Raw genomic sequence first — 117,755 nt, forward strand, 5'->3', positions numbered from 1 at the left:
TATATATTTTTCTGTTTGATTTGATGTTCTGTTCACACTAAAAAACAAGCACCAATTTCTACTCTTTGACTCTCTTTGGCATATAAGTGGTGATCAGTCATTGATCAGTCTTCCATCCACACCCCAATTATTCAAGAAAAATTTATGTCATGACAGTAACATTGTATGATATTACGAATCTACTTAAATTATAATATCTAATATGCGAATAGTACAGTTAATTTATGTATTAACGATCAAAACTTTTCCATATGTATGTAATAGTTTTGCAATCATTTTCAAATTTCCCCTTCTAAATTATTACATGCTGATTGCACTACACAGCTTCCTCACAGCACTTTCACTATGCACCTCTTTTTTTGTTGCAAACGATGGAACGTATGTATGGTCAAGTCCAAAAACTTTAGGTGCAGCTCTATGTCATAATGCGCTGATGAGACAAAATTGAGGCTTGCTAATTTCCACCGACAATGGCAAGCTTGAAAGGCATGTCCATGAAGGTGAAAGACAATTATAATAAAACCATGCATGCTTGAAAATCGATTCAGGCGAGCAATGAAAAAAGGGCAACTGGACAATTATAATAAAACCATGCATGCTTGAAAATCGATTCAGGCGAGCAATGAAAAAAGGGCAACTGGGAAAAGGATACGAACCACATATTTTCTCTTGCATATGGCAAGATCTCAGCTTGTAATGCAGACCAAGAGCCAAGTTTTGCATGTGTTTGAATGCTGTAGTCAAAACTTGTTTTGGTTTCATATGTGCGAGTTCAGCAGAGGTGGGGAAGCTCTTATGATGGTTTCTGTCATGGAGCCCACGGGCAATACAATCATGCAAAGTTGTGGAAAACAATTTTGTTTCTGTTAAGTCGTGACTGATTACATATGTATCAGTGCCAGAGACGATCACTATTCATCTTAGGATAAGGATTGATTGGAAGGCGACCTAATAATTGAAGATAGAAGCAAGATTTCACATGTGCATTTCTAGGTAATTTAAAATTGATTTTTCATTAAAATTAACTAGGATATCTTTGATTGTTCCCATCTCATCATGAACTATATATAGTCTGTTGCTTCATTAATTATCAACCTCATATGCATTGCAACAATTGACTGAATCAACTATTAAATTGTACTGTTTTGTCTACTCGAAAAATTAATCTATATATGCAAAAGGAGAATGAGAGTTTGGTGAAAACATTCAAAATTCTAAAAATACCCTTAATAAGTTTGAAATTTTTTACTATTTTGTATACTTCGGACTCAATATATTTAGCAAATTTGCAACTTAAATAAAACCATCCATGAAATCAAAACCTTTGACCTAAAACTACAAAATTGCTCTTTTAAAGATTAAAAGTTGTATTTCTGTCAAAACTATAACCATCCTTAGTATTTCACACATCATACAAGTATGTGATATTTTTTTATAGTTAAACCTTAAGTTTTCTATTCACATTCCTCTAGTACTCACCAAGATTCATGCACTTTAAAATTTTCCAAACCATATATTCTCAGTCAATATTTCCAACGAAGTATATGGAGTTTGTCTAACCAAATGCTCTCACTTTACCAACCGAAAGAACGTCAACTAGAAACTCTTTTGACTCGTTCAAACACGGGCTTTCGGCTGCACAAAACCACTAGCATATATAGGCATGCCTTAACCCCTACTCTATTATCCAAATATTCTTTCTCTTACCAGCTGCAATAATTAATATGCTTTATTAATAGTCACTGTCTTAATTTGGTCCAATTTCAGTAAACAAAAGGTGTAGATTTTCTGCTCTCTTGCTTAACCACACCACACGGCTACAGAATTGTCTTCTTAATCGGATGCCGACCTTATTTTTATGACTACGTATAGCAAAACAACGAATTAGGTGATTTCATTTTTGCATGCCTCCAAAACAACGTTCGTATATATATATAGTTTCATTTTATTTTATTTTCTTTTTCTAGAAGGTATGTGATCACGAGACCATAATATATACATACATACATACGTATATATATATAATTTCATTTCATTTTATTTTCTTTTTCTAGAAGGTATGTAATCACGAGGCCATAACATATACATACATACGTTGATACTAATTAATAAGGATATCGATATAAAAACAAAACAAAATTATACTTTCATTAATCTTGATTGTTTCCTCTGTCAAAGTAGTACGGCACACGTCACACATCGGATTATGTCATGGGCTAACAGTTTAATTGATTGTTGTTAGACTACAAGTGTGGATGGAAGGAAAACTTTTGATTCCTATATATAGCATATAGGAAATGGAAATATCTTAATGTATGCCACTCAACAAGCAAAGAATTCTTAATTGGGGTCATGAACTTGAAATGGGCTTGGATATTACGATGAGATCATATCGTACATATTTTCACTATTTTTCCTTCTGACTTTGAGCAGTTTGTAGCTAAGGGCCACCCTTGAAGAGATCACAAAACAATTGAGTCAACATCTATCATTACACATAATGCATCTGAGCTATTTGAGGGTTCTGACGTCGATCGGTTATTTTGCCACTCAAATTTTATTTATTTTTCATGCTAAAAGTCATGATACTTGGTCCTGAACGAACAAAAAAACGAGAGAGAAAAAAAAAAGTACACCATACCCATGTCATGGTGACTCAAAACATGGTTCAGCAAACGCTGAAAAACGAGGAATATGAATGCTAGGGCGTTCTAGAATACACGGCTGTCAATTGGATTTGAATAATCAACCAAATTAAAAGCGTTCAAGAACATTCTGAGTACCATCTTAACTTCTCTGGTCCTTAATGTTGATATCTGGTCCATAAGAAAAAATGTTGATCGCCGAAAAGAAAAGAGGATTTATGCCAACTATTGGTTGTCTGTGTGACTTTTTGTACAAAACAATTCTCAGGAGGTGGAATGGTTGTGTGAAGATGTGAGGAGTCCTAGATCGGAATGTTAAGAGACTTTACATGTTGCATGAGCTTAAAAGAAGTTTGGTGACTCCTCCATTGTCAATTTGTTTCGGGATGGATCATCAACTTCCTTCATGATATCAAATAGGATTTGTTCACATTTGAAGCCCAATAACCAAACATGCTCCGCATCATCCAATAAGGGCCTCTAGGAATTGAGTACTGTAATCGTAAAATCATACCAAAACAAAACTTAATTACGTCGCTGAGGGTCTGACATCATTAGCTGGTGAAATTCCCCCTTCTTCATTTTTAATTTAGTTTATTGTTTAGCCAACAAGGAATCTGTTTTGGATTCTCTGTCTCTGTTTTTTTAGTGGACCGAAAAAAACCTCTTCATGCTGTTGAAATATAAGTCTTCTGAAGCCAGCCTACAAACAACATGCAAAGCAAATCAAATCCCCGGCGATATCAACGACGCCAATTTATTAATTTGGTCAGAGGGTAGAACAATATACAAAAATTAAAATAAAAAATTGGGGAAAAAAAAAAAAAAAGTCCCTTTTATTAATTGTCATATCCTCTATATATATATATATATATATGGCCAATTAAATACAGACATTTTGGTCCAACAGACTCAGCTACAGAAAGTCGGCCTCTTCCCTTTCCCAGTTCACACGGCCATAAATAAAGGTCATCTCCTTAGTCCTTATCTCATTTCTATAAATTCATTCAATCTTACCCTTGTATAATACAAATTAAAACAAATAGGAGAAATGGCCCGAGTTAAAGCCCTCTTCTTCCTAGCCGTCCTCCTCTGCTCTACTTTAGTCTATGCAGCCAGACCAGAACCAGCTTTTTCTGCAGCCACTTCTGCAAAAACCCAATTTGAGGTTTGTGGAATTTTTATGTTTTTAAAGTTTATTTGTGCATTTTCATTATAGGGTTATGAGTTTGATAGTGGGTTTGTGTTTTTTTTTTTTTTGGCGTTGAGTAGGGTGTTGAAACAGAGTTTGATGAGGTGGCGAATGAGAGCTGTGAAGGAGCTGGGGAGGAGGAGTGCTTAATGAGAAGGACTCTGGCAGCTCATGTGGATTACATCTATACACAGAAGCATAATCCTTGAACTTGGTTTGTTTTGTTAACAATATCTATTTGTGATTATGTAAAACTTGTAAGCAATATCCAGTTTCCCCTGTTTTTTTTTTCTCTCTTTTTTCTTCAGATTGTCTAGCAATGTGAGACTGTGAATTTGAACCATTGATCAATTTCAATGTATGGTCCAAATTTACAGTTTGACAAAGTATTTATCTTATCAAGAGAAAGCATAATATGAGAGTAAGATAGTGGAGCTCAAGAACTCTGTCATTATTATTCTCTCTTTACTACTGCATTTATAATTCATTCCTACAGAAGAACTGCATGGTAGTAAAGAACGATGATCAAACGGGAGAGACATATATACACAGTTTTCTTGGTTCACAATGTTGAATTCTTGATTTAATTATAAATAAAGCAAAATACCACAGTTCATGAAACCCTGCTCTTGTTCTTATACTAAATATCCTGTACTCTTTCGTCCAAAAAAAATATATCCTGTAATCTAGAAAGTTGGACATCACGTTCTAAGGTTATTTTTTCAGTTTGTTTTCTGGTCTGTGTGTCAAAGAAAAATAATGGAAGAAAATCACACCAAATATTTTTTTTTGGGAGAGAAATGCAATGGATTGCTTTCATAATTCAAGTTTAAAGGCCGTCAGTCACAAAGACCGATACAAATAACCACAAAAGGATTTTTACAAATACAAAGCACAGTAACCACGAGAGGTTTTTACAAATACCAGCAACATGCATACCTCTACTCATTGCCACACATGGCCCAAGAAATTACAGCAAAAAACCTACAGGCCTAGAAAAACTAGACATATACCTCAACGCACCAAACTACAATTGCAACTAAACCTTTTAACTCTCACAAGTAGCAAATACAAATAAAAACTAGAAACACACAACAAGTAAATAGAAGCCAATTTAACACCACGTCATAACCAAGATAGCCAATCAGCCACCAAAACATCCAAGCAACCACAAAACGTAGCCAAGAGGAGGGAAGGACTAGAGGGGATGAGCGAGGAGTAGAGGTGGAGAGGGGAGGGGAGGGAAGGGGAGGAGGAGAAGGATGGAAGCCACCAACCCTCATGGGGAATGGCGGCTGAAACTATTCTCTTTTAAGATCATACCAAATTTAAAACACCATGTAGTACTTTTACCATGGCAGAACAATATTGCAGATTGTTCCGACTTACATAAGCCCAACATTTTTGAAAAATACTAAGGAGAATAATTTTAGATACTTATCATCTCTCTAATTAGAGTCAATTCACAGTTGAAAGGAATGAAACTCATTGCTTTCCCCTAAAAAAAATAATAAACCCGTAGATATTAAATGTGACTTTCCATCTGTTGATTTCTCAGAAGTTACCCGCTGCTTTCAACTGCCACTTTTTCTTTATTGAATTTAATTAAGAGTTACTTAGGAAGTAAATAAATGGAGTGACAATGAGTGCGAACAACTTGTAAATTGAATGCTTGCTTATCTGCCTTCTCTCCACCTGTAAGATATTGAATGTGAACATAAATTATTTTATAAAGAGCTATAGTATTTTATTGGTAAGAGAACTTAAATAAATACCAAGTAATTAAAATTTTTGATTCAGCAACTAGAAACATGCCTACTCATACTTTTAATATAAATTTGTCGTACGATAGATACGTATTGAAAGTCGAAAGCTAAAAAGAAATAGTTTGCTAAAGTAAAAATAAAGTCTCCCAAACCAAAAGTAATTTCGGTTGGGGTTCTTGCTTTTTAGTTTCCCCTTTCAAAAGATGAAAATTAAAGCAATAAAAGCCACAAGTAATTGCTCTCACCTAAAACGAAAAAGCCACAAAGTTGCTGAAGATGGTTAATGGTTGAGTAACAAAAGCTTAAGTAATTGTAATAAGTATAGCGTGAAGAAGTGATAGGAAAACATCCAACTCAAAAGTTTCAAGCTTGTAGGTGGAAGTACTTATCTCATAAATGCATACACGAGATACTACTCTTGTCTTGACAATTTTGGTTTACTAATATAAGTTTAAGGATGATATTTTTTTTAATTGTACAATTAGACTTTAAAGAATATTAAACAACTTAGATTAGTAACTAAGGATTTTCAAGACAGAGATAATCCAAACAAAGTGTATGTTAATTAAGATTTTTTTCTCCCTTGAAATCCCCCAAATAAACATCTACTTATACTTGGTGTACAAATGATATATGATAATTGTTGGAACTTTTTTTAAACAATTTTAAGATGGGGTAGTAGGCAACTAGGCAACTAGGCATGAAAATAAGCAAGAAACAAGTGGAGCAAGATGCCTTGAGAAAGTTGTGAAGCGTGCATGGTTGGGGGATTGAGATTCGAAAAAATCTAAATAGTTGGTATGCACTTCCGCTTTTGCAGTTTGCCTTTTTCAGTGAAGCTATATAACTAGAAAACCAGAGGAGAATGAAGGTCTTCTTGGGAGTTGTAGTGGTCCTGCTCTCCCACTTACCACTTATGCAGGGCCACTCTAACTTTTGACATGACCATTCACACTTCAGCATATATGCTCACATTCTATGGTCCTTGCATTGCATCAGTTGAACTCTATTGGTAACTCGCATGGCTGCTAATGAAGTAAATTAGCATGCCATATGCATGCAAAGTATGTATAATTGCGATGAACAACAAATTATGGAAAATCTGTATCTCACACCATGTGACCCGAACATTCTCACAAATTTTTTTAACATCATAAGCCATAAAATATTGAAATAAAATTAGAAAATGTAGATATGTCGTCCCGTCATTAAAAATTGCTAACCACCAAGCTAGCAGTTTTAATAATATTGTTGTTATATAGGTTGGGTACAGCCTAAACGAGAATGTGAAAAGCTCATTAACCTTTTACCAACGCTTCTTCTAGTCAACTACTGATCTCTCAAGTCAAGAGAGCAATGGAATTGCAAGTTGGCAATGCGCGTGAGCCCGACTGGTATAGAAGACCGAAGTTCTCTCCCACTGAATATACTCTACCTTTTTTACTGTGGGTAGAGGTACTGTTGCTGCTGCTGCCATAAGTATAACATAAAATACCCACTTTCATCATTGTTTTTGGACCTTGTGTTGGAAATTTGTTAACCACTAATTAAAGTTTCCAGCTTCATTTCCACAACAGTTTATATAGAGAGAACTTTCTGCATGAGGACAAGCTGTGCAGTTCTTGACATCATTCCAACACTGCTATGGAATCATGCATTATTATTATTTTACCTTGATTAACATTTTTTTAGATTAATTTAGCATTTTAGGGTTTTTTCAAAGGCTATTCAAATATGTATATATATATATATATATATATATATAATGACAGTGGTTATTTTTTTCCTCTTTGGCATAAAGACAGAAGCCTGGAGGAGGAGCAAGGGGATTGGAACTTAATATTCATGCCTTTTGTTATATTTCAAAAAATAATTCAAAATCATGTTGCCTCCTCGCTAGCATCTAAAGCTGATCATACGGTATTGTGAATTTAAAATATTTTTTTTACTTTAACAAATATTGTGAAAATATTGAAAAAAACTATTGTTGGTCCCTCCCCAAGTAATAAATATATATATTGTTGGCCTGCTAAGAGCAAGGCAGATCTACTCCTCCAGCCCAATCCTGGTTTTTGAATATAGGCTTAGAGGTGCAACCCAACTTGGTAATTTAGAAATCAGCCCATCCCTATTAGCCATCTTTGTTTACCCCCACACACATCAAGGAATTTTTACTTGGGTCGTTTCCTTAAACATGTCAATGGCTCCGGCTTGAATAAACTGCGTCTTAGCCGAATCAGGTTTTGATACCAATGATTTTACCAACGGGTCCAATAAGAGTTCATTACCTATACAAACCATGCACCGATATTGTCCCATACATTTTCTCTACTCCACACACATACATTCTTTTTTGTTTTATTTTTGTTTTAATTATAATATAAACAATATCTATTAAGAAGAAATCCAAGTTAATAAAGGGCGGTCCACTAAGCCCAAACAACCCAGCGAAAAACAGAAAATAAAATAATTGCTTTCCCTTATTAAAAAAAATAAAAAATAAAATCATTGCTTCCAACTAGGCAATAAGCCAAACAGACATTAAAAAAAGCCTAAGCCTAAAAGCACGAGAGAATCAGAGATATCAGCCCACCTTTAGAAAATTTCCTAGGTACGTCATGGGCTAAGAACATTTACAATAAGCTCCTTAGTCACCTTTTAAAACAAATTTTAGGGAGGAATTGAAAATATAGAACTCCAACTATAGTTCTTACCCCTTCCTAAAATAAGGAGACCTCTATATATACTAAATATCACGTAATCTAGAAAGTTGGCCATGACCTCTTAAGGTCATTTCTTAGAGCATCTCCAAGAAAGATGTTAAATCCAACGTGACATTTTTAGCATGTAGACAATATAGTTGAGACTCACTCCAACAATATGCAGTTATTTTTGGTTGTTTGACTTTATGATGCTATTTCATTATTTCTTTTCAAATAATATGCCTAGAAAGTAATAAAATAATATTTTAATTTAACATGTGAGGTGGAATGTAAAACTATATAACTATATTATATATCAAATTGCCACTTAAGCATCAAATTCAAATGTTTAATATTTAACATCTCCCTTACAGAGAGGATGGGGGACTATTGAACCAATTGCAAAGCACAACCTCCGTTTAGCAAGCTTTGTGGCGGCATCAACAACACAATTTGCTTCACAATGAATCTAGTTCCACCAGAATTGATTGAAAAGAAAGCCGAGTAGTCATCCAAAAAAAGATATAACTTCCAATTACACCTCTCATAATTGCCATTAAGGCTAAAAAAAGATCATGACAATCAGTCTCAAAGATCACATTGGGAAGGTTGAGAGATGGAGCAAGGGAAATACCCAAAATAGCTGTGGATGCTTCCACTTCTACAGCTAAAGATAACACACAATCTTGAGTGTCAGCAACAATGAAATCACCCATATGGTCATGAATAATAGCACCCATACCAGCGGAAAGAGGGGGCAGAGGCAGATGCACCGTCAATGTTGATACAAGGGAGGAAGCACTAACAAATCCCTCAGAGCAAGACTTGATGCACTTCTAATAACACGAACCGGAGTAGGGACAATGTCCCTACGAATACCTTGCAGCGAAACTTCCAAATTTCCCAACAGTGGAAGCAAATATGAGATAAGTACCACCCCTTATGGGAAGTGTCCTAGAATTCACCACTTAGGAACTTCATGAGCCAGTTATCAAGGGTGGTAATAGGATGTAAGAGCATCCATAATGGGAGGGTGTATAAATGTTAAATATACACCCTTTGTCGTCGGAATCATCTCTAATGGGAAGATGTAAATAGTTGCAAAAATACACCCCAAGCATGGAGATGTAAAATTAGATGCACATTTTCATCTTTTTTTTACATCCTTTTGCAGACGGGACCCACAAGAAAAAAAAGGAAAAAGAAGGATTGGAATTCAAAATGGAAGGCCTAGATTTCATGCAATTTGCATTGCACTTCCAATGGCCCAGATTTCTACATAGATATTTTTATGTTAGTTTGTAGGTAAAATCATATGTTCTCCAAATTTAAATTTTTTTAGGTCCATTTATTTGGAAAAATAAAATAAATCTAACACACACAAAATTAATTTTAAAAAGTTAAAACATACACACACAAGAACACACAAAAAAGAATTATCACAAACAAATCGAATATGCATCTTTGGATTTACATCATTTTCCATTGGAGTAAAAAACATATTTACACCTCCTGGAGGTGTAAATGAGATGTAAAAGTGGCTTTACACCCTTGAAAATACACCCCCCACTGTGAATGCTCTAAGTCCAGGAAATAATTAAGGGGACCACCAAACCACACACCTCGAGTCCTCGGGCAAAGCAAGGGAAAATGTTCCACAGTTTCAGGTTGATCACCAAACACCTTACATATGGGAGGAGCCGAGATTTTCCTTCTAAACAGATTGACACCAGTGGGGGTTTTCTCACATGCACCTTGACAGTGTGTGTGTGAGAAAATCACTCTCCCCCGATATCGTTTGTATAAAAAATAAAAAAATAAAAAAATAAATTGGAAGCGTTTTTATTAGAAGCATGTTCAAGCACTTGCAAGTGTTTTCATAACCAAGGAACACTTTTACAATTTTTTGTCAAATGATGTGAGAAGTGCTTATGGTATCTTATAGCGTTTTATAGTAATCTTAAAGGTTGTAGTTGCAGTTGTAGTTTTGTGCATTGAGGTCTTTGTCTGATTTTTCCATGTTTGTGGCTTTTATGTCGGAATTTCTTTAACCTTGTGTGGCTATGAGTAGAGGTACATCTTGTGCACTTGTTGTTGCCAGTTGAATCCATCCTCTGTATTTGAATTAACCTTTTGTGGTTATTCTACTCCCGAGTTTTTATTAACCCCATGTGTTTGTTTGTACTTGTATTGGCTAGCAGCTTTTTTATTTATAGCATAAGAGATAATCTAAACTTCAGGATAAATGAATTTCTCACACACACACACAACTAAGATCTCATGGGGGTTCAAATCCTAAGACCTCATGTCTGCAAGTCAATGCCCTTTTCCACTAGGTTAGGCCACGTTAGCGGCACTTTTAAATCTAAATTATGAATGCAATATATTGCCTTTCTTTATTGTTATTATTTTTAAATCGTCATTTTTGGATATATCTATATCTATCTATATATATATATATATATATAATGCAAAGGGCAGATAATTGTGAAACATTCAAAATACCAAAAAATACCATTTGGTTAATTCAAACATTAAGAACTGAAATTATTAATTAAATGAGGATAATATGATAAATTAACATTTTTTCATATTAAAAATAAATAATAAAAAAATCAGATAATATGTCATACTTTTATGGAACATAACTACTCATGTTATCCTTTCTTAATTCTAAAAATTAAAAATAAAATAAAAATAAAAACCAATTGGCACATGCGTGAGTGTGTGCCAATGGGCTAATATATATAAAGCAAAAGACAGAGAATAGTGAAACATTCAAAATACCAAAAAATATAATTGGTTAATTCAAACATTAAGAATTGAAATTATTAATTAAATGAAGATAATATGATAAATTCTATTTTTTTATATTAAAAAAATTAAAATTAAAAACAAAATCAGATAATATATCCTACTTTTATTGAACATAACTACCTATGTTATCTTTTCTTAATTCTAAATAAATAAATTTAAAAAAAAAAATCAATTGGCACATGCTTAGGGCTAGTTTTTCATCAAACTCGGGTTTTTGATTGAATTAAAAGCGTCATGTTATTATTTGAATTAGTATTAAACTGCATTGAATATAGAGTAGAATCAATACAGCCCGTAAATGATTTAGAAGTCCTAAGTTCAAAACACATCTGGGTGGAAATCGAAAAATTGCAGAAACCCGTCCAGAAAATAGGATCTTTTCATTTCTGAAACCCTCGAACAAGAAGCTGAAAAACCCTGCATTTGAGAAAGCATACAAATTGCAAAAAAAACCAGAACTTTTGTATTGAAATTTGAAAATGTTTGGTCGAAGCAGATTCCTCTCGTTTCCTATGGTAATTGGAGCAGTCGTGTAAGTCCCTTTCTTTACAAATAAATTTGAGTTTGATAATTATAAAATCGGGCATACCCTTTATGTTATACTCTGTTTATCGGCTGTCCTGCACTATGTCCTGCACTATCTGTAAGTCCAAGAACGCTTTAATTTGGTCTTTTGGGTTTGCCCCAGCTTGATATGCTTACGCATTTAATGGTTTTGTAGATAAATAAGTCAACTTTCAATGACCCATTGTTAGGTTCCTTTTCTCCTATCTGATTTGCTTGACTATAAAATTAGCAGAATCATTCTCGTATTGGGTTTTGGTTAAAAATTGTTTGGGTGTGACTATGTGAAGATTAAGTAATTTACTTAGGTTTCTGTATTGCATGACTGAAGTTCTGTCATTGTTAATTTTGTCATCCATTTCCAGTGAATTAGATATGTAAAATGGCAGGAAAATGGCAATCTGAAGTTTGGTATGTTCAATTGTCACAGATAAAGTCAATGAAAAAGGAAAATAAATCTTTATGTGGCGTTTGTATTATGAGTTAGGACATGAGACATGGCTTCTTTACGACCTTCGTAGCAGAATGTGGTTTTCAATGCTGCGCTTGTAGGACTGCTAGGCTTAGTTCATGAATCATCAGTGAATCCTTCACAGTGACAAAGATTGTTTCAAGCAATCCTTCTTTTCTTTAAGTTTTTTCCTTTGTTATTTCTTTTTCTCATTTTTCCTTTCCTTTATATATAACATTGGGAATTTGGGACTCAGGGGTTGATATAAGAATCTGCCTCTTAAAACGGTCTCAAATTGATAGCCGGGACCCTAACAGGCTAACACCATCAGTTACTTAAACCCTACATGGAGGTTTAAGTATTCAAACTGGATCTTTCTTTTTGGTCCTATGCAAAAGTCTGGTTGTCTACTTATTGTAGGTTTAATTTTCTGTCTTGCATGTTATGCAACCACCGAATCTGGTAGCCCTTTTTTCATTCTCCTATCTGTTTACTGAATTGGTGAGGTTACTCTCTTGAAAAATAGAAGTACTTCTGTCTGCGTGTATGCTTGTGAGGGTGTGTGTGTATCATTTCTGTTTTCGAAGTACTGGATGATAAATCACACAGTTTGGTGGCCTTGTTTACATTCTACCATCTGTTTACTGGATTGGTGAGATTACTGTGTGCTTGAGACAGGGATGACAAGAGGTTGTAATTGGGAAATCTTGAAGGATACTGATGTAGTGCGATGACTTTCATACAAACAAATGAATTACTAAACACAACTTGCATCTTATTTGCAATTTTTGCCAGAAAGCGTATATTGTTCTTTTTTACTACATATCTACGCATGAGGAATCTGTATTGTGCACTGAGATTCACTGCACGCCCACTATTCGAATTAATATCCGAATTTCCTTATTGTTCTAAATGCATTACATCCCATGGATAATCTTCAATTCGTTGATCTTGTTATTGTTTTTCAGTCCTCATGTCTAGAGAAAATGATCTAACATCTTCATCTAGTTGGTTGTTAACGAATGAATCATTAAAAAAACATTTTCTAAAATAAGATGGTGCCAGAAGTGGTTTTGTATAATGACGCAGAACAGAAATGAAGGTAGGCTACATTACATTCCAATTGGATAAAATTACGTCTAATTCATCCATAGGCTTCAGAAAACTTTACTGTGAAGAAATTACCTTGTCAAAACAACCCCAACTTGTATGGTAACTTTATGACTTAGATTTTACCAGAAAAAGAATAAAACTTCATATAAAAAATACATGAAAAATATACAATTTTTGAAATATATGAAATAATTAGAATTTAGAATACAATAATGTATATCCTGCGTCAATTGTTAGTCCTGTCTGGTAATAGCTCTGGAGCACTGAATCTGCACAAAAAAGTGTCTCCCAGAACTTTGTAAAGATGTGTATGTGTGGCATTTTTAGGTATAATAAGATACAAGTGGGAAAATCTAGAAGCTGATAAAGCATTGGTTTAATTGCTAAAACATTGTGGCCAACCTTCTGCTATGAATGTCCAGTGGAAAAAAGGAAGCCATAGTGCTTAGTGTCTTATTTTGGCTGAATTTTCTGCTGAGAACGGGTTAACCAAAGTTTTAGTGCTGTGTTATACCTGTTTTTTATTTCTTGCGTTAATGCTTGCTTCCAAAGAGCCTTGATATTTGGTATGCTGTTAGTGTGCCTTAAGATATATATTTTTTTTTGGGGACAAAGTGTGCCTTATTATTGTCCCCTCAAACTTGCAGGCGGCTATATAAACTTGTATTCCTGATGTAATCTACTTGGAATTTTAAATTCCAATGTGAGTGATGTGATTTTAAGTGACATTTATTCTACCTAAAGAATTGTATATGGGGTTTTGCAGGATTGGAGTTGTTTCAGGCAAGGCAATATTTGGACCCCCACTTGATGAGTACTGGAAAAAGAAACAGCAGGAAGAGGCAGCTGCAAAGGAGACTGATGCAAGCTCAAGTTAACCAATATTTACTGATCTTCTCATGTTTGATGACGTCATAGAGGAGTTTTGCGCAGGGATGCAGGTCATTCATTAATTCATTTATGTGCTAGGATCAAGGCAACTGCTAACAGCTAGTTTTTTGAATTCATGGGATCCCCGATAGTTTGTTGAAACAGTCGTAGTTGAAGAAGGTACTTACTACTCTGCATTTGCTGAATTGTATTTAAGTTGTAACGTTCAAATAAATGGTGTTTTTGAGCCTTGCTGTTTACAAGGAGGAAAATTTCCCTATTATATAAGCTTCAAGCAAACTCATTTCTTTGCACATTTTTCACGACACTAGTTATACCCTTACTCCATGTACAAGGCGCCCCCGCCCCTAAAAAGATAATAAAAAATTTTTTCTTCCTTTTTTTCATTTAGTTCAGATTAGAGGTAGACGACAGTTGAATTCTTGTCGTGGATGGGGTGTGACCGTGTCATTGGTCAATGACTACAACTTTTGCAAACCTTTGATTGTTTAGGGTGTTGGATACTTTTTGGAACTCTATCTATGCAGTATTTTCTGTTTTCAGAATGACGATGCAAAATCCTAAAAGGAAGTCCAATCTTCTACGAGGCAAAACCATCCAAAATAGATATTCTCTCGACATCATGTGTGGATTAGGATCTGGATAGAATATTGGACTTTTCTGTAGTATAACCTCTCAACGGAATGGCTGTTCCTTCTCGACTTCTGTTGGTTCTTCCCAATAAAGCAAGCAAATTTCCATGCAGCAGACAACTGAGGCCTATCTTTTTAGGCTGATTTATATGTCATCTCCATTACGAATTTTCACACGGATTGCAATGAACTTTTGAAGTACATCTTGAACCAAAGTTGCGAGAGCGAAGACCCCAAGTACACATATATGTTATGGCCACAAAGAAAGTAAAACTTTTCACTAATGTTTGATTAACACAACAGGATATGTACCAATCTACAAGAATCAAATGTTTGAATGTATTTGCAAACAATCGGAACAGATGTTTTGCTTCTTTGTAACGTATATGGTTTGCAACAAATTCACTGTGAATTGCAGTGGAACTTAATCTTCTTCTCTTTGAGGGAGTCGCGCCAGTCCCGCAGAAATGAGAACCGCAAATTGAGAGGAACTGTGGGCAGGTTTCCGTAGCAGAGCTCTAAAACATCTTAATATATGAACTGCCATGTGACACGAAGAACCAACACCTCTACCCGTCACTCCTAAAGAATGCAAAAGATATTAAACAGTGACATGTTTGTGCTCTGTGCTGATGCGCAAACAACCATATTGACAGATAGCTGTAATCATATAATGGAAATGCTAAATATTCTAGCTTTAAGTATGCTAATCTTAACACATGCCCTAAAGAACAATGAAGTTTCTTTCTTTACAAATTCTAAAGCATTCAATCTCGCAAACAACATCAACCAGTGAAGACCAGCATGTCATCGAGGTTGGATCCATAAAATCTCCTCCAGTCATATGCAGCATTCTCTTATCAGTCCATCAATCCTAATGAAATTTACGGATTTGGGTGAAATATACACAAGCATCCACCATCCAAGCAGTTGCAGAATGCGATCTTTTGCCTATATGCACTTGTTAAATGAGAATATACTTAACAAGCTAAGCTGGCACCAAAGCCCATGGGCTGTCCATTATGTGTAAACACAACGATAGCCATACAGTAGCAATAACAGAGGACTTTCCAACAGCATATCTCACTATCCCAAAACCCTTGTCCACAGTTTCCTCACGAACAGAATTAGCATATCTCACTATCCCAAAACCCTTGTCCACAGTTTCCTCACGAACAGAATTAGCATATCCTTTCATCCCATCAAATAGTTTCTCCGACGAAAACTCCAAGAAAGATCTGACGGTTTCAGATGCAACCCTCCCAGTCACATCAAGAACAAACCTCCTATTGCTTGGCACTGCCAAAGTAGAGGACACTTTTCCAACCCAACCACTGTCTTTCGTCTCATCATCAACATCTGTTGCCTTTGAATGCATCGATAATGCCTTTTCGCTGAAGCCCTCATCTCGAGCTGGAGTTTGACTTTCATCAATTGCCAGATAAGAACTTGAATTCAAATTTGAAGGATTGGCCTTTGAAGTTGAATTTGCCAACACTTGATGAGATGTTCTGATAAGAGTTTCCACCGCGCCATTACATACAGATGACAACATGTCTCTCACTTTTGTTTCATGCTTGGGGTTAGTTAACCCAGAGAAGATGTCATCATAGGTGTTGATATTCACAGTCTTGTCAAGATAAACAGCAACAGCTGTGCTTACAAATAACTGGATACAATCACCAATGAGGTCTCTGCACTTTTTGTCACAAACCACATCCACCCATGTTGGAACAGAATTTGTTTCTGAAACAAAATGGTCCATACTTGGGGAATTGTTTGAATTAGATCCTCCACCAGACTTCTCATCTGAATAGAAAGCTAATACCAAATTCCTAGCGAAGCTTCCAACAACAACTGAAACAAAACCAGACCCGGCGTTGGTAAAAAGCTTGTCCATAACCTGGTCTGTAAAGCTTGAATTACTAGAAATTCCATTGTCACCATCATTCCTTGCCTCCGATCGATAACCCCGCAAAACTCCCAAAGTCACAGCCTGTGTGAGCTTAACAACAGATTCTGAAAACTCACCCGACCTTGTGATTTTGGAAACTTGCTTTAAGCTATTTGGAATTTTGTCAGAATCAGATTTCAGAAAGTCCCTCAAATCCTTAGAGACAACTCCAATTGACTCAGCAGAGTCTGAAACTACTTCAGCTATAGAAACTAAAGCTCCTAAAAGCTTTAAAATTCTTTTTCTTTTTTGGTATACTGAAGGCAAGTTATAAACCCTGTACACGCCATAACCAGAGAAGCCTAAAGCGGCAGCTACAAAGAGCCATTTCTTCCTTTTCCGGGCATAATCAAAACCCTTTTTCGCCAATTGATGGTCCATAAAGAACACAAAATCTCAAGTACCCAATTTTGATTTAGATTGAAACTTTCCACCCGTATTTGGTTGGTGATGAAGGTGTGTAAAGCTTACGTCTTACGCTGTTCAATTTGGAGAGAAAAGGAGAAGTATTTACCTTAACTGAGACCAATAGTTGAGCCAAGTTTCTTTGTTCTGCATGGTCCTAAACAAGCAAAAAATTAAGATTATACATAACAAGCAGAAATGGGCACTTGGGTTTTTCAACAAACGATTAGCGGTCGTTTATAAACCCTAAGACTACGTCAGAGATATAGAGAGAGAGAGAGAGAGAGAGAGAGAGTCGAACCTGTAAAAGTGAGAAGGGGATGTCCTAAAAGCCGTTGCAGAGAGATTCGTGCAGGAAAGGAAAAGCTATGTGTAATTGTGTATACGTGTACTTGTTTCTCTGGTTCAGATTTCTGAATGGGTGAGAACGCCCGACGATCTTCAGCTTCATGTTTATAATGTTTGACTACCACCATATGCTTTATTTATTGGTTTTCAGTCTACATCCAACAATTATATATAACTGATAATCTACTTTAAATAAATCTAAGTGTCCTGGGAATTGAACTTAATCCATCCTCATTCTTAGAGCATTCATAGTGGGAGAGTGTATTTTCAAGAGTGTAAAGTCATTTTTACATTTCCTCTACACCTCCGGAGTTATAAATGTGATTTTTGCTCCAGTAGGAAAGATGTAAATCTAAATATGTATAATTGATTTTTTTTCACATTTTCTGTTATAGGTTTCACTTTTGTCCACTACATTTTCTCATATAGGTCCCACCTATAAGAGATATAAAAAAAGATGTATATGTGCATCTAAATTTGCATCTCATGATGATGATGCAAATTTACACTCGTTTACACCTCTCCATTGCGGATGATTCCAATAACAAAGGATGTATATTTAACATACACCTCATTATACACCCTCCCACTGTGGATGCTCTTATTAAGCATTTTTTCCCATCCTCCATTCCTGTAATATTCAAATTCGAAATTCCCCATCCCCGCCGGTGGGGAATAGATTCCCCAACTCACCCAATTACAAAATTAATATAAAAAAAACTACTTTGTTGAACGAGAAAAAAGCACTATAAGTACAACATATGTATCAATTCAATTTTTATTAACTAAAAATATTGACTATTTAAAGAAATTAATACATGTCAAAACTACATGTTCAAGACATGATATCATTATAGAGGTAGCACCACCATCACACAGCTTAATAATGGTAGAGATATAATATATATATATATATATATATATATATATTCTATGTACCACCACCATCAAACTAAAAAACAAAACCCGAAGATTATTGTGAATTTTAAAATATTTATATAAAAAAAACACATTTAAATGTATATATGCAAATTGTGAAGGAAGTTTGGTTACATTTCCATAAACCCATCAAATATTCTTAGTTAAATAAAAATTTTAAAAAAATGCAACGCCTGCACCTAAGATTGTAAGTTCGATTCTCCCTTTCTTCAATATCAATTTTATCTATTACCATTTTATTTTATTTTTTCTCCAATCTTGCAGTCTTAAAATTTGAGACTCTAAATTTATTAATTGTTTAAAAACGGTTTTAACCTTATTTTTTTGAGTTGATAGTTTATTATATAATCATAATTTATTTTTAAGAACATTATATATGGTATAACAATTATTTTAACTTCAAATTTGTTTTTTAGGTACATTTTTTGTGTTGATTTCATGTTGTGTAATCAATTTATTTCTATAAATTAAACAAATCTACCTAAAATTTTAAAGTTCCACCCAACCTGGACATAGAGACAAATTAATGCGTGTTGATACAATCAACGTGTTGTGAGCTCTTAAGCAACACACATGATATCTGATCCCCAGGTCCAAAATTCTTAGAACCCACCACGCGGCATTCATCCAGCAGACGAGATGCAATTCAGATATGTACCGTTCGATTCAGACGATCCAGCAATCATAGTCTTCCTTCACACCAAAGGGATCATATATTTGGAGCGGTTCTGTAGCACGAACCCAATAATAGCGGCCCGGTTCGGGCCAAAAACTCTCACATCTAGTTAGTTTCAAAAGTAGCTTGCCCATGTTCGAATCTCAGGATTGGCTTCATGTTCATTGGATTTTACTTGAATTGTTTTGTCCTTTTAAGTTTTCGAAGAGGCTATAATGATGAGTTTAGAGCAATGAGCTTATTTGAGTAGTTCAATCCCATCATCAAAAAATGTGAGAAAATCAATGAACTTAAGCATTTTAAATGGTTTGATAGTTAGATTGAACCCTTAAATAAGCTCCTTACTCTAAATCTAATTTTTTAAATAAAATTTTTTAAAGGAAAATGATTTTAGTTTCAAAAGCATATCATTGAATTTAATGGGCCTAACAAAGACCATATGAATTAATTTAAATAAAATGATTTTTCTTTTTACTGATTTACTCGATATACAACCTCTTTAAGAGGTATACACAATTTCTAATTTTTCTAATGAATTTTTCTTTTTATTTTTTACACTTTTCTAATGGCTTATTAGTTAGACAGAAGAGTATTGAAGGTCTTTTAAAAAGTTGTTCTGCTAGACTAATTCTTTTTACAATTTCTAATCCAGTACAGCCGTGAGGCTAGACTAAGTCTTTTTAAAAAGTTGGGGAATATCGGGTATGGCCGCCCGGCTACACTATTTCCGTTATTAAAAATTGAAAAAAAGCCAGTATATGGCCTTTTGGCTATACTATTTCTTTTATAAAAAAAAATGGAAAAACCAAGTAATCCACTTAAAAAATTGGGAAAAAAAAAAAACTGAGTATAGCTGCCCGGCAATGCTATTTATATTATAAAATTTTTGAAAAAACCCAACATAGCTGCGCTTTTAAAAAAATATTTTGAAAATTTTTAAAAAACCATTGTATAGCCTTTATACTATTTAACAAAAAATAATAATGAAAAAGGACATTCCCAGTTGCATTAGTTTATCCTTTATAGATATTAATTTGGTATAGCCTCACGGCTATACAAATAAAACATGTATGTGTTTTATTTGGCAAAATTCTGGAGAAGTAGAACTTAAAAGTCCGGCCACAATATAATATTTTAAAATACATTATTTGTATTCAATAATGTGTATAATACATGAATTTAGTGTGCATTACTGAAAATTTTATAATAAAAAATATGTGTATTAAACATAAAAAATATCCACGTACATGTTCAATAAGAGTATTGTACATTTTCTTTTTGAAAAACATGAATTGTGACGTGCGGTTATAATATTTCTTTTTAAAAAAAATTAAAAAATCCGAGTATAGCCGCGAGGCTATACTATTTCTTTTTGAAAAATTAGGGAAAAAATTAGTATAGCCGGATGGCGATACTAATTTTTTTTTTTTTGGGGTAAAAAATTGGAAAAAAAACCCCGTGTAGCTGCGCGGCTATACTATTTCTTTTAAAAAAAGTTGGGAAAAACCGAGTACTGCCGCATGGCTATACTATTTTTGTTTAAAAAAATTTTAAAAAATCGAGTATAGCCGTACGCTATACTATTTCATTTATAAAAATTTGGAAGAAACCCATTATAGCTGTGCGAAATGATATTTCTTCGGAAAAAAATTGGAAAAAACCGAATATAGCAGCATGGCTATATGATTTGATTTATAAAAAATTGGAAGAAACACAGTATCTACGTGCTGCTATACTATTTCTTTTTAAAGAATTGGAAAAAACCCGAGCATAGCTGGGACCCTATGCTGTTTTCGAAAAACAAAAATTTGGAAAACTCCGAGTATAGCCGCGCGGCTATACTATTTCTTTTTGAAAAATGAGTTAAATAGAGTATAGCCAAACGACTATACAATTTCTTTTATAAAAATTGTTAAAAACCCAGTATAGCCGTGCGGCGATACGGTTTCTTTGTAAAGAAATGGGAAAACAGAGTGTAGTCGCCCGGCTATACCATTTCTGTTTTAAAAAATTGGGAAAAAACCAGTATAGCTGTGCGAAATACTATTTCTTTTGGAAAAATTGGGACAAACATAGTATCGCCGTGCGGCTATATGATTTCTTTTTTCAAATAGTGGGAAAACCGAGTATGGCCGGGCGGCTGTACCATTTATGTTTTAAAAAATTGAAAAAAATCCAGCATAGCCGTGCGGTTATACTATTTCGAAAAAAGAAGAAGAAAGAAACGAACCCGAGTATAGCCGAGCGTATATACTGTTTTCAAAAACAAAAAAAAAATGAAAAATTCGTGTATAGCCGCGCGGCTAACTATTTCTCTTATAAAAAATTGGAAAAAACCCAGTATAGCCGTACGGCTATACTATCTCATTTATAAAAAAATGGGAAGAAACCTAGTATAGCTTTGCTAAATACTATATCTTCGGGAAAATTGGAAAAACCCAGAGTATAGCCGCACGGCTATACTATTTGATTTATAAAAAATTGGAAGAAACACAGTATCTACACACGGCTATACTATTTCTTTTAAAAAAATTGGAAAAAACCGGAGTACAACCGCGCACTATTTCTATTACAAAAAATTGGAAAAAAACCCAATATACCCGTGCTTTTAAAAAATATTTCAAACAAAATTTTAAAAATCGTAGTATAGCCGCTCTTCTATACTATTTAATTTAAAAAAATGAAAAAAGGACCCCCCTAGTTGCATTAATTTATCCTTTATAGATATAAATTTGGTATATCCTCGCGGCTATATAAATAAAATACATATGTGTTTTATTCGGCTAAATTTTGGCAAAGTACAACTTAAAGTTCGTCCACAATATAATATTTTAATATATATTGTTTGTATTCAATCATGTGTAAAATACATGAATTTTGTGTGCATGATTGAAAATTTTGTAAAAAATATGCATATGAAACATGACAAATTCCATACAAGCATTGTATATTTGCTTTTTTTATTATTTAAAAAAGTGAATTTTACCTCACTGCTGGACTATTTCTTTGAAATCTTTTTGGAAAATTAGGAAAAAAAACCGACTATAGCACCGTGGCTATACTATTTCTTTGAAATCTTTTTAAAAATCGGGTATAGCCGTCCGGCTATACTGTTTCAAAAAAAATTGAAAACCGCAAGTATAGCTGCTCGGCGATACTATTTATTTTTGAAAAATTAGGCAAAACCAAGTATAGCCGAACGGCTATACTATTTCTTTTATATAAAAAAATATGGGAAAAAACAGAGTATAGCCGCGGGGCTATACGATTTAAATACATTATATTTAAAGGCTATAGCCACTCGGCTATACTATTGAATAAAAACAGTTATGAAAAAAGGACCCTCTCGTTGCATTAGTTTATACTTTATAGGTCCGTATGTGTATAATACAGTATTAAACGTGAAATTGCTAAATTGTTTACATGGGTAATAACTCTGGAAAAGTAAAAAATCAAAAGGGGACAATAGAGACTTAGGCAATGACCTAATATTACTGGATAATGCTCTAAACTACTCTTATCGATAAACGAAAATTGGGGTAAAAAATATATAACAAAAAGAGGATTCCATTATATATATATATATATATATATATATATATATAACTCCTCTCCCTATGAACCTACGTCGGTACAGGAAACTTTCATCGGAGAAGCCTAATCCGACAAATATAATGGAAACTTCTTTGGGGTAAATTGTTATGGTATGTAAACTTCTTCAATTCTAAGCAAATGAATTAATTGAGATTGAGTAGTGAAAAATGTTTTGTTATAATGCCTTTCTTTTGTTAGTTAATATTTGATGTGTCTACTATTTGTGCTATTGCAAACCCAATATTTTACATAATTAACTTGTAAAATGATTTTATTTTAGACTTCTATGATAGAAATGAAAGGACGAACATCGCAAGAGTATCTAAGACAAATTTCTGAGTATTGTAATGTCAACATTTCATTTTTTGAAAGGACTGGACGACATAAGTTTCAACTCACACGATTTGGGAAGTTTTAGTACCTTCAAAGAGCATTGCGAAAAAGGACAAAAATTAGCTATTTAGACATACAATATTGACCACATTATGTGGCAGCTGACGTGTCATGCCATGTCAATTAATGAATGTTGCTATGTGTATTCTCTTTTTAATAATCCTTTTAAAAAAATCAAAAAAATCAAAACTCAAAAAACAAATTAAAAAACCCTAGCGTCCCGGTAAGTGGCCTCACGTCTGTTCTCAACTCTTCCTCATGTCTCCACAGCACTCTCTTCCTCCATTGTTGTTGCACTGTGATAAGTGTATCATTAGAACGTGGCTGTGATAGGAGTATCGCGTCGCCACAACACTCCCTTCTTGATCTAGGTGGTTCCTAGATTTTACCCAAGTATATATATATTATTTTGGTAGTCCTTCCAAAGTTAGTCACTTTGTCTCAACAATGGAGTTGTTAATCCTTCCAAGGTCAGTCACTTTGTCTCAGCCATACAATACTAAATAAGTTGGATGTAGAAAACCATGTTGCATGAGGGATTACTTATTTAAGCAACCAACCTTGTTCTTGTCTATCTTGATTCATCATAAACCCGTTACCCTCTCCTAATTGGTTTTCCCTTTATTGTAAGAATATACCTATTGTATAAGTGCTCTTAAATTACATACACATACATACATACAATCTTAAATTAATTAGTATTATACTGCATATGTATTACATGAAGTTTATATAAATATTTGGAATTATTTAGGATGAAAGAATCTTCAAGAAGCCATTCAAATGCGGAGATGAGTGAAGAAAATGATGAGGTTGAGATTGGTAAGACTGGACTGGAGAATACAATGAGCCCAGAAGAAACAACATAAGAACCTAAGTTAAATATGATTTTTAGTACAGTTCATAAGGTGCTTAATTATTATAAAAAAATAAAAAAATGCAAATCGAGTAGGTTTCCTAATGAAGAAGAGATCATCGAAGAAAGGAGATTGTGCGGAGTTGAAATATGTGACTTTATCATGTTCTCGATCAGGGAGCCCACAAAGTACTGCAAGCAATGTCCTAAAGCCATATCCAAGTATAAAATGCAATTGCAAGGCTCAACTTAGGGCATGTATATGCTTGGATGCAAGGTGGAAAGTGAACTTGGTCAAACTCGATCATAATCATGGATTGAATCCAGACAATGCTTGATATTTTTGAATGAATCATGCAATAAGTTCGTATATGAAAAGGAAGATTGAAGTGAATGATATAGCTGGAATAAGAGTAAATAAGAATTATAATTCAATGGTAGTTGAAGTTAGATGGCATGAGAATATGCTATTCATGGAAAAGGATTGTAGAAATTACATTAACAAAGTTAGAAGATTACAGCTTGGGGAATGAGATGCAACTGCAATTCAAAAGTATTTCTTGAAGATGCAAGCTCAAAATGCAAATTTCTTTTATGCAATTGATCTAGATGAAAGTGGTCGGTTACGGAAGGTGTTTTGGACATATTCTAGGAGTAGGGCAGCATATGAGGAATTTGGTGACATGCTATTTGCTCCATTTGTAGGTGTCAATCATCAGGGTCATTCAATTTTGCTTGGATGTGGACTGATATCAAGTGAAGATACTGAGACATTTGTTTAGCTATTTAAAGGGTGGCTGGCATGAATGTCTGGGCATGCTTCATGTGGGATAATTACTAATACAGGACCATGAAAAATGCCATTGAGATTGTCTTTCCTAACACTAAGCATCGTTGGTGCTTATGGCATATAATGAAGAAGATTCATGAAAAGCTTAAGAGTTACAAACACTATGAATCTATTAAATTTGCCTTGGAGAACATTATGTATGATTCATTGACCAATATTGAGTTTGAAGATCATTGAAAAGAGATGATTGAGAAGTATGAGTTACAGAGTAATGATTGGTTATGAGGAGGCCTATATGATGAAAGACATCCTTGGGTGCCAAGCTTTGTATAAGGAGGTTTTTGAGCGGGCATTTCTACCACACAACGAAGTGAGAGTATAAATGCATTTTTTGATGATCACGTAAATTCTAAGACTAACTTGAAGCAATTTGTGGAGCAATATGAAAATGCATTGATGACTAAGGTTGAAAAGGAGAACCAAGCAAATTATAAGTCTTCCTCTGCAGATATCTGATGTAGCACCCATTACTTTATGGAGAAACAAGCTCAGAGTGCCGCAACAATAGAGGAATGGAATCCTGGACACGGGAGGAAGAGTTGAGAACAAACGTGAGGCCACTTAGGAGGGACGCTATGGTTTTTTAATTTGTTTTTTCAGTTTTGATTTTTTTGTTTTTCAAGGATTATTAAAAGAATAATACTAGTGTTACCACATTTTTATGCCACAATTTCATGCAACATGATGTGGCAGCTGATTTGTACATACCACATCATGTAAAATACTAGTTTCTGTTTTTCTAATTTTATTTATTAAAATACACTTCATTCATTTAATTGATTTGATATATGATATGGACATGCCACATCATGTGGTATAGAAATGTGGGATAAAAATATAGTAAGTGTAGCATTACTCTTATTAAAAAGAGAATTATAAAAAAATAGAATACACATGGTAATATTCATTAATTAGCCGGACATGACACATCAACTACCACATAAGATGGTCCGCTAAGGTAATTAATGTTGTGTGTCTATATTAATTTAATCAAGCTGAAATATAAAAAATAATAATAATAATAATAAACATGATTCCATCGAATTGTTTGAGTACTAGAAACAAACTTTAATAATTGTATTACTGTCAGCATATTACACATCTTTTCACGAATTGTAAAATAGGAAGGTTCTCTCTATAAATTGTGAAATTTAAATTGGAATTTAATCTCACTGTCATCACTCATCAAGGCATGATGAAGGTGGCAACAATTCTTGTAATAATTGCGGCACTGAATCTGAAAGCAATATTGTTGCCTACACTAGAATAGCAGGGGAGAAACATGGATGGACTGTACCTCCAATCTTTGAGTTTTATGAATTTTGGGCTTCACAATATCAATTTTATGTTGGGGACGAACCAAGTCCAGTGCAACATGTTCTTGCCACGTCAGCAAATGTGTAAACAGACCTGTCTTTGTGGCCATTGGATTGCGTGTGATGGTCACTCTTATTGGAGATGAGATGAGATCAGAGCCACAACAAGGCTGACTGGGTAAAACCTCAAAATGACAAACGAGTCCTAGAAACTCTGTGTCTTCCCAAGAATTAGCTGTAAATCCCGAAATAGATTCTAAACCACAATTGTGAACTTGTTTTTGATGAAATTTGATGCCGAGCCGCCGCAGTTGGAAACATCATATGATCACGTAAATTTTGAAGGACGTCGGTCCCTCTGCCACGTGGCGGCAAGCTTGTACGTGGCTCAAAAGCAACGAAATTTTGAGTTCTCCTAGGAAACCTCAATCGACCGAGTGGCAGCACGTGTTACAAATAAAACCTAACAACACACTATGATATAAATTTGAATGGAAAATGATTAAAACTTGTCAGCTGATGAGGCCAAAGCGAGAGAAAGCAAAAGGCAAATTGAAATGGAAGAATAGTTTTGGGTGGGGATCCTAGATACATATGCATATATAACAGAGCGCACTGTTGTTCCAAGCTGCGCTGCGCCTTCGCATTTGCCAAAATTGCAAAGATTTCTGCTCCTCCATCCATCTATCGACTGGTCAGTACTGATTTTATTATTTATGCTTTTCTTTTTAAGTTTTGCACAAGATTTTTCATCCATAAAAATATTTAGATCAATGTTATATTATGCTGATGGAGTTTTAGAGAGAGAGAGAGAGAGAGGGTGCGTGTGTGTTTTGATCTGGGTTTTATAAATAGTTTTCAACAATCCTGGTTTACTTTTCTTCTTTCTTCCTTAATTTCTGGTTAGAGATTTGGCTATATCCGAATAAATTGCCACAGTATTTCCGGGTCAAACCAATTACATTTCTATACAATGCATTTGCCCTCCTTAAAACGACTTTGAATATTCCAAGCTAATCATCGAGAAAAATCTTGGTCATTCTAGCTCTCCTTCTATAAGAACAAAGCTGGGGATCCTAGATATTCATGAAATATTTTTAACTTAATGATAATATATATGTGCCGTAATTCATCTAATGTCATATGAATTGACTTAAGAAACAAGCTATATATAGACGACGCCGCTGTCTTATCCCTTGTACAAGTTATTTTTTTTAGACGCGTTGTTTTCAGCATGTGTTTTGAAGGGTCTCAAACTCCTCCATATATACAGCTATCAACAAAACCAGCAATGCTATATCCTTCTTGTTGTGACAAAGCTGCAGAAAATTACTCATACATTTGCTGAGGAAGGAAGGAAGGAAGAAGAAGAAGAAGATGGAGATTATTTATCGGCCATATATCGACCCCGAATTCGAATTCCTCATTGAAAGAATCTACCCTCCATGGTATTACATTAACTTTTATCATTCATAAACTTAATTTATTTTATGTTGGAAGCATCGATAATGAATGGCTGGTTTGGTTTTGCAATTTGCAGGGTTTGTATCGACAATGACTCCTACAAAGATTGTACGCTTGTGAAGGTTAGATGCATATCATCAATAGTATTAATTAATTAACAAATTAAATTCATTCATAGAGTCTATATATATATATATATTATCTTGTTGATGGTTTATGGATACAATTCTTCGCCGTTGTTTTCTATTTGCCTAGTTGGATGTCCATGATCCATAGAGATATTAGAGAAGATTAATTTATTGTTTCGTCCCTAATCTGGTTTAAAGGTCATAAACCCATATTCGCACTTCCCTAAACTCAACTAGACTTATATATATATACAAATAAAATCACAGAGAGAGAGAGAGAGAGAGAGAGAGAGAGAGAGAGAGAGAGAGAGAGAGAGAGAGAGAGTTCTGTGTTGTCTGATATATCCACCGACACCGAGTGGAGGGTCACTAGAAAACTAGGAACCATTATTATTGTGAGAGAAAATGTAAGCTTTTGTTGTTGTCGTCATTTATTTTCTTTTTCGCTTTCAGTTTTCACGACAAGCCAGGCCTTGGTTAACAGTTTCCATGCACGTTATATATCTTCACTACAATCCATACACAACTAAGTCCCTCACAGGCAGTGGCAAACCCTAACCATCTAGTTCTGCAGAAACCTAACTAGACCATAAAGCCTTGAATGTAAACTATCTGAACCTCAAATCCCCATGGCACTTTAGTGTGTAGTGTGTGTCAGTGTGTAAGAAACCCAATTTCCTTATAATTTAGATATCGCTTGTATTTAAAAAAAAAAAAAAACTACCTAAACCTTGAACCTATTATTTTACATGCAACAGAGTCGTTGAGTTGAAAAGGTTCCTTTGTTAAGAGTAAGAAAATGACATATGCATGAGAGGAAATATACTGATATTGTTGTTGTTGTTGTTTATATATTGATTAATAATTAATTTACAGGTTGACAGTGCAAACAAGCACGGGATTTTGCTAGAGATGGTCCAAGTTTTGACAGATCTTGACCTTGTTATTTCCAAATCATACATATCCTCTGATGGTGGATGGTTTATGGATGGTAATTACACTTCCTCACCACCTTCATCACTCTTACATCACACACAGTGGAATATTATCCAATTTTTTATTTTTTATATATTAGACCTGCTTTAGATAATTTTATTTCATTTATTCGTATTTAATGAGATTTGTTGTGTATAATTATGATCGCTTTCTGAGCTATGTATGAGTTATCCACGAGTAGTCGTAGCTGCCGGATTTTCATGTGGGTCTGTTTTGATTGCTTGGTGGTGCAGTGTTCCACGTGACGGATCAACTCGGCAACAAAATCACGGACGAAAGCCTCATACTTTATATTCAGCAGGTCTTTCTCTCTCTCTCTCTCTCTCTCAAAAACCTTTTTATACCGACGTAAACACTAGGTGGCATGTTGTTTGTGTTCACCTAAATTATAACAAAAATAATCAAATAGATATGTGTGAATTCGTAACACCACGTTGAGTTGTCACATAAGAACTAGCACAAAGAGTAATTTTTCCTCAATCCATCCTGCTAATTTTAGAGGTGTAAACTGAGAGTCGAACTGAACCAACATGATCCAAAACAGTTGTGGCCCAATCTCTTCTAAATTGGCCCCCAATGAAGCCATGTCGTGCCAGACAAAGCGCATAATATATATTTCCTCCTCATACACTAGTTCTGTTGTTTCGTTTTGTTTTAATCGTAACTAATAAATTTGCAGGCACTATGTGCTAGCAGGGGAGGAATTTCAAAGGAGGCAAGACTACCAGGAAGAAATGTGACACCCGGGCTGAAGGACTTAGCCCTAGAAATGACCAGCAAGGACCGACCGGGCCTAGTGTCTGAGATATCTGCGGTCCTTGTTGAGTTGGGCTGCAACATCACTACTGCGGTGGCTTGGACCCACGGTACCCGGGCGGCCAGCATTTTCTACGTGGAAGATGGGCTGGAAGGTGGGCCCATAACAGACCCAATTCGGCTGGCCCATGTACAGGAGCAGCTAGAGAATGTAGTTAAAGCCCATCATGAGGAGGGGGAGAAGAGGAGTGTAAGGCTGACCACCCCAGCAGGTGGCCACACCCACAAGGAGCGGCGGCTCCACCAGTTGATGTATGCCGACGAGGACTATGAAAGTTGTCGTGGTTGTGACGGTAGTGGCAGCAGTGCACACAAGAAGGGTTGTGATCGGACCCATGTGAACATAGAGAGTTGTAAGGAGAAAGGGTATTGGATTGTGAATGTGAGGAGCAGAGACCGACCCAAACTACTGTTTGACACCGTGTGCGCCTTAACCGACTTGCAATACGTGGTGTTCCATGCGGTGGTTGCCTCCAGGGGCACCCTGGCGGATCAGGTAGGCACACTATTAATTGAGCTTGTGCATGGCAATTAGTAACTGAAATTTGTCCCGCGTTCTATGTCTTTGTATTGTGTTTGATGTTATTTGAATGTGAAATATGTGACATGTACAGGAGTATTTTGTCCGGCATAAGGATGGCTATACTTCGAATACAGAGAGTGAGAGGCACAAGCTTACCCTATGCTTGGTTGCTGCAATAGAGAGAAGGATCTCACAGGTATGTCTCAACTTGTTATCTATTAGATTATCTGTGCCCATTATATAAATTCTTATAGTCATTCGACATATTAATTATCATATATCAGGTTCGAAAATGTAATCTTTCTAGCATTCGAAAATGTGATCCTTCTAGCATTACTCGTGTGTGACTGACTAATGACGAAAATAATACTTTAGCAGGGCTTGAGGTTGGACCTGTGCGCTAAAAATCGAATGGGATTGTTATCAGACATCACAAGGGTTTTCCGAGAGAATGGACTATCAATGTCGAGGATTGAGATTGGAACACGTGGTGAAAGAGCAGTAGGATCAATCTATGTAACGGATGCTTCGGGGGATGAAGTAAATCCAAACGCAGTGGAACTGGTGACGAAGGAGATTGGAGAATCCATCATTGCAGTTCACAAATCCCACAAGTGGGCTCCACAGGCCTCCTCCTCCTCAAGGACAAGCCACAAAATACACAACAGAAGAATAGAAGAAGAAGAAGAAGAAGAAGACAGGCCCAGATTCTCACTTGGAAGCTTGGTCTGGTCTCATCTGGAGCGCCTCTCTAGCAGTTTTGGGGCTATCAAATCATAATTAAACTCCTAAGTAATCAATTAATTAATGTGGTTCTTTTAATCAGGCTTAAGGTTGTGTCTGTAAATAAGTGTGTGACCAGGGGTCAAGGTAGTTCTTCTCTTCCTAGGCAGCTTGTGCTTTTTCTTTGTACAGATTTGTTTTATTTCTTTTTTTTTTTAAAGTACCTGTAGGAAGATTTGAACCTTAGATTTTAGCTTCAGCCTCATCCCACGCCACTTGAGCAAAGGCTCGTGGGCATTCATTGTACAGATTAGTTTCAAATCCAAGAATTTTTATGCATAATCAATTAAAAGATGAATGCAATCTCCCCACCGTTTCACATTATTATTCTCATTACCATTTGAAAGCTTTATTGTCTTTGTTAGTTTAAATATAAGGCTTGTTTACTTTTCGTTTTTGGTTGGAGTGAAAGAGGAATGTTTTGGAATATTTTTATTCTTTTTACTTTTTCTTTACGTTTTCTCTATAAAATGAGGACATTTACATTATAAATTAATCTGCAATCCACATAAAATATAAGGATAACTACATCAAATCAAATGGCCCTCGTTTATAAAATATTTTAACTATCAAACCTAAAGTTAACTATCATACCAAAATACCCTAATGTCAGGAGAACTACAAAATCATCTGATTTAACGATTTTTCGCTAAAAACTAACAAAATATAGCAACATTGGTCACGAAATGGAAGTTCAGAGAGTTTTCAAAAAGCCACAGGAATATTTCAACAATAAGCCTAAATAAATATATATACGGAACCCTTTATTCGAGTATTTCTATATAAATATATGTTCGACCCGACCCAAGATATAAGCCTTTTCACATGCAAAATGAGTTATAAAAGTAGAATTTGGCAAACTCAGTCAAAATAATTTATGACTCGTTAAAATAAGTCATTTTCATACATTTCCCCAATATTGTAACAACCTAAAAGAAAGGCAAAAATCAGAATTAACTTATTACCAAAAAAATTGATTTGCATTAACAACACCAAAAGGTTTGAACATGAACTGTTATACACATCCTCCCACCCCCATTTGGTGTGAGGAAATCACCATTCTATTAACGACATTCACCAAAGAAAAAAGAAAGAGAGAAAAGGCATTCACACCTACTCATGAACATTTTACGAGAACGGAAACCAATGTTAGTACAGGTTTGAACCAAACTAATGCAAGACCAAGACAGAATCAGAATGTATTGAGAACCGCGCCTATCATTCTCGAAGACATAAAAATAAAAGTTCTCTCAGGTCACCAGCTATCACTGAACTTTCTCTAGACAATCAAACAGCACATGCAAATTTTCTAGACTTCTTTTAACAAGCGAGGGCACATTCTTTTCTGTTTTAGTCTAAAAAAATCTTCAACCTTGATCTTGAACGAGTTTCTCGCGAAACCTAACCTTTCTGAAGGAACAAACAACTGTGAGAAAAACAAAAACAAACACTACCAGTACGGACCAGGATGGGCATAACAAAGCACAACTTTATATGAAATAAACAAATCAAGATTATTGCATGGTGCTGTATTTTGCTACACTTATAAATACATTCTTCATAAGAAACAATTATCCAGTATCAGGCGTTATGTACAATAATACAGTTTCCATAGCCAAACTAAGACTAAAGAAACCTTCCACAATCTATTCACAATAACAGATGAATGAGAAGTATAGGCCATATTGACCTAAAAAGGGTTCTTATGGAAGTAATCATATAACATCAATGTCTTCAACGTCAAGCCAGTCATTAGATTCTTTGGTCTCCATGTTACGGGAACTTACCAGATCAGACCCAGCATGTCTAATCTCAACAGAGTTGATTTCCTTGTCTGAATCAGCAGAGGTTCTGCTTAGCTGAACCCAATCTCTTGAGTCTTTTGTAGAGGAATCAGAGCCAGATGTGACCTTCTTGTAACTTGAGGCTGCCTCTCCATCATCATCCTCAAGATCACTGAAAGATACATCCTCGTCATTCTCTATAGGGATGGAGGTTCCCCGAACACCATCTATCTCTGAAGTTTCCTCTTTCAACCAATCATCAGCATCATCCTCATATTTCTCATCCGCAACTTTGGAGGAAGAATTAGAAAGTGGCTGCTGAAATTTGGTCTCTTTCAATGGTCCTTCCTCAATAACGGGCTTGTCAATAATTTGGATCTCACTACTCTGAATTGTGTGCTTCTCAGTCTCAAGATCAACTGCCACTGGTTGAGGAGCTGATCTGATGGTAGATGTATGGGGAGACACTAGGTCAGATTGAACACTAGGTGGTACAGAAAGATGCTGTTCTTTTGGGGAATCAGCAATTCCTTTCGCATAAATAGTGCCACTTCCTGAAGGGTCTGATTCTTGCTTTTCATTAGCTCCCTTCTTCAACTCATAAGACAACATTGCTCTAGCTTCCACTATCTGCAGACATATCATTAAGTCACGCAAAGCATTGTTGCTGGCAAAAAAATTAATAACCCACCAAAATAAGGCAATGAAAGGGGAGTTTCGGGTCAGTGAAGCATAGAATCAACTTACCTTGGGTGTAGACAGAAGCTCGGCATCATGTTTACTGAGTCTAGGATGCAAGAGCACGAAGTAAATCATCCAAAAGTGAGCCTCGCTCATATGCTCAGGGCAAAGTTCAATCCTGAGAGCAGCCAATGACGGTGCAAGCCGTTCAACAGCCAGAGCATGCTCTTGTTGGACATCAGACAATTCAAAATCTGGAAAAGCAAACTCACAAGTCACAACAATCTTATTCCAATTCCCTACAAGTTTCAATGGAGAGAATAATATGACAATAACTTACTTGAATAAATTTAACTCAGCAACAAATTCAACAAAAGTTCCATTGTCAATTTCAATACTATTAAAGTTATAAGCCCTTAAATCACAACATGATGAACAGAGATATACCTTATTATTCAATCCCTTCAATTCAAATTAACAATTGAAACAAATACGAAAGGAAAAATCCACATGGGCAACACAAATACCTCAAATTCATGCTTTATGAACACTACATTGACCATAAATAACACAAATTTACAATAAGATGAACAAATGATTCATCAAGCCGACACACATTGAATTGAATTACCCAAAAAATTGTCAAATTCGAAGCGAAACATACCATCTGAATCTTCATCATCGGAGAGAGGGAAATCCAGCCAAGTCTCCGGATGCATAGAGACATTCCTGACGAACGCGAGAACCTCCTGGGTCACTCCAAGAGCAGCCCCAGCTGCCTCAGCCTCCTCCTCCGATCCAAACTGAAGCAAATTCGAAGCGATCTTAGTGAACTCCGAGACCGCTATGTTACTCGACAGCTTCGAGATCCCGCTCTTGAACTTCCCGCCGATCTCAGCAAAGTCGCTGCGAATTCCCGCGATGACGTCCTCATCAGAAGGTTCGAGATCGGCGGGTTGGGGTGGTGCGGACGGATTAGGAGGATGGGTCGGATCGGGCGGCGGCGCGAGGAAGGAGGCGACGCCCCAGAACTGGCGGGACAGGGTTTTGGTGAGCTCGGAGAGGTCGCCTTTGACTGTGGGAGTCGACGGCGAACCGGATTGGGGGTCGGGTTGCGGATCGGGTGGCGATGAATTTGGGTCTGTATTGGAGCTAGGGTTCGTATTGTGGTAAACGTCGTCCTCTTCGTCATCGAGCTTGAGTGAGTTAGCGATGGATTTCGCGAACCACGCCATTGCGAAATGTGGATAGATAGAGATGATCGCCGATTCACAGAGCCAAGGCTAATAATGCTGTTCCTTCCTTCATCTGACTTGCAGAGTCGGCCTTCTTAACTGGGACTTAGAGTTTGTCATACGTCGCCGTTTTGATATATCTTAATTTTATATGTTTTTGGTCCGCAAATTTACATTGTTGTGGGTGACGATTTTTCACACTTTAAGAGAAGGAAATTACATTGACAATCACATGAGCGCAACACGACATTACACCGTCAACCAAGGCAAGAATATGATCCAAATACTTGAACTCAGCTCTTGTAAATGTGGATGAAATAACGTGCTATTGTTATGAAGACTTGGGTTTGTAAAATTATGAGTTATTATTTTCTCATGCTTTCATAAGTTGTATTATTGTACTTCAAATGTATGTTTTTTCTGCTTTGCTTATTATGAAATGATATGTTTCGTCTAGTCTTCTCATTAGGATTTGGGAATAAATCTTCATGAAATTTGGTTTGGCATAGTAGGTGGATCGTCAATTTAACAAAATAATAATGCAAATGTATAGTATTTTTTCTGTTTTGAACTAGAAGTCTGCTTGTAAAAACCAGAAAATAAAATATGTAAAAGACTTACTTAAATTGTGCTAATGCCGCTTGAAACTTAAAAAGAGAGTGGGAAAATAAGAGGGCTGGAGAATGTTGGAAACAAGAGAAATTTCATTGAAGACTGGAGAGTTGGAAAGCACTAAAATGTAATGGCTCAGGCGTGCCTGTTACTTGAAAGTGTAACTAGTGTGCAAAGTATATTGGCAATAGAGTATAATTGCATTGCAGAAGGACGCTAAATGTAACTGCATGTGTAGACATAGTATAACTGCAATGTAATGAATCTTATACCTTTGAATTTTTGTTGTAATAGTTGTAGATATTATGCAATTGGCCCCAGGGTAGTCTTTTGATACATGTATCAAATGCACCGAAACAATAGGTGAAATAGTTTCACATTTACACCATGGTAGTTGATTTTCACCTGCACATATTCAATATTGTGTCGTGTAACGTCCCTATATAAAGGGGATGATTGCTTCAACATTTACACTTTGATCATACAGAAAAAAGACGAAAACTGAGACTTAAAAAACTTCAGTGTAGTATCACAAAGAAAATACAATTTCTCATTAAGAGACTTTTAGCTTAAGTGGTCAAGAACATTTAAGTTATTACTCAAGAAACTCAACACCAGAATGACTCTCTCTCTTCTTCTTCTTCTCGACTCTTCTTCTCCCCCCAACCCAAAACCAACTCCAGACTTTGCAATTCCCCTTGGTTCCAGGGGTTCTCCCCTGGAACCACCCATTTCAGTTAATAATTCGGGTATCTCTCCCCTCGTCATGTTGTGGATAGGTTTTCCCTCCCAAATTTTGTTGGGTTTTGCCTGCTCCTTGCTGTTGCAAGGGTTTGTTTTCTTCCCTTTTTCTTCAGGGTTTGTTTCCCAGTCTTTTGGGGCTGGTTATTGGTTGATCTTGCTAGATCTGCTACTTGTGTGGTAGATCTAGTGTAGATATCTCTGTATTGGAGGTGGAGCTGCTGAATTTGGTGGACCTACTCTTATTGTGCTTGGGGATCAGGGGGGATTAGGAGATGCTGTGATGTTCTTTGAAATGTCCGGGTGGAAGTTGTGGGGTTATGCCCTCCACTCTTGGGGTGTTTCCTGTCCCATGAAGGAGGTTCTTGCAATACAGACTGTAACAACAACACCAACTAAGCACAAGTATTACAAGATAGTTAGAAAACAAATATACAAGTTGAAGCCCAGCTAACAAGGAGTTGCAGATAAGGAGGACCCTAATTCTGCAGCAACCAGTGCTTAAATAAGATCAAGACAGAGAACAATCTCTCAAACTTAAGCCCAACACAAAAAACTCAAAAAAAACACAAAACAAGCCCAGCAAGCCCAAAGTACATTGTTAATACCATATCATAGAAGTACATTGATAATACCATGTCATAGAAGTATATTGTTAATACCATGTCATAGAAGTGCATTGTTAATACCATTTCATACAAAAAAAACTCAAAAAACCTATAAAAGAGTCCAGTAAGACATCCGATATCTTTTGCAGAAACCACCTCCAATTGTTCACAGTTTCACCAGAAACAATCGCAAAGGTAAAACAAAATACCTCTACAAGAAAAAGAAAAAAGAAAATACACTGTTAATACTATGTCATAACACTATCTTCCTAGTAAAAATTACATTATGCATATCATAAACTTCAAGTGCATAGCTATATATAGAGCAAATATAGAACATGCTTTGTTACTAAAAATCTGTTAATACTATGTCATAGAAGTACATTGTTAATATTATGTCATAGAAGTGCACTGTTAATACTATGTTATAGAAATCATCTCAGTTACAGGGTATGAACAGTATAACAACTGTTCATACCACTTATTGGAAGTTAACAACTACGTCATTTCATTTGCATAATAGGTACGATAAAGAATCCAAACAGTACCAAACATCAAAACCAAGTTAACACTAAATAGTGTTTTACACATTAAAATCACAAAGAACCTAGATCACTGAGAATCTAAATCCAAGAACAGTAATTATCAATTTTCTTAGTAACCAAACATTAGATAGCATACACAGATAGAGTCAAACAAGTCAACAACAATGAGAAAAACAAGCATAATGAATTCTAAATCACTAATTCCAAATATTATATCATTCTAAAATAGAAAAAGCAATACATCAATGACTCATATTGACTAATTAACTATTTTATGCCAAGAACTCATCCCAAAATTTTGACTACCACCAACTCTAGCATCGTCGGTGCTCCAAAGAATGAAGAATCAAATTGAATCACCATATCACCATTGCCAAAACCTCAATTCAATCATATGCTAAGCAAACACATAAATTGAACCCCTTTTTAAGGCTTTTGCATAATCTCTGAGAAATTGCCCTTTAAATATATCATCAAGCAACCTGAGCCCATAACCCTTCTTCCCACATCAAAACTTCTCCAGTTTGGCATATCGGCGTTTTTGGAACTGTGCAAACAAATCTATTAACTAAAACAATTCTCTTTGCACAGTAAAACAAAAATTGCTATAAGGAAAAGCTAAAATACCTGTTGATTTGAACAAAGGTCTCTACTCCGTATGCGTTGAGGTTGTTGTGGTTGACGTAGCTTAGATTCGACGACACTGGAGAAGAAACTGGAGGTGTGTGGTCGGCCGACGGAGATTGAGACGAAGATGATTGCGGTAGCGTCGGAGATGAAGAAGGATGGTGCATTCATTGGAGCGTCCGACGGAGATGGAGGAAGGGAAATCGGAGATAGAGTTTTGGGCGAAAGTGAATCGACGACGGGTTATGGTGATGGAGTCGGCGAAGACTATGGTGGAGACGATGAAGATTAAATGGGAATTGGACTAGGAGAAAAGCCAGAAGCAGAGCTTGATTGTTGAAGAAGAAGAAGAAAGTTTGAGATGTGTGTTGATGAAGATTGAGTTGATTAATAGACAAATCAAAAAGGCGAAACAGTAATCCAACATAGCTGTTGAGTTTAAGAAATTGACAGCTGTCAATTTTTGGGTTTATTTTAGGTGTGTTTATATGTATTGAATGGTATAGGGTTTCTTTATAGAACTATGTCTAGAAATGGGTATTTAACTAATTTTCTATATTTCTAAGTGAGGCTATATTTGTGATGGTGCCTAGTTTGAGCAAAAACCCAAGCACAAAATGGTCAAAGAAAATTGTAATGGTGTCTGGTTTGAGCAAACAATGCGGGGAGGGTGAAGAGGGAGAGGGTGGTGGCTGTGAAGGTAGATAGTATTCTCTTCAACATCCAGACAGCGATTCGAGAATTCAATGAAGTAATTTTTATTTTTGCACTTCGCAGCTACAACAAAGCTGCTCATGAGGTTACAACTTTTGCGTGTAGGGTAGGTGATAGTTACTATTGGGATTTTGTACCTCCAGATTGGTTGTTTTTTTACCTTAGCTGGAGATGCTAATGTTTGTGTTCGCCTTTAATAAAAGTATTTTATTCTTGGGAAAAAAAGAAAAGAAAAAAGTGAGGGCTATATTTGAGGATATAGTCCAAAATCCCCAAAACTCATTTCCAAGAGTGGGCTACACAAAGGGCTACCCAAAAAAAAAAAAAAAAAAAAAGGGCTACAAAATCCCCAAAACCCATTTCCATAAGTTCTATTATTTGTACTTCATATGAGCTAATGTCACCTTACCGTTAGCTGACGTCAGCTAGAAGTTTTTTTTTTAAATAATTTTTTGTATAAAAAATTCTAAATTTTTTGTATAAATACCAACCTCATTCTTTCTCACATTCTCTTCATTCTTTTACAAACTATCCTTCATCTTTTTTCATTTAAATTAATTTTAAAGTTGTTTTAAAAACAAGACATAGACTTGAACATGACAATGTATTGTCAATTACTATTAGTTGCAAACACCAAAGTTGTTTTTAAAACAAGACGAAAACTTGAACATGACAATGTATTGTCAATTATTATTAGTTGCAAACACAAAAGACTAGCTAATGTCATAAGGCTGCTCATCATTCTAGTGCTCGTTTGGCCCAAAGATGTGCAACAAGATCCTCTTGTAGGTTGTTGTTTGAGGTACGCAAGCATATCGACCTGTTGGGACGTTTCCTCACACACTCAGGATATGGTGATTGCCGCCATAAGGTCCTTTTTGCTCCTCTGGGTATCATCTTCTTCGTCCTTTTCCATCAGTTGGTGTCTCCACTCCTCTCATTGGTCTTCCAATTCGGAATTGGAAGACCAACCACAATTGAAATCCATTGTAGAATTGAATTAGAATGACAAAATATACAAATTAAAGCAAGTAATTGAAGAGGAATTAGATGAAGGTGTGAGATATGAAACCCAAAACATCTCTTTTATTGACATTTGAAGCTGAAGATAAGATGTGCCACGTGGACAAAAATCCAATTGAAAATATGGAGGGCTAATCACGTAACCACACGTGGCTCTCGAAAATCCTATCTGAAAAATTGTTGGGATTACATCATGATAAGTTGTGCCAAGTGGAGAAAAATTCTAATAAAAAATCTATAGGGCTAATCACGTGCTGACACATGGATGTCAAAAATCATATCCCAAAATATTTATCTTCTAAAATGTATTTTAAATAGGATATAAATTAGGGGTGGCATTTTAGACCGAAAAACTGAAAAACCGCAAAAACCAACCAATAATTTACCGCAATGAAACCGCAATTGTGGTAAACCGAACCACATTTGTGCTATTAAGAATCAAACCGCATTTGCAGTTGCAATTGCAGTATTTGATTTTCAAAACTTGCGGTTACCGCAAACCGCAAAGTATAGCCGCACGGCTATACTCTATAATTAAGTATGTAGCCTTATGTCTGTAGCTGTTAGATGCGAACCCTAAACCCTTCTCTCCTTATGTGGTCTCACTCTCTCAACTCTCTGATTCTCATTGGTCTCTCTCTCTCTCTCTCTCTCTCTCTCTCTCTCTCTCTCCCTCTCTCTCTCTCAAAATCGGCTTCTCTCGATCTCAATTCTGTCTCTTCTCTACCCAAATCGAACTCATCTCCTCATCTCTATCTCAATCTCTTCTGTCTCGACTCAACCTCCACCACGCTCCCTCAACTCAAGCTCTCTCTCTGTCTCTCTCTGTGCCTTAAGCTCAACTCAAACCTGTCGACCACCACTGTCAACAGTCGCTCCCAACCGCTCTCAGCCATTCCCAACCTCTGATTTGGAGGTAAATTATGATATTTCCTAATTTCTGGAATTGATTGTTTCAAAGATAGAGTTTCGAAATTTATGTTTTAATTGAGAATTTCTAATGTCAAATTTGATTTTTGCAGGGATTGTTGCTGAAGTGAATTAACTATTTGGAGATTTCTGTTTTGAGCTTAGAGCATTTGGTTTTGAATTAAGTTCTATTTTTTTGTATGTTAATGTTTTGAGCTTGATTTGGAATATGTTAATGTTTTTAGCTTGGTTTTGAATCTGTTAATGTTGTTTTGAATCTATTAATGTTAATTCTGGAATCTTTTAATTTTTTCAGCTTGGTTTTGAAAATGTTAATGTTAATTCTGGAATCTGTTAATGTTGTTTTGAATCTGTTTTGACTCTATTTTTTTAAATAAAAAGTTTCATTTCATGTTGTGTTTTAATTTGGTTGAGTTTAATCTGTTATTAATATTCTTTTATGTTATTGCTTTTGTGTTGTGTTATAGATAGAGTCTAACCTCTAACACACCTAATGCCTCTAATCCCCAAACACAAACCGATACACCCGAAACACAATCTCCAACTCAAACGCAAAATCCCACAAGTGAGGGGCTTATGGTGGGAGATAAGAGGAAAGCCCCAAAATCGATTGTGTGGTTACATTGCACAAAACAAATAAAGAAGGATGGTAATGGGGTAGAGAAGGTTATAGGGGTTTGCAATTATTGCAAATTGGAGATGCCGGCGGACCCTATAAAAAATGGAACAACGAGTTTAAAAAATCACATAGAGAGGAGATGCAAGCTCTCTCTTCCCTATCAACAAGAAGGTGATGCAAATCAACCTTCTTTGACAACGGATACAATGGGTAGTGGATTGGTTCCTCACACATTCAATAAATAAAAAAATGTGAGTTAAAGGTTGTGAAGTTCATCATTAAGGATGAGCATCCTTTTAGAGTCGTTGAGGGCTCGGGTTTTAAGGAAATGTGAATAAGCTTATATTTTTAGGCAATGTGCTCGACCCAAGGATGAAGCTTCAAATGCTCCAAATAAGCTTTGACAATCTTGGGGCAGATGCTAGAAAGCAAGATGAGATTGTGAAGGAGGTTGTAAAGTGTTTGAATGAATTGTATAATGAGTATAAAGGGGTTGGAGGAGGTGTAAGCCAAATTGATGACGATGAGATTGATGATGAGGTTGCACAAATTGGTGATGATGTTGATGTCACATTTCAACTAATGCAACAACTTGTGCAAAAGAGGAAGGATGAGCAATCCGTTGAGATATCCAATGAAGTGGATAAGTACTTGACGGATCCTTTTGAGAGCCCCTTGAGCAAACAATTCAATCTCTTGAATTGGTGGAAAGGGAACCAAACAAGATATCCTATTCTTTCACAAGTTGCCAAGGATATCTTTGCAATTCCAAGTTCTTACGGTTGCTAGTGAAAATGCTTTTAGCCTAGGCAAGAGGATTGTGGATCCTTTTAGAAGCTCTTTGCATCCTAAAATGGTAGAGGCATTAGTGTGTACTAGTGATTGGCTTAGAGCGGACGAATTTTCCTTTTACAAGGAACCAACGGATGATGAGGTTGAATTCTACAAGGAAATGGAAGATATGACAACTTGTAAGTAATTAGTTTATTTATGCTAATGTTATTTATGCTTCTTCTTATAATAAAATGTACTAAACTATGTTGTTTTATTTGTAGATAGCATTGGTGCTCAAACAACACAACGGGGTTCTTCAAATCCACTCACCACCAACACTTGAGTTTGTAACATTGGTGCATTGCATTTTCCTTTTAGTTTGTAACTTTAATTAACTTTGAATTGGATTTTTCTTTTTGGTTGTAACTTTAATTCATTTTTCTTTGCATTTTCCTTTTGGTTTGTAACTTTAAAGGATTTGGAATTGGAATGCTTGAGAAGTTTAACTTTAATTGGAATGCCTGGAATTGTAACTTTAATTTTCTTTAGGTTGTGAATGCTTGAAAAGTTGAGGAGATTGTGAATTTATATTTTATATATGCTTGAGAAGTTGAGGTTGTGTATTTATTTATTTAGGTTGTGAATTTATATTTTTGTGAATGCTTGAGCGGTAAACCGCAAAAAGCGGTCGGTTTGAGGTTTCAAAAATCACCATACTGCAAATAGTCTGTCGGTTTGAGATTTGGGCAAAAATTCGCAGTTATCGAACCGCAATCACCCCTAATATAAATAGTAATTTAATTAAATTAACTAATAAATTAATATGATATACTAAAAACTATTAAAATATTAAATTTAGCCCTTTGTTGTTGGAACGGTTAAAATTATTTATTAGATGGCTAAATATAGCTCTCCCCACTTGGAGATGGCCTTACCTTGCACCAGAGGTCTTAAGTTTGATTCATCACTCTCCTAATATTGCTTCCAAAAAAAATTAAAAAATAAAAAGTAAATACAATTCCACTGCTACCATACTCTGTATGTTTTACAACAACTTTTTTATTTTCGGTCACAAGATTTTTAAGTTTAAAACTGAAATATTAATGTATTGAATCTAAATTTGTTCCACAGATAAGTCGAGCCACCAAAAGCTCAAACTTAGCCTCCAATCCGTTGTCCAAAAATGGCTTCGGCCTTTTTTTTTATAGCCTCTCAAAACCTCTCTTGAACCCCAAAAAATGTTACTGAGAAACCGCCTCCTGAGCCCGCAAATCACTTCTTTCTTATCACTATCTTCCTCTCCACCTCTAAAAATTCAGCCTTTCACTCTCTCCTTCCGAACCCTCATCTCAAACCCGACCCATCGAAACCCAACCCCAAACCGCCATGTTTCAGCTTCAAAAGCCACGGCTAACACAGCAATCTTCGATAAGACCCTCCTGTTTATCCCGCCTGGGGTTGACCCGGCCGAGGTGACCGAGAACATGGTGCTATCCGGGTCGAATATCGTGCTCGGACCCTATGCGGGTGACGCCAAGATTAAGGAGGTGGAGTTCGTGAAGAGCAGTGCTAGAGCTAAGGATTGCCCCAAACATGACCGACCCGAATTTGCTATTCTGGGTCGCTCCAATGTGGGCAAGTCCTCACTTATTAATGCTTTGGTTCGCAAGAAGGATGTTGCACTTACATCTAAGAAACCAGGTTTCTTTTTGTTCTTAGAATTTTAAGTTTTTGCAGTTTTAATGTGTTTTAGTATCTGGGTTTTGCTGAGTTTTGTGTAATTTTGTGTAGGGAAGACTAAGCTTATCAATCATTTCTTGGTGAACAAAAGTTGGTACTTTGTGGATTTGCCTGGTTATGGGTAAGGCCCTCATCCTTCCTTCTTGTACTATTAGGTATAATGTAAGGTTTAAATTTGCAAAAGACAACCTTTTGCATTCTCTGCAACCTTTTCCCTATTTGGGATTCATGATCTCTGACTGGTATTTATATGGTAATAAAGTTGTATGGATCTCCATTTCTGAATGTTTGGAACTAGTTTTACATAGGAAAACTATAAATATGGCTGCAGAAAGTCTCGAACTTTGTTGGAAAGTAGGTGCTCTAAATCAGTTCGGTTTGAGCTTTTTCATGGAATGCAATAATTTTTCTTTTCTTTTCTTTTTCTTTTGAAAGAGGGGATGCAAGGGAATTTTATGTGTCAGTGAATTAATCATGTGTAAGTATTAGTTATGGGAAGACACATGAAGCACATAAAACTAATTTTTCACTCTTATACTGTTGTCTAGCATCTTATGTGACATGCATTTCAAGGCCTACCACTTCCTTTAGACTACAGCTCTCTGCAAGACCAACCAACTCTCTGTAGGATCACAAGTAGTTTTGATTGAGGCTTTGGTGATTTGAGTTTATAACAAACGTTTAATATTTATGTGTTATAACATTAATATTTTTAGTGGTTTCAATAGTTCTTAATCTAAGCGACTAAGTTTTCTGAACTTGGTTGTCAGCTGAATTTAGTAACAGTGGTGCAGACAGTTTGCTTTGAGATCAGATACATGTCTCTGCTACTAAACTTATTTTCGTGGTATTTTCCTTTAAATTACTAGTTCTAAGTTTCAGATTGTTTGACATGCACTAGTTGGCATCAAGGAATGAACTCCAGCTGATATGCATTGTGATTATTTTTCTACAGTATAGAGATTTTTCTCCATAAAAAAACCACCTATCTCTGCCTTTAGTAAATTGCTTACAAAAATATTTAATTAGAATTTGAATGCATCACCACACTCTTGGGGAAGTCAACTGCTTATGAATCAGTGTTCAATTCAACTAGAATTGAATGCATCACCGCTCTCTTGGGGAAGGACTAGCAGTTATGACCATGGTGCTGGAGCCTGTGCTCATCCTTATTTACTCTAACAAACATAGGCATAATTAATGTTAACAATGACCAAGAGACCTTATATAGTGCTGTAGATAAGATCATAGAATGATCTGTCAAGAGCGTAGTGAGATGGCCCTAGCACTATTCTGGTTGATATTCTTTTGAAGTTTCAGTATGGGCTGCAATGTTGGCAATCAGTTGTAAACATGAATATTATGTTGGTAACAAGATTGCTAAGCCTTGATCGTGGACTCATTTTATCTCTGTTTGGTAATTTTGTTTGAATTCATGTGTAAAAACATTTCAATCAAAACAATGAGGAAATCCTGTTGTTTCAATACTGGTTATTGTTAGCTTCTCTGCTCATTCATTTTTTTTTTACTTTTCTATGTCTATTGATTTTCTTTGTTTGTAGGTTTGCTAAAGCTCCAGAAGCAGCTCGAATGGATTGGTCTGCATTCACGAAAGGTTTCTTTTTGAACCGAGATACTCTTGTTGCCGTGTTACTTCTAGTTGATGCTAGTGTTCCACCTCAGAAGATCGACCTTGACTGCGCTAATTGGCTTGGACGTAACAATGTACAGTGCTCTCTGATATTAAATCCTTTTATGTTAACCCCTTAATAAGATGGTCATGAATTTTCTGCTCTTTCTGCTTTTAGATACCAATGACTTTTGTCTTCACCAAGTGTGACAAAATGAAGGCGAGCAAAGGTAAAAGGCCAGATGAGAACCTCAGGGATTTTCAGCAGTTTATCCAAGAAAACTACCGGGTACAACCCCCATGGATAATGACTAGCAGTGTAACTGGCTTTGGCAGGGATGAACTTTTGCTTCACATGTCACAGCTTAGAAACTACTGGGATCAATAGCTCTGCATAATATAAGACTGGCCGATTAATTCCTCAGCCTCAAAAGGGGACACAAAGAACTAGGGACTTCAACTCAGTTTTTTACTGTGTTTTTTTTTTCTTTTTTGCTGACAGTTTCAGTTACTGGTTACCATGAATTTTGCTGAAAAAATCCCCGACTAAAATTGATTCAGATTTGTAGCTTCGGCTGTGCTGCTATTCTTAGTGTATATATAGATGAATGATGTTTTGCAGATTATACAGAAGTGCTTATTTAATTTGATCAGAGCCATTTCGCTAATCGTTTTCAGTCCTTTTTGTCCCTAATAATTTTTTCAATAGCGACAAACTAGTGCCATATCTTTGAATTGTTCACTTTCGGCTGTACCAAAGAAAAAAAGGAAAATAACAGAAAATTTGTTTAGCTTTCCACAACAAAGTTATTATTGGTGGTGACATATGACGACTACCCCATGTCCTCCACTCGTTTGCAGCCGCCAATGGCAGCAAATTTTGAATCCTTCACTTAAATGTTAGTTGAGGTTGATCTGACGAAGTTTGGTACATGTTCACTCTCATTGACGGTAATCTCATGTGCTGTGGCCAAAATTTGCCGATGACATCTTTGTTCGTTTGCGTGCATATCATCAAGTGTCTCGTAAGTTTGAGCAACAAAAATCGAAAAAACAATAGTTCATCAACTTCTCCATAATTTGATTAAAAAAGATACTCACTTTAATTATTTCATTGATTTCATAATTAGTGTCAAATTCACAGTAAAAGGCAGAGCAGCTAGCTTAGCATTGCAGCCAAAATCACATCATCACATACAGCCTCTATTCTTACTATACTAGGATGCTATAACTTAAACCAGAAATATAAAGTTTGAAAAAAAAATGAAAAAAAAAAGAAGCCACAATTTAAAGAAATTGGGATTTTGAAATAGGTCCTCCTAAAGCACAGTGCTCTGTTCCAGGCTGGACAGAGTCCCTGGACTGAGCAGGGGAAAAGAAAACCAATGATGGGAAGATGGTGACTGCAAGTTCAGTCTCGGATAACTCTGGTCCACCATGCTATCATGCACCTTCTGATGATGAGGCGTAGAGCTCAGCTCCAATGTATCAGCCAAGTCCTTGTACATGGCTGAAAATGGTGAAATAATTTTTGATGCAGGGGCAGAAGCAGAAGAAAGAACATGGTTTAGAACAGAGGCGTTTCTATGAACATCAATCGGTGCCGGCGCAACGCTTTGGAGAGTTCGAGCCTCCAAAGACTCCGGGGGGCCGGTGAGGCTCTGAACAAGGTCTTTGAAGTTAATGGGGTCCACTTTGTAGATTCTTGGCGGAGTTGGCGGTAGTGGAGCCACTGCCGGCTTCCGCCATGGCTTCGACGAAGACCTCCGAACAGAGTGGAGTGAGGATTGCTGATATGGAAGTGAAGTTGAATTTGAGATTGAACCCTTTGTTGGTTGCATAGTTTGGGACAAATATGTGGTGGTGGAAGAGGCTGAAGAAGAAGAAGAGGAATGAGATTCCATGGGGATTGAAATTCTGAGTTTTGGAGAAAACTAAAGTCTGTTATGAAAATAATGGAAGCACTAGTTTGTGCGTATCTATATAGATTGAAAATGAGTAAAGAAAGGCAACAACCTAGAAGTGAAGCCGTTTGATAAGGGGAAGGGAAGATAAAGACGAGAATTTCAATGCTGGTTTTGTCTTCAGCCGTCGGCGGGTACGTGTGTGTTCTGAGACGATTGTACACGTGCAAAATTGCAATGTGGTCAAATCAATTATTTTTGACCATTTATATATATATATATATATATATATATATAAGCAGATTTATTTGTGTTCCATTATTGGACGTTTTCTCTCTCTCTCCTCTGTTGATTCTTTGTCTTTTGATCATTGTATGTATGATGGTGAGTGGTATTAATTTATTAATATAATATGATAGGGAGTTGGCCCTAGCCATATTCTGGTTGTTGGCCCTAGCCATATATTCCTGGTTGTCATTCTTTTCAACTTTCCGTGTGGCCTCCTTTAATGTATATGTAATGCATTTCAGGCAACGTTGATAATCAGTTGCAATAATACGCGTAATTGTTGGGGCCATGTTTAGCTAGAGAAAGCGTATCGATATTGTCCTCAACTTTATTATTTATGTTCGTTAGGATATTGTACACAAGATTGCCAAATACTGATGCGGGAGTCCTTTTCTCACAGTTTTGTTATGTTGTTTGAACTGATATGTAAAACATTCAAGCAAAATAAACATGAGTTATTGTTTAGTGAGGATATACATTTATAATATATTCTTGTGTTTTTATTTTTCACTTTTGTTTTATGCATCGTGACTTGCTTCTTTTCTAGATTTGTTAAAGCTGCAGAAATTGCTTCGAATGGATTGATCTTCATTCAGTAAAGGTTAAGGTTTTTTTTTTAAGAGTACTTCTAGTTGATGCTAGTGTTCCACCTCAGAAGATCGACTTAGACTGCGCTGATTGGCTGATATGAGATTCCTAAATCATATTAAGCTCTTCATAATAGATGCTCAAGGTCTTTCTGCTTTTAGATATGTCTATAGGTAAGATCACAGCTTAAAGTTCAATTCCACAGATATATTAATTCATGTAAGATCACAGCTTAAAGTTCAATTCCAAAGATATATTCATTCATGTAAGAACTTCACATTAAAGAACTTCCACTTATTTGCCATGGTAAAGCGCAAGAGCAAGTAAGGGCAATTACTGTTCATGTGAATAATATATGCCCTAGCAATTTTATTTTTTTTCTTTTCCACCCATTGCCATGGCAATTCAAAGACAATTACTATTCACATGGGATTAATTTTATTTATATATGTATGAGATTAATAAATACAAAATTGCTAATATTTATAAATAAATTAACATTTCTGAATTTTTTGATTTTTTTTTCAAATTTTTATATATATATTTTCAAATTTTTTCTTCAGCCGCAAGGCTAGCCCGAGCAGGAGGGGACCCAAGGGCCAGAATCCAACTCCACCACGCCAGGGTGGGTGGGTCCCACTAGCCCAGGCAAGTTCAGCCCGAGCTGCTGCTTGGGCAAAATGACACAATGCAGATGTCATAATGACATATCAACAACTAAAAATAATTTTTTTAAAATTGAAAAAAAAATCAAAAATTTCAGATTTTTTTTTAAATTAAATACCTAGCCATATTTTTTTACTTCCCACACCAAAAACTCTATACAAATTCATCTCCTCATATCTCATGTGAATAGTAATTGCTATTGCCCTAGCTCATAGAAGTGGAAACAAAATTGCAAGGGCTACCACTATTTACGTGAATAGTGCCCTTGCCTTGTCTTTGCCCATAGGGGTGAAAGTACTCTTAGTGGTGCCCACTTCCTGCCCGGTCTAGATATGTTTGGTGGCTTGAGTTTTTGCAGCCATGGGCCTTTTGCCTTGGCAAAACAAACCGCTAGAAGTGCTCTAAGAACTTCACATTACATACTACTTCTCGATGACTTACACACACCGAAGAAACCAAACGTGCTTAACTTGTGTCATGGACTCATATGCTTATTGTTGTGTTATGTTTCAATTTAGTTATGTCATAGATGCTAAAGAATTTGTGTTGTCCCTAGTTGATGTCCAACTGCTTGCAGAGGAGATTGAGGAGCAATTGAATCGATGCTTGCACAAAGGATGCAAAATCGGTTGGACTCGGAGCTTCGATTTGAGCTTATTTCCCATCGTTTTGAAGAGAACGGCATAATCAAGCTTTCTTTGACACAAACTGAATGGTAACAATTAAGTGATATGACACATGTTTGTTCCTATTGAAAAAGCTATTAGTACGCAACGTGACAATTAAAGGCAATCAAACGACAGTTTCAGTAAGCATGAATACTGAAATTCACGGTAGTTTTAGTAAGCATGAATACTGAAATCCACTTGTCTTATCGGAAGTCGCTTTGTCGTATCCACTTGATTCCCTTCTTGTGTCTCACGTTGTCGGCTGCCCCGCTCCCCCACCCACCACATGTAGGCCGTCATAAAAGTCCATCAGGTTCGCTAGGGTTGCATTATTTTGCGTGACTAGTTCCATCAAATTTTGGATTCAGAAAAACTGGCTAAGAATTTAAGAACTCTGAGCAAACAAGCCATTTGCTTGAATCCAATCTGATTTCATTGATTCATAATTTCACATTCAAATTAAAAATGGCTTCTGCGCATTTATATAAAACTCCCTACAACATAACAGGATGTTAAAACTTACAACTTAAAACAAAAAGGCCACAATTTATAGAAATTGGGCTCACATATTTATATAACTGGCTCCTGCCTAGCTAGGGTTTGACATAGTCCTAAAGCACTGTGCTCTGTTCCAGACTGGACATAGTTCCTGGGCTGAGCAGAGGAAAAGAAAACCAATGATGGGAAGAAGGTGACTGCAAGTTCAGACTCAGATAACTAGGGTCCACATTGCTATCATGCGCCTTCTGATGATGAGGTGTAGAACTCATTTCCAGTGTTTCAGCCAAGTCCTTGTACATGGCTGAAAATGGTGAAATAATTTTCGATGCCGGAGAAGAAGAAGAAGAAGAAAGAACATTGTTCAGAACAGAGGCATTTCTCTGAACATCAATCGGCGCCGGTGCAACGCTCTGCAGAGATCGAGCCTCCAAAAACCCCGGCCCGCTGGTGAGGCTTTGAACAAGGTCTTTGAAGTTAATGGGGTCCACTTTGTAGATTCTTGGCGGGGTCGGCGGCAGCGGAGCCACCGCTGGCTTCCGCCATGGCTTCGAAGAAGGCCTCCGAACAGAGTGAAGTGAAGATTGGTGATAAGGAAGTGAATTTGAAGTTGAGATTAAACCCTTTGTTGGTTGCATGGTTTGGGACAAGTAAGTGGTGGTGGAAGAGGCTGAAGAAGAAGAGAAATGAGATTCCATGGGGATTGAAATTCTGGGTTTTTGAGAAAAATGAAGTCTGAGATCACTGGGGATTTGATTTTTGTAAATAACGAAGCACTAATTTATGTATATATATAGATTGAAAAATGAGTAAAGAAAGGCAACAACACAGAAGAGAAGCCGTTGGGGAAGGTAAGGGAAAATAAAGAACAAAATTTCAATGTTGGTTTTTGTCCTCAGCCGTCGGCGGGTGCTTGTGTCTGTGCTGACAATTGTATTTGTGTAAAATTGCAATGTGGTCAAATCAATATGTTTGACCAATTATATATAATATAAGCAGATTTAATTGTGTATTATTGGTTTTTTCTTTTCTTCTCTGTTATTCTTTGTGTGAGTCAGTAACGGTTCCAGAAATCGAAAGTTGATTGGGCAAAATTTACATACTAAACTCAACAGCGAGTGAATTTCGTTAATAAGCATATAAAGATACACATAATAAGAGGAACGTAATGAGCCTTAGCCTCAAAAACATCTCTACCAATAAATAAAAGTTTAACAAATACAAAAAACTAGACAACATAATCATGGATCACACTTAAGATAATTAATATTAAAATCTTGATCATCATCGACTCTTTGATTCTCAACTCTTTTAACTTGAGGCTCAACAATGGAATATTCAGAAAGATTTTGCTATGAAGTGAAATCAAACATCTCAACAAAAATAAACAAATTCTCATAATACCATCAATGCATTTAATCAAACATCTCAACAAAATTTCTAAAATCAAAGCCCTAATTATTTTCAACAAAATCCCCAAATTTTAATTCATTCCTAATTAAACTCTAGAATACTCAATTTTAAATTAAAGATGCATAAGATAATTAAAAAGGAGAGAATGAGTTGAATAATTGTTGCTAAAAAGAGAAGTTATTGCTAGCAAGAGGAGAAGTTGATGTGTATATGTCAAGAGAAGTAGAGGAGAAGTTGATGTCTATATGTCAAGAGAAGTAGAGGAGAAGTTGTTGTAGACAAAACAAAAGGAAAAAAAATTTCCCATTCAATATTTTTTTTGGAAAAATTTGGTGGTGTGATTTGATCATTTTGTGTGTGATGGAGAATGTAACGGTAGGATTAATTCATTGATTAATAAAGAGTTAGTGAACCATTTAAATGAATAATTTAATTAAGAAACTAAAATGCAATTCGGATATAAGTTTGAGAACTATTAGAATAAATAACCCTTTTAATAAAATATGGTGTTGGAGCTCTAGGGATGGCGAAGCAAGTTGCTTAAGGTGGACCAAGCCGCCATTATACTATGAATCACCGGCCCTTTCAATTGTTACACGTGCGGTTCTTCTTGTTCTCTCTTTGACCAACACTCAAAATATTGACCAATTATTAATTTATGTATCTTTGATTATGATAGTATTAAAAAAAAAAAAAAACACCCTTTTTTGATCTGGTCTTACTGCAATCATTCATAAAGGTTGGTTCCAACGAGTATTGTATTTAAGCCTATGCTTGCATTACAAGCAAGCATATTGTTGTCGCCTTTTATTTTGTTAGATTATGATATTGGATTTCTTCTCCATCTTCTAGTAGTGATCAAGTATTTTCAGCAATGTCTAGGGCTCTGAGGGTCTTGCAGGCCTGCCTCACCCCAAAATGGAACGGCTTCGTTTTGAAATCGAAGAATTGGTAGATATGATTGGTTCAATATATCCAAATCTAAGTTTTCATTTGTTGAAGCAATGAAAGAGTTAAGAGTGCATGTTTGAACTGATTATTACTAAGATTGCAGAAGTTTAGATGTTCTGCCTTCCCTTTTGGGTGACTTGATGAGCAGTCTACAAAAATACATCGAACTGAATGCATGTCCATGTAATGATGCTTGTAACTTTTCCTCTCTCTTTTTTTAATGGATACGAAATTTCTTATGAATATGACTGTTTGACTTTTTTTACCAAATGGAATTTTTAAAATAGATGGCAAGATCAATCCAAATCACCCTTCATTTATAAATCATTTGAATATAATTAAAAAACCAAGATCAATCCAAATCACACTTAAACTATTCGGTATTCGGTGTTCGGTGTTATAGTAATACTCTACTCTAAGTTTGATCAACCACTTTTCTCTCTACATGCATGCATCTTTCTTCTCTATTGTAGTCTGTTATTTTGCAAATTGCATGTCAAATATGTGACGAAAGCAGAGATATTAGTTGGGAAACTTTTGCTTAATCTTCACCAAGGATGCTAGCCTAGACCATACAACCACAATTGACGCAATTTTTAACATTTAGATGGCGTGGGGAATATGTGTGGCGGTTTGGTATAATATGTGAAAATAACAAATTACAATATATACCATGATAAAAATGAACATTCAACATTCAAAATCAATTAATAATGAATAGAAACGCTCAATAGTCAGATATCATGATAAAATTAGAGTATCTAATTGGTAATAAGTGTAAAAATCCACCTTATATTGCTTGAATAAGTATCCTATATTGTCAAAACAGTATGATTATCCCATGATATGAATTAAAGGCAAAAATCTACCCAAAACATGGATGAGACTTTCTACATGTGAATTGATGATGGTGATCTCACTCAAGCACTACATTTTTGTCTCTGCCAATAATGCACATAACAAGTATCTAGACATTGCACTTCTTTGACATAATTGTCAATCATTTAACCAACTTCTGGATGCAAATGATGCGACAAGTATAGCAACAGAGGATGATGGCTATCCATATTTCTGCTGAATATCAACCAACCAGGCACTTCTTCGTCTTCAATTTCTGAGTCCAATTTCCAAGAATGACAAACGAGTGACGACCCATTTCCTCGAGCAACATGTGCCCTAGAAGAAGAACCTTTCAACTCATTATTTTATTATGCATGGAATTTAATATGCCCCATCCAGCCAGTCACAGCAACCACCCAAATCTTCTAAGGATCATATAAAAATATGTTATTTTCAGTAAGCACTGACGCTAAGGCATCGTCATAATTTCTTACTGTTAATTTTGTTCGTGTTTTTATTTTATTGTATTTTATTTTTCTATGGTCTTACTCGTGGCTCTATTAAGTACTCCAATGGTAAGGGAGCATTTATTTTAAACCCTTAATTGATAACGAAGTGAAGGTGACTAAGTCAATTTTGTGCAACATTTTTTTATGTTTAATAAAACAATAGCTAGGCCGATGGAATATAGGTATAGTTTAATTGGTTGAGCTTTTTCATCTCCATCCATGTGGACAGAAATTTGAAAACTACTAGATTTCTACGAGTCAATCTGGGCACATGGGATTCACATATAAGCTTTGCTTCAGGGTTCAGACTCCCGCGAAACAATCAAGACCTTCTTGGCTCTTCAACTTATGTTTTTATTTATTTATTATGGAAGCCAAAGAATTAATTTACTTTCTTGACCCAAGCTCATGTGTTTCATTTTTATTTTCTGTTATAAAAAAAATTTATGAACAAACCAAGAAACCAACCGAAGGCCATATCCCAACACCAATCTAGAATACTATAGTAAAAGAAAAACCATTCTTTCAAGTTCTAATATTTGAAATCTTTTGCCCAAAATTTGGTGCAGAGAGTTAAATTCTCTGTATACTTGCAAATACAGTTGTAATCCAATTACTATTGATTTACTTTGAACACTAATAAATTATCAACATCAACGAATGTAACCTAACAAGGGGAAATGGGGTTTTTTATTTTTTTGAAGTGGAAGCTTTTTGTCTATTGGATGCACTAAGTCTAAAAGCCAGCCTAAACGAGAAAAGCGAAAGAAAGCAGCCCCACACTTTAATTATAAAGACTAGAAAACAACTTGAGTGCAAACATGTACTTAGTTAAATTGGTTAAAGTGGATGCGCTGGTCATTTTACATCTAAATTTGAATATTTCTTCTTATAGTTTAGATTAGATTAAAGTAAAATATCGCTTATATAAAAACATAACAAAAAACAACGTGGGAAGTAAAATGTAAACAGCCACCTATGCTAATTTTTCAAGTCTTCTCCAACCGACCATGACGCGAAGCAATGGGCGTTATAAATATTTATCATGTTATGTTAAGAGCTTGTGATCACTGATTACGTCAAGTGTATGGCAGTTGTGTAATTATTACATAAATTATTAGGCTAACATGTTAAGGTTTTTTATTATTATTAGGAGACGGGGTTTGAACGGAAATTTTTTTTCAACATTAGGAAGAGAAGTACCACTAAACTAAGTGTTAATTGACAACATGGCATAACATGTTAAGTTGATGTTGGAAAAGAAATGGTGATCCATTTGACATATTGTTAATGGAATCGAGAGCAGTGCCAGCACTAATTTGTATGCCGGTAAATCACTGTGAGTTATTAAAGCAATTGAGTCTTATTATGCATCGACGGTTCACAATCACATACACTACTGATAATAGCTTAATTGTACTCTCTAATACAGTAGAATGTATCTTTGTTGTTCATGAAAGTGGGGATGGCTGGTCCCCATTGCATTAAAATGGGCCTACAGAGATTCAGAGAAGCATTGTGCTGCAATCTGAACGCAGAGTTTGTAGTACCATCTTATTGAGGCAAGCCGTAATTAAATACCAAATTAATGTCACTATATTCAACCCCGTGACTGATGAAACCACTTTTCAAGTGTGCCGTGAGGAAATGAATCAAAACAAAAGAAAGGGTATTCATCTTTACCTGTTTTAGAGATTAATGCGTAGTAACTAGTGAGTAGCTCAAATTTCATGCAAAATCATATAAGCATACGAGGAAATGCTCTCTTGCTTGCTAAACTAGTGATTATTGTATCAATGTGTGATTTAAATTTACAATTCTTCGATATAAGAATTTATGTCTCATTATTAGTCAGGCAAAAGAACGTTACCCTAAACACATGAACCAAAAAAAAAGGGCCTATTAGATTCAATGGTTGTATACTCAAGTGTTGATACTCTAAAAAGGCAGGCCTTCAAACCCCAAACCCAGCTCAAATAAGAATTGGCTGCTCCATGAATATGGGCCTATTAATTGTTGTTCGAAGATGCTCTATGCAGGTAATTGATTCCTTTATACGAAGGGGGGGCTTTTTGGTCAAACAAGACAATGGAGGTGGAAATCTCTTGTTGCTTTCACTTGTCCCCTCCCCTCCTGTGGAGAATTGACACAAATGATTAACCAAAGAAAGAAAAGTAAATAGTGAAAGACTGAAAAGCAGTATACCCAAAGATGAGGCTTCAAAGATCTCTCAGGCAATGCAAGACGAAGGGCCCACTCCCATAATTTTGCACCACAAAACCCAAAAGAAAACATAAATAAAAGAATCTATTATTGAAGGCTCCAATTTCACTATTTTAATAGTACAATTTATATTTTTTGTATTTTCAAGTGTAGATAAATAAATAAGTTTTAATTCAATGTAGAATCATTAAATTGCACTGCAGCAGTGGTAGGGCTTGGCTCTCAAAATTTGGAGGTATTACTGAAAACCAAAACGAGGCACATCACATGGCCGCAGCTTCAACTTTCAACGAAACACACAAAGTGCAGTGAAAGCTCTGAGCTTTCATTTCTTTCATTTCAATATTTCATATCAGTCAGCAGCTCAGCAGTGAATGAATGAATGAATGAGTGAGTGCAAGCAAGCTATCATCGATTGGTCCCGTTCTCAAAGCAAGTACGCACAATGCACCTAAGCCCTCTAGTGTTGCCCTAAATAGTAACCTTCAGCACATGACGTAATCAAGTCTAGGACCTGCACCTGCAACCTGCAACTCTCTCTCTCTCTCTCTCCCCTACCCAATAGCCAATATCCACCAACTTCCCCACATTCATTGAGAGTTTGGGATTGGATCAGCAAGCCTGAAACAAACCATAAAGAGGGAAAATCCAAACTTTGAAGAAGAAGATTAAACAAGAATGAGAGAATCTTATATACAAGAACCACAGAATGTGAAATTACATTGTAAACAAAGCAAATAACTGAGGAAAGATATTGTTGACTTCAATTCAATGTACACGTTAAAATGGAGAACAGAACCCGAAGGCTCTACAATTTCTACAGTTAGTGGGTCAAAAACAAAACTCCCACATAAGAAAAGAAAAAAAACAATTGGAAAACTGGGAGCTACTACCAAGACCTTAAGGGGAACAAAGGGAACTAAAGAGTGGGAGCCAAGCAATTTCTTGACAATTACAATTGTAATTGCAAGCTCCATATTTTTTGGAGCAAATTCTCCTCCTAACAAGTATCTTTATCCAACAACTAACTACACTTTCTTCTTTCTTCTGGGGTTTATTCGACAACCATTGACGCCAGTTGAGCAAATTGCATGATTGCATTAGAACCAGCATGGTGTCTGATGTCCACATTGTGAGGACTTCTTCATGAATGTTGAATCAATTGTTGGAACAAACATACTTTTCAAGTATATACAGGTGAGCTGATTCGTACCACACGCCCAGGATTTGGCATTCTGTTCAGGGCCACATATCAGAATCAAAGGGGTCATATACATATCCACGTAAAATTTCCCTGTCATTGGATTGTCCTTGTGAGTTTGCACTTGGAAATGAATATTGTATCTGTATAGTTTAGACTACAAAGCTTCAAGAGCTCTGCAGACTGCTGCTTCAGGACAGGACCGCAAGCACTCTGTATCACAAGGAGGAGCTTTGCCGCTAGACCAGCATCCAGAGCAATTGATGAGCATTCTTCAGGGGCATGTTTACATACAGACCATAAAATTGACAGTGCATATTGAGTACAACTTTCTGAAATTCTCATAAGAAGCCTCACCATATTCGGAATAGTGTTCAAACAATCCTTCAAAGCTGATATTCCCTCCGGTACAGAGGACAGTGCATCCAAGATGAAAAGAGCTAGTTCTAAGCATTCATGGTCGAGAGAAGGCAAACAATCAACTAACTGAGGCACAGCCCCAATGCTCACCATAAAACCCCTTACTTCCTTATGCAAGCATATTGTTCTGAGGAGGCTAAGTCCAGGCAAGGTTCCAACTGTATGCCTCTTATCTTTCACCAGCCTCATTAGTCCTACCAAGAGGCTATGGCTCGAAATTATTTCTGATCGAAAATCCTTCTCCTCCATCAGCATTTTGATCAACCGGGTACAATTGATTTTTGTCTCAATGGACCCCTCATTCAGAATGTCCACCATTAACGAAATTTTTGCTGGTTGCATCAAACTCGTTCTCGATTCTGAATCAAGGGTCAAATTGACAAGAATGGCAATGACTTCGGAACCAACAACATGTGAAGTAAATGGACCTAGCAGGGATGAAACTACAGTAGCCCCACCTTTATCAATCAGTGTCTTCCTGGCAGTGGCGTGAGCTGCCACAACTTGATGAAGCTCCTTGAGGGCTTGCACCCTAGCTTGACCCTTCACCTTCTTTAGTGTCTCGACAAGCTCAGAAGCCCTTCCTTGAACATCTTCAGACCTCTTCTTCATGAGCAGATACTTCTGAGAAAACCAAGTGTAGATTAGATGGTAAAGGGTCCTATTCGGGGTTATCGAATCGTCCCAGAGCTCCTGCATTGTGGTGGGGCAGGTGAGGTGCCCCAAATTGAACCATTTGAGAATGTTGGAGCTCTCATAGGTTTGGCCAGTGCAAAGGGTCACTGGGTCTTGCATTGGCTCCAGGGAGATTGGGCAGATGAACACTGAAGGGACCTCAGACAAGTCAAGCTCTTCAATCATCTTCCTCAGATCCAATTTCTCACCAACACCAATAGTAACAACCCCACCACCAACACCACCCAAAACCCCATCCTTCACAGCTGTGTCCAGATCTATGACATGCCCATCTCCACCACCATCAAACCCAACAACCCCATCCCTCTTTGAGGGCTGAAACATAGGCATCTTGAAACCCCTTTTGAGAGAAAAGAAACCCAAACCCTCAAAAATATTAAAAACCCAAAAAAACCAGAGAGAGAACCAAAAAAACCCTCAAAACGACTGCAATGGCAAGCTCCCTTCAGAGCACATTACATCTGGATAGCACATGAAATGTGTGAAAAGGGATAAGGACAGAGAATAAAAATCCCACCTGTGTTTCTCTCATTGACAATATACAAGTAACAATACTCTATTTATTGCACACACACACACACACACACACAGAGCTTCTGTTGCTTTTTCCTAGTTTGCTTTTTATCTGATCTCTTTCTACGGTCAAAAGCATCATTACAATCATAATACACACATCATAAAACACACAATCAAGCTCGTTTCACTTCATGCTCAAGCTTCAAAAGGGTTCAATCAACAGCCCATTTCACCAGAACAGAAAAAGATGTGCAATAAAGCAAAGCAAAGGGTGAAAAACAAAAAGACTTAGACCGCTCAAAGATAAGCAAACAGTGGAGACTACAAGTAAATCTAAAGAGGGTTGTGCAGAAATTGAGAGAAGAAAATAAAATAAGCAATACCCAGATCTCATAAGACGGAGAAAATGAGGAATTCGAAGAGCTTTAAGAGAAAAAACTATGTGAGGGACCGTACCGCCAAAGGCAAAGGTGGACAGAGAGACCGAGAGAGAGAGGAGCAGAGAAAAGCCATAGCTCTTCTTTTGGGGAAGTTTTACTGAAAGCTCTTCCAGTCTTTACCGAAAATAATAAATCTATTTATTTATATTTTTTTTGTTATGGTGAAAAAATGAAAAATGGGGACTTTGAAATATCGGATGACCGGGAAGCACGGGCTGCAGCCGGTGAATAAGCCCCTCGGCCCGCGCACCACACGTGCAGTCATTTCACTTGTCTCCTTAATCTCCCGCTTCTCTGCTAATTACCTGCTTTATCCATCTTTATTGTCCATTTACAAATCTTTTCAGCATTGACAATTATACCCTTGTTTGGTTTTTTTTATTGATAACAATTTTGGAATTAATTGAACTTGGAGCATTTTCCCATTATATTTATTCATTTATTGGATCACAATTAGACGGACAAACTTATTTATTTTTATTTTTTGGACAGAAATTCTTTTACATTTAATATTATGTAAAAGACTCTTTCGGATTTTCATGAGTCAAATGATATTTTGAGAAAGAGGACAAAGTGGTATTTTGAGAGAGGAAAGGAAAGTGGGTCAAAAAGACCGCCCAATTTGGGTAAAGTGTACCCACGAGTCATCTGAGTCATGACCCAACCCCCACGAAGGGGAGAGACTAGTCTTTTTGCCCACGTACCACTATTTACTACTTTACTATTTTACTACTTACTAGGAATGAGGAAATTAGGAACGGCCCACTATGAGCTTCCTACGTACAATGCCACATCTCGATTTAGCAAATCGAATATTTCAGACACTTTTTCTCTCCAAAAAAATTATAATAATTACCAAGTAAAAACCCCATGTGGACCCCACCAACCAATTTTCCACTTTTTTATAATCAAAATAATAATATTTTCCTACTTTTTTTTTTTCGGGTAAAGTCCCAGCTAAGCGTTTGACCGCGACAGTTTTGCTTTGACTGTACGCCTCCGTTGGCTTATCCGGTCTTTTGCTTTGACTGCTTTTCTCCGTCTCCCACTGCTCATTCTAATACGTTGCTGCTTCCGTTGCCCCATCACTCAATCATACACCGACACGTGACCCTGCCAACGTGTTTTTTATTTTCATATATTTTTTTTTGGGTGGATTAAATATTATTTACGGCTTTTGGGTGGGACTGGGGCACGGGGGTTTTTGTGTGGGCCCCCCCCAGACTGGACCCTGCCCACTGCCAACTTTAGGTTGGATTATAAATTAATAATACTAATTAATTTATTGTGGCACAGAACAGAGAGTGATTAGTTTAATGAACAACGTGTGAGCGCATTGTTATGAGTGTTAATGGCTTGTTATTATGATTCAAATTTAAAGGTTAAGATAGTTTATTAAAGGATTATCCAATCATAATTTTATATTAAGTTATAATCTGGATTTCCAAAATATTGGAATCAAATTTGCAACACACCTACAACATAGGTGTCACATGACCCACCAAATTGAGTTCTCGTGAGTAGGGTTACGAGGATGCCTTGAATTGTTAAGGTTCTTTGTTTTTTTGTTTTTCGTTTTAATTGTTAGATTAAGAAGTGCTGTTAGGTCTAATTGAAAATGTGCTGGAAATGTGTTCAAACTTTTTATCTTATTTCTTTAATCAAATCAACTCCATGGGTAGTCAAGATTCAACCCAGTTTTGGGCCAAAACCGGGTTATGAAAAATGCCAGAGACATAAACTTTTAGCAAGAAATTATGTGACAATTTTTTTATGGGAGATTCACTATTATATCTAATATATAGGCCCAAATTATAAAAATACCTTATATGAAATGGACTTTAGAAACACACTCAAAGCTCATTTACAACATAACAAAGAAGCTTTAACTTCTTATAAATTGCAAAACTGCCATCAATTTCTTAAAACAAGCCCAACCCTAAAATCTCATAAAAATACCCAAAACACTCAATAGAGCATCAAAGTAATTTAATAATTAATATTAAATTCAATAAGACCAGCTGTTATTTTTTGAGTTTTTTTTGGGTTTGTTTATAGAAATTCAATAGTGTATGGTTTATTTATAATATTAGTGCTAAGAATGGGTATATCACTAAATATCTCTTTTTTTTTATTTGTTTTGAATAAATATGATTTATATGATTGAGAATATATATCAATATAGTCTAGAGTGAGAATATACATAAAACAACTGAAACATTGACACATTATATGAGAGTTATTCTATAGTGAGGCCATTATCTAAGCCCATATCTCTTAACTGTTGGATCAAACTAATCAATTTTATCAAACGACTAACCAATTTGATTTAACGGTCAAAAGATAGGACATCATCTAAGAGCCTTAAATAAGGCCTTCACTATAGAATTCTACCATTAGTTGGTGCCTCTCTAATATTGTTAGCACGAAGAAATAAATAATTACATAAACTAATGATCATTTAATGTAGTGGCAACTAATCTTCACTTCGTCGATATAAGTTATGATCGATAATCTCATAGATCATAATTGTTAACAAAAACATGAAAAAAGAAAAGAAGAATATCTTTATAATATGGCTTTTCACACATATTGCACTTTAGTTTGATTCCCCTTTTTTTTTCTTTTTTTTCTTTTTTAATTTTTATACAAGCGATATTAAGGGAGATAATTTTTCTCACACATAAGTGTCATGGGGGTTCAAACTTGAGACCATTGATCTGCAAGTCAATATCCTTTTCACTGAGCTAGACCCCGTTGACCTCTTTTGATCATATGTATTGATTAATTTTTTTTGTTAAAGGAAGGAAATAATTTTTTAAAATTTTTAAAAAAGCGATTGATTATGTATTTCTTGCCCTACTCAACAAAAAGACATTTGGATAATGCTCATAGGCCCAGAGATTCCGTAAGCTTGTTGGGCCCGTGAAAATGGATACCAAACAGACATAATGGTGTGTATAGGGGCCTACGTAATTGGTGAAGGTTTGACGTTTTCCAACTTGGGCTTGGAGGAGCCAAGATCTGGTTTCGGGCTCATAGGCCCAATACTTGTGTGATGCATTCTACAACATTTGCCATTTTGAGAAATAATAAGGACGGTATTGGTATTTTAATAGTTTCATTAGAGAGAACCGATATTTTTATAAAAATCAGAGCTATTTTTTTGCCGCTTCTGAAAATTGTTGTCAGACTCAGAGCTTCCTAGCTTTCAAAATAATCACTTTTTATTTGCTTTACCCAACACTTTTGTCTTAAAAAAAACTGTGGAAGAAAGTGATTTTATGGGTTTTACCAGTACCCCAAACATGCACTTATCCATCGTGGGTTCACATACCATTACAAACAAACCAAAAAAAAGAAAAAAAAGAAAAGAAAAGAAATGATCAACGAGATATGCATGAGAATGACTATTTGGGCTAATTATATATAGTTGAAATCTCATAAAATTTTTTTGTCAAACATAAACAACATATATTGAAATATGTACGGAAATTGTTGATGAAGAAGACGACAACTTCTAGGACATACAATAAAAAAACTGAAAATAGAAAGTAAACTCTTCTTGGACTTGATCCATATAAACTTGGCACTTTTCGATGGCTTGGAGCCTATTGGATACGCTGACCTTTTGTTTTTCTTTTTTTTGGTTAAGTATTATAGCCTTGACCCTCCCCAAGGATAACAAACCTGACTCAGTCCTGATGAACCATTCTGCCCCTTGATAATAACACTGTTGATCCAGCAAATTGGGTTCACTTGTACAGTTTTTTTCTTTTTCTTCTTCGTCCGAAATGGGATCGTTATTGACTTTATTAAAAATAAGCAAAGATAAAAGTCGAACTTCTGCCTTGAATGTGAAGCAAAGCGTTTTACCACTAGGGTTTAGGGTCAACTTGATAAGAGTGAACATTTGGATATGATGATGAAACCTTTTTATATATATTTGGGATGACAGTTCATCTATTATTATTTTTGGGTTAATAAATTAGCTGTATAATTATGTATTCAAAATGAAGTGGTAATGCATGAAGTTATACTGAGGTGACTCTACACGTTATTGGCTTCTACAAGATTTCTGAAATTGTCCTTTTGGGCATTTTAGGAGCCAAGTTCCTCCTCTTCTTTCCATTGATAAAAAAACACACTTTCGTTTTTATTGTTTTGACTTGGCAAAACATAATTTTGGAGTGGCTACGCCTACGATTACATTGAATGAGTTTGGTGGCTTGGTCAGTTCCTAATTTTTGCTTACCAAGCTCGGGCTACATACAAGTACAAAAAGTGTGATTGAATCGGAAAAAGTTCGAGTTTTTTAATCATCAGCTGGGGAAATTGACTCGGTAAATTTATTTTTTTATTTATTGAGTGTGCAACTGTTGGTTGCAGATGTAATCTGAATCTTATAAAACAGCAATTAAATGAAGAATCAACAAATAAATAAAAAGCCAAACAAACAACTACAAAGTCTGCATTACTATTATTAACCATGAAATCAATCTAAGCTTACATGAATCAAAACAATTGTTACTGTCAAACTAACTGCATCTAGCCTTGAGGACGATGTAAAACATGACAGATATGAAAAAGCGCATTAATTTTCAGCAATCCAATTGCGCATGTGGTGAATAAAAGTCCTAAGCTGACACAATGATAAAAAAACAATTAGGTATATATTGCATTAAAATCTTTCAAATTCATGATAGAACTTTTATTTAGAAAAAAAAATGAGAGAATTATCGGATTGATGAATTAGCAAAAAAAAAAAAAAAAAGGGGGAAGCATATGTTGTTAACATGCTTGTGACTTACAAGTTTCAATTTTTAAAATGCTCGAATACTCTTTTCTAGTTCTAGTGTGGATATAAAGAGCATTTTTGCTCATCACTTTAACTCAAGGTGTATTCTCATCATCGTTTTCAATACTTAACACGTGTCCATATGTATAACCATGGTTCCATAAATACAAAGTAAAACATTAACCATAGTTATACCTATAGACACATGTCAAGTATTAAGTTTAGTGCCAAAAAACCAATAATGGGTTAGTTTAATGCCAAATCCTTTTGGGAAATGTTCTTAAATACCACTAGTAATGTAACAAAATTCTCAAATAGTACCATAGAAAATAGACAAATTGACCATATATATCGACAAAATATTGATACTTATATTTATGTAATATCAAGATTATCTATGACTGTTTGTTATAAAATGGGGATAATATCAATAGCATATCAAGATGATATCGATATAAGAGGATCTACAACATGCTCTTTATTTTGTAGTTAAAATTCAGCTAAAAACACACAAAAGCTATTTTAAAAGTTCTCTATAAAATTTCAACTTCAATATAAGAGATACTCTCTAGTTTAGGGAGTCATACTCATTTTTTTTTTTTTAATTTATTTTTAATTTTTTATAATTTAAAATATAAGTGGTAATCTACTTTAAACTAATCTAAAATATGGGGAGAGAGATTTGAACTTGGGTGCAGAGTGGGGAGCACTTCCTCTTTAGCCAACTTGTCTAAGCCTTTGTCTGCCTCTTTCTTTAATTCAACATAAATGATGCATTTCTATAAACAATATATATATATATATATATATATATATTAAAGGTTTAAAATACTCGTTAAATAAGGCATCATTAAATTATATGAGTCACTAGGAGTTCATTCTTTCTCTTCATATTTAGGAGCTCGTCTCCCTATTTTAGTAGCAGGATAGGAAGTATAGTCGGAGGTGTGTTTTCTCACTTCCTTTTCTAAATTTTATTTAAAGATATGTAGTTTAGAGAATCCGTAATGAGACTGTTTGCTACAATAATACTGCTACTTAAAAACTTTGCTATAACAGTAATGGTATTTAAGAACATTTCTTAATATTTTTCTTTATTATTTATTTGTGCAAGGCCTTAGAGAGAGGTTACATAAAAGTAAGGACATCCATAGTGAGGGCCCTGATTATATGTGTGTATAAGTATCTTGATGATTTGTTCCTTAATATTAAATTAAATTTGTCAATTTCACAATTTATAAAATTGTAACTAAACGTGCCAGGCACTATCATGTCATGCAAATTGAAATCATAGCGTCTTTCAATTTTAATGTGTTAGAGAAGGATACGTGGTGACTCAGTAGTCGCTGGTCCTTGGTCCAAACACTTCACTACTCGTTGATCCTTCTCGCACTTTTTTTTGTCAACATTTTTATTGTTATTATTATTACTATTATCTTTGCAATACATTAAATTAATTTTAGGTTCTTCTGATATTCAAACCTTTTTAATTCAAAAGCACAATATACTTGTGAGATCCCCTCCCTTAACTAATAGACTTCTATGCCGATAGAAAAAACAGAGATGGAGGTTGCCGGCAATCTTCATACCGGCCAAGGCCGGACCATCCCAAGAAATAATAATATAAGGTAGGGCCACTTAAAATATCCACTCAAGAACCAAAGTAAATTTGTATTTCTTGTCAAACCGTAACGAGATTGCATTACGTTACAAAGACAATACAAAAATAATTTGACATCAATACACCTACCAAAATATTATGCAGGTAGCATTGTAGCAAGGTAACTTTAAACATTATCACAAATTTTTGACATCACAAATTATATTTTTCGACTTATCGTAAATCATATTTTTCGACCGACTATGAGTGACAATAACCAATATAATAAATGGACTTTACCTTTCACATTATGTAATCAGATATTGTGACCACAAAATAATGTAATCTTTCTAACAGGAAATGTAAAAAGATATATATTTTAGCACATTGACCCACATATTAAGCAAACATGACATTGGAAACACAGTGTGTTGCGTGTTTGTTGTTGCAAGCATAGAAAACTCAACCATCTATCCTTATTATAATGGAAAAAATTTCAGTACACAAAAAAAACAAAAACAAATGAGGGCTGCTACAAGTTAAATTATTTTTCTGTCTTTAATTTTATTTTAAGGTATCTTGTTCCTAATACCATTTCGTGTGTTATCATACTTCCTTCTAAATTCTGATCCGGCTTCACCTTGACAAAGTCCACGCATCCCTCCAATTTGCTTACCCCCTGCTGCTTCTTGGTCTGCATTACAAAACATATCTCCACTTCTCAAATACCCTATCTCTTTTTTTCTTACGAGTAATTATTCGGTGTTTATGATAACATCACGTGGTATGTCGATATGATGTTACAAATTTATTTCAAATATATTATATATAATTATTGAAATCGATACGTTTATAATTTGAATAGATTTATAACACCACGTCTCTCTAGTGTTGCACAATAACTTCTCCCTCCTCAGCCATCGCTTTCATGTGTATACATTGGCCCACAGACGTATAAACCTCTTGTATATAATATCCGTCATTGCATATATATTACATATATATATATATATTACATATATATGCTCTCCCTCAAAACCATCATTACAAAACCATCTATATCTTAGAATCTCCTTCCACAATCGTATACCTTCTTTTGTTACCTTTCCAGACATTTTCTTGTCTTTCCTCGATATATTCGCACTGTACCTGCTCTCTAGCGTGGGAAAGAGATCACAAAAGCCAGAAGTATTCGGTGTACAAATTTTCCAAAACTAGAATTACATGATCATGGCCAAGGCCAGGAAAGAAAGCAGACTCGCCAGGTTTTTGAAGTCCCCAATAAGGATTTTAATCAAGGCCAGGGACTTCTACATCAAGAGCATGACAGAGTGCTCGGGTACGTTTGATTATGCCACGGCGATGGGTTGCCCTACCCAAATCCCAAGTTCTTTGCCTAAAAGCTACAGCACCAACTCCACCAAATCCAGCGCCTCTAACAATGAAGATTACAGGGAGCTTCTGAGGGCTGCTTCTACTAGGAGTGTAAGAAGTAAAGTTGAATTTGATCTTGCTCAAAAAGCGCAACAGCCTAGGCAGCCTCCAATGGCGGCAGAGCCCAACACCGTGCCTCGCAGTCGTAGCGTTGGGATTGGAAGGATTGATGAAGACAAGGCTTGTGAGTTTGATGAAGAAGAAGTCAAGGTGAAGAGAGATGTGTATCCAAGAAGTAGAAGCCACGCTGTTTCTAGGAGAAAAATTATGTCCTAGTTAATGGAGCAAATTGTGCAAGTCAAATATGAAAGAACAAATTAGAAGGGAGGCGGACTATGTCTCAAAGTCAATTGTTTTGTGTTGATCTTAATCCTAATTTCTTCAAGTCTTTTAGCTAAGTTGATTGTTGGTAGGGCTTTTGAACCAACGTTAATGTTTAGTTTGGAACTTTTGTTGTAGCTTTTGTGATTCTTAAATTAATTGTGAGATATTTATTGAACTTCAATTAGTACATAATTTTTTTTTTTTTAATAAAGTAAACCGTATATTGAATTTATAAATCAAGCACAAAGACTAGTACAAGAATAACTATAAATATCATAGGGTTAATATAAATGTAGAAACGCAGTAACCACGAAAGGTTAATTCATATAAGAGAAAGAACACCAGCATCAACATTGTACCTTCTTTGGCTAGCCGCTAGGTCATTTTGCATGTCTTCAAATCTCTATTGAGTATTTGAAACAGTCCTAGAATATGAAAAATATATCAATTTCTAATAAATGTTCTAGTTAATGTTCTCTTCCAAATGCAGATCATCGATCGTCCATTATTTCATGTAGAAAACAGGTGAACAAGTTTGAGTTAGGTGGCCAATGTCTTTCATTATTTGCACCCTTGGAAAAAATGGGATTTGCAAAACCAAAATGCACGTGGTTGGTCGAATTTCTTTATTCAGAGTAATTTTCCATTGGGCTTTTGGGAGTTGTTTAATGGAGTGGTGGTTTATTTCTTTAATTTAAAGTTAATTTTAAAGTCATCGCAAAATGTTAATAAATAGAAAATATTGGCAAACAATTTGATAGTGTTGAGCCACTAACATGGATGATACAGTAAGTTTTGGATGACGGTGCCCTATAAGACAAACAACAAGAGCTATTGATGCTATCGACATATATGCCATGTGTGGACAACTCCCTAGCCATCAAGTCAATTCTCTTAAAATTCGTTTAAAAGCCATTAGTAATAATAGATTGCTAATTAATTTGCTAGGATTATTATGCATGTAGCTGGTACCAGTGGTAAATTCAGGATTCAAAAGTCAAGTAAGTGAAACTTACTTTAAAAACTCGACGGTACGAGTGAATTTTATTCATAAAAATAAAAAGATACACTTAGTCAGGGGGACGTAATGATCATTAATATGTATATCTATATATAAATAAAAGCTTAACAAAAAAACAAGAAGTAAATTCAATACAACACAAAACTAAACTATTTAAATCTAAAACTTTATCCTACAAGGCTTAGAAATCTTAAATTCCCCAATTATTTCTTCATTATCGATATTATTAGTAGACTATTTCAATGCGGAGAATCATGCAATCAGCAAGGAATTCATCAGCTATGGTGCTCCGAAGTCTATTCTTAATAATTCTCATACATGAAAAAGCTCGTTTTGTTGTTACTGTAAAAACAAGAAGAGTCAACACCAACTGAATCAACCTATAAAGCAAATGGTAGGGAAGAGTGGTGAGGTCCTTAAAGCAGGGAAAACGATGCATATCATTTTGAAAATACATCAACTCAATTTCTAAAGCTTTCAAGTCATTTGGACTGAAATTAGCAGGATAGAATTTCTTAGCAAGTTTACATAGATGCCCAATATTGAATGATTTGAAGGAATTATGAGGATCCAATGCTGAGCTAAGAATAAGAAGTTCAACTGCTTGCTCTAGAAATCTTTCATTTAACTCCCTCAGCAAGCAATCTATCACATCATTAAATACATCAAGGCGATAGTAATGTTCAACAGTAATAAAAAAATTTGTTCACAAAAATGACTTGTGCCCATCATATAACGAGAACTCATATCAAGAACATCAATACCATGTTGTTCACAAAATGATACCACACTCATGAATAAATCATCCCAGCCATGTGCCCTCATATCTTGGAACTGTGATTTTGTGTTTTCAACAAAGTTTAAAGCACTTACAATATCTTGAGTTTTTGTCTGAAACACTTGACAAAGAAAATTGGTCAATCCCATAATTTTATCCATCAAAAGCAATGAAAACACAAACTCAAAAGATATCATAGCAATATATTTACTCTCTGCGTTGCCACGAAATTGTTGGTTAGGTCCATAATCACTGATTTCCTGGAGAAGTATTTTAGTCTCTTTAAATAAACCATCAAACTTGTAATAGAGGCAAAGTGAGATCCCTAACGAGTGGCTCCAGCTCGTTTCAAACTACAACCTCGATTAAGTCCTCTACCTGTCTCAAGTTCCCCAGAATCCAACAACTTTTTGAGTTTAGCTTTTCGAATTAAATTTAACTCATTACGGCCCTTAGTAGAAGCACTAATAAAATTCACAATGTTAGTCAACGTTGAAAAAAATATCCATACAACTTTCACATCTTTCACATGCTTGTATTGCTTTTTATTGTTTTTGTTAGAGGAGAAAGTTTGAGTGGGCTGGACTATTGTTTTTGTTAAATTGACAAATTTGAGTGGTTTTTTTTTTTTTGGTCGGAATCGAGTTTCATTAGATAGAAGGTCAAAGCCAGATTACATCAAATTGAACTTAAATAATTGAGTTCACACAAAATGCAATACAAATAGACATAGGGCAGAAGAAATTTGATTGTATTGGGTATTTGGTAATTTTTGATTTGGCTTGGATATTTATTGGTGCTGCTGAGTCGTATTTACACTGAAGATCTGGGTGAGTGGGCCCACCAAGTTTTAACTCCGTCGTTAAGGTTGAAATCTCTTTGTATTAGAGCAGAGTGCGTCCGCTTTGAGATTGCAATCTCAAGCCTGTTTGACATCGTTGCAAGTTGCAACAAACTTCTCAATGATTGAAGGCGCGATTGATTCTCAAATCTAACCACAACTTTTAAATATATTGCTAAGTGACGAGATTCATTTCTCGATTTCAGTTGAGGAATTAGTTGCACTTTAGCTACAAATCTCTTATATTTAAATAAATAAATGTTATCATATTAGTGATAATAAATCACTCCCAATACCATGATGAACTATAGTTGCATGCCTCAAGTATATTTACTAGTTTTTCCATTTAAGTGACCAATCATCTTATTTTCCTACTTCGATCAACAACAACAAAAATCTTATTTTCCTACTGATCCAGTTTGCTGCGAATCATTGGCATGAATCATGCATCCATTAAAGCCCACATAGGCCCGACGAAGAGAGAGAGATGAACTTAAGAACAAGGCGTCCGAACCAAAAAAATAATAAAGAAGACGTCTGAAATGAAACAGCGCAAGAGAATGAGTATTGTTAGGGTTTTAACTCTAACATTTATATTTTTTAAAAGTTTTGTTGGAATTGATATCATTTCTTTTCAAAAATAAGTATTCTAGGCCGCGAGGCTATACTATTTCTTTTTAAAAAAATATTAAAAAAACCAAGTATAGTCGTACGGCTGTACTATTTCTTTTTCAAAAAATAAAAAAAAACCGAGTATCGCCAAACGGCTATACTATTTCTTTAAAATAAAAATCGACGTATAGCAGAACGGCTATACTATTTCTTTTTATAAAAAAATTTAGGAAACAAAACCGAGTACAGCCGCCCAGCTATACTATTTCTTTTTAAAAAAATTAGGAAAACAGAGTATAGCCGGGCGGCAATAGCATTTATTTATATAAAAATAAAAATAAAAAACCGAGTATAGCCGGGCGGCTATACTATTGCTCTAAAAAAATTAAAAAACCGGGTATAGCCGCGCGGCTCTACTATTTCTTTTTAAAAAAATTAACACAACCGGGTATAGCCGTTCGGCTATACTATTTCTTTTAAAATATTAGGAAAAGGAGTATAGCCGTGCGGCTATACGATTTTTTAAAAAAAAAAATTATAAAAAAAATCGAGTATAGACGTCAGAAATGAAACGGCGCAAGAATGAGTATGGTTAGGGTTTTAACTCTGACATTTATATTTTTTAAAAGTTTTGTTGTAATTGATATCATTTAAATATATTAGTTATAAATATTTAACACAAAATAACTTGTTATCTTGGTGGGTTGGAAATGAGAGTGTACGTTGGAGGTCAAGGGTTCGAGTCCCACTAACTCCAACTTTATAAATGAAATTAACATTTATGCAAACCAGTTTTGTTGGTCCAGATGCCCAATCCTAGTTTAAGGAAATTTATGGTGAGGGTAAACAAATTTAAAAGAAAAAAAGGATCTGAGTATATATATATATAAGCATGGCTATACTATTTCTTTTAAAAAAATTTAGAACAAAAAATAGAAAAAACTGAGTTCTATTTCTTTTAAAAAATAAAAATAAAAATCCATGTATAGTTGTGTGGCGATACTATTTTTTTTTTCTAAAAATTAGAGAAAAAGCCTATACTATTTCTTTTAAAATATAAAATAAAAAATCGATTATAACCGTTCGGCTATACGAATTCTTTAAATAAATAAAAAACTGAATATAGCTGCACAACTATATTATTTCTTTTTTAAAAAATTTAAAACCAAAGCATAACCACGTGACAATACTATTTCTTTTATTAAAAAAATACTATTTCTTTTTAACAAAATTAAAACATAAAAAGATGACATAATTTTGTATTGTATTGTGAAACCGATCCAAATCGAACTGGAATAAACATAAATGTGCGTAAAGAGTAAACCCAGAAGTGACTCTAACAACCCATAAACCAAAAAGTGGACACATGGCATCGACCATGCAACTAGTTACAACACTCAAAATCGTTTCACAGTCCCCCAAGAACACTTAGAGAAGATGGGAGAAGAGTTTTGTGCCAAATATATCAAGTGGCTTTGTTTGCGTATGATCTTTAATCTGCTGCTTTGCTCAAAGCCACAGCTGGTTACTTGCACAATTATCAAGTCCCTGCCAGGATTTCCTGGTTCCCTTCCCTTCAAACTTGAAACTGGGTGAGACATCTGCTACTCAATAGTGCTCATTCCTCTTTCAACCCCTTCTGTTTTCTTTGTTGAATTTACAAATATTTTGGAATAAATTAATCCATGAATTTGTAAGATCATGCCAAATTAATCTCAGCACATTTCAAATATATATCTGTGTGTGTGTGTGTGTGGCCTTGGTGATGGGTTTCAGGTATATTGGGGCTGATGAGAAAGAAGATGTGCAGCTCTTCTATTACTTTGTTGAATCTGAAAGAAACCCAAGGGATGATCCTCTTATGCTCTGGCTCACTGGTGGTCCGACTTGCTCTGGTCTATCTGGGCTTGCTTTTGAGATAGGTTTGTACACCAAATGCAACTTAGACTAATGTGCTACAATATTTCTATGACCTTTTTTTTTTTTTTTTTTTTTTTTCTTCTTTTGTTGTGATTTATCATTTGATTAATGTGAAAGTCTGATGCTTTAGTCTAGTATCCATGTTATACACACAATTAGTCTAAAGCAGCAATCATAAGATAGTAGAGATTGTGAATCTGAACGACACATCACACACTTGTAGGAATAAAAGTCTACCTAATACTAATAGTAGTCTAGAATGAGAGTTTGAACATAATTGCATTTCTCATAAAGTACAAGTTTTACTGTTCCAGAAAATAAAATAAAAAAGAATTATTGCAACTTTGTCTTTTTAAGCTTTCTCGATCACATTTCCACTGAGTGACTGGTCTCCAACAAGTGCTTACCAGCTTCTAATTCCTTCACAGTGAAATGCTTTCCATCTTAAATGAGCCTTACCCTCAGTCCGCAAGAAGCTTTTGACAAATTTGTGGTTTTGTGTAGGCCCTATGAAGTTTAACATGGTAGAGTATAATGGTAGCTTACCAACTTTTGTGATTAATCCGTACTCATGGACAAAGGCAAGATAAATTTCTGACCTGTTCAAATGTGCATGTTAACTATCCTTATTCTTGGACAACTGCTCTTCTCTTACTGCAATTTCCTAATGTTGTTTTCTGCATAATTGTGATGCATTAGGTTTCCAGCATAATATTTGTGGATGCACCTATTGGCACCGGGTTTTCATATTCAAGAAGCTCGAAAGGGTCCAGTGATACTTTCTTTGTTAATCATATTTATGGTTTCCTCAAGAAGGTAAATTAGCACAACAATTGCATTGAGATAATATGCAAACACAAGCACCCGGCATTATGCACAATAAGATGTTTCGTGACTCTACTAAGATCTGTATCTAGTACAAAAGAGAATATTATTCTTTACTAAAGCATTTATGTTATATGTTCATGAACTTGATTTGTGTGCATCGTCTTCTTCTTATTATGCAGTGGTTACTCTCTCACCCTGAATTCATTTCAAACCCAATCTACGTTGCTGGTGACTCATTCTCTGGCATGATTGTTCCAGTTGTAGCTGAAGAAATAGCGAAGGGTGGTGACATCACACAATTTCTCATATAATTAACTGTCGATGGACTTATTAACCTGCTTGCTATGATATTGCAGGTATTGAAGCTGGAAGCATACCAGAAATCAATTTCAAAGTATGTATTCTAGGACCAAACTTTGTTACTTCACTAGGAAGTTGAATTTTCTAAAGGGCGTAAGAACTTTCAGAAACTTTTCCAGGGTTATCTACTTGGGAACCCATCGACAGATATTAATATTGATGCGAATTCAAGGGTTCCATTTGCCCATCGACTCGCACTTATACCAGATGAACTCTACAAGGTACCTAAAACAATCAATTATCTATATTCTCAAGTTCGTCATCCATGAATGTAACGCATCTAGTTTCCATCTATCTGCTTAGCTTAACGTACTTTTAATATGAATATTTAAGTGGCTGCACATTTTTCTTAGTCAGCAAAAAAGAGTTGCAGAGGACTGTACACAGGAATCAACCAAAGCAATAAACAATGTGCAATGGATCTCCAGGCTTTCTCAGTGGTGGGAACATTTTTACATATATATATATATATATATATATATGTCTTTTTCCTATTCAAACTAGAATTATAATCTGTTTCCCTACATTTTATCCACGTTGTTTATTAGATACCATTTTGTTTGCCTTTGTAGTGCACTGAAAAATTAAATTTTGAGCACATCTTGGAGCCTCAGTGTAGACCAAGCTCTGATTCAAATAGTAAGGACCACCAGAAGAATCTCCTAGAAAGCTCGGAAGATTCGCAATTTAAACTTAACTTGATTCATCTGAGCCTTTTTCCAAAACTTCAAGAGCCAGGACTTGGTTTTCCAAAATTTGGGTGCAGGGTAATTCTTCAATTTTCTATAGTACTTCTAATGAGCTAGGTGTTGCGGAAATGACGGCCCTCTTTACAGGATTACAAGAATTTGCTGATCCATGTTTGGGCGAACGATGATAATGTTCAAAAGGCGCTTCATGTTCACAATGTAAGAGACCGTTGAACAACTGTAAAGTAAACTCACTGTAGGAAATGCTTGACTCTACATAGATGTGTGTGTGTGTGCGTGCGCGCATATTATACACAAAAATTCCTGCTGTAAACAAAAATGACATTTCGTTTTACCTTTTGGGAATAAAAGCAGAGGATTTTCTGGATGAGATGCAACAGCAGCAGCTTGCCATACAGAAGATATTTCCAAAGTGTGGTTAGCTATCATCTATCTCTCAACACGAGAGGTTATCGAGCTCTAATATACAGGTTTTGCACTCATCTCTTCTCATGCAGTCGCCCAAAGTTTATCCTATGTGGTATATACTAGGCATCGTTTCCCAATTGCTGACACAAACGAATGTAGTTGAAGTTAGATTTGTGAATTTCTGAGGTCTTTGAGAAGTATATGTTTATGCAGCGGTGACCATGACATGGTGGTACCCTACCTGGGAACCCTCGCATGGATTAGGTCTCTGAACTTTACCGTCATTCATCTCTGGAGACCGTGGCTGGTTGACGGTGAAATTGCAGGGTAGGCTAAAAATGCTTCACAAGGTAGCTACATAATTTGTAGCAGGTTTGAATTGAAATCTCGCTTACTGCTGTTGTTTGCTGTGTGCAGATACTCAAGGAAACATTCAAACGACTTTACATTTGCAACTGTTAAAGTAAGAGTGCTTGTGAATTTCCTACACTAAGGTTCGTAGCGGAAATGATGGCCTAATATTATAGAAAATTGAATTCTTCATAATTTGTTGTTTCTGTGTAGGGAGGAGGTCACACAGCTCCAGAGTATAAGCCTAAGGAGTGCTTTGCCATGTTCAAAAGGTGGATCTCCCAAGACCCACTGTGACCACCGTTTCCAGAGTTGCAAAATTTTTAGTTACATAAGCACCTTTTGTTACCGTGTTTCCATATTATTTAATATTGAATTCGGATAAAAATGTTCAATAAATTTTTGTATATTTTATGTCTGTTATGTATGTGGCGACAATATTGTTTTAAGGAAAATACTTCCCTCCTTATCAGATAAGTAGGAGCTTTTACAATGTAACATGTGTGTAAAAGTTTTTCTTTTTGTGTTTTTGATGAATTATTGTATTTGTATATGTATCAGACTATAATTTGCGTGAAAGAGTACATGTAAAGAGACAAGTAGTATACTTGTTTTAACACTCCAAAATAGTCATCCGCACTCATTTCTCCGTCATTCTTTCATTATGAGGAGTACACCAATAACAGCTCACATAATATTAGTTTTCAACCATAAAAATTCATTTAATTTAAAAGCTGCAGCAGAGTATAAGCTGGAAACCAGAGCTTAGAAAACAAAACAACCCCTTGGCCAAACTATAACTTCCAGAGAAACGATCCCAAACAGCGTGTCGTAAATCGTTTCTTGTTTAAAGCTAAGAACCAAGCAATTTCAGTGGTTTTTGGTTATTTTTTTCATCAAGATGCGCAGGGAAGAGAAGAGACGCAAGTTCAATGAAGCTGTCCTCAACACATTTTTCCCGCCTCCTTCCCCTCCATCATCACCACCAGTACACAGTGTACGCACTCTCTTTCTCTCTCTCTCTCTCTCTCTCATCTTTTTTTATACTTTTTCTGCAACTTTTTCATTGTAACGAAGGATCAAATTGTTTACAGCCAAAAGATGAGGACGTGCCATTGAGCATTTTGCTTCAAGACTTTGAAGAAGACTTGGGGGAAAGTGGGTCTACAACGACGAGCGGTGACGATGATGGTAATGGTGAAAGTGAGCCTCAGAGGCTTACAAGGGCTCAGCGGAAGAGACTCCGCAAGAAGAAGCTCAAGGACGATGCTTCCCGCCGTAGGGAACTTATTGGGCCCCTTTTACCTCCAACCGTCGATCAAGGTGAAAACGAAGCTCAAGGTGTTCGACGTAATGCCTCTGAGGAACCTGATGCTGCTATCGTCAAGAAACCAGCTTAGAAATTTTTTCATATTTGCTGTTGCGTTTTTTAAATTATGGGTTCTGTTTTTGACAATTTTATATGACTAAGTGGAAATTGAAAATTCACACGAGGCTGGGTTTGTTCAGGAGATGAGCCACCTGCTTGCAGTAATCAGAACAAGGTAAAGCAAAGGAGGAAGGCAAAGAAGCTGGCCAGGGAAAGAGAGCAAGATTGAAGGAAGGGCAATTATGCACTACGAAATTTTTCTTACTAGAAGTTTGCATGGTGATTGGAAAAAATTAGCTTACAATGTGACGAAAATGAATGATTGATGTCTTCGGATGACTTTATGATTTGTATACTTCTCTGGATACTGAAAATTGAAATGTATACCAAAATGATGTGCACAAATGCTTAAGCTCGATTCTATAAAAGGTTGAGCTTCCAATGTGTCTCAACCAAATTTATTACATTCTAGGCTAAGTACATAGTAACTCTTTTTTGTTGTTGTTGAGAAAAGTACATAGTAACATTTGGATTTACAAGAATTACTGAAAATCTAAGCGGGAGATGCACTCGATACTTCTCTATACATCCCGAATACATGTAAATAAACATGCACTAAGAACCAGAAAGGGAAAATGGAGAAGTGAATTCTCAATATAAACCGGAGAATGAAAATGTCTGCATATTACTAGACTAGCCTCAATACATAACATGTAAGTACGTGACCGGAAATGATACTGGTCCGGGAATTATCTGCTACCGGCCACCGAAAGTGACAGTAGTCCAGGAATTATCGGAAGCTTCGCATAGCGCATATACCATGAAGAGCCAGAGTTCCTATAATCAAGAATCAAAATATGAAACACCATCATAAGTTCTAGATGATTAATGCTTAGTGCTTATCAAATACTACAACAAGCTATGAAGAATGAAGTGGCTATGCGAAATAAAAGTGGCTTGCAAAATAAAAGAGGGTAGGTAAGGTAGCTATGCGACAGCAGCAGCTAATAAAACGGTAATCAGAAATTTAATTTGTGTTTCTTTTTGTTTGTCTAAAGAGAAAGGATATAATTATTTAATTCCTCATTAAAAAGGGACGTCAAATTGTCATCATCTAGAAACAACTGCCCAGATACCTTTTATGTGTGAAGCTCTAACTTCTCAACTGAACAAATCCAAATCCAATATTTTAGTCATTTTCTTGTGTGCTATTTGGAGCATAGTTTTAAGTCACAACACAATAAAGGCAAACACACATTATAATGCTTTGCTTGCTTTCATCATCACCTATGAAAAGTGGAAAATCATGCTCCCATCATGCACCACCTGAAAAATCTAAAACCCACCAACAAGCCAAACACCTTTGGCTTTTGCTCAGCTAAAAAGCTAATTAATTAATTAATTAAGCAAAACCCCAAAAGCAGAATAAGCAAAAGCAAAAGCACTTACGTACCTTTCTTTTTCAAAGTGACCGTATGATGACTTGAATTGATGGGCTAATCTTACTCGGACGGGTAATCAAACGGCACGGTAGAGACCGCACGATCCATTGTGCTCGGGTGCACGTAACCGTATTTGCGAAGCACCTGATTATCAGCGAAATTCAACGCTTTCTCCATCCCATCCCAACACGAATTCGCCTTGTACATCTCGTTGTGCCTCCCACTGCACGGCTGGCATCCGGTGAAGTGCGTGATGAACGGTCGCCTCCAGCTCCCTCTCCCGTACCCCGCCTCACTCAAATACTCCTCCCGAAACGCACCGTATTGCTCGCTCACCTTCTCCGCGTGCCGCCTCCTTAAACGCACCGCATTGTCCTCCTCCCCTCTCTCTATCTCCGCGTACCGGTCCTCGATCTTGTCAAGCGTCCCGACGATCTCCGCCCAGTACCCTTCAAAATAATACTCGCTCTCCATATAAATCTTCTTCCCCCACTTTTCCTTCTCCTTGTAGATCAAGTAAGCGAGGCCCGTCTGATCGTCTGACTCCGGGAACGCCTTGTCCTTGAACGTTGACCGGAGGGTTTCTCCCCATTTCTCGTAGTCCGGGGTCTGTGGGCCCATGCTGGCCCACACCTCGAGCAAATCCATGGTCCACTGGCAGTTCCTGATCAAGAACACGCCGGCGTTGAGCCCCGTCCAACTGTGCGTCTCCATGACCAGGTGGGCCCAGCCGTGGACGACGAGGTTGTGATTCTTGTACCGGTCCAACGGGAGCTTGAACTCCATGTCGGTGAACAACGCGTCCGAGTCGACCCACCAGATCCACTCGACCTCCGGGTGCGCCACCATGGCGGCCCGGATTACTGGCAGCTTGGCCCAGTAGCTGCCCATCCGCGGGTGCAGCAGCGCGTTGTTGTAAAAGATTTCGTGCCCGTGGAGTCTACAGTAGTCCACCTTGTTCTTGAAGAATCGCAAGAGGAGATGATCGCCGATAGGATTGCGACACGCGCCCGGCTGAGATCCCGTCACCATCAGAATCCTCTTCCCTGCTCCGGGGGCGAGCGAGGGATGAAGGAGCAGCCACTGCCGCCGCTTCTCGTCCCAGTTCTGAACCGGGTCCCCGAGCGTGTACCGGACTTCCCGGTCGTCGTAAAAGGTCGGGTCCGGCGGGTCGCGGCGTAGGTTAGCATCGTCGGAGCATTGATCGGGTTCGGCGGTGGGCGGCGGAGAAGTGACCGTACGGCCGAAATTGGGGGATGAATAAGTGCTTACGAAGGAGTAAAAAGTGAAGAGGACGAGGAGAGCGAGAAATGCACCGCTGAGGAAGAGCAAGCTATCGGCGAGCCAAGAAGAGGGCTTGGTTCTGGGTGAGGGTTTCGACATTGGAGGGAGCTCAGGCGAGAGCATTATAGCTGTGTGTGGCTGAGATTGGGTTCTCAACGGCGTCGTTTGGCGGCCATGGATGGATGGATGGATGGATGAAGTTTCTTTAAGCTTCTATTCTGGTCTCTCTGCTGGTGTGTCGATAGATATGCTTAGCAGAGGGTTTAAGTTTTTTAAGTGGGGACTTAAAGGGAGTGTGCACAGTTGGTTTTGAAGAGCAGAAGATGCTAAAGTACTCCACAAGGCAGGCAGGCAGGAGAGAGGGCTTCAACGTGATCAACGGCAGAACGAGGGTCCCTTGTCTGGTCAAGTCTTGCTCAAGGTGACACCTGGATTATGTAATTATGAACCGACACTTTTGGGTTAGAAATTACAATTGGCGTTTTCACTTTCGTGACCAACACTAACGGTTACAGTTACACAGTATGTGGCTGCGTTTTATCAGAGAGGTTGAGGGTATTATGGTCATTTTGAGGAGACAGTAAGGGAACACGGACCGTGTTTATAATCCCTCAAAACTATATAGTCCAAAACTTAAAGGGAAGGAATTTGAAATTACAATTAAGAGTGGCCAATAATCTCTGATTAGCATTTGACCCCTGAAATTAACAAATTGAAATCAATAAAAAAATATGATAAAATCGCAATGACTTTACGATAATAAAGCTCATGGGTTGTTTAAATAGTAAACTCAAAATCTTAATAATTGGCAAATCCTAAAGTTCCATAATAATCCTAAACTTAACTAATAAATACACAGTTCAAATCTTAATCTTAAAATCATATCGGGAAAATAATATCACAATGATAACTTATTCTAAAATTAAAATTAAATATTAAAAATAATATTTTCCTCACCAGAAACATATTCACTTTAAACTTGCTCAAGCAATCCGAAAATTCAAACAATAATTCGTTTTTCCATTTTTAACGCCATAATCAATATTTGAGTATAACTTTCAACCCTTGCTTGATTTCTTGCCAATTTTGAACCGAGTTATTTTCTTTATTTTTCTTCGTAGGAATTTACCCATATTTTATCCTACATTAGTTTATAATTGGTTGTAACAAATTGAACTACACATGTATTTTCAATAGTTCGTACACCATACCAGCACGAAGACATGGTATTTGGCAAATACAATGCTCGATTTATGGAAAGAGTTAGTTCTTCTTATCTGTCACATTGTCGAATAAAAAATTTAAAAATATATATGTAACAACTTATTTTGTAAAGACATTCTTATTAAGAGAGACAATAGTATACTAAACTCACACACTATACGGATGGATGCTTTAAGTCATAATCTAGTTGATCATAAACCCGTTCGGTTATCACCATACATTAGCTTACAAATCATTCTAAAAGACAAAATTAAAGCAAAAACATATAGGCCAGAAACTAAGACCAAGACTTGGAAGATATCTGGAAATTAAAGTAATAAAATATAACAAAAAAAATATAAAAGAGTACGTAGGAGATATTCAACTCAAACTCAAAGACCAGAAACCAAATAAATAAATAATAAAAAAAAATATGTTATTTTAGTAAGCTAAACAGTACAATAACCATGTAAACAATGATAAACACAAAAAGAGAGCCAGATACGAGTGTCAGAGGATTCACAACATAGTGACTTCCATATGTAGTTTGTTTAATCTAATGCCCTAATATTTTATTTCATTTTATTAACATAAACAACTAGTTCATCCATAACCATATATAGGCCACCAAACTCATCTCTAATTTGGCAGCATTTCCAATTTGATAATATATTAGAGGCTTCGCTGGTACACTCTACGGATTCTAAAGGATCATAAGTTGAAATAAAAATATTATAATTAGATTACAACAGAAACTTCTGAGGAAGTCAATTCCGGATGCACAAAACCATAGTTCTTAAGCACTTGATTATCCGCGTAATTCAAAGCCCTCTTCATCTCATTCCAACATGAATCGGCCGAATATTGTGGATTGTGCTCTCCACTGCAAGGTTGACAACCTGTAAAATGCGTCACGAAAGGTCTCCTCTCATGCCCCTGGAGATATTTTTCTCTCTCCGCATCATACCAGTCATTTACTTTCTCCGCATGTCTCCTCCTCAAAACGCCCTCGTTTCGCTCCATCTTAATATAACTCTCTGCCAAAGTATCATATTTCCCAACTAGAGCCAACCAATAACCTTCTAAATTATACTCTCCTTCCAAATAAGTCTTGTCCCCCCATTTCTCCTTATTCGTAAAAAGTAAATAAATCAGAGACGATTGATCGTCCGACACCGAGAATAACTTGTCTTTAAATACCGATGTTAAAATCTGGCCCCACCTTTCAAAATCCGGACTCAATGGGCCCATCGAGGCCCATACATCAATCAAATCCATGGACCATTGACAGTTTCGGATTAACAGTACGCCGGCGTTAAGCCCGGTCCAACTTTTATTCTTCTCCTCGTAAACCATATTGGGCCAACCATGGACCACAAGATTGTGGTCTTTGTACCGGCCCAGCGGAACCTTAAACTCCATGTCGGTGAACACGGCGTCGGAGTCCATCCACCAGATCCATTCAGCTTCCGGGTGGGCCACCATCGCGGCCTGAATTATAGGTAGCTTGGCCCAATAAGAGTCCATCTTGGGATGCAAGTATGCGTCGTTGTAGAAAATGTCGTGGCCATGGAGACGACAATAGTCCACCTTGTTCTTGAAGAACCTCAGAAGGAGATGGTCGCCAATCGGGTTCTTACAAACGGACGGCTGCGATCCGGTGACGAGGAGGACCCGATCTCGTGAACCGGCGGTGAATGACGGGTGAAGGTCTAGCCAAACGTGCCGCTTCTGGTCCCAGTTATTGACCGGCTTCTCTATGAAGTAGCTCAGTTCCGGGTCGTCGTAGAAGGTTTCATGGGGTGGGTCGGAATGGAGAATCGGAGCCTCGCCCCCGTAATCTGAGGCTTTTGCAGAAAAAGGGATGAAGCCAAAATGGGGTTTGTAATGGTAAAGGGTTAGGGACCAGAAACAAAAAAGGCCGAAGAAGAGGCCAGCGAGAAAACAAAACCCGTCTGCACAGGGTTTTGTTTGAAGGGTCGATTTCGCCATAAAAGTTGTTTAGTGTGAGGGAAACTGGGCAAGACTTCTTTTTTAAGATAGAGAAATGGGGTTTGGGGATTTTCGATTTTGGGTGTGGCTTGGAAGACGTTTATGGGAGACAGACAGGGATTGTTTTCCTAAAAGCAATGGAGGCAAATATGGTGGATAATTATTGCAGTGTTTTAGGATTGATCTAGTGATCTAAGGTGTTTTTACACTGTCTTTGTGCTAACCCTTGGCTCGGTCGGTCATGTATAATTTTTCAGTGTGATCGTAACATGTAATTTGAGTGATTTTAAGACAATCAGAATGTTACTTTGCATTTGAAACTTCATCACATAGAACATAATGCGCTAGTAGTATGCAGAAAAGAAGTCAAAAAAAATTCTTTAGGGCGTGCGGCTTTAACCTTGTAGTTTTAATTTAGAAAAAAATCAACAACATAGATTATCTCCTATACTAATTTCACTGCTAAATTTGTTTAGTGTATTAGGACTACTTTGTAGACATTGCATTTGCAATAAATTGATCATTTCATTTGTATCTTTAAAGATATACTGTAATCAGCTAAAAGATCAAATCAGTTAATTACATAATTAGATATGCATTTTTATCTTTAGAAACTTTCTCCACACACCCCCAAAAAGGAGGGAAATCTTCAAGTCTTGAGCTAATTGTGTAAATTTCCAAAGCTGCAGATTACATAAGTTATTACGAAATCGTTGCTTATTCATCACCAACAACTTTATGCTTTTCATGCTTCTCATTTGCTTTTACAATTTTTCTTTTCTTTTTCTACTTACTTTCACGATGACTCCATGGGCCACCAGAGAAAACGACACGCGTAAATGTTCTGTCTGTGTCCGTCTGACATAAATGCCCACAGGCCCAAGTATCAATTATTTTAAATTAACTGCTCGTTGTTATGTGATCAAGAAGCTTTCATAGCTCAGTTGGTTAGAGCACCCGTTTAGTAAGCGGGAGGTCTTGAGTTCGACTCTCAATGAAAGCAAAATTTTTCATTCTTTTTCTCATTTTTCTGAGTAAGCAGGAGGTCTGGAGTTCAACTCTCAATGGAAGCAAAAAATTTCTTTTTTTGAGTTCAAAGCTCAATGAAAGCAAAAAATTTCTTTTTTTGAGTTTTTTTTCACCATTTTTCTGGGCTATCCTAATAAGCTTCAAAGTTAGAAAGAAAAAAAAATTAAATTTAAAATACAGACTAGAGGGAAGCCAGCGTCTTTATTTTATTGGATTTTGATACGAACATTACAACTTACAAGTTGTTCTACACATGTCCGGCTAAATACTCCAAGACAATTTTTTTTTTCAATTTCTGACAAATAATTTTTTTTTTTTTTTTCTTTGGAACCAAGCACAACGTTTAACATTGTGCTTGAATTTGAGTGACAATGGGCAATCACATATCTACACTACACCAACTTCAGTTTTCAGCTACACAAAGAAGAAGAACAAACAAAAGACCTCACCCACTAATACACTAGAGGCCATCTGCCTAATTTACTAATTCAGCAACCTTCTAGATCGCGCCATTTGAGGTAAACAAGTCCTGCACGGTAATGAGTGTACGCGCCTGCCACTACTAATATGTGAAACAATTGGTGGCTATGCCCTGCAATGTCGAATTTCCCAGGCATCCATCGTTCTGGAACCCTTGTGGCATAAACCAAGGCTCCAACCCCATAGAGAGCCCCCATTAGAATCTCATACCCGGTTGTGTGGAGTGCCTCAGGTTGATCAGAAAACAAGACAAGCTTGTGCATAACAGGTAAAATCCCAGACATGCCCATGCTTAAAAATAGAGATACACGAACAATACGATATTCAGGATTCTGAAAGACTGGTATGAGGGAAACCAATACTGTAGCAATTCCCAAGAGGGTTATAAATCCCATGTAGAGGTTGCAGAAGAAAGGGTTACACATGAAGGAGTAGTAGACAAGGGGGTAGAATGAGGTAGATATAAGGGCTGCAATTCCAGCATAGTCCAGTCTGAGCATGATATATGACATTCGCTCAGAATGGCAAGAGAGAAGATGGCACGCACTGCTGGACAACAAGCAAAACATGGCTCCTCCCAAGAAAGCAAAGAATGGCCATCGTGTGATTGGCCTCAGCATAAGTGGTGCTACTATGTTCGCTAAATCCTCCTTCATGCTACTCTGCAATATTCAGAACAACAAATAAAAAGAAAGCTATTAGCCGGATACATCTCCCAATAAACATTAACATTGACAATGGAAAGTAGATTTAATTGAAAGTGAACTCACACAATAAGATTGTGTGTGTTTGTGCGTCTGTGTTCAATTCAATACATTTCTTCAAGGGGCTATTGATTCATTGCAACTAGTACTGTAGTACCATTAGTCGCATAAGAAAATTGTAAACTGCTCAACATTAAGAATGCATCCAGCACTAGACGTCAACCATTTAGGAAATAGGACGCAACTATCAATGCAGAGTATGCTCAATTTTCCCGCATGTCATCTTACATGGACAATTATACGATAATTTGAGTAGCCAAAATATAAAATTATTTCAACTATAAATAAACCATTTGTTGCTCCTATTGGGTTGGAGAAGAAAGTAACAGTTAAATGTTCATTAAAGGATGCAAGACCCTATTTAGCATAAGCTATTTGACAGAAAACCATGAAGAGGTAATTCAACTTCAAAAGTAATTCCAGGGGCACTATCACATGGGTTATATTATACACATATGACAACTATAACAACAGTAGATCAATTGTTTGCAGAACCCAAAAGAGGAAAGAGATGACACTGATAATTAAGGAAATCAAGAGAAAAAGTGTCATTTCAGCAGAGAGTGACATTGATGAGGACATCTTTGTCAAACCCATTAGGGTTTACAAACAAAAAATATGGAAGAGTAAATGATTTAATTCGGTCTTCAAATCCTGCAATTTTGGAGCAACAGATGATTTCTGCGTTTTTAACTTGTTTTCTAAGTTTTCTAAACTTTGAGGATTCCTTGACATCAGACATTAGAGACCACTAAATGCAAGAAATTCCCATACAAACAGGTTCAGCTTAGAGAACATGATGGAAAACTCTAAACGCCTAAAAGATAATTAATAATATAACTAATAATATAATAAATAATATCAGCAATCTTATGATAAGTTAACATCATTCGTTCTAGGGCTAAAGAGTACCAGAACACAAACATCAGTTTGGTTGCCATGGGAGAATCGTTGAGGCAAACAATTATTCAGAAGTTCCATGACATGCCAACCAGAGAGTGACGGGAGCAGATCCATTGAAGGTAATGAAGTCTTCAACTCTTCTCTAAGTCTGTTCAGATCAGGCATGTTGGGTAAGGAAGGGAGGCATGTCATGAATTCTTCATGTAATTTGTGCAAATCAGCTTTTTTCAGCACATCAGGAAAATGCTGTAGAGCATGAAGATCAACGACCTCTGGAAGCTTAATTGCAGTGTATATGGTCAGGGAGAGAAAAAGGAAGAACCCGATCAAATGCCTGTGAAAGTAAAAATTTGTTAGAGAAATGAGATTGTCAAGTGTTGAAGTTTATGCCCTTTGAGTTCCTACATTTCAGTTACCAAAACGTTATATGCATAAAAGTTAAAGACAACTAACAGGAGACCTCTGGAAAAAAAGACAAGGAGACATACTTCTACATTAGTGAAACGCCGTAGGTTTGACAAAGAAATATGGAAGACATTTTCAGCTAATTTGTATGCGAACTAAAATGCCATTCAGTCTAATCCACTTTAATAAACTTCACAAGAAATAACAATATTTTAAACAGTTTTTACTTTCTCATTATAATTCACAAATGTAACTTCCCATTAAATATTACAAACTTCAAGGGGAAAAATATGGAAACTATTTGAATTAAGCACCAAATTAATAGCTGTTATCTGAAGGCGACAGACCTATTAAACAAATTATAGGTACAGACAAAAGAATCATATATTTATGTATCGAAAAAATGACTCATATACAGGATAAAGCCTTACGTCCAAACATTTAGCGTCTCATTGTGGATAGTAAACATACTAAGCAAGACCTGCTTCAACGGCCATTCGGACCGGTAATGGCCCAAAATGTACTCGTTGTCCCTTAAGTAGTTGGGTAAAGTGTGGTACTCAACCAGCTGATACTTCACCTTCTTCCACAGCCGCTTTCCTTTACCTTCCTTCGGTGAACATGCCTGATGGTCCTCCATTGCTTCAGATGACAGTTTTGAATCTTCAAAAGTCTGGATCTCACTGCCCATTTTCTGTCCAACCACAAGCACACAATGTTACACTTAACAAAAAGAAAAATGCTCTTTTGGTTGCCAAAGTTGACCCCAAAAAAATGAAAATTATAAGATACCAAGAAATAAACCCAGATTCTAAAGCATTGATCTTTCATTGCATGGAAGACAAAAGATCCAATATTGCATCAAATTTTCCCATAAAACCCAACAAAAAGAATTTATTGTTAATTTATTTTCCTTTTTCTTTTGCTGCATTTTCTTGGAAACCAAGCGGCACACAACATCAACAATCTAATAACAATCATTTGCATAATTGTGGGAAAGCAAAGCTCAACGAGAAAAACCCAGATGAGAAAACGTACCTGCAAATTGAAGAACCACCAGCTGAGAAAAATCAAAGCAGCCCCAGAAGAAGATTCTTCTGGCCCAGATGGGTTTTTAGTGTTTGCCTTTTTTATATATGTATATTCGAGCGGTGATAATCAGAAATGAAACAATTGTCGTTAGGAATAAATTCCAAAAATGAGTGTTTGGATTATGAGAAGCCAAGGAATTTTGTCAATGATTGGGTTTTCTTGGGGATCGATAAAAACCCACAAGAGAAAACTGGACGTCGGTTGCTAAAATAGCTTGGAAATTGAGAGGAGAGATTCGTTTGAGGAGATGCGGAGATGCCTATGGACGTTCCTTGATCGGGCAGAGGGGCTTATATGAGTTTGGGTTTGGCACGTTTGGAGGAAAATGACTTGTCTTGTGAATAATGAAATATATTTTTTCAAGTCCTTAGTTACAACACGGCGGCCTTCGAGATTTTATGGCATTGAATTTCAATACCAACCACACAGGAAATTTATTAAATGAACAAAACAAACAGACATTGTCATGTGTCGACATTATACACTATGGACAAATTGATATAAAATTTTAAATTAAATGCAAAAAATAATTTAAAAATTACTAATCTTAAAATGAAAAATAAATAAATAAATAACTAGCAAAGTCTCGGACATATTAAAGACAATTCGCCACTTTTTTCGACTTTTAGAGTTTTCATCGCTATATGTGAGGTGAGCACTCCTTGAGGAGTTTTGAGGCGGTCTTGACTATATTTTTAAATTTTTAATAAATAAATAAAAATTCTAAAATCCTTAAAATATATGAAAAATAACTAAAAATTTGATTATGAATCATCACCTATGTTGTCATCATAAAATTAAAATCTAAGGAATGACAAGGGAAGGGAAAACTTCCTCATTTCTTTGGGCATACAATTTCAGATAACCATAAGCAATGCTATGTCATTTTCAAGTGCAATTACCAAGCTTGAGATAAGATCTTCTACTTATCCCCATCATCTAAAACAAGGAAACAAAGATTACCTAATAAAGAATGAAAAAACAAAACAAAACAAAACTTGAAGATAGAGATTGAGAGAATGTGAAAACCAAGGGATATTTTATGGTTATTGGACTAGTCAATCTAAGGCCGAACCCAAATATCCTATTTAGGAAGCCTGACCCACCCATTGTTGAACTTGGATGGCGGCCCTGCAACCCATTAAATTTGAACAAAGCCCATCCAGTCAATCTGCCAGGTCAAGAAGGATTTGTAAATGGGCCCTCTTCTTGGGCTGTCTATATAAGGCTAGCGCCATAAGGGAAATTTTCTGTTGCGGTCCTCTAAATACAGGGCTTTTGATGCGGGACCAAATTCAGCTGGGAGGATCATGTGACGGGTTGACTGTGTTCAGATATTTTGAGATATCGGGTTTCATTTTGCCCATTAGAAAATCGCAACAGAAGTCCAAGCGTTTTGACATGGGCCTTTGTGTTCACTGCTACTATTTGGAACTGTTGGAAATGGCGTTATAATTCCATACTATCCTACATATGTGTGTAATTCGGCCGGAACGGATCGGGTGTTCCGAATTTCAATCCGAAATTTTTCAGAATTGATTTTCAGCTCCGATGTCAATTCCGAAAATTCGGAATATACTAACTCTTATTTCGATATGGAATTGTGATTTTCCGAAATTTTTGGAATATCACTCTATATGCTTAACTATGCCTTTAGCAAAAATATCAATTGGACAATTTGTTAAAATCCCAAATTAGGGGAATTCTAAAAAGCCCAAAAAGATTTTGACATTCCAGGCCGGCCCTACAGTAGGCTAGCCTTCAAATGTTGTTGAACTTTGCTAAGGTGAAGATATTTATAGAGCAGGAAAATAATTGAAGTTCTGTTTGCAGTCGATGTGGGACTGGCACCACTAGCATAAAACTCCAAAAGAGAGAGAGAAGAAGGGAAAAAAAGAAGAAAATATAGACAAAGAGAGAGAAAGAAAATGGAAAAAAAGATACTGAGGGAGAGACTAAGACAGAGAGGAAGAAGAAGAAGAAGGAGGAAAAAAGAGACAAAGGGAGAGATTGAGAGATGGAGAGAAAAAATAGAAGAGAAAAAAAAAAAAAGAGGAAGAAGAAGGAAAAAGAAAAAGAAAAGGAGAAAGGGGAGAGATGGAGGCAGGGCCCAACAAAAGGCAAATTTTTTAATTTTTTAATTTTTTAATTTACTTCCTATAATTATATGTGTGCTTAGTTAATATAGGGAGAGAGAGTTTTTGTCTCGTATAATTAAATGTTTGTTTAATTTTGGGTTGTATAAATATAACTTTGGAAATGTTTTATGTATACACATACATTGTAACAAAAAAAGATACACACATACATTAAAAACCAAATGAAAGTATTTCGCACGGTATTAGTTAATGACAAATTAATGAAAAAATAGTTTGTGATTTGTATATTTGTTCATTCTTAGAAAAGTGTTAGTCTTGCTCTAGACAAGCACCCATATACTCCTATTATGATTCATAAGTAACAAGCACACATAAGAATTTTTGTTATATAGTATGTTTATATATAATAACCACACATATGCACTTTTGTTAAGCATATTAGCCAAAAATACATAGGCTTAAAGGAATATACGTACTCCTATACATGCAGGGACGGACCCAGCATTTCAAAATGGGGTAGGCTAAATTTACCTTACTGGACTATTAGATTTTAAGCTTGACTAAACTCTTAAGAGAGGCTTATGAATTAATCATAAATATATATAAATTTAATTTGAGAACATATCATTTTTATTTTATTTGTTTAAAAGGCCTAGTTTTACACTAACAATGCCACCAACTTTTCATCATATATGCTTAAATATTAACACTAACTATAAGAAAAGAAAAAGCCTAACCTAGGCTATAGCCCAGGTTGTACATAGCATAGATCCGTCCCTGTATACATGTGCACATATACGTATATATAATATACCTTTAGTATATATGTAGGCATGTGTATACTTCTTATGTATACATGTATGTGTGTTTTATATATACACATATATAGAATATATAAATATACATGCATTTTTTATATATAGTATGTTTGGATATAATAACCACACATACATTTATATAAGTATACATGCATTTTTATCCCCTAAACCATATGATCAATTTAATAAATCGTTTAGTGGTATTTGATTCAATTTGAGCTAAAAGCATAGGAGAAATCAATCCATAGAACACTAACATAATTCAATATTCCAAAATAACAAACTGAAATTACCCCATGAACCATGATCAATGAGAAGTGGTGTGGTCTAGTTTGGAAAACTTTTATCCCCTAAACCATGATCAATTTAATAAATCATTTAGTGGTACAATTTGATTCAATTTGAGTTAAAATCAAAGGATAATAAAACCATACCAAACTAACATAATTCAACATTCCAAAGTAGTATTAGTCAAAGGAACCTAGCTACAATTATGACTAGTGAATAGTCTTATAAATTAATATACTCCAATGTTTAGCATATATGAATGTTTAGTATATAGTCATAAAGTAATATATACTCTTATGTTTAGTATACATGTACATTTGAATATTTGTATGTAGGTACTTAAATATAAAAAATAAAAAATGATACATATATACAACCTATAAATAAAAAAACAATGCAATGAAAAGTATAAATAATAAAAGATTATTATAAAGTCGGAATTTTTCTGAAAATATCGGAAAAATCGGATCGAATGGGTTCGGAGAATTTCGGAAGTTTTCGGATCGGAATTTTCTGAAATTTCGGATTTCGGAAGTTTTGGATATCGGAGGTATCGGAGTCGGATTTCTTTGAAAAATTTCGAACCGAAATCGGTCGGAATCGGATTTTTCAATCCAATTTACACCCCTAATCCTACAGTTTGTTAGTGAATGGCTTGATGATGGTTAATTGTAAGCCAGCAAGAGAGGTCATCTAAGTTCATTGGAGTTCTCTTCTTTGCTGGCAGATACAATTTGAATGTGGATGGCAACTACAAAACCAATTGTTGGGAGATCACTGCTGGTGACTTGTTAAGGGACTCTAATGGTGCTTGGATTTGTGGTTTCCTTGCTAATATTGGAATCGGGAATATTGCGGAGGCTGAGTTATGGAGTCTTTTTAGAGTTGCAAATGGCTTGGGCAAAGGGAACTAGGTTCCTTGATGTTGAATGTGACTCTTTATCATGTGTTTCTCTAATTACTAGAGCTTCTGAACAAGCTCACCCTTTTTTTGCCTGATTGAAGATTGCAAATAATCACACTCACGAGTCACAACCAAATGGAATCAACAACTAGTGTGATTCTCAAATGATGATCTCCACCCAAACAAAGGACAGAGCTCTCTCTTGAACCAAATGGTGGCTACCAACAACAATTCTAAACTCTCTTAACCACATGTTGCAAATAAATCACTTTCATTAGTAATTACATTTTAATTATTATTTCTTTAGTGAATAATTAGTTTTAAATATTTAATTAACTTCATAAATTACATTACTTGATAAATAGTAATAAAAAAAACGTCAATTTTTTAAAATTAATTATTCACTAAGTAATTAATAATAAAAAGATAGTAGGCTTATGGAGCTATGGTTTTTGGTTTGAGACTTGGATTTGCTCAAACTAATTTTGTATATAATAATTAATTAATATTAATTAAGTAATTTATTAAATCAGTAAAATATTTAAATATTCTCTAATGAATCAATAATTAAAACATAATTACTAATTAAAGGAATTAAAAAATGCCAAGATGTTACTTTATTACATTTATTAAATTGAAGAAGTAAAGAAACTAATTTTATATTATGTTTAAAGAGTGTAGCCGGGTGGCTTTACGGCTTAAATATTCTACTTATAAAGTACAGCCGTTCGGCTTTACTGATAAAATATCTATTTTGGAGTATAGCCGTGTGGCGTGACGTTTAAAATATTTATTTAAAGAGTATAGTTTAAAGAGTATAGCTATACTATAAAAATTATCTATATTGGTGTATAGCCGCCGGCTGTACTTTCATTAGTAATTAACTAATATCTTAGCTTTATTTAATCACTTTCATTAGTAATTATATTTTAACTATTATTTCTATAGTGAATAATTAGCTTTAAATATTTTAATTAACTTCATAAATTATATTACTTGATAAATAGTAATTAAAAAATTTTCAATTTTTTAAACTAACTTTTTTTAATATTAATTATTCACTAAGTAAATAATAATTAAAAGATAGTGGGCTTGTGGATAGGGTTCGAGGCTCGAGAAAGGTTTTGGAACAAGTTCGGAAGCTAAGGTTTTTGGTTCGAGACTTGGATTTGCTCAAACTAATTTTGTATATAATTAAGTAATTTATTATATCAATAAAATATTTAAATATTCTCTAATGAATTCAATAATTAAAACATAATTACTAATTAAAGGAATTTTAAATAATAAAAAAACTAAGATACTACTTTATTACATATATTAAATTAAAGAAGTTTGCCAAATAAAAAAGTAAAGAAACTAATTTTATATTCTATTTCAAGAGTATAGCCGTTCGGCTTTACTAATAAAATATCTATTTTGGGGTATAGCCGTTCAGCTTGACTGATAAAATTTCTAGTTATGGAGTATAGCCGGGCAGCTTCACTTTTAAAATGTTTATTTAAAAAGTATAGCCACGCGACCAAAAAATGTTCCAACATAAAAACCACAAGGCGAAACTACATACAAGGCTACCTTGGGACGTAGCCCATGTTGCTTTATGAAGAAAAAACAAAGAACCTTTATAGCCCATCAACTTCCCTTCCCACTTGTCGGGGCTCTCGTTTTATTGTCTTCTTGGTGGTTTTCCACTATTTCTATGAATACATCTTTTCAGACAAAAATAAAAATAAAAATTTCCAACACATTAATAGGGAAATATTATTTTTCCGAGGTCTTTTTGTATTCAGCCGAGAATATATGTGAAAAAGTTGGTCCCTTGATAGGTACCTGTTTAGTATGTTTAAGAAGTATCCTAGTCCGTCCTAAAAAAAACTAGATACATGTGAAACTTAGCCCTAGTTGGTCCCAAAAGGATATATGTGAAACTTATTTATTTTTAAAATATGATATTTGACATTTCGAATGGAGATAAATTTTATATAAACTTTGAAATTGTTACACAAACCATAAAATTCAAAGTTAACATCTTGTATTTGACATATGCGTTGAAGATGCTCTATCAAGAAAATTTCCCTTTTTGACATGTTTTTAATGTCTCCCTAAGGAGTTAAAAAAAGGATGGTGATTGGGCTTGGTGGTGAAAGGAAGGTGGTGCAATGATGGTGGGACGAGCAGTTTGGTGAAACCTCATTAGGATGGGAGGTTGGTCTTTCACCCCTCAAAACACGTTTGACAAAAAGACAAGCTTTTATTAAGAATTAGCCTAACTTCTAGTGTTTGGTAAGGGCATTGACATGTTTGGGAAAAAAAGTCAAGCCAATAAAATCAGTTACAATCTGCCTAACACCCTAATTTGGTCTAATTAGATCTTACAATCAGTTACATAATCAAAAACAGAATAACCAAAATGAACATTGAATAATAAATTAGTTGGGAACAGGTCTGCATTCACAACACAAAAGAGGGAAATATTAATTTTGTAATTCCTTATATACAACGTGCAAACTAGAATTTGGTTACCAATTTTCTATACTATAAACTAGTTTTTTTCTTTTTCTTTTGTTGATAGATAATATATCATGCATTGTATTGGCAATATTGCCTTCTAAAGTCAATATTGGCAATATTATCTTTTTGACGTTTCTTGAGAATTTGATAAAGTTATTTCCCCATGCATGTCTTGTTCTATACTGTGATCTAGTTGAATTTTGAAAGATAAACATATATATATATATATATATATATAAAAGAGATATTTAGTTATATACCCATTCTTTGTATTAAAATTATAAATAAACCCTACACCATTTTATTTCTATAAACAAACTCAAAAAATGACAGCTGACCCTATTGATTTTAATTTTAATTATTAAATTACTTTGATGCCCCATTGAGTGTTTTAGGTTTTTTTATGAGGTTTTTGAGTTGTGTTTGTTTTAAGACATCAATGACAGTTTTGTAATTTAAAAGAAGTTAAAAGCCTTTTTATTATGTTATAAATGGGCTTTGGGTGTGTTTTTAAAGTCCATTTCATATATTTTTATTTATTTATTTATAATTTTGACTCCTATATTGGGTATTATAGTAAATTTCACTATTTAAAATACAAACGATATGGGTTGGAGAATCGAACCTATAATCTTATATGCTGAAGTAAATACTCTTAACCAATTGAGTTATAAATCCTTTGCTTATTTATTGAAAGTTTAAATTTGGTAAAAGTGGGTGGCGATTCACAAGTGGTGAAAGAAAGAAGGTAAAAGCATTTTTACCTTTGAGATACAAAGGATTTAGCCAGATAATTAGAACATACAAATGGAAAAACGAAAGAGGCAAAGTAAATAGCATTATTCGCAAGAGACAGAAATGTTAATCGTAGACTCATAGGTGGTATCTTCCCATCTTTTTATAAGTGTCAGTGTCAATCTCAAAATCCAGTTAATAGTCAACATCATTTTCCCAAAAAATTATTGGGAAAGTCACTATTATATTAATATAGGAGTTTAAATTATTAAAAAAATGAATATAAAATAGATTTTTAAAATACACTCAAAATTCATTTACAATATAACAAAAAAGTTTTTAACTTTTTATAAATTACAAAACTGTCATCGATTTCTTAAGACAAGCCCAATCCCAAAACCTCAAAAAATAAAAATAAAAAAAATCCAAAAACACTCAATAAGGCATCAAAGTAATTTCATAATCAAAATTAAATTCAATAAGACAAACTGTCATTTTTCGAATTTGTTTATAGAAATTAAATTGTGTAAGATATATCTATATCATTAGTATTAAAAATGGACATATAACTAAATATCTCAAAATTATTCGTATTTGGTAATAACAGTCATATTGTCACGTGTTGTTGTTATCAATCTCATAATATGACACTTCTATTTATACATGAATACAGTATAAACTATGTGAATCATGCCGTCTATAAATAGTAACACAAACGATGTAAATCAAACATATACATTGTGAAATTTGTTTATATGTGCAATATAAATCAGAAGCAAAGCCTTAAATTTTGATCAGATCGATAACTGGGATCATTGAACCTGAGCTTTAAGATCCAGTGGGGTCCCCTGCCCCAAGAGTCCCCACTCCTCTGTAGAGCCAACCCAGGTGGTTTTGCAGATCGAACACGTCTGCTGCCATTATATTTGCTTTTCTTTTTTCTTCTGCAGTTCGGTGTTCAACCATAATATGCCTTTCATTTTCTTCGCCATCTTAAGTACACATCCTCTTCATCACCACCACTATCTCAACGTTGACATAGAATCTACACTATATTATAAGCACCCAGCAGCACCCTTCTTCTTCCTCTAATTTCCTCTGCACACCCAACTCTTGGCTCTGAAATTTCCAGCTTCCATAATCCTATTTATTTATTTATAATTTTAATTTTAATCTTTTTTTCTTGGGTTTCTTGGTATTGGATTGGGCGATCGAGGTCTTTGTCTTTGTCAGTTTGTCACATCCCTTTGATTCTTGACGTGCGTTGGTGAACGTGAAAGGGGCAGAGACCATTAACTGGGTGTGCAGAGTAAAAGGCCCTCCCTAATAATAGGGGACCCCCAAAACCTCAGCCTCCACGTCACCTTCTGTCACCATACCCCCTCTATTCATATTTAGAGCTCCACAGAGCAAACCCATCGGCATTAAAGTTCCATTTTGCACCTTAAACACCCAAAAACAGAGCAACCCAACAAAAAACAGAGCAAATCAACAGAAGGGTTCTTATAAATTTGGAGTCTTGAGATCACATTTGAGATGGGTAATTGCCAAGCGGCGGAGGCGGCGACGGTGCTGATTCAGCACCCGGGAAGCAACAAGGTGGAGAGAATTTACTGGTCTGTGAGCGCCCATGAGGTCATGACTTCCAACCCAGGCCACTACGTGGCTCTTCTCATCGCCTCTCCCACCATGAAGTCTGAGAATGGGGCCCCTGTGAAGCAGCTCAAGCTTCTCAGACCAGACGACACTCTGCTTATTGGACAGGTTTATCGCCTCATCAGTTTCGAAGGTCAATGTTTATCACCACGCTTTTTATTTGCTTTTCGCTTTGTTTAGGACGAAATGTTTTTAAAAAGAAATTTATCTCTTTTGTTATATGTATACAGATGTGTTGAAGGAGTTTGCTGCAAAAAAATCTGTGAAGCTGGGGAAATTGCTGAAGGATACAGGCGGGCCTGGCCTGGAAATGAGGATGAAAGACTTGGGTGGTCCGAATCCAAATCCAAATTTGAAGTCCGAGAACCACAACTCCATCAAGGTAACCATGCAAAACTTTACAATTTTTTGTTTAATATGAGTGATAGTTTAAAATAATCTAATTTATGAAAAACGAAACTAAAATTGAAGTATATATGACGCACTCATTGCCCTGACTAACAAATCTAACCTACTTTTATAACAAATTTACACTTTTGGAGACCCTATAATTATTGTTGAATCATATGAGCTCATAATACTCATAGTTTTGGTGATTCAAAATTTGATGTCATAAACTCATATAATATGAAGCTCGGATATCAAGCATATTGTAGGACTTTCTTTGTGGTTGGTTTATAGGGCATATTTTAGGCCCTATGCTTGTGGTTGGTTTGGTTTATAGGGCATCTGCTTTTTATCTGTCATTTCAACTCATCAAAGCATCTTTTCGATCCAAAGGGGTTTTACAGAAGGTCAGAGATGTTGAGTTTTCTGAAATTTCTGACTGGTGAATTAAGTAAATTATTGTCTGTAATTCGAAGAATCTGATCTTACTTTAAACCCACGGATCTCAAGGCATGTGGGTTTTTTTTGGTAACACATTTTATTTTTGTCAGAAACTTTCCTCAGGATAGAAATAGTTCGGTCACGTGATATAACTCACGTGGTATAACTCGTTTATGTATCAAAATGTGAATTATGAATAAGGAATCATGGCCATTAGGAATTTTATGTTGCCATATTTGACAATAAGGAATGGTGGCCACTATATGTACGATGCCACTAATCATGCAATGAATTTAAAGTGCATAACATGTGGGCCAAAAAAAAAAAAATTTCAAGCTACACATGTTTTCAGTTTGTAAAAGTTCTTTTTCTTCTTTTGTTTTAGGGTTGGTTTCTAAGGGCACGTACAATTATTGGCATGGCCTTTGTCATGAACTCACTTTTTGATTTGCGAAATTTCCACTTGATTATTCATACATTTGAATATTTTTTGGTGGGGCTGAGAATTCACTTACCCTTTACCAATATTGGCACTGATTGAAGTTCTCAACTCCTAACCACATGACCAAATTATGCTTTTCTTAGAAGACACTGTTTAATATTTGAGTTAGACGTACTTCTAGGTAAACAGGTTTAGTTGGGTTGGGTGACCTTCAAAACTTGCTTAACATTATATTAATGAAACAGAAAGTTGTCATTAACAAGGACATATACACATCTAATGTTTTTTAAATTTATTTTATCTACATCCTGTTTAATGCGTTGAGAAAATTTTATTTCTACTTAATTTTATTCAACTTTGATATCAAATAGACATAATGCGAGGATTACGTCAAACTATTGTTATAACTTTTTGATTTATCTCAAATTATCTATATTAGGATAGAAAACCATCATTTAGAGCTTGAACTTGAGTTTTCAACTCTTATAATCGACCCTCTTCAGAATTTTTGTTTGTATGAATTGTCATTGTCTCATGGGGCGTCCGTGCGTGTAAATATTGCACATGCTCAAATATCTCCTTTATTTATCATTTTCAATTTTTCTTTTGGCAGATGGAGCGTGTGAGAAGCAATGGTGGCAGCAGTAGCACAAGCAGCAGCTACAGAAATGTGGCAAGGAATCACGGAGGTGGAGGTGGTGGTGTTGGGGGGCAATGGAGGCCAGCCTTGCAGAGCATTGCAGAGATTGGAACTTGAAATATATATGCGCACGACATGTACGATCATGAATCATGATCTCATCAGAGCCCTTGATTTCTCTGCATGTCAATCTCTCTCCCACCAATAAATTCGAAAAACCATCAGAGCAGCAGCAGCTCTTTCTCCAGTACCTTCATATTCTCTTTTGCTGTTTTAGACAATAGGCCTTGCTAGTTATAGTCCGATAGGGTTCCAGAGTTTGATGTCATGTATGTAACTCGTTCAACTTGGACACGTATACGACTCTTGCAGATTAGATTAACCCTTTTCTTTAATTGTAATTAGCTGCAAGTCATGCAATTAATTTCCATTTTGTTAGGTTAATTAACTTCGGTTTTTCATCATCTTTGGTAGGTCCGCCAAACAACATAAGTCTAGTAAGAGAATATTAACACGCTAGATAGTTGAAATTGCTGCAGTAGGAGCACTAGTCCTGATCTCACAAACTAATTAATTGATGAATTAAATGGATTGGATGGGGTGCTGCAGTTTCAAAAGAAAGTGTGTTTAATAAGCAAGTTTTCGAAAGACTTGCTTCATAGACTTGCATTGGCATTTACTTCCCCATACTGCACTGCATGCAACTGCAAAGGCTGATGGGCAGATGCAGAAGAGCTTTAATTTTGCATTATTATGTGATGTATTGGGTTCCATAATCGCAGCCTACCAGCATTTCCCACAAATGCATGAAGTCATTTGCGTGATTTCTTGGACGGTCTGAATTATTTTCTGTGTGAGTTATGGCTCTACAGTGCAACTGTTCCATGGTGACAAGACGGCATAGACTTATAAAGATTGAATTTTACTGTGAGCCATTCAACTGGTACATGTAAAAATATTTAAAAATATTTGATGAAGAATACATTATTCTATTAGGGTTGTGGTCAAATGAGTCGAATGTGCCTTTTTACAGTGCACTACAAAACAAAGAACTGCCAATATATTTTATTTTATTTATTTTTATTTTTTCTAGTGCTCCGTCCACTAACTTCCTCTTTGCAAAAAGGTGTACAATTAGCAAGCTCATGTTTCTTTGATTGAATCATTGAACAATGATTCAATTCTCCTTGTGAAATGTTGTCGATGCACGCCCATCTTTAATCAAAACCCTCTTTTTCAGCTGTATTCTCCTTGTCAACTATTGTTGATGCACATGCACGCCCATCTTAAATTACATGTTTGTTCTTTAAAACTTAGTAGAAATCTGTAAAGAATTTGTAAGTCAAGCAATTAAGAGCAGTTATATTTGCATTCGAGGTATTGTCTTCGAATCTTTATTCCTCAGTGTCTCTTGTATAAAAGAAAAAACTTAGTAGAAACTTTGTTCTTTATAATTGCAAATTTTCTTCTTTCGGTTACTTAGTTGGTGGTAGCATGGACTAAAATATTATTATCGTTTATATTGAGAAAATATTGATGTTGACAATTTCTCAAAGAGCACACAAGCAAATGGGGTTTCAAACCCTTGCCATTCCACTTCTTCGACACCTTAACCACCATTTTGTTGATGTTTTTGTGTTAATAAGCTAAATTATTTATGTTTATAGTATTTTTTCGAGCTATTTTTGAAATATTAGATTTTCAGATGAGTATGTGACCTTTTCTTTTCAACTACTCACCACCTCTCACAAAGTACTCTTACTCTACACATAGAGATGATGAAGATAGTGAAAATTTTGAACCTCATAGGAACTCTATGTGGTACTAAATCACTCATGTATCTTACCATGCAATGTGTAAAGTGTAAAATGTTGTAGCAAATCATTATAAATAAATGATTATGGCATATTTAATCTTCTTTCATTAATTACTACATATTTAATACATTCACAGTGTTTTTCAGCTATATAATCAATTTAATCAGTTAAACCCATCATGCAATGCATTTCCTTTCAATTTGTGTGTGATAAACTAATAGATAATTGACTAAATAAACATAATCTAAAATTTCAATAAAAATTTCCGAATTTTTCTTACAATTTTCGTAATTTTTATTTAATTTTTACCGATATCAATAGTTTCCCGATACCATCAAAATTTATGTGCATTTAGACCATCAATATTTCCAAAATCATCGATATTTTAGCCCTTGAATGGTAATAAATGCCAAGACAACTGTTAAACTATCATTCTTTTATTTACACATGAGAATTGGTTCATGTCTTATTTATTTATAATTTGGCCGGAAGGAAGGAACTATCATTCTAGCTTAACCCATTTACTGCAGCCTGGGCTTCAAGCGGGATTTAATCCAAATTCCAATTGTTAAATCCAGCCCTTAAAGACTTTTTCTTTTTACTTTTTTATAACAAAGCCCAGCCTGCTAATATCAAACACGTCTCAGCCACGGCTCACTGGCGTCTGTTGGGCCCAATATAAAGGAAAAGATTCTATCCGTTTCAAAATAGCAAACTCCCTTCTTGCCAACGTAATTTCAACGCGCGCCTTTTCCCCTCTCTTCTTCTCTGTCACTCGGAACAACCAAGAAACCATGGCTTCTGTTGAACCGGGTCGGATCTTCGCCTGCGTTCTCTGGCTCCTGTTCTTCTCACTCCCGTTTTCGTCCTCTGTGGAACCATCCAGTGAGCTTTCTTTAGGTACTTTCTTTTCCATTATCTTCACATTTTATTGCGCTTATCCACACTATGAAGTTATAAAATCTAGGGCTTTTATTCCTATAAACAGAAATTTGAAACCCTGAAATTAATGTTTTGTTTATAATGTTTGTGTTGTTGGGTTGCTGAGCTTACTGAGGAAAAAGAAGAAAGTTGAAATTTTGAATCTTTTGCTACGAATTTGCCAAGAATTCGAACTGAAAATATAGGTTTTCCCTGTAAAATGGGAGGAGACTTGTTTATTTGGTTACTTAATTTTTCTTAAGAATCAAGACCATGGAAAATTTCAAATTTTGGTTTGGTGTTGCATTTTCCTTGTGGCAACAGAAGTATTTTCTGATTTTCTGAATATAAATTTGTGGGTTTTCTTACATATTACTATATATTTTGGTTTAGGATACTAAGTATTTTTGTATTGCTTACTACTTCCATGGAATCTTTTGTGTGTGTGTGTGTGTGTGTGTGACGCTTGATTATATCAGTTTATTCTTTCTGATACCACTGCTACATTATAGGTGTCGAGTGTATTAAAGTAGGATTTTCTTTTCGGAACCAAAATGTGCCTCCTAGATGAAAGCTTTTGGTAGGACTCAAGATCCCACATTGGAAAAATAACCTGTCCTAGGGTGGTTTAAGAGCTCTTGGGCACCCTTCCTTTACAAGCCGGTTTTAGGGGCAAGTTCTACCCATGGGCTCTTAACAGATTTGCTGGACATCTTTCGGAGATTAGTTCCTTTAGGCAGATGTCAATGACCTATTTCATGGTGACTGAGAAGTTTTACACTTTGGGTACTCATACACCTTTCTTATCTTTTTCGTTTGCAGTTGCTGCCGAGTCTGCTAGGTTACAATTATCTCATGGCATGCCAGTAAAAAATTCTCCTGGTTCCAAGCCTGGCACCTTAGTGTTGTGTGAAAGAGTTCATATCCGTGGATTGTCAAGGCTTAAATATCTTGGAAAGTTTGCCCACACTGCGAAGCTGAAGATATCAGCAACTAATTCAAGCATTCGCATACCAGCCATTGAGGTTTGTCTCCACAGGTGAGTCATCAATATTGTGGGTCTTATAAGTTGTTAATACTAATTGCTTGTCACACATTGTGCATGCGGACTTATTTAACTGAATGGATATGATAATGTCAATGTCTCTGAATTTTGTTTTGTTATAATGAAACATTTTATCATACTGTTAGATTTATGATTGTGAAGTGCATATGCTTGGTAGAGTTTCTTGTGTGCTTTATAGTGTATAACAGTTTCCAGTTATGGCATTGTTAAAATTATAGTGAAAGTTTACAAGTGCCTTATTTTATTTCATTACAAATGTATTTTGAACTTCTATTTTCATATTCTGACCAGAATGCATCAGCTATCAACCGAGTAATTTTGTTTCTCGTAATGTAATCCCCAGCTTGGAATAAAGATTTAGTTTTGATAGAAAACAGAAACAGTGAAGAATACAGTACCAGTGCATTTATTTTTTACATAAGAAATTTTTTAATATTTTGTTGCAGAAATACATCTCTGGGGATAGGGATGTGCCCTCACAGCCAGTGGGAGAAGGTTGCGAAGGTCTCTTGGTCTGGGTCCATGTCACCCTTTGAGCACAAACTCTTAGATATACGGACAGCTGGTTCATCGTTAGAGAGCTTTGAGGTGTCCATTGAAGAAGGTAACTCTTCTTAGCCTAATATACGTATATAACTTTACCTCTTTCTCTAATCCTTACATTTAGTGATCATTTCACTAATGTTATATTTTGCAGAATTTTTTAGGTATCGCCTAATATTTTTGATATTGGGCATAATCATTATGAGCTTGGCGTCCCTCCTGAGCAAATCATTAGTATTTTATTACAGCAGTGGAATGGCAATAGGGGTGGTCCTTGTCATATTGATTGTACTTTTTCAGGTAATGTAATCTTCTTTTCCAGTACTAATCATGTCATGTTTACTTTATGTACCATTTTAAAGCTACCTATGTATGTCCGAGGAAGTCCGTAGAGTCATCCAAGAAGATATAACTGATTAGCAGACATTTTATTTTTTTTTCTGGTTGTTTGCAGGGGATGAAGCTTCTCCCAACTGGTCGGAAGAACTCTCTTGCAATTTTTGTATACTCGTCTTTGGTATGTATCAAATTCAAAGCTCAGTTATTGACCTTTCTTTGGATTTCATTTACATGATTATGATCCATGTAATTCTTACAATTTATCAGGTTGGTTTGGGATCTTTTCTCCTCCGCTACATACCTGGGTTATTGCGTTCAATACTCACCGAGATCGGAGTTAGTGAAGACATGTATAATCCTGTAAGTGATCTTGAATTATTCTGATAGTTGCCCTGGTATGTCCATGATAAAGCAAAATGCCTTTGTAATTTTCCATCCAGATTATTCGATTACATATCTTGGTCATGTTTTGCTGAAAGCCTTTATTATATTTGAAATGATTTGTGATTTCTGTTTTGCTACTTGTAGGAAGCTACCACATTGGTCATTTCTTTATTTTCATCTTCTGGAATTGTTGAGTTAGCTGGTTTACTCGGCCGAATATAGTGATTAATTTTTGTTTTTTTGTTGCAAGTTTAAACAACCATAAGAATCGAGGGCACTATGGAAACTTCGGTTGATTACCCAATGAAGCTGGCCTTAGAGTTTGTTTTTATTTAAAATTAAGTTATTGTAGGTAGTTTCAAGTTGCTTTATTGAAAAAAGAAGGTAGTTTTAAGTGATCTGCCTGGAATAATCAATAAACAGCCATCTATTAGGGGAAACAAATTCTCTTGTATCTGCATGGACTTCGGCATATAGTTGCATATGCTCTAATAAGATATGAACCGGTAAACATCGTTTCCCAACAAAGAATGAATTGTTAAATATCTCTCTCTAATAAAATATGAACTCTTTGATATGCTTTTTGGTTTTGATGTACTCTATATTCTCTTTCAGGTAAGATGTGCTTATAATTCAGCACTACTCCATTACTCTTACCATCTTGGATTTTAGTTTTATTCAGGTGTGTACTAATTGATGCCAAATCAAAATTCAAGTTTTTGAATGGCATGATACCTCAGAGGCTTGGAAGCACACTGTCGTTTTTTACATGTGTCATCTGATATTAGTTATTCTTGTTCTTGCTTTTGTTATATTACGGTTTTCATCTTGCATCTGAAGTTTTAGTCACTTGAGGTGTGTAATGGTTGATGGATCAGAAAAAAGGTTATTGATTCTCAAGATACGCCTGAAGTCACACCATTATTCTTTATGTGGGTCATTGATGCTAGTTATTGTTCTTGTTGCTTTTATTATATTTAGGTTATATGTTTTGTATGTGGGACTTGCATATCTTTTTCTTTGGGTGAATTACTTTATGAATACTTTACATTCTTCATTCACATGATACCCTGAAGTTGACCTTTGTATCATATGAATTATTTAAGAGATCTTGTTGCACCTTGTTTTATTTTTGTTGCGACCCAAACACTAAGGATTATGCAGTAACTGTTGGGGTAATACTTTGGAAATGTTTTAAATGTTTTGCAGTTGGCTATATTTCTTCTGGCTTTTGTTTTTCTGGCTGGAGCATGGTTGGGCTTCTGGGCAGTCCGCAAGCTGGTTCTGACAGAAGATGGATCAATTGATATAATGACATCTCAGTTTGTTTATTGGTCCATCCAAATTGTGGGTGCTCTTATGACCTTTCAGGTATGTTGTATCAGCCTACACTTCAATTATCGTCTATCAAAATTTCAATAGCAGTGAACATGTAAATGTCTCATTTTCTAGAAAGTGATTTTTTTGTATTCCTTTGCTTTTCAGAGTTCTGCTGATCACCTACTGGCAGCGGAAGCTACAGTATTTGGATTCTTAGTATCGGTAATATTGAAGAAAATCTTTAGATGGAGATTCCTCCGTCGTGTGTACAGGTATCTGTCTTTCCTGTTCTGGAGCTTAGTCATGGCCTTCCATTACTATGATCTGCCATCATTTCCTTCGTCAATATCTACAATGTAAGTAACCACCAAACTATTCCTTTGTCATTATCGACAATCTAAGTAAACACTTGCTTAGGAGTTGTCTCCAGATGCCAATAATGCTTGAAGTGCGAATAGGTACAAGTGTGGGTGTTATAACAAAAATGGATACTCATTTCTCATTTTTCTAGTAATCAAAAGGATAATATATAACTTGTGGATGTTATACATGCTTGTAATGATCTTTTGAATTCTCCAAACTTGTATCACATGATCTGCAGTTTCTAATTCATGCATGTTTCTTAACTTTCTTTTGATTTTTTGTGATTCTATTTGGCCATTCATGATATGTACGGAATGTTCCTGCAGGAAATTGTCGAAATCACCCAGAAAGAACAGCAGAAGATTGGAGATTCCTGATACTCCACCTTCTCCGCCTTCTCCACTGTCAGATTCGGGGTTATTTGCTTCTACCTTCCACACCACACCTGAAAGGAGAAAATTCTCAAAAGAAGAGTGGGAAATGTTCACCACAGAGACGACAAACAATGCCTTGCAAGAACTTGCTTCTTCTCCTGATTTTCACAGATGGTGCTCCTCAAATGTAGAAAGAATCAGTGTAGCCCCCCGGAGCACGAGAAAAGTTGCTGATCAACCGCGCCGTTGGTGGCTTCTTTAGTAGTGCTAGGCAAGCAGCTGACAACATGTCCTTCGCAATGTCGGCATGGGCAAAGTTAAGTTGGAAAGAAACCGAGATGTGTGTTTGGACATAGTCTGGAAGGAAGAAGTAGGAATAACTGTGATGTTGTAAATTCCATAGTTTTGTGCAGTTCATTATTTTTGAGCAACCTGTAGGCTGTATGGAACGGATTGTTGTTTAAGTTAACAGTAGGCTGATTTTTTGGCTCTCTCTCGCAATGATGTAACCCGGAAATCTAAAATTTAACAATTTGTAGTATTACTTGTACAATTTATTTTGTGATTAACATTCAAAAAATTAAATTATATCTAATTCTTTTTCTGTGGGATTTCTCATTTGCAATTCTTAATGGGAACTGAGTTACTTGTCAAGCGCCAACGTTGATACAAAGTGTTTTTGTCAATCTATTTGTTTTTAGATAAAAATGTTTTCTTAATGAACAGAATTACGAAAATATCTTCTGTGAATATCAAAACCCTAATCGAGGGTCACGGTATGGACTTAATGAATATTTCTCTCATTTTCTATGAAAATTACAATTAAAAATGAAACTATTTCCTAAAAATCTTATAACTGTATAAACAAATTTTAATATTAAAATAGTAAAAGAACATATATGCATCCATAAACAATCTATTTTCCTCCACATCAAAAAAATGATAATTTATTTTCCCCTATTTTCCTCTATTTTCCTTTTGGTTATGATAGAGAGATTTGGATCCTCTATTATGATTTTTTCTGTTTTACTTTTGTTTTCCACATGCCACTTCATTAAAATTTAATTTAATGGACTCAAAAGTTGACACATCATTCTTCAAGCAAAAACCCAATTTACTCCTAACTGAAAAAGGAAAAACAATATCTAACGTCAAACTTAATGTCATATCCCTTTCTTCTTCTTTTTTCTTCCTTCTTCTTGTCACGCGTTTTCTTCCTGTCTATAATCACAATCCATTCTAGTTTTTCCTTCCTTCTTTCTGTCACACGTTTTCTTCTTGTCTATAATCACAATCCATTCTGATTGTTACAACGTTTGTTTAGTGGTGGAGCTTTGGTTGTTTAATATTGTTAATAGTGTTTAACTTTCAATTTACTTCCTAAACTTGTACGTTATTTTCAATTTGCACTCTCAGTCTTTTTTCTTCTTCTAGAAAATTAGGTACATGACCTAATTTTTATTGCCAATTTCCCCTATCGTCTAAATCAACAACATCTCATTCAATAATCGGTCAAATCATTAAAAAAAAAAAATTTGAAAAAATTAAAGAAAAAGAGAACAAAAATAAAATGAAAAATAAAAAAAATTCCTAAGGACCCACCCTGCGGTTTTCTTCTCCTCCCATTCCCCGTGACCACCACCCTTCACTCCTTCCCCCATTCCCCCATGACCACCACCTGCAAACTCCAACCCCAAAACGAACCCATAACCCACAGACCCATCCCCCTACCCCATCACAGACCCCCCCAGAAACCCCCCAAATGAACCCAGAACCCACAGATTGCTTCTTCCTCAATATCTCCGACGCATACTTGTAGGCTTCTTAAGCAATATCCATGTTCATCAGTTTCTAAAGCACCATTTCCAATGTTGTAATCACCCAACTCAAGCATTTTAAGGAAATCAATTTCTGATTAAACCCATTTTAAGCAATCAAAAACCCAACTCGTGAAACCTAAGTGTAGTAATATACCACCACATCCATCAACCAAACTGGTTAAATCTTGAAATGTGGTGGATGGCCTAATAAATGTAAGGAACAAGACAAATAACAAAAGATTTTTAAGTTGACCAAATAATTTTAATCTTCTGTAAGCTTGGAAACCAACAACAAGCTAAGCAGCAGACAGATCAAATGCATATCACCAGATTTCTTCTCCCTCCCCCCTTTCTGTTTTTTCACCCCCATCCCCCGCGTAATCAATTGTAATTTGTCAGACCAAAAACAAAAACATCAGTTGTAATTTGCAAAACAACGTCCAAAAAGAAATTTTGCTTTTGGGCTTTTTCAACAAACGTCTACAATCTGCACTGCAATAGAAAATTAGGAGAAATGTCAAATTTATTGCATAGTCAAAATAATGATCCAAAAAACTAGTTGTGATCCCAAATCTTAGCCGTTTTCCTTGACCTCGGTATTTCTTTTGCTCCTCTCTCTGCCCCCCACCCCAGAACCCCAGCCCGCAACCACCCATTTTCTTCTCCCCCATGACCACCACCGCAAGCCACTCTCCACTCTCCACCCCAAACCCATCTCCCCCACCAACAGACCTTCCTCACCTTCCGCCGCCGTTGCCTCCCTTTTTCCTCTTCTCTTACTCTCTCTCTCCTCCTCCAACCCCCTTCTTTCCCACATTCGAGCTCCAAGAGATGAAGTGGATGGGCCCCGGTTTATTAAAAATGATTTTTTTAACGAATAAAATAACCAAATTATCCTCATATTTAAGGCAAATTGAATAAAATACGTTGATTTAGAAAAGAGGGGGAAATTGGCAATAAAAATAAGTTCGTGTACCTAATTTTTCAAAAAAAAAAATTTGAGAGTGCAAATTAAAATTAAGGTACAAGTTCTGGGGATATAAATCCACAATTAACTTCTGTTAATATTGAAATCGATGCCATCAGATATGCTCAAGTGTGTCCTCAGACAGAGTCGACAAATATGAAGGAACTCCTCCAATGGAATGACCTGTATGGACAACGTGGATCCATAAAGAAAAAATCTCTCAACCATTTTATGTAAAATAGATTTTTTTTTCTTTATTTATGTGTGTAGAGATCCTCATTTTCTTTATTCTTCTTCATCTTGCTTAAAGGCGTGGCAAGATGGAATCTTACATAAATATCCATGGAAATCCCGTTGCAGGTCATGTTCCCATCTATCAAAGAACAAAAAGCAAACTTATTTCCCCATATCCTTTGATGTGATAGGGTGGTTGAAGGGAAAAGAAATTTCTTTTGTTGTTTTCCTGGATAAAAGAGAAATTACGTTTCAAGACCTAGATATTGAGATAAGGTCTATTGATTGATGAGTTATGGTTATTTTCCCAAATCAATGAGTATGGAAATATTTATATATATATATATATATATATATTATTTTGATGGAGAAAAGAGATGGGATTGTGATTACACAATTTTTGGAGAAACGGCAAGAAGAAGACGTGCTAAGGTAAGACGGTAGGAAAATAAAAAATAAAAAAAGGGAGACGATGTTAAGTTTGATGTTAGTTGGGTTGGGGGTATTGTTTTTTTGGGAGATTCACTATTATACCCAATATGGGGGCCCAAATTATAAAAATACCCTATATAAAATGGACTTTAGAAACACACCCAAAGCCCAGCCATCAATTTCTTAAAACAAGCCCAACCCCAAAATCTCATATAAATACCCAAAGCACTCAATAGGGCATCAAAGTAATTTAATAATCAATATTAAATTCAATAAGGCTAGCTATGGTTTTTTTTTGGGTTTGTTTATAGGAATTCAATTGTGTAGGGTTTATTTATAATATTAGTGCTAGAAATGGGTATATCACTAAATATCTCTTTTTTTTTAATATAAAAAATTAGGAGTAATTTTTTGTTTGAAGAATGATGTGTCAACTTTTAAGTCCCTTAAATTAAATGTTAATGAGGTGGCATGTGGAAGACAAAAGTCAAGCAGATCATGGTGGAGAAAATCAGAGCAGAGAATTCTAGTCCATGATAGAGACCACAATTGACTTTTGAAAATGAGTTACTTGAGTGTGAGATAAATGCAAAGAATTTGTATGTAATGAGAATATCATGCAAAGAATTTGTATATAATGGGAATATCATGCAAAGAATTTGTATATAATGGGAATATCATTGTTTTGCTATTCTAACCAATTACATTCCCGCTATGGGGAAAAATTATCGCATATAGTGAAAAACATTGGAAATAACAAAATAGGTCTATTCCCACAAAATAGAAGTTTTTCTCCTTTATGACCGAAGCTATTCTATTTGTTTTCATTAATATTCTCCTACTCTCTGTTTAGATGGAGGAAAATAATTTGGAATTTAGCTAAAAGTCAAAAATTGAAAAGGAGAAGTTAATATTTCCGTTGTTTGGCAACTTAACATAAAACTTAGGGGTCTTTCGATATAGGTCCAAATTTGAGTTTGCACTATGAATGCAGTTCATCTATCTTTTGACGTAGAATTGGATCCATTGACTCAATAGGCAAGCCAACTATGCAAAGCCTTGGCCACTGTTTTTAAAACATTTACACATGTTGCCATTGTACAGTCAATCTTCTAAATTTTATTAATTACTGTAATCAATAAATTAATATCACATTCATACTATTAATCTCAATTTATCAAACGCTTTCAACCAGTGAATACCTTATGGTGAGGTATGTATGTCTTTGGGTGGTTTGATTTACCTGCTTTGCAAGTTTGTGTATACCTCCTTCATAGGTAATTTCATATCATATATCTCCTCCATAGGTAATTAACATTCAAATGTATACCTCCTCCATAGATAAATAACATTCATATGTATACCTCCTCCATAGGTAATTTACCTATCCATTCCTAATTAACATTCATGTATATTCCTATTCATAGATAATTATACCTCCTCCATAAGATTGTAAGAAGAGAAAGAAGGAAGAAGAAACAAGAAGATGAACAATATGAAGAAGAAAGATTATAGGAAATTTATGAGATTTTCAAAATTAAAATGGATAGACAGAAAATATTTTATACATTCAAATCATAATTAACTAAAAGTTCAAATATAGTAATTATTGGCCTAAAATTAATTTCTTACCTGTTTGTGAATTGCAATAAGAATCAATAGTTGTATTAATTAGCTAATTATTATGATATAAATTAGTCTTTTCGGATTTAAATCATAAAGGCATAATTGGAACATGAAAATAAATTTAACGGCTACTTGAACTAGACCAATATGAAGGAAATTGTTTCCATTAGTTTTATGTTTTCTTATTGACTCAAGATTAAGTAATTGCCATGTCTCATGACTTTTACTTAGGGCATAGACTTGTTCGACTGTCTTAACATGAGTGGTTGACTTAAAACTGGATAATGACCATTTTTTCTTATAAATGTCCTGGCTGGGGACTCTAGGTATATTCCAATCTTTATAATCTAAATTACTATTATTATCATACTCAATCTATTCTTCATTTACTATCTCTGGAAGACTACTATTGGTATATATATACGCAGTCCCCTTCTATTGATGGATCCCTCAAATAATTTTATTTGAGGAATGCCCTTTAGGGTACTCTACAATTTTTTTTTTCAAATGATCCAAACCATCTATTTTTTAGGTCTTCATTTATAGATCATCCTTACAAAAAATTAGAAAAATCGGAAACCGTTTTGACATCTAATTGTGTTTTACAAAATCAATGAACACAATGCTTCAAGAAAGTACTAAAATTTCAAAAACTCAAATAAGTGATCAAATGATATTGGATTCAAGTAATTTTTTGTAGAAATGATCTTTGAATGAGTATCTACAAAATAGACGGTTTTGGATTAGTGAAATACAATCTAGAGAGGGGCCTACAAGGGGTGTCCCTCAAATAAGCTTATTTGAGGGATCCTTCAATGGAAACTCTCTATATATATATATATTTCTATCATAAGAATTGGACTTATATTGAATTATTTATAAAACTTATTAAATGACTCGCAAAAAAAAACCGTGGAATATGGGGACCAAGAGTTCCGAATTTAATTTATGCTAAAAAAGACGTCATTTTGCAATTTATATTGAGCAAGAATTTTTTTTTCTTTTTTTTTTTCTGTAATTTAAAAAATTTGACATACATAATAAATCCAAACACTTTAAATTATTAATTGTAAGAAATTTAAACTATAAAGATCCAAATTCCTTAATTTAAAAATTCTATACAATTTTCAATTCATTCATCCAAACGCATTGCTAGTTCTTATCTTCCATTATTTTCTTCATTAAAAAAATTTCCCATTTTCGTATAGATTAACACCAAACAAGAATCTTTTATCTTATAACAAGAAACCCCTAATTTTTCTGATACAACCAGTGTAAAGGACTCAGTCGAGTTGTTGTTGTTAGGTTTATTTATTTATTTATTATAGACTATGGAGTATTAACACTAGTCACTAGAAATTAGTAGGACGACGGTAAATATTTGGAAAAAGAAAAGAAAATATTCTTTCAAACCCATCCACTACGTAAATTCGCATCATTTCTCCTTTTGTGTGCTGTTAAAGCAGCGTGGAAACCGCGTCTCTCACCGCCTCTTAAGAATCAGTTTCTTGAGCTTATAGGTTTTCAGAGGAAACTTGGTTTCAGGTTCAGTCCTCGAGCTTTAGCCGACTCTCAAAAGTCTTATAAAATCTCTCAAATATCTCAACTTTTTCAAATTCAATCAAAACTCAGTTGCTAATTTGTTCTAAAAAAGTCTTAAAAAGCAGGTTTTTTGGTCTCAACAGAGAAATACAGAGAGAGAGAGATTCAGAGAAGATGAGTTACTACAATCAGCAGCAGGCTCCAGTTGGTGTTCCTCCTCCACAAGGTCTGTATCAAGCTGCATGTTGTTTGTTCCTTTGGGATCTTTTGATTTTGATTTTGGTTTCTTCAATTTTGTTTTTCAGTGATCACTTTTTTGTTTTGGTTTTTTCATAATAATACTAACAACTATTGATCATCAAACAGGGTATCCTCCAAAGGATGCTTACCCTCCACCAGGGTACCCTTCACAGGGTTACCCTCAGCAGGAGTACCCTCCTCCACAGGGTTACCCACAACAAGGGTACCCACAGCAAGGCTATGCTCCCCAGTATGCTCAGCAGCCCCCTCCTAGGAAAGAAAGTGCTGGTTTGCTTGAAGGATGGTAAGGCTCCTCTCTCCTCGCTCTTCTCTTAGCATATCTTAATAAATTGATTTAGACTTGTAATTATGAGATGGCACGATTTTGTTGGTTAAAGATTTACCCTTTTGTTTGTGTGTTTGATTTTTTTTAAAATTTTTATTAGTGATTGTTGCCTAATAGTCTAAAATAAGGTGTAATTTTTATGCCTGAAGAAATTGATATTTGTTTTGATGGTAAAAAAATTCCTCTTTTGTTTGTTTGTTTAATTTCTTTGTAATTTTTTTAGTGAGTGTTGTTGCATGACAGTATAGGAAAGTGCATTTCATATTCCTGATGAAATTGATGCTTGTTTTACATGTTGATTTTGAATTGGATGTTTGGTGGATCTGAAACTTCAACATCCCGGTTTTGTTTTGTTTTAAGTTGAAGCCTCATAAGGGCTTTATATATGATCCTTGACATTGTTTGTTTTGATCTAAATGTCTTGCAGTTTAGCAGCACTTTGCTGTTGTTGCCTTTTGGACGCGTGCTTCTGATGGAAATCTTGACGATTTAATCTTTGATGATTCGATCACGATTGCTTTAGGTTGGGGTAAAGTCTCATTCAAGTTTAGGATAAGCTCTAGTGTCTGGCAATATGTTTAACAGTGCTGTTTAGTTTGGCAATATGTAATGCAGACTCCGGGAATTATATGATGGATTTATGTAAGGATATTTTCTTTCTGAATTGAATGACAGTTTACTTTCGACATTGTCGTGCTATTGTTCATCAGCAAAATGAATTTACTACGTTGTCTGTAGTTAATGGTTCAGATTCAGAGAGTATGTACATGAAGTCTCTGAGGATTTTAGAACAATCCTCATGGACAAAATCTGAGAATTCTATGACTTTCTTGTTTGTTCAGAATTCTTGTTTTTGGATTATCTTTTGGGTTGGATGTCATGATGTGTTGTATAATGGATGCCTTACCACTCGTATCATTGGGATACAGCTCATAGTCGGCAAGTATAGTGCTTTGCTAATGTATAGAGATGCTTTGGTTTGGTAGGTTGCCAAGGCTCTTTCTCCTTTGTGGTGTATTCAATTAGGATTCTAGAGAGTTTTGAAAATATTTTAAAAATCCGGATGTATTCAATTTGGATTTATACAAACTTTTAAAAAGTCTATAACAGTTTGGGTGTATTCAATCTAGACTTGTTTGAACTTTTAAAATGTCCATTTAAATGTGGGTGTATTCAATTAGGACTTAGAAAAAGTCCAAATAAATTTACCTGTATTCAAAAGGAGATAGATTTGGAAGGATTTAATTAAGTGCTGGAGTTTGGAGAATTTGTAGGGTTTAGGTATAAATAATAAAGGCCAACATAAGTACAACCTCCACCCAAAAGATTTCATATGACGTGTTCTTTTTTTTCTTCTCTTTGTTAGAAAATTTTCCGTCGTTTGGCAAACAATGCATTGACCTTGGGTGGTTACAAGCGTTCTGTATTAAGCAAAGCTCCTCTATTAGTCATTTCTTCAAATCAACTAGTCAGAGTTGCTGGACGGAAAGCTCGGCTAGAGATTTCTCGATCTCCGATAACTTTCCTTGGAGATCATCTCGGTGGGGAGCCAACATCAAGGCGGTGGAAGGTTGAGATATATTTCCATCACCCATAATACTACCAGATGATAGGGCCCTTGCTTTTTTGACAAAGGGTTTTTTTTTTTTTAAAAAAAATTAAATTTTTGGACGAAGAGTTTTCTGTTCGTGATTCCAACTCGTGGAAATTTCAAAGGGAAATTGATTGTTGTGCACACAAGTAGAGGAAGAATTTGGAAAAAAAAAGAAAAAGAAAAAAGAAAAAGGGATGGTCAACTAGTGGCTAGGTCAAGATAGTTTAAAGAAAATAGTGTTGGGAAGACAGTGTGATAAAAAAAAATAGTATTGGGAAGTCTATGCAAATATATATGAATCTATAACAAAAGTTCATACAAAAATATGGAAGTCCATAATAAAAGCCTATACAAGTTTATTAAAAATCCGGGTAAAACCTATAGGAATTGTACAATTCAAGGAAATTCTGTCACTTAAAAAAAATCTTTCAAAATCGTATACAATCCCAATTGAATACACCCCCATTGTTAATTAAAATCGAAAGAGGGTATTTTAGTTACCTGGCCACTCCACCATACTTCCTAATTTGGGCTTAATTACAGTGGTTGGGGAAGATTTAGGGTTTCTTGAGTACTGTTTATTAACCTGAACATGTCTTCCAATTTGGCATGAGCTCCCAAACATTAAAAATGTGTCAATTTTTAGTAAAAAAACAAGTGGGCAGAACTATTAAAAAAAAAAAAAAAAAGAGCGACAAATTTGAGCTTTAGGGGGAAAATTGGCAGCTTCAAAAAAGCCAAAAAAATAAGTCATATTGGTGTGTATCTACTTTCTGTTATTAGAAATATCAACTAAATCAATGGTGTCTAGCATAGTGGAAAATGACATTAACTAGTAGATTAGTGGTCTCAAATTCGAACTCTCATGACATTTTTGTATTGTGTGTGAGAAACACCCACCCTTTGTAGTTTAGACTATCACTTATAATCAAAAGCCCCTTTGCGACTTGTATTCAAAAACCAATCTTCGTCCTGCCATCCAAAGTCCAAACCCATACAACACTCCTTTTACTAGTAAACAAAGCGTGCCCAAAAGGAAAAGAGAGACATACGTCCAAGGCTGGAATAGGCCCTATACCATCCAACAAAGGAGAAAGTTCCTTAAATCAATGACTAATTGGGGACACCGGACTCTCCCTTGGATGAGAAGGAGCCAATATGGAACTTTACAATTTAGAAACCCAATGGGACTTTATCTTATCACTCACCCACAATAGGCCTGAAAATGGGGCTCTAATAGAGGAGCCCATTAAACATTCTCTCGTCAGAATTTGAATTTTTTTGAAATATATATATATATATATATATCCAAATTTAGAAATTTGTATGAAACTAGGATAGTATTGTTTTGCTATCCTCAACAAATTATAAATTGTCATGTGAAAAAATTATCGCGCTTGACATAGCACTTATCTCCATTTTACACAAAAGCGAAGATGCCATTAGCATCCCAAATGTTTCCCTTATTAGTTGCTAAAGAGGTATGTAAAAGTGGTGATAGAGAGTGTCCCAAATTCTTCATGATTAAAAATATATATATATATATAATCTATAGTTTTTTTATATATATTTTTCTCTCTCTTCCAAATTCACTGCCAACAAATTGATGTGATTATTTTTCACCACCACAATAAAATATGTACATTTCTTTTTCCATGATTTAACTAGAGCACCATTTTGGGTTGCTTGTCTTGTTCCAAAAAAACAGTGAGTAGGCTCAGCAGCACAATTATGAAACCAGTGGACATTCATATAGATAGCAAAAGTGGAGAGGTGTTCGGTCCCAATTGAATTGATGATGAAAGGACTTTTACTTGACTTTATCCCACACGTGACAATATATAGTACAACTTTATTATTATCTCCTGACCAGGTGACCAATTTACTGTTATTTCAAAATATCAGCACTGTTGAACATTCCCCACAATGGGGGCCAAATGCAGTGAAGTTCAAATCTCATGTAAATTTATCACTTAAAGCTTGATAGAAAAGAAATATCAACGGTTCTTGCAGCAGCAAGGCCACCGCGTCCTCTGATATAAAAAGGACAAGTGTCCTTCAAACTCCCGACTGCCAACTCAACAGACAAATTTTTATGTTAACTCTATCGTTTTGCCGCGTTTCTGCCCTGTCTCTGTAAGACTGTAACCAAAATATCTCCTGTTTTAAAAACTTGGGTTTTGTTTTGAACCAAAAAAAGAAGAAAAGAAAATGGCTGCTTTAAGATCAAGGCCATCGAATTACCACCAAACTTTGTGTTCATGTCACTGCAAACCCAGAATTTTCAATTACAATTTGAAGGTGAAAAATCAAAGGGTTGGGGTTATTGGGTTGGCTTGTTTGTGGCAAGGAATGGGAAAAATAAAGAGAAGGTTAATGGAGGCCAAAGGGTTTGGGTGGGAGGGCCATGACTTGGGGGCATACGTTATTTCTGAGGAAGATAATAGATTTGTGGAGGCCCTGAGGGAAGTTCAGCCTTATGTTTTCTTAAACACAGGCAGAACATTTGTTGTGGCCATAGCTGGGGAGATTGTTGATATCCCTATTTACTTCGATGCCCTACTGCAGGTACTCTCTCTCTCTCTCTCTCACTATACTTTCCAAGGTACGTACCAACTTGTCTTAGAGCTTATAATTAGGATCTGTCGGTCGGTGCATAATAAGCTTCTTTTTTATTAGCATTCATGAGATGATTAATGTGGAACAAAATTACATACTTTTACGCGGATTAATAACACTACGTTGTAACTGTAACGCTAAAAATTCTTTCAAATTATTAAATTAAGTTTAAAAACATATATGACTGTTGAGTCCAACACGTTAATAGTATTTCATGAATTCTTCTTCACCCATTCATGACAATCAAAACAAAAGACTTATTTCCTCCTTAAAATTTTAAAATTTCCTCTTGCCAACATCAATTGATAATAAGACTGTCCTAAGCTAATAGACACAAGAAGCACCATGGGTACCGCAGCTTATCCTTCATCTTTAAGCCAACACAATTAACAAGGTGCAATTTAATTATAACTTGTGCCAAAAAGTCAAAACTGGATCAATTCTACTTCGAAATAAATACACAACAAGAACACAGGTAGGTAAGACAAATTTGATGCTTGCATTTCCTATGGCTATAATTGGTTCTATGTCATGTCTAAAAACAGTCATACAATGATAAAATATCGATAAAAGAAGTATTAATTTCTTATCCTAATTGGTGATGAAACGACCTTACTGGAGAGATCAAAATTAACAATTTTCTTAACTTTCTTTGGTCCAAAAAGAGATTTCACATCTGCCTAAAGGCTAAGATGCAACAAGGGAAGCCCAAAGACCAAGTACAACAAGAGATCTCATAATCAAATGATTATCTGAGGAAGCAAAGATTTAACAAAGATACAATTTTTCTTAACTTGGTCCAAAAAATAGAACAGATTCCAACTGAATTCTTATATGCCACTCGAATCTTGTAATCTAATTGAGCATCATTCTTTGTACCTTCTTCCATTATTATGGAGGATGGCTCAAACTTTATGGTACACTTTTATCTTGGAGGATTACAGAGCATATTCCTTACCAATGCCTTGTAAACATTTGTCAAATTTACTCCATCCACAACTTATTACATGAGGATATATTTCAATGACCCGACCGTCAATTTTTCAAAGCTTCATATATATAAGGTGAAATATAATTCATACTTTTTTTTTATTTAAAAAATATAGTTGAAATGTCTAAACTCATGTGGAAAAAATTAACATGGCACATTTTGCTAAGTGGTAATCACTCATTCTAATTTGTTTATTTGTAGTACAAAACCTAACAGAAGGAAAATGACCAGAATCAAACGTTGCCATAAATGTAATAGCTAATTTTTCTCTCTCTTTCTTAAGCAAGCATCAGAAACTTTAATGGTCCCATGAATTTTGCGTTAGATATTTCAGGGTTTTTTCTTGTTTCTCCTTTTTCTTCAATCAAACAACCACTCGGGTATGTGAACAAAATTGAGGTGATAGTTGTGGTCCCTCCCCGTGATACATCCATTTCACCACCAAAGGCA

General features: G+C 35.5%; 18 protein-coding genes, 1 long non-coding RNA gene and 1 other non-coding gene across 28 annotated transcripts in view; 11 read left to right on the top strand and 9 right to left on the bottom strand.

Moving 5' to 3' along the window:
- LOC117632343 overlaps positions 1-824 on the bottom strand; it is a 3,064-nt gene extending 2,240 nt beyond the window's left edge. For both annotated transcript variants that reach the window (XR_004586462.1, XM_034365789.1), the window contains exon 1: positions 657-824. Coding sequence is in view for 1 of the 2 variants with exons in the window: in XM_034365789.1 (XP_034221680.1) it covers positions 657-762 (106 nt within the window). In the remaining variant the exon portion in view is untranslated. The remainder of the gene's footprint in view (positions 1-656) is intronic.
- A 2,811-nt stretch (positions 825-3,635) lies between these two features.
- Positions 3,636-4,304, top strand: LOC117631708 (phytosulfokines 3-like). The gene is made up of 2 exons (XM_034364990.1): positions 3,636-3,813; positions 3,918-4,304. The coding sequence occupies exons 1-2, from the start codon at positions 3,697-3,699 to the stop codon at positions 4,044-4,046; spliced, it is 246 nt and encodes an 81-aa protein (XP_034220881.1). The 5' UTR covers positions 3,636-3,696; the 3' UTR covers positions 4,047-4,304.
- A 7,053-nt stretch (positions 4,305-11,357) lies between these two features.
- Positions 11,358-14,915, top strand: LOC117631216. Of its 2 annotated transcripts, XR_004586299.1 has the most exons (3): positions 11,358-11,654; positions 14,017-14,300; positions 14,685-14,915. It is a non-coding gene; the product is annotated as an uncharacterized LOC117631216 (long non-coding RNA). The 2 variants fall into 2 exon arrangements; XR_004586298.1 differs by lacking the exon at positions 14,685-14,915 and having other exon boundaries at positions 11,361-11,654; positions 14,017-14,434.
- Positions 14,916-15,037: 122 nt separating this feature from the next.
- On the bottom strand, positions 15,038-17,625 carry LOC117631215 (protein PHLOEM PROTEIN 2-LIKE A10-like). Of its 2 annotated transcripts, none has more exons than XM_034364244.1 (2): positions 17,434-17,625; positions 15,038-17,279 (listed from the first exon to the last, which is right to left on the bottom strand). In XM_034364244.1, exon 2 carries the CDS (start codon positions 17,106-17,108, stop codon positions 15,762-15,764), a length of 1,347 nt encoding a protein of 448 aa, XP_034220135.1. In that variant the 5' UTR covers positions 17,109-17,279; positions 17,434-17,625; the 3' UTR covers positions 15,038-15,761. The 2 variants fall into 2 exon arrangements, with proteins under 2 accessions (XP_034220135.1, XP_034220134.1); XM_034364243.1 differs by having other exon boundaries at positions 15,038-17,289.
- Positions 17,626-26,639: 9,014 nt separating this feature from the next.
- Positions 26,640-31,150, top strand: LOC117629537 (ACT domain-containing protein ACR1). 3 transcript variants are annotated; one of them, XM_034362047.1, is made up of 8 exons: positions 26,640-26,798; positions 27,378-27,552; positions 27,645-27,690; positions 28,573-28,687; positions 28,926-28,993; positions 29,372-30,004; positions 30,123-30,227; positions 30,407-31,150. In XM_034362047.1, the coding sequence occupies exons 2-8, from the start codon at positions 27,482-27,484 to the stop codon at positions 30,809-30,811; spliced, it is 1,443 nt and encodes a 480-aa protein (XP_034217938.1). In that variant the 5' UTR covers positions 26,640-26,798; positions 27,378-27,481; the 3' UTR covers positions 30,812-31,150. The 3 variants fall into 3 exon arrangements, with proteins under 3 accessions (XP_034217938.1, XP_034217937.1, XP_034217939.1); XM_034362046.1 differs by lacking the exon at positions 26,640-26,798 and having other exon boundaries at positions 26,959-27,552; XM_034362048.1 differs by lacking the exon at positions 26,640-26,798 and having other exon boundaries at positions 26,965-27,552; positions 30,410-31,150.
- Positions 31,151-32,285: 1,135 nt separating this feature from the next.
- Positions 32,286-34,657, bottom strand: LOC117632614. Its single transcript, XM_034366152.1, has 3 exons — positions 33,944-34,657; positions 33,346-33,533; positions 32,286-33,228 (listed from the first exon to the last, which is right to left on the bottom strand). Exons 1-3 carry the CDS (start codon positions 34,512-34,514, stop codon positions 32,530-32,532), a joined length of 1,458 nt encoding a protein of 485 aa, XP_034222043.1. The 5' UTR covers positions 34,515-34,657; the 3' UTR covers positions 32,286-32,529.
- An 8,124-nt stretch (positions 34,658-42,781) lies between these two features.
- Positions 42,782-45,722, top strand: LOC117631349 (GTP-binding protein At2g22870). The gene is made up of 4 exons (XM_034364449.1): positions 42,782-43,408; positions 43,499-43,568; positions 45,010-45,172; positions 45,256-45,722. The coding sequence occupies exons 1-4, from the start codon at positions 42,946-42,948 to the stop codon at positions 45,463-45,465; spliced, it is 906 nt and encodes a 301-aa protein (XP_034220340.1). The 5' UTR covers positions 42,782-42,945; the 3' UTR covers positions 45,466-45,722.
- A 434-nt stretch (positions 45,723-46,156) lies between these two features.
- On the bottom strand, positions 46,157-47,218 carry LOC117631718. The gene has a single exon (XM_034365001.1). The coding sequence runs from the start codon at positions 46,979-46,981 to the stop codon at positions 46,397-46,399; it is 585 nt and encodes a 194-aa protein (XP_034220892.1). The 5' UTR covers positions 46,982-47,218; the 3' UTR covers positions 46,157-46,396.
- Positions 47,219-49,664: 2,446 nt separating this feature from the next.
- LOC117632686 lies at positions 49,665-50,431 on the bottom strand. The gene has a single exon (XM_034366235.1). It carries the CDS (start codon positions 50,385-50,387, stop codon positions 49,803-49,805), a length of 585 nt encoding a protein of 194 aa, XP_034222126.1. The 5' UTR covers positions 50,388-50,431; the 3' UTR covers positions 49,665-49,802.
- A 5,904-nt stretch (positions 50,432-56,335) lies between these two features.
- Positions 56,336-59,005, bottom strand: LOC117632701 (U-box domain-containing protein 30-like). The gene is made up of 2 exons (XM_034366253.1): positions 58,915-59,005; positions 56,336-58,403 (listed from the first exon to the last, which is right to left on the bottom strand). The coding sequence occupies exon 2, from the start codon at positions 58,270-58,272 to the stop codon at positions 56,923-56,925; it is 1,350 nt and encodes a 449-aa protein (XP_034222144.1). The 5' UTR covers positions 58,273-58,403; positions 58,915-59,005; the 3' UTR covers positions 56,336-56,922.
- A 7,344-nt stretch (positions 59,006-66,349) lies between these two features.
- LOC117632717 lies at positions 66,350-67,179 on the top strand. Its single transcript, XM_034366273.1, has one exon. The coding sequence runs from the start codon at positions 66,521-66,523 to the stop codon at positions 67,004-67,006; it is 486 nt and encodes a 161-aa protein (XP_034222164.1). The 5' UTR covers positions 66,350-66,520; the 3' UTR covers positions 67,007-67,179.
- A 4,578-nt stretch (positions 67,180-71,757) lies between these two features.
- On the top strand, positions 71,758-75,226 carry LOC117631241 (serine carboxypeptidase-like 2). The gene is made up of 14 exons (XM_034364281.1): positions 71,758-71,898; positions 72,083-72,228; positions 72,731-72,807; positions 72,926-73,042; positions 73,234-73,336; positions 73,411-73,448; positions 73,534-73,635; positions 73,768-73,854; positions 73,987-74,181; positions 74,251-74,322; positions 74,479-74,594; positions 74,746-74,859; positions 74,950-75,026; positions 75,097-75,226. Exons 1-13 carry the CDS (start codon positions 71,792-71,794, stop codon positions 75,023-75,025), a joined length of 1,350 nt encoding a protein of 449 aa, XP_034220172.1. The 5' UTR covers positions 71,758-71,791; the 3' UTR covers position 75,026; positions 75,097-75,226.
- Positions 75,227-75,641: 415 nt separating this feature from the next.
- On the top strand, positions 75,642-76,573 carry LOC117631237. The gene is made up of 3 exons (XM_034364275.1): positions 75,642-75,880; positions 75,978-76,275; positions 76,390-76,573. Exons 1-3 carry the CDS (start codon positions 75,785-75,787, stop codon positions 76,479-76,481), a joined length of 486 nt encoding a protein of 161 aa, XP_034220166.1. The 5' UTR covers positions 75,642-75,784; the 3' UTR covers positions 76,482-76,573.
- A 97-nt stretch (positions 76,574-76,670) lies between these two features.
- LOC117631236 (galactomannan galactosyltransferase 1-like) lies at positions 76,671-79,517 on the bottom strand. The gene is made up of 2 exons (XM_034364274.1): positions 77,706-79,517; positions 76,671-77,089 (listed from the first exon to the last, which is right to left on the bottom strand). Exon 1 carries the CDS (start codon positions 79,099-79,101, stop codon positions 77,755-77,757), a length of 1,347 nt encoding a protein of 448 aa, XP_034220165.1. The 5' UTR covers positions 79,102-79,517; the 3' UTR covers positions 76,671-77,089; positions 77,706-77,754.
- Positions 79,518-80,919: 1,402 nt separating this feature from the next.
- LOC117632580 (glycosyltransferase 6-like) lies at positions 80,920-82,173 on the bottom strand. The gene has a single exon (XM_034366106.1). It carries the CDS (start codon positions 82,171-82,173, stop codon positions 80,920-80,922), a length of 1,254 nt encoding a protein of 417 aa, XP_034221997.1.
- Positions 82,174-83,102: 929 nt separating this feature from the next.
- On the top strand, positions 83,103-83,176 carry TRNAT-AGU. The gene has a single exon. It is a non-coding gene; the product is annotated as a tRNA-Thr (tRNA).
- Positions 83,177-83,384: 208 nt separating this feature from the next.
- LOC117631656 (heptahelical transmembrane protein 4-like) lies at positions 83,385-87,222 on the bottom strand. Of its 2 annotated transcripts, none has more exons than XM_034364924.1 (4): positions 86,793-87,222; positions 86,186-86,448; positions 85,359-85,683; positions 83,385-84,344 (listed from the first exon to the last, which is right to left on the bottom strand). In XM_034364924.1, exons 2-4 carry the CDS (start codon positions 86,443-86,445, stop codon positions 83,691-83,693), a joined length of 1,239 nt encoding a protein of 412 aa, XP_034220815.1. In that variant the 5' UTR covers positions 86,446-86,448; positions 86,793-87,222; the 3' UTR covers positions 83,385-83,690. The 2 variants fall into 2 exon arrangements, with proteins under 2 accessions (XP_034220815.1, XP_034220816.1); XM_034364925.1 differs by having other exon boundaries at positions 85,371-85,683; positions 86,793-87,186.
- A 7,755-nt stretch (positions 87,223-94,977) lies between these two features.
- LOC117631650 lies at positions 94,978-98,215 on the top strand. 2 transcript variants are annotated; one of them, XM_034364918.1, is made up of 3 exons: positions 94,978-95,990; positions 96,088-96,239; positions 97,738-98,215. In XM_034364918.1, exons 1-3 carry the CDS (start codon positions 95,738-95,740, stop codon positions 97,882-97,884), a joined length of 552 nt encoding a protein of 183 aa, XP_034220809.1. In that variant the 5' UTR covers positions 94,978-95,737; the 3' UTR covers positions 97,885-98,215. The 2 variants fall into 2 exon arrangements, with proteins under 2 accessions (XP_034220809.1, XP_034220810.1); XM_034364919.1 differs by having other exon boundaries at positions 94,991-95,990; positions 97,741-98,215.
- Positions 98,216-100,311: 2,096 nt separating this feature from the next.
- Positions 100,312-105,489, top strand: LOC117633107 (nuclear envelope integral membrane protein 1). 2 transcript variants are annotated; one of them, XM_034366791.1, is made up of 9 exons: positions 100,312-100,484; positions 101,328-101,544; positions 102,018-102,175; positions 102,269-102,414; positions 102,569-102,631; positions 102,721-102,813; positions 104,047-104,208; positions 104,323-104,513; positions 104,847-105,489. In XM_034366791.1, exons 1-9 carry the CDS (start codon positions 100,379-100,381, stop codon positions 105,154-105,156), a joined length of 1,446 nt encoding a protein of 481 aa, XP_034222682.1. In that variant the 5' UTR covers positions 100,312-100,378; the 3' UTR covers positions 105,157-105,489. The 2 variants fall into 2 exon arrangements, with proteins under 2 accessions (XP_034222682.1, XP_034222683.1); XM_034366792.1 differs by having other exon boundaries at positions 104,323-104,429.
- A 5,859-nt stretch (positions 105,490-111,348) lies between these two features.
- On the top strand, positions 111,349-112,856 carry LOC117632858 (cysteine-rich and transmembrane domain-containing protein WIH2). Its single transcript, XM_034366460.1, has 4 exons — positions 111,349-111,518; positions 111,641-111,741; positions 111,882-112,059; positions 112,529-112,856. Exons 2-4 carry the CDS (start codon positions 111,690-111,692, stop codon positions 112,572-112,574), a joined length of 276 nt encoding a protein of 91 aa, XP_034222351.1. The 5' UTR covers positions 111,349-111,518; positions 111,641-111,689; the 3' UTR covers positions 112,575-112,856.
- Positions 112,857-117,755: the final 4,899 nt, after the last annotated feature.

The sequence above is a fragment of the Prunus dulcis genome, chromosome 6 (assembly GCF_902201215.1).
Source record: "Prunus dulcis chromosome 6, ALMONDv2, whole genome shotgun sequence".
In the NCBI taxonomy this organism is placed as follows: Eukaryota; Viridiplantae; Streptophyta; class Magnoliopsida; order Rosales; family Rosaceae; genus Prunus; species Prunus dulcis.

Coding starts and splice junctions, on each gene's coding strand:
- LOC117631708 (XM_034364990.1), top strand. CDS start 3,697: ATGGCCCGAGTTAAAGCCCTCTTCTTCCTAGCCGTCCTCCTCTGCTCT. Junction 3,814..3,917: donor CTGCAAAAACCCAATTTGAG/GTTTGTGGAATT, acceptor GGCGTTGAGTAG/GGTGTTGAAACAGAGTTTGA.
- LOC117631215 (XM_034364244.1), bottom strand. CDS start 17,108: ATGGACCATCAATTGGCGAAAAAGGGTTTTGATTATGCCCGGAAAAGG.
- LOC117629537 (XM_034362047.1), top strand. CDS start 27,482: ATGGAGATTATTTATCGGCCATATATCGACCCCGAATTCGAATTCCTC. Junction 28,994..29,371: donor TCATACTTTATATTCAGCAG/GTCTTTCTCTCT, acceptor ATAAATTTGCAG/GCACTATGTGCTAGCAGGGG. Junction 30,005..30,122: donor GGGGCACCCTGGCGGATCAG/GTAGGCACACTA, acceptor TGACATGTACAG/GAGTATTTTGTCCGGCATAA.
- LOC117632614 (XM_034366152.1), bottom strand. CDS start 34,514: ATGGCGTGGTTCGCGAAATCCATCGCTAACTCACTCAAGCTCGATGAC. Junction 33,534..33,943: donor CGATGATGAAGATTCAGATG/GTATGTTTCGCT, acceptor TTGCTTTTCCAG/ATTTTGAATTGTCTGATGTC. Junction 33,229..33,345: donor AGCTTCTGTCTACACCCAAG/GTAAGTTGATTC, acceptor ATATGTCTGCAG/ATAGTGGAAGCTAGAGCAAT.
- LOC117631349 (XM_034364449.1), top strand. CDS start 42,946: ATGTTACTGAGAAACCGCCTCCTGAGCCCGCAAATCACTTCTTTCTTA. Junction 43,409..43,498: donor ACTTACATCTAAGAAACCAG/GTTTCTTTTTGT, acceptor AATTTTGTGTAG/GGAAGACTAAGCTTATCAAT. Junction 43,569..45,009: donor GTGGATTTGCCTGGTTATGG/GTAAGGCCCTCA, acceptor CTTTGTTTGTAG/GTTTGCTAAAGCTCCAGAAG.
- LOC117631718 (XM_034365001.1), bottom strand. CDS start 46,981: ATGGAATCTCATTCCTCTTCTTCTTCTTCAGCCTCTTCCACCACCACA.
- LOC117632686 (XM_034366235.1), bottom strand. CDS start 50,387: ATGGAATCTCATTTCTCTTCTTCTTCAGCCTCTTCCACCACCACTTAC.
- LOC117632701 (XM_034366253.1), bottom strand. CDS start 58,272: ATGCCTATGTTTCAGCCCTCAAAGAGGGATGGGGTTGTTGGGTTTGAT.
- LOC117632717 (XM_034366273.1), top strand. CDS start 66,521: ATGATCATGGCCAAGGCCAGGAAAGAAAGCAGACTCGCCAGGTTTTTG.
- LOC117631241 (XM_034364281.1), top strand. CDS start 71,792: ATGATCTTTAATCTGCTGCTTTGCTCAAAGCCACAGCTGGTTACTTGC. Junction 73,449..73,533: donor TACCAGAAATCAATTTCAAA/GTATGTATTCTA, acceptor AAACTTTTCCAG/GGTTATCTACTTGGGAACCC. Junction 73,636..73,767: donor TACCAGATGAACTCTACAAG/GTACCTAAAACA, acceptor CATTTTTCTTAG/TCAGCAAAAAAGAGTTGCAG.
- LOC117631237 (XM_034364275.1), top strand. CDS start 75,785: ATGCGCAGGGAAGAGAAGAGACGCAAGTTCAATGAAGCTGTCCTCAAC. Junction 75,881..75,977: donor CATCACCACCAGTACACAGT/GTACGCACTCTC, acceptor AATTGTTTACAG/CCAAAAGATGAGGACGTGCC. Junction 76,276..76,389: donor TGCTGCTATCGTCAAGAAAC/CAGCTTAGAAAT, acceptor GCTGGGTTTGTT/CAGGAGATGAGCCACCTGCT.
- LOC117631236 (XM_034364274.1), bottom strand. CDS start 79,101: ATGCTCTCGCCTGAGCTCCCTCCAATGTCGAAACCCTCACCCAGAACC.
- LOC117632580 (XM_034366106.1), bottom strand. CDS start 82,173: ATGGCGAAATCGACCCTTCAAACAAAACCCTGTGCAGACGGGTTTTGT.
- LOC117631656 (XM_034364924.1), bottom strand. CDS start 86,445: ATGGGCAGTGAGATCCAGACTTTTGAAGATTCAAAACTGTCATCTGAA. Junction 85,684..86,185: donor GAGACGCTAAATGTTTGGAC/GTAAGGCTTTAT, acceptor TTACTTTCACAG/GCATTTGATCGGGTTCTTCC. Junction 84,345..85,358: donor AAACTGATGTTTGTGTTCTG/GTACTCTTTAGC, acceptor TGAATATTGCAG/AGTAGCATGAAGGAGGATTT.
- LOC117631650 (XM_034364918.1), top strand. CDS start 95,738: ATGGGTAATTGCCAAGCGGCGGAGGCGGCGACGGTGCTGATTCAGCAC. Junction 95,991..96,087: donor TCGCCTCATCAGTTTCGAAG/GTCAATGTTTAT, acceptor ATATGTATACAG/ATGTGTTGAAGGAGTTTGCT. Junction 96,240..97,737: donor AGAACCACAACTCCATCAAG/GTAACCATGCAA, acceptor TTTTTCTTTTGG/CAGATGGAGCGTGTGAGAAG.
- LOC117633107 (XM_034366791.1), top strand. CDS start 100,379: ATGGCTTCTGTTGAACCGGGTCGGATCTTCGCCTGCGTTCTCTGGCTC. Junction 102,176..102,268: donor TGAGGTGTCCATTGAAGAAG/GTAACTCTTCTT, acceptor TATATTTTGCAG/AATTTTTTAGGTATCGCCTA. Junction 102,415..102,568: donor TATTGATTGTACTTTTTCAG/GTAATGTAATCT, acceptor GGTTGTTTGCAG/GGGATGAAGCTTCTCCCAAC.
- LOC117632858 (XM_034366460.1), top strand. CDS start 111,690: ATGAGTTACTACAATCAGCAGCAGGCTCCAGTTGGTGTTCCTCCTCCA. Junction 111,742..111,881: donor TGGTGTTCCTCCTCCACAAG/GTCTGTATCAAG, acceptor ATCATCAAACAG/GGTATCCTCCAAAGGATGCT. Junction 112,060..112,528: donor GCTGGTTTGCTTGAAGGATG/GTAAGGCTCCTC, acceptor AATGTCTTGCAG/TTTAGCAGCACTTTGCTGTT.